The sequence below is a fragment of the Lampetra fluviatilis genome, chromosome 78 (assembly GCF_964198595.1).
Source record: "Lampetra fluviatilis chromosome 78, kcLamFluv1.1, whole genome shotgun sequence".
NCBI classification, from domain to species: Eukaryota; Metazoa; Chordata; class Hyperoartia; order Petromyzontiformes; family Petromyzontidae; genus Lampetra; species Lampetra fluviatilis.
In genome coordinates this window covers 2693798-2800384 of record NC_136352.1, presented here as the reverse complement: position 1 = coordinate 2800384, position 106587 = coordinate 2693798, and the positions used below count along the sequence as shown (strand labels likewise).

The 106587-nt window shown below is 47.8% G+C and overlaps 2 protein-coding genes and 1 pseudogene across 2 annotated transcripts; all 3 read right to left on the bottom strand.

Annotated features, from left to right (window-relative positions):
- Positions 1-734: 734 nt before the first annotated feature.
- Positions 735-75010, bottom strand: LOC144953592 (uncharacterized). Its single transcript, XM_078884163.1, has 6 exons — positions 74855-75010; positions 30538-30721; positions 13884-15670; positions 10873-10989; positions 8649-8717; positions 735-3065 (listed from the first exon to the last, which is right to left on the bottom strand). Exons 3-6 carry the CDS (start codon positions 15640-15642, stop codon positions 1594-1596), a joined length of 3417 nt encoding a protein of 1138 aa, XP_078740289.1. The 5' UTR covers positions 15643-15670; positions 30538-30721; positions 74855-75010; the 3' UTR covers positions 735-1593.
- Positions 49277-62822, bottom strand: LOC144953540 (uncharacterized). The gene is given in 3 exon segments (XM_078884088.1): positions 49277-56119; positions 56121-56870; positions 62756-62822. Coding segments are annotated over 2 exon segments (2367 nt in total). The 5' UTR covers positions 56861-56870; positions 62756-62822; the 3' UTR covers positions 49277-54492.
- Positions 75011-84854: 9844 nt separating the features above from the next.
- On the bottom strand, positions 84855-86918 carry LOC144953591 (uncharacterized; annotated as a pseudogene).
- Between the last annotated feature and the right edge of the window lie 19669 nt (positions 86919-106587).

Below are 106587 nucleotides of genomic sequence, written 5' to 3'. Positions count from 1 at the left end.
CCTCCCCGTCTCCGCCTCGAATCACTGCAGCAGATTTAGCTAAAAGATGACGTCCCCTGTTGCTCCATTTAAGACCGAGAGAAAGTAGAGGGCCTCACCATTCTGGCAAATTGCCCGATGATGCTGCATGTAATTACCAGGGAAACGTTGTACTCAATTTTAAATGATGTGGAATCACTCTTCAACACACCGGTGGGCTAAAGTAGTGAACTATTTGTCTTGGTAAACGCGACACATTTTTTACTGTTTGGCAGTGTCGGGTGGTGGAGGGTTACGACACATTTGACTAATATTGGTCGCGAAAGCCTACGTGTTAAACTGACCATGTACTGTGTTAGCTACTGGAAGACAAAGGCGGTTGGCGAGGCTCTGATCCCGTGGAATACATATTATCTTGGTCGTGCGTGAATGACATATTTCACATTCTCTTCTGAATGACCCTAGGTCTAATACTTTCATAATTACTTGGTTCATGCTTAACCAAGATTTGTGGTATACCATAGTTGTTACCAAGGATATTACGAGGGTTTAATTAACATTTGCTCCCAGTCTGTATTGCCAGGGATCCGTACTTCTTATTCTCAAGTTATAGTTTGATATCCTGAGGTTGAAGATATAGCTAAGCTTCAAACCTTACTGTTGTATTTTAAAAAACCCCAGTTAACTCGTAATGATTAACTGCCCTTGGGTGAATTTCCCTGTCCAAGGGAGGTTCATGACCCCTGCTGTTTTCGTCTTTTGTTTTATTGTGGGGTTTTTCCTTTATGGCGGTCTTCTCTTGAAGTCAACTGGGGATTTCTCGAAGAATCTCATTAGCCCCCCCCCCCCCTTGGGTTTGCCATTTTTTAAATTACATTTTATGACTTCCCCAGCAGGCTTGTGAGTAATTATCATCCAGCTGTCTTTTGCGTGGCAAGGCAGGGGGGAGACTCACCCTCTCCATGCCACAGCTCTACATCCCAATCAAAATTATTACAAAATAGAAAAAGATCACTCGATATAATTTTATGGAAAAGGCATATATACAACATACTCTTCGAGTGTTTGTGATGAGATGATACAACACAACTGAGTTGCTGAGGCGATTAAGCAAGCACCATACAAATGCTAAAATTATTATAACATAGTATAACATAGAGAATGCTTCGGAGCTTATTGGCTCTGGCTCCTGGTTAGAGATCTACCCAACCCACAGGTCCGCAAATACTGGCTGCTCTTACTCTGCAGGTTGAACCTAGGAATTGAGTGTGCAACTTCACGTTATTTTAATTAAAGGCCTGTGACAAAGGTGCATCTTTTGGAGCTTCATTGTCTCAAGCTTACACATCTACCGGGTCTCCATTTGACTTAGTATTGTCTAAGAAGTCCACCCACACCTCCACTTCCACAAACTCCTGGGAGTTGCCTCGCTCTGCCTCACAGTCAGAATTCTCCTCCTGCTTCACGTTGCCTCCATCGATGTGAAGGTCCGATTTTGGAGTTTAATCTTCATCTTCACATTTTACCATCGCTTCTTCGCTCTTCACCATCACTTCTTCACATTTCACCTCTTCAAAATCCACCTTGACACATTTTATTGCGTCCAAGCTAGAATTAAATTCTGGTTCTTTTTTCAGCAGGGATGGGCTCATTGCAGCACTTGGATTTACACAAGCCGATTTCAGACTCCGCTCCTTGAGGATCATCTGATGCCTGTGTGTTTCTCTGGTGTCTTTGAAGATTTGATAACGTTGCAAATGCCTTCCTGCACAGAGTGCAATTGAAGGGTTTCTCTCCTGTGTGTGTTCTCTGGTGGCTCTGAAGATGTGATGACTGTGCAAATGCCTTCCCACACACAGTGCACTTGAAGGGTTTCTCTCCTGTGTGTGTTCTCTGGTGGCTCTGAAGATGTGATGACTGTGCAAATGCCTTCTCACACATAGTGCACCTGAAGGGTTTCTGTCCTGTGTGTGTTCTTTCGTGGTCGTGAAGATGTGATGACCGTGCAAATGTCTTCTCACACAGAGTGCACTTGAAGAGTTTAGCTCCCGTGTGCGTTCTCTGGTGGCTCTGAAGATTTGATGACGTTGCAAATGCCTTCTCACACACAGTGCACTTGAAGGGTTTATCTTCTGTGTGTGCTCTCTGGTGGCGCTTAAGATTTGATAACGTTGCAAATGCCTTCTCACACACACTGCACTTGAAGGGTTTCTCTCCTGTGTGCATTCTCTGGTGTATTTTAATATTTGATGACTGTGCAAATGCATTCTCACACACAGTGCACTTGAAGGGTTTCTCTCCTGTGTGCGTTCTCTGGTGTATTTTAAGATCTGATGACCATGCAAATGCACTTCCACACACAGTGCACTTGAAGGGGATCTCTCCTGTGTGCATTCTCTGGTGTGTTTTCAGATGTGATAACGTTGAAAATGCCTTCTCACACACAGTGCACTTCAAGGGGTTCTCTCCGGTGTGCGTTGTCTGGTGTATTTTAAGAAGTGATGACTCTGTAAATGCCTTCTCACACACAGTGCACTTGAAGGGTTTCTCTCCTGTGTGTGTTCTCTGGTGTCTCTTAAGAAGTTTTGACTTTGCAAATGCATTTTCACACACAATGCACTTGAAGGGGTTCTCTCCCGTGTGTGTTCTTTGGTGTGTTTGAAGATATGATGACTTTGCAAATGCTTTATTGCACAAAAGGCACCTGAAGGGTTTCTCTCCCCTGTGTGTTTTCTGGTGTCGTTTCAGAGGAGATGAACCTAAAAATACCTTTACACACAAACTGCACTTGAAAGGTTTCTCTTCCGTGTGTGTTCTCTGGTGGATCTGAAGAGTTGATGACTGTGCATATGCCTTGTTACACACAGTGCACTTGAATGGTTTCTCTCCTTTGTGAGTTCTCTGGTGCTGTGTCAAACTTCCAGTACGATCCGTGCTGTCTGCATACTGGTCGCATTGTTTCCTTCTTGTACCGAGTCCCTTTGCTCCATCAGACCAATTCTGCAGAGGAAGAGTCAGAGGAAGCGTCAGCTGCAGACAGAAAAACATATCCACACCATCTACGTTAGTATCAAGGCACAGAGGAATGCATATACACAGTCACACATGACATACACATCTATACTTATTCATATTTTCATGATATAGTGAAAATAATTCCCCAATTCATCACGCGAGCTGTTAAGGCACACAATGAGAGGGCCAATGGTCATAAATATGCCTGGACACCCTCGTGTCTTCAAAAGGAATGCTTACCAAAAACTCCAAGCACACAATTTCGGTTGTCTAGCTACGACAGGAATATTTATTTAAGAAAAATTTGCTAACATAGCAAAGGCTGTTGAAAAAAATATTATTTGTATTATGCAGAAATGTATAAATTAATGTTCATTTGCAACTTAGAGGTGTGAAGCCAGGCTCAGATGAGCTTGAATGCAAGGATGAACAGATCTAACTTCAGCTGCATATGTGCAGTGTTAATTTCCTGACTGTTTCCATTATTATAAAATCTTGTTCTGTACCTGTTGAATTCCATGACGAAATGGGGCCTTGCATATGTTCTACAAAAAGATCACCTCCGTGGGAAAATCTTGACTTAAAACTTTTGTGATAGCGGGAATTCATATTCTTTGGTTATTTCGGTAAAGTCACGTAGATAGAAAATAATAATACAAATAAAGTGAATAGAAGAAAAAAACCAACTAATGTAGACTGTAGCCTGGTTCTTAACCTTGGTGAGCGTACTGGCAGTCTATAATGTAGACTATTGCCTGTTTTTTGACGAAACCTTTGCAATGGACTAGACCTTTGCAATGGACTAGACCTTGGCGATGGACACTCACAGCTTTGTATGTAAAAAAGTCCAGGCAGCTTCCACATAGTGTTACAGAGCCTAATGAAAGAATGCTGCTAGACTAATTTGAAGTGAGACTTTGGATGCCAAACCAGAGCTGGTCGTGAACACATTAACCAGGTATAGGAGCTCCTCCACCACGTGTAGAACGACCTGATTATTCATGGAGAGCTGAGCAGGTGCAGTGTTGTATGACATTAAATTCCCAGGGAGGTGTTCTTTGGGTCTTTCGGTAAAGTCACGTCACTTAACCGAAAGACCCAAAGAATATGAATTCCTGCAGTTACGAAAGCTTTTGGTCAAGATTTTCCCAGGGAGGTGATATGTTTGTAGAACATATGCAAGGCCCCATTTCGTTATGGAATTCTCCAGGTACAGAACAAGATTCTCCAACTCAATATCATTGAGTAGCCATGACCAGATCATCAACATGCGTAACAAAGTTGACCAGCAGGGGACAATCCCTTGACTTCAGCCAGGCAGCGATTAGCATATCATTGTTACTGTATGAAATGCAATTTTTTATAGGGCCATTGTGAGCTTCTCAAAACACATCATTATTTGAAAATGCTACGTAATGTAATGCATGGGGCCAGAGGGAATTTCGGCCACAAGCCATGTTGAACAGGAAAGGGATCCGACTCCTGGTCACACAGCTTTAGACGGGCCTGCCTAAAATCATAAAAATCCTCAACGAATGTGAGCAGAGGCAGAGATATCTAAAACAAAAAATAATCCAAAACCCCAAGCCTCTTTATGGTATTATAGGCCGTAATTACACCAAGAAAGCAGAGATCTAGTTTCTGCTGAAAATCCGTACTCCTGTGCTATAGCTGATGGACAGAAAATACAGCAGCCCCTTGAATAGCGCGGAGGTTACATTCTTGGAAAGTGCCGTGCGAAAGCTAAAATGCCCATATTAAATATTTAATCCTTACCTAAATAATGGGGTTAGGTAAACGGCATATAAAATATACATCACAATTTAAATAAGTACTGTACTGTATTCCCAATAAACTAAATTACTGAAATAAACGTCGAGAAACCGTATACAAAACATTCCAAGATGAGTATAAATGTATATAAATTAAGCAGACTTCCTGTGTTTTTTTGAGAACCAAATTGCGCCAACACTATGAAACCTACACACCCCAAATTTTCCATGTGTACTCAAGGGTAAGTTATTATGTTTTCACGCAATTTTTAGCTTACCTGTTCACCTTCAACACCTGTAACACCTGCACACTCCAACACCCCGCTGCTGCTATATTTTTTCTCATTTACCACATTATCCTTACATATTATCAGGCCTGCATTTTTGCCACAAAATTCATTCACTTCCGGCTCCTTACTGTCCTCTCTGCACACGCACGGCTCACCTCTAATATACTGCAATATTTCATCATGGGACCTTTGCCAGTACCAAAATATGAGAACAGGTTTTCCCCGTTTTTCTGGCAACAAAACAGGTGTTAAGATGTTAAAACACCAAACTGAAACCTTTTACAAAGAATCATGTGTGCATTAACCACAATACTTGTGGTCAGAATGCAAACAAAAACACTCTGATAGAAAATTCATGGTCTGCAGCTGAGGCAGACTGTTTTAAAAGGTTTTAAATGGGTGTAGCCCAAGGGTCATAAAGAAGTGGCCGGGGCTAGTGATGTTAATGTAATAAATTAGCATGTTAATGTGAAATCGAAGAGTAGTGCAATCCAAAGCGGCCTCCCTACAAGACAGAGAAGGAGCGAGACTCTACCTGGGTAAACAACAACTACCACCACGACAACAATAACCACGATGTGAACTTCTCACTTCGGATCTCAGTGAGCGCGCACGAAAATAAATCACGCTTGCTAACACAGAGCGCACGCCTGGGATACACTGCCGAGTTCATAGATGACCTCGCCACCGAGAAAGTTCAGCATTATCTGACAAGCACAACAGGGTGGCAGCCAGATGCGAACTGCCCATATCCCCCATTTAACACCCTTGCCGAGCACGCGCACATGTGTGTGTGAGAGATGTGCTCGCGAGCGTGCGGAATTCCGACGGCTGGGACGGGATATAACCATTGCAAGTCTTCTTTCAGAGGGGGAGGTGAGGGGGGGGGACGAGGGAGCCTCCGGGACCCCGCGAGACAACCCCAGGATGGGTGGTAGGGATACAGACCGGCATAGGAGATATCACAGGCCATGCGACCCAAGTACGTGAGGAGGTAACCCAAGAATGCGGGAAGGTAACCCAAGAATGTGACCAAGCTGCAGTCCACAGCGGAGATAGTCCAGTCCGAGGTGGGAGGGCTGCGCTCCATGGTCGGGGGGCTAACCAGGCGAGTATCTCAATAAGAGGCAGAACTCGAACAAATGAGCACTTGGAGGGTAAGGGGGAGTGGACAAGGGGCCTCTTATGGAGCCACCGCCCTTCCACGTGCGTGCTATCTATCCGACAAATGGGGGCATCTCGTGAGAAACTGTCCCCAGATCGCCCGCGCGAGAGAAGCACCAGGGTTAAACACCAAGGCCTCCCTAAAGAGGGGACCACAGAGGGGTGCAATCGACGTGGTCCCAACACAAATAAACTGTCGTGATAATGGTGAGCGAGTGACCCCCACGCAGATGCCGACAACAACACCCCAGAATGCGGCGACTGCGGGTGACTGGCTGCGGGAGCTGGTGGCAGGATAATAACATAACTCTGATAATGTATGCACTGTCCTTAAAGTAGATTGGTCCACACCCGAGACAGCTTTCCTTAGAGCCGAGTCTCACATGGTGTTGGACCAGATGACGCCAAAAGGCGCACAACTCAAAGACAATGCACCATCGGAGAGAGAGACTAGGCTCTAAGGAAAACTGTCTCGGGTGTGGACCAACTTCAAGGACAGTGCATACATTATCAGAGTTATGTTTTTTGTTTGCATTATTACTGCAGGTATTGTGGTCTATGCAAACATGATTCCTCGTAAAAAAAAGGAGTCGGTTTTGTTGCCAGATAAAAGGGTAAAAAAACAATTATCATAAAAATAGTTGTTCATCGGTCTAAAGGGTGCATCAGCAAAACCAACTCGGCAGAACGCTCCTGAATTAGAGTGCTGAGACTCATTGTGGTCATGTACTCGAGTGAGCACCATGGTGGCTGGGAGATGGTAACTGCCTCTCCTGGATTACAGGAGGTGGTGGGTTCGATCGCGACCCCTCCTGTATATTTGGAATTTGCGTGTCTCTCTCCCAGTGGTCGCGTAGATTTTCCTCCGGATCCTCAGGGTTTTCCCCTCCACGTTTAGAGTCAACATCACCACGCGTTTAGAGTATTTGACCGACAGACATTTCCACACGTTGATAAGCCACTTTGTTGTGGGAAGGTCGCTTCTGAAAACAAGAGCGGTATAGCAGCTGAAGTGGGCTTGCCCTTGGTAAGATATAAAAAAAAACTGTAGAAATACTTAAAAGAAACAAAGTTTCAAAGTAGTGAGCCAGATGAAGACAAATTAAACTTAAGCAGAGAATTAAAGCAAATGCAATCAGGCGAGGTCAGGAGGCAAGGCCCCGCGTTGTAATGTTCCAGCCTGGACATCGATTCCATACTCGCTGCTACTCAATTGATATCCCTACGAGAGACACGGAGCGAGGCACTACCTGGGTAAACAACAACAACCACGACCACAACAACAACCACGATGTGAACTTCTCACCTCGGATTTCAGTGAGCGCGCGCACGGTGCAGCAGCTTCCGGATATATCGTGACGTCACGCGGCAGCAGGAGGTGACATGACGTCACTAGCGGAGTTCATCACACAATCCCCTCCCCCAACAAGCAGGGGTGTAATTGAATAAATTATGTTAATAAGCCGGGCCCATGTGGGGTGATTGGGCTTGGCTGGTAAACCCGTTGCAATGAACTAGCGACGGTATTCCTGAATAAATTATGTTAATGAACCGCCAGAGACTGGGCGTGGCTTTTCCCAAAAAAGGATTTTTACTGGAACCGAAATCGACAGTGACCAACTAGACGTGACGTCACGCTCAAAAGCGCGGTAGATGGGGGGGTTGGGGAGTTGAATACCTTGGTGACATGACGTCACTAGCGGGGAACGGCTCTCCCTGGCGTCTCACGCCAAGTTAATGAGTGGTGACGTCAGAGAACGAGATCAGGGTTAGAGTTTAAGTTTATTTAGATTACATTTATATTGTTGCCTCTCTTGAACAGAGACCGCTTGGGTGCGTGAGCTCAACAACAACGTGAACATTATTGTGTGTGTACACTGTGTGTGTGTACAGTGTATGCAATGTGTATGTGTACACACTTGTGTGTGTGCGTGTACACTGTGTGTGTACGCTGTGTGTACAAACTGTGTGTGTGTACAAACTGTGTGTGTGTACACTGTGTGTACAAACTGTGTGTATGTGTACACTGTGTGTGTGTACACTGTGTATACAATGTGTATGTGTACACACTGTGTGTGTATACAATGTGTATGTGTACACACTGTGTGTGTGCGTGTACACTGTGTGTTGGCACAGTCGGGGGTACAGGTGGTGCATTGGCCAGTCAACGGAGTCAGTCGACCCATGGCACCTGGGTCTATCCCGTGCACATGGCCTGGCACAAACGCCATGGTGACGTCACCGCCACTTAGTGGCGAATGGCGGTTGTTGTTCTTGTAACTGTGGAAAGTGCTGTGGGGGGAGGGCCAATTCCGATTAGCCTTTCCCCTCGTGGCATTCGTAGCTACCACATCAGCTAAATGGGGGCTCTGGATGGGTGTGAGGGGCTGGTAACCCCTCCACCTTCAATAAATTACAACTAAACCACGTCTAAGATTGCACTTGAAGGGTTTCTCTCCTGTGTGTGTTCTCTGGTGTTTATTAAGAGCAGATGAAACTGAAAATGCTTTGCCACACACACTGCACTTGAAGGGCATTTTTTTCGGTGTGTTCTCTGGTGGCTCTGAATAACTGATAAACATGCTAATTTCTTCTCACACAGTGCACTTGAAGGGGTTCTCTCCTGTGTGAGTTCCCTGGTGCTGTGTCAAATTTCCAGTACGATCCGTGCTGTTTCCTTGTACCGAGCTGAGTGCCTTTCCTCCATCAGACCAATTCTGCAGAGGAAGCGCAATATACAGTCACACATGACTTACACGGCTATACTTTTTCATATATTCATGATGTAGTAAAAAAAGATTCCCCAATTCATCACAGGGGCTGTTTAGGCACACAATGATAGGGCTAATGGTCATACATATGCCTGGAAACCCTAGTATCTTCAAAATGAATGTCAACCCAAAACTCCAAGCACACAATTTTGGCTGTCTGGCTACAAAAAGAATATTTATAAAAATTCAGCAAACATAGCAAAGGATGTTGAACATATTACTATTTGTATTAATGTTAAATCGCAACTTAGAGGTGTGAAGCCAAGCTCAGAATAGTTTGAATGCTTTGATGAACAGATCTAACTTCAGCTGGAAATGTGCTGTTAATTTCCTGACTTTATCCATTCTTAGAAAAAGTTCCAGAAGAAAACAGAAATGAACAATGTTTTGATTTAACCTGCGTGTTCAATGGAGTTAATATATTTTACAGCAGATACAAACTTGACACTGTCACACACTGGCATGGTAAATATGTGGTGGTCTGTCCAGAACCATGCCTGGCCGCCTTCATCTGCTCAGTATTAATGTTTCCTCACTTCACCATGTAATGAATTGAGGATCATTGAACATAGAAGTCCATAATAAGTTCAGCTTTCACTTATCAATGATGTTTGTTGTCGACGATTATCAAACTCTAATTGTTGAATTCATAATGCAGTGATATAACTGCGCCACCGCTCCTCACATAGATAAAGTATTACATACACATACATTGCACGTGGATCATTAACATATGCCATAAACAAAAATCAGCCACCATTCCAATCAGATGCTTACCCTGGTTTCCCGCCGTTCGTGGCTCCGCCCCCTACCTGCCTGCTAACCCGTCTGTGTTGTGTGTGTGTTAACCGCTGTGGCTGAGTAGCCTCGTCATGACCGTGTAATTTCACGTTAGTTCACGGCGCCGCAGTGCCATTTAACCTCGGGGAAGCCTCAGTCAATTCCCTGGCCCCAGGAAACCGTGGAGAAGGTTCCCCACGAGAAGGGCTCCTGGGTGAAAACCTGTAGGCCAGGTGACTTTCCCGCGAGGCTCTAGGTGGGGGTACGTGCGTGTGTTCATGTGGGGGGTGGTGAGCGAAGAACAGCGTCGGCCAGGCCTCTCCGTGGTGTGGGCATCGCGGATGCGGCGCCGGCAGAGCGGCTTCGCCGCTGTGGCATCACAATATCATCCCTGGGGCCAGCCCAGGGGTTGTGTTGGCCAACAAGCACCTTGTGGCCGGGTGACCCACGTATCCCCGTCTGGCCCAGCCTGAAATGGCTACGTGGCAACATCCAGTGCGCCCGCCATCCTCAGAACGAAGGGTGAGGGGCGGGTGTGATGCCAGTATGGCAGGGAAAGGGATGGTCTCAGATGGACTTGATCTTGGTGATGGACACTCACAGCTCTGAATGCAGCAAAAGTCCAGGCAGCTTCCACACAGTGTTATACAGTCTGATAAAAGAATGCTGCTCGACACATGAACCAGGTATGGGAACTTATTCGCCACTTGTAGAACTGCCTGACTATTAATGGAGAGCTGAGCAGGTGCAGTGTTGTATGACATAGATTCCCAAGCAGGTGATTTATTTTTGTGGAACATATGCAAAGCCCCATTTCATGATGGAATTATCCAGGCATCAGAACAAGATTCCCTAACTCCATCTCATTGAGTAGCCATTACCAGATCAGCAGATGCATAAGGGCTGACCAGCAGGAAATGATCCCTTAACTATAACCAGTCATCGATAAGCGTATTATTGTAACCGCAACGAATGCAATTTATTTATATGGCCATTGTGAGCTTCTCAAACTACATAATTATTGAAGATGCTATGTAATGTGGAATAAACCCCGTTGAGACGACATCGTGAATTGAGAATTCTTTATTCAGTTTCGTTCACAGCTTCCACCACATTCGTTCCTCCAGTTCCCTTGCTCCTTCACGCTGTTGGCTGACAGCGCCACGTGGCAGGCTCCGGACCACAGCACCAGCGTGGATTCTCCGCTCCTTTTAATCCCTGGCCCACGTGATGCCCCGCAGCCAATCCTCAGCCACACCCCTGGAACTTTCCCGAAGCTAATGTACGACTCCAGGGCCACGCCCCTAACTCGACTCCCCATTGGTTGCGGGCTGAGGCCGGCAGAGCCCATCATTATTATCCAGGTGTAACCTTACATTACAAATGTAATGCATTGGGCCAGAGTGAATTTCTGTCACAAGCCGAGTTGAACAGGAAATGGTTCCAACTCCTGGTCACGCAGCTTTAGATGGGCCTGCCCAAAATCATAAAAATCCTCAACGAATGTGAGCAGAGGCAGAGACATCGAAATCAAGGAACCCAAAACACCAAGCCTATTTAGGGTACCATATGCCTTAATTACATCAAGAAAGCAGAGATCTAGTTTCTAGTAAAAATCCGTACTCCCCTGCTGTACTCGATTGACAGAAAATACAGCCGCCCCTTGAATATTGGAGGTTACGTTCTTGGAAAATGCCGCGCGACGGCTAAAAACGCGATATTCAATACTTAAGCCTTACCCAAGTAATGGCGTTAGGTAAACGTCAACTAAAATTTACATCACAATTGAAATACGTACTGTATTCCAAATCAACTAAAAACTAAATTGAAATAACCATTGGGAAACCGTGTCTCATGCTTTTGGTTACAGGTCTACCCAACACTTATGGTCACACATGCTGTCTGCTTCTACTCGACCTTGTCCGAAAAGTCCTCCAAAATCTCCACATCCACAAATGGCTGTGATTCGTCTCGGGCTCCATTAGCGACCTGGAAGTGAAACCCTAGAGCCTTCACAGGTCACCTTCACGAATGGTGACGTTTCCCAGCTGCCATTTTTATTGGGTCCTTGAATCACAAAAGATGGGCTTATGGAACTTCAAATTTCACACGTCAATCTCAGACTCTGCTCCTTGTAGACCTCCTTACGCGTGTTTCAGTTTCAAGACAATTCAAAAGGCCTTCCAAGTGTACATTAAGTGGTTTTTAATGTGTGTTCCCTGGCAGTTGTGAAGATTTGATTACTGTGTAAATGCATTCCAAGACAGTGCAGTCGTTAAGATTCCGTGGAGGCGAGTTCTGCTCTTGGTGACATCACAAGCCAGAGAGAGGGGGAGGCCCTGACGTAACCCACTCGTTAATTTGAGGTGACGTCTTCAGAGGGAGCGTCTACATATTTAAGTAAACATGTGGTAAGCAAGGTGGGATATCAATGCAGACAGATATATCTAAAGTTTTAATTAAATAGAAGTTAAAATTCAATAAAACCTAGGCTAGAATACAAATCTGTAACAAAAATCCACGATGCCTTCAAATGTCCTCTTTAAAGTACCTCCTTGCGAAAAAACAGATCGGCAGACATCTTTCATTCAACGTTCTCTACACGAAACAAAGGAATGTTTTACACAAACTATAAATACCACGGCCTTTTAGGAATGCATGTGTAATGGGTTCCGGAGACACTTGTAGAGGTATCTTCTTTATTACAACACTCCAACAGTCCTGATACTCTGCTACAGCCTAGGTACACAGCCTAGATACACTACTCTGGCTACGCTCTGGAGTCCTCAGGCTGCAATTACCCTAATTGACCCGACCCAGCCAAGGTGCGGGTCTGGACTCTGGCTTCCTCGGAACTCGCCCTTACAAGGACGTAGAGCCGGGAGTCCCAGAGTCCCACCACTGGCCCTCACAGCGTCCCGGCCCTTACAAGGACAAGCGGGACGAGGGGGTCCAGGGTCCTAAGCTGGCTGGTCTTGGGTCTTGAGCTGCAACTGGCCCCGATCGGCCAGGGAGCTGCCCTTTTATGCCTCATCCCCAACGAGGGGTGGGGTTGTGTGCGCCTCCAGATATCCCACAGAGCACGCACAGCCCGCCCGTTGGTGGCGCCAAGGGGCTTAACTGTTTGGGGTGCCTGGGATCCTAGCGCTTGGCGCCGAGGGCTTATCTGCCTAGGATCCCAGAGCCCCCAGCAGCCCCTCCCCTCTTATGGCACTACACATGTGTTCAGTACAAGCCACCTGTGGACTGGTTTTGGTGTACAATGTCTCAACAGTCCGGCTTGCTTCAACTGATGTTCATCGGCAAGGTCCATTTTAAGTCTCAGTTCGACAAAATGTATACGTAATACAAAATAATTATTATTGTTCTTGTGGAGAATGTATCTCCTATACGTAACTTGTAAGTGGCATACCTTAACTGATGAATGATCAAAGACAATGAGTTGCCCCAGTCAGATGCGTCCTGATTCACAAAAATACCCTTTGACCCGTATCACAAAAATAACAGCTCTCACGTGAGTTTTTGTACAGGTTACCACCAAAACAGATACTTTGTCCTGACATCACATATTCCATGTTTGACATTAATACACAAAATGTTGTATGTACGTACAAAATCAGACAGGTATTCTTTCAATTATGATTCAAAATAATCAAAGGGCACATTGGCAACATTTTATTACTATACTGAAATGTACTGCATCATGTTGCAACGTATTTAGAAGTTGATCTGACGAGATTAGGCCTATATGTGCAGCACTCTCATAGAGGGAAGCCAAGTAGTAGTACATTCTCTATTTGTTGCAGAGGTTCAAGGTTCAAATCCGACTGGCATATCAATCATCGCCCCGGACTTACAAACTCATATACACATGCAGGCCAGTGAACCTTGTGGCACACAGGGGCAGATGCCCATTATGGGCACCCATCGAGTGTCTAAGATGAGATATGATACAAAACACTTGAGTCACTCCTGGTTAGAGATCGCCCCAACCCACAGGTTCACAAATACTAGCCACTCTTACACTGCAGTTTGAACCTAGAAATTAAGTGTTCAACTTCACATTATATTCATTAGAAAGGCCTGTGACAGAGGTGCATCCATTTGAGCTTATTTGTCTGAAGCTTGCACATCTACCTGGTCTCCATTTGACTTTGTATTGTCTAAGAAGTCCACCCACACCTCCACATCCACAAACTCCTGGGAGTTGCCGCGTTTTGCCTCACAGTTAGAATTTAGTTCCTGCTTCACACTGCCTCCATCTATGTGAAGGTCCGATTTTGGAGTTGAATCATCTTCAAATTTAACCTTCACTTCTACGCTCTTCACTGTTACTTCTTCACATTTCACCTTCGCCTCTTCATATTTCACCTTGATACCTTTCAAAGTGTCCAGGCTGGGGTTGTCTTCTGGTTCTTGTTTCATGAACAATGGGGTCATTGCAGCACTTTGACTTTCACAAGCTGATTTCAGATTACACTTCTTGTGGATTTTCTGATGCGTGTGTGTTCTCTGGTGTTTTTCAAGATTTGATGACTTTGCAAACACCTTCCCACACAGAGTACACTTGAAAGGTTTCTCTCCTGTGTGTGTTCTCTGGTGTGATTTAAGAATTGATGACTTTGCAAACGCCTTCTCACACACAGCGCACTTGAAAGGTTTCTTTCCTGTGTGTGTTCTCTGGTGTTGTTTAAGAGTAGATGAATCTGAAAATACCTTCCCACACACACTGCACTTGAAGGGTTTATCTCCTGTGTGTATTCTCTGATGGGTCTGAAGATTTGATGACTTTGCAAACGCCTTAACACACAGAGTGCACTTAAAAGGTTTCTCTCCTGTGTGTGTTCTCTGGTGTTGTTTAAGAGTAGATGAATACAAAAATGCCTTCCCACACACACTGCACTTGAAGGGTTGATCTCCTGTGTGTATTATCTGGTGGGTCTGAAGATTTGATGACTTTGCAAATGCCTTCCCACACAGAGTGCACTTAAAAGGTTTCTCTCCTGTGTGTGTTCTCTGGTGTTGTTTAAGAGTAGATGAATCTGAAAATGCCTTCTCACACACACTGCACTTGAAGGGCATCTTTCCTGTGTGTGTTCTCTGGTGTTGTTTAAGAGTAGATGAATAAAAAAATGCCTTCCCACACACACTGCACTTGAAGGGCATCTCTCCTGTGTGTGTTCTCTGGTGTTGTTTAAGAGTAGATGAATTAAAAAATGCCTTCCCACAAACACTGCACTTGAAGGGTTTGTCTCCTGTGTGTGTTCTCTGGTGGGTCTGAAGATATGATGACCATGAAAATGCCTTCTCACACACAGTGCACTTGAAGGGTTTCTCTCCTGTGTGTGTTCTCTGGTGTCTTTGAAGATGTGATGACTGTGCAAACGCCTTCCCACACACAGTGCACTTGAAATGTTTCTCTCCTGTGTGTGTTCTCTGGTGTCTTTGAAGATGTGGTGACCGTGCAAATGCCTTCTCACACACAGTGCACTTGAAAGGTTTCTTTCCTGTGTGTGTTCTCTGGTGTTGTTTAAGAGTAGATGAATCAAAAAATGCCTTCCCACACACACTGCACTTGAAGGGCTTATCTCCTGTGTGGGTTCTCTGGTGAGTCTGAAGATTTGATGACTTTGCAAATGCCTTCTCACACACAGTGCACTTGAAAGGTTTCTCTCCTGTGTGTGTTCTCTGGTGTTGTTTAAGAGAAGATGAATCTGAAAATGCCTTCTCACACACACTGCACTTGAAGGGCATCTCTCCTGTGTGTGTTCTCTGGTGCTGTGTCAATTTTCCAGTACGATCCGTGATGTTTACATGCTGGTCGCATTGTTTCCTTCTTGTACTGAGCTGCGCTGAGTGCCTTTGCTCCATCAGGCCAATTCTGCAGAGCGAGGGTCAGCTGCAGACAGAAAAGCATGTCCACACCATCTATGTGAGTATTGAGGCACAGAGGAATGCATATAAACACAGTCATACATGACTTACACATCTATACATATTCATATTTTCATCATATAGTGAAAGAGATTCCCCAATTCATCACAAGGGCTGTTAAGGCACACAATGAGAAGGCAAATGGTCATAAATATGCCTGGACACCCTAGTGTCTTCAAAATGAATGTTTACCAAAAACTCCAAGCACATAATTTTGGTTGTCTAGCTACGACAGGAATATTTATTTAAGAAAAATTAGCTAACATAGCAAAGGCTGTTGAAAAGAATATTATTTGTATTATGCAGAAATGTATAAATTAATGTTCATTTGCAACTTAGAGGTGTGAAGCCAGGCTCAAATGAGCTTGAATGCGAGGATGAACAGATATAACTTCAGCTGAATATGTGCAGTGTTAATTTCCTGACCGTTTACATTCTTATAAAATCTTGTTCTGTACCTGTTGAATTCCATGACGAAATGGGGCCTTGCATATGTTCTCCAAAAAGATCACCTCCCTGGGAAAATCTTGACTTAAAACTTTTGTGACAGCGGGAATTCATATTCTTTGGTTATTTCGGTAAAGTCACGTAGATAGAAAATAATAAAACAAATAAAGTGAATATAAGAAAAAAAACGACTAATGTAGACTGTAGCCTGGTTCTTAGCCTTGGTGAGCGTACTGGCAGTCTATAATGTAGACTGTAGCCTGGTTCTTAACCTCGGTGAGTGTATTGGCAGTCTATGATGTAGACTATTGCCTGTTTTTTTAGGAGACCTTTGCAATGGACTAGACCTTGGCGATGGACACTCACAGCTTTTTATGTAAAAAAAGTTCAGGCAGCTTCCACATAGTGTTAGAGAGCCTAATGAAATAATGCTGCTAGACCAATTTGAAGTGAGACTTTGGATGCCAAACCAAAGCTGGTCGTGAACACATTAACCAGGTATAGGAGCTCCTCCACCACGTGTAGAACGACCTGATTATTCATGGAGAGCTGAGTAGGTGCAGTGTTGTATGACATTAAATTCCCAGGGAGGTGTTCTTTGGGTCTTTCGGTAAAGTCACGTCACTTAACCGAAAGACCCAAAGAATATTAATTCCTGCAGTTACGAAAACTTTAAGTCAAGATTTTCCCAGGGAGGTGATCTTTTTGTAGAACAGATGCAAGGCCCCATTTCGTCATGGAATTCTCCAAGTACAGAACACGATTCTCCAACTCAATCATTGAGTAGTCATGACCAGATCATCAACATGCGTATGTTGTATGTGTCGGGTTATGAAATTTTGATAAAAATAATAAAAATTAATAATTTTCCAAAAAATGCGCAAATCGCATTAATTATGTTAATGTGTGTATTAACATGCATAAATTATGATGTGTGTAATTATATGCATAAATTCTGATAATCGCGGAGATAATCGTAGTAATTTATGCGGATGCTTGCGATTATGTTAATGTGAGCAGTTGTGATAATTAAGCTCAGCTTCGTTTATCCATTGTTATATCAATCAGGATAATACGATTATCATCGATTAAACGTTTACCGACTATCTTAGTGTGTGTTATGATATTTTAGGTCTCCATTTTCATATCTCATCGCAGGATACAGTTATCAAGCATAAGATAGTTTTGCATGGACTTAGAAAGAAGCACTCGAACAGTTGGTGTTAAGCAATTTTATTCTAAACAAGCACATGACACTCTCTTATCCGAAAGCAAGTATACGTCAATAAATTCATGGACAAGATTATGCAGTAACGAAAATGAATGACTAAAAATACTTCTTCATTGGCGTGATTATGCAGTTAACGAAAATGAATGACTAAAACATTTTTTATTCATGTAACTCGACGACAGCAACTGCTTTGCACGATCAGTTGATATTGAACACACCACCTCAAAATGGCAACCCTTTTTGAAACGCACAGACAATTTTTTTTAGTCTTATTCGTGTGCGTGCTGTGTGTGCGTTGTCCCCTTGTAATATTAATTAATTCTTAGAGCCAGGAGTTGTGTCGTTAGCTTGTGTGGTGTGGGAGGATACAAACAGCGCCCAGAAGTTTTCTCTGGGTTGGGCGTGGCCGCCGCGAGCCCCTGCTGCTCCCTCGCTCGGCGTGTCGCTCGGCTTGTGCGCTCTCTCTCTCTCTCCACTGCTGGACGACGAGTTGGCACGACGCTCAATGACGCCCGGTGACGTCCGAGTCGTGCTGCTCTTGCGCTCTCTCTCCCTCTACTGTTAGATGACGAGTTGGCATGATGCAGTCCTTGAAGATGCTCGGTCGCTCGGTGGCACTCGGTGGCGCTCGGTGGCGCTCGGTGTCGATCGGTGGCGCTCGGTGGCGCTCGGTGGCGCTCGTTGTCGATCGGTGGCGCTCGGTGGCGCTCGGTGGCGCAGCTCTGCTGGCGCTCTCCTTCTCTTTCTCCCGGCTGATTGTTCGTTAGCGCAACTCCAGTTGCAGCTGTTGGCATTCGCTCTCAAAATTTATAATTGTATTTGCACACCTCTTAGCCGACTGTGAAAACTTAGTACAATCAACTTATTGCAATCCTTGACTTTGCGAGCAACTCAACACATCAGGATAACTGTAGAAGAGAACTTTCAGCGATACTCTCTCAGCTCGTGCCGACACCTCGTCCCTCCTCTCTGCGAGACACGACACCCATGGTTGGTGTCGGTGCCTGCTGGCAAGCTTCTGCCCCAACTCCCTTCACGAGCCTCCCTCGCAAAGCTGCGTCGCAAGCCGAGTCCCAAGACTGAGCACGACTCGACCCAGACTGCCTGTTAGCTGTGTGCGCCCGTGCCTAACTCAAAACGTGACTCCCCTCTGCGCATTCCTTGCGAGCGGGCAACAAAAAAACACAAACAGAGCGAGAAGAAGCAGACACCCCCGCGACCCCTCCTCGCGACCTTTCCTAACCCTCCAAGCATTCATGGGCCATCTGTTTGTGCAGTTTAATGGCCGTTTCACAGATTCCTGGTGTGCTTGTAGTGGGTTGTTTTCATTATTTAATTTTAAAAAATATATATATAGATATAAAAAAATATAATTTTTTTTTTTAATTATTCTTAATATTAGTAACGGAAAACAGGGCATAGATGTAACAATCCGCCCTTTTAAAAATTATCAGTGGTTGATTCGGCCACTGGCGAATTTTTAAACAAAGTAAATGCCCTGTTTTTTTTCGTTATAAATCCATCAGCCGCCCTCACTCTCGGCGGTTATTTCTCACAACGCGCGCGTATGTATCACAATCTTAACATGGTTACTTTTGAAATAAGCAAAGAAATAAAACACAACGTTAAACATTGGTACTAATCCATAACGCATTCCTTCCAAATCGCGCGCATATGTATCACAATCTTAACATGGTTAACATTTGAAATAAGCAAGGAAAATACAACAAAACGTTAAACATCAACACCACAAGTTACATTGATTCTCAACCATCATAACTACGGCGGATATTAATTTTTTTTTATTTTTGTTAAATCCTGGGAAACGCTAGGTAGCGGTTTCGAACGCATTTATGCGTTACCTTCCTCATATTACCTCGTCGCCATAATTTTTCCAAGCTCCGAGTGTCTGGTTTACCACTTATCACTTTGATCATTCGGTCACGGTTTTCCGGTTCGTTTATGTAATTTCACCTCTCACTCTCTCGCGTCGTGGGAGTGTGTGGTGTAAAATTGTGCTGCACATAATCAGAATTCGCGCACACAACCAACTTCTGTACTCCGTTATCAATGGCATTCGCTCTCTCTGCGATTACATGCACATTTGCCGAGTCAGCGTGTCGATTTAATTCCGTGCCTCGTAATGTTGCCCTTTTGGTTTGTACGAGTGGGTTGGATTTCAACGTCATGGACATTCGTCTCCATTTCAGCACTCCGATCCACATTGATTTTTGTTTCATTTGGATATTTTCCATTCAGAGGCTCACGCCTGTACTTCCCAGGGTGGGTCTCTGTGTTCCCTCTCCCTGCACTATTATCGCTCTCTTTTGCGACGCGTGGTACTGTTTTCCCTGTGCGCTCTGGTTTTCCTCTCTGTCTCTGCTGTCTGTTATCTACTGTCCGATCACACTTCAATTCAGCCCTGTCCTTGCATTTGATTTGCGCATCATTTACGGGAGCACTGTCCGCGTTTCTTACCGCATCGTATGCATTTGATGTTTCCCGGTTGTGGTGGTATTTGCCCGCCCTGTCACTTGCAGCCTGCTTGTATTTCCCAATGAGGCCAGGGTTTAACAAAACTTCAGCGTGCGTGGCGCGTATGGGCTGCTCGCTCTCAATCACTGTGGGTGGTTCATCACGTATTTGGACCGCATTCTGTGTTATTCCTCTATTCCCTCCTGGTATAGCCGGTGGAGAAATTGGTCGGAATTGGACCGATTGTGTTTGACCTCCCATCCTGCGATTCTCGTACATTTTTGGCCCAGTGTTACTCCCATTTGGGTGCTAAATTTTTCCTGGATTGTTACTTTGCCATTTTTGTGGGTAATTTTGACCTTGCGTATGTCGGGGCATGGGGTGTTGATATGATTCTGCCCTTGGTCTCCACATTCTGCGATTCTCCTGAATGTTCGCCTCCGTACCTCCGTAGTCTGTGTACCACCTTCTCGCTAGATGGTTATCTCGACATCTTTGTGTGTAATTTCGACCTTGCGTGTGTCGTGGCATGGGGTGTTGATATGGTTCTGCTCTGAACCTCTCCATCCTGCGATCTCGTACATTTTTGGCCCAGTGTTTCTCCCATTTGGGTGCCAAATTTTTCCTGGATCGTTACTTTGCCATTTTTGTGGGTAATTTTGACCTTGCGTATGTCGGGGCATGGGTTGTTGATATGATTCTGCCCTTGGTCTCCACATTCTGCGATTCTCCTGAATGTTCGCCTCCGTACCTCCGCAGTCTGTGGACCACCTTCTCGCTAGATGGTTATCTCGCCATCTTTGTGAGTAATTTTGACCTTGCGTGTGTCGTGGCATGGGGTGTTGATATGGTTCAGCTCTGAACCTCCCCCTGCGATTCTCCTGAATGTTCGCCTTAGTGCCGCTCTCATTCTCGTGCCCCCCTCTCTCTGGGTTATTTTGCCATGTGTGCGTGCGTCTTTGCTCCTCCCTGCATTGTAGGACTGCTCGGTGATTTTTATTCCTCTCTGAGAGGCTGGGTTCCTTATCCCTCTCCCTGTGTTCTGGATCCGAATTATGATTCTTAGCTCTGTATAACCATGCCATGTACGCCTTGCTCTCTATGCGGCGTAAGGATGCGGTTTCTGGATTCAAAACCATTCTCACCCTTTCTGTAATCTCTGGGCTCAAGGATTCAAAAAACATAATTTTGAACATTTTATCTCCTTCGTGGTATTGATTCACATCGCCTGCGTAATACGCTCTTTTAAATTGTAAAAGGTAGTCACGTGGGTCTTGGTCCATGCCCTGGGTCATCGATTTTACCGCATAAAACCCCTCAGTGAGTGTCGAATATTCTCCAAACTTCCGAATCACTGCCAGGCTCAGTTGTTTAAAATCATTTCTAACCTTGTGTGGTAGTGACTTTACCCATGGGATAGATTCTTTATGTAAGCTCCGTTTCAACAAACTCGCTTTTTCATCCCGTCTCCTCAGCCCTCTAATCATTGCCTCCTCTTCTACTGTTGCGATATGTGTGTGTATATCCATGGATTTATTGTGTGGGTCAAAATCGGGAATTCTGACTAGAGCCTTGTCCATCAATTTAAGGGTTTTACTGTTGAATAAGTATTCCGAAAGTTGATCGCCGTCAGCGTCATCATAAAACAAGTTATCATCAGGCAATCTGTCACTTTGGTCTGTGCTGTGTCGCTCGTGTTTCAGCGGCGTGCATTTTTTGTGTGCGCGCCCAGTGCTGTGTCGCTCGTGTTGCCATTTCCCTTCAGTTTTTGCCTCTGCCCTTAGTGAAGAATGTCCTGGTAGCTTTACTTTAACTTTTGTGCGATCAGTCCCTGGACTCTGTCCATGTACCCAAGAGTGTGATTTAATGTTACTTCCATATTTATTCTGTGGATCAACGTCTGTGAGTTTCGTTGGTGTCGCGAGCACTGATTTCTCCTCCCTTACGATGGTGTGAGGACATTTTTCCTCGTTTATTAGAGACGATTTCTCTCCCGTTTCCTTTCCAAATTTTTCCTCATTCCACAATCCCTGTCTGTATGCCTGTGTGGGAAGGCATGAGTCCTGTCCTGCCTTCTCTGCAGTTTTTGCATCGTGTTCACCTTCGTTACATTTTATCCAGTCAATTAGTTTCCCCCGAGGTGTGTTCCTGTTATCGATACAGCTCCCTTCCCATATGTCTCTCTGACTGTACTGCTTTGTAACAGATCGGTTGGTACGTTTTAATACGAGCTCCCAGTATTCCGTAATCCATTCAAAAATTATTCTTAATCCTAGCATCTCAAGTGGCAGGAGTTACTTTGACCTTTCCTTTCAGAGTGCATATAAAACAATTATCTCACAGAGTGTGGTCAGTTTGACTCGAGCTATTCTGTAATTTTCCGATTCAGAGTGCGTACCTCTAACACCATTTATCACAGGATGCAATCGGTTTGATACGATATTATCTTAATTCCACTGTCTTTTTTTTTTAAACCTGCTATTCTGGGTTTTAACCTCAGAGGGCGTTTTTTTTTTGTTTTACGCCCGTTTACAATCACCATGCAATGTTCGATCACGATATTCTAGTTAACACGTAGTGATTCATTCCTTCATCCATGCAAAACACTGTCTGCAAGAGATCCCGGACGACGCCACCCATTATGTTGTATGTGTAGGGTTATGAAATTTTGATAAAAATAATAAAAATTAATAATTTTCCGAAAAATGTGCAAATCGCATTAATTATGTTAATGTGTGTATTAACATGCATACATTATGATAATGCATGTGATTATATGCATAAATTATGATACTCGCTGAGATAATCGTAGTAATTTATGCGGATGCTTGCGATTATGTTAATGTGTGCAGTTATGATAATTAAGCTTAGATTCGCTTATCCAGTGTTATATCAATCAGGATAACACGATTATCATCGATTAAACGTTTACTGATTATCTTAGTGTGTTTATGCTATTTTAGGTCTCCATTTTCACATCTCATCGCAGGATACAGTTATCAAGAATAAGATAGTTTTGCATGGACTTGGAAAGAAGCACTCGAACAGTTGGTGTTAAGCAATTTTATTCTAAACAAGCACATGACACTCTCTTATCCGAAAGCAAGTATACGTCAATAAATTCATGGACAAGATTATGCAGTAACGAAAATGAATGACTAAAAATACTTATTCATTGGCGTGATTATGCAGTTAACGAAAATGAATGACTAAACATTTCTTATTCATGTAACTCGACGGCAGCAACTGCTTTGCACGATCAGTTGATATTGAACGCACCACCTCGAAATGGCAACCTTTTTGAAACGCAAAGACAAATTTTTTTTTTAAGTCTTATTCGTGTGCGTGCTGTGTGTGCGTTGTCCCCTTGTAATATTAATTAATTCTTAGAGCTGGGAGTTGTGTCGTTAGCTTGTGTGGTGTGGGAGGATACAAACAGCGGCCAGAAGTTTTCTCTGGGTTGGGCGTGGCCGCCGCGAGCCCCTGCTGCTCCCTCGCTCGGCGTGTCTCGGCTTGTGCGCTCTCTCTCTCTCCACTGCTGGACGACGAGTTGGCACGACGCTTGGTGACGCCCGGTGACGTCCGAGTCGTGCTGCTCTTGCGCTCTCTCTCCCTCTACTGCTAGATGACGAGTTGGCACGACGCTGGGTGACGCCCGGTGACGTCCCAGTCGTGCTGCTCTTGCGCTCTCTCTCCCTCTACTGCTAGATGACGAGTTGGCACGACGCTTGGTGACGCCCGGTGACGTCCGAGTCGTGCTGCTCTTGCGCTCTCTCTCCCTCTACTGCTAGATGACGAGTTGGCACGATGCTGTCCTTGAAGATGCTCGGTCGCTCGTGTCGCTCGGTGGCGCTGGGTGGCGCTGGGTGTCGCTGGGTGTCGCTGGGTGTCGCTGGGTGTCGCTCGGTGGCGCTCGTTCGGAAGACTTTGACTCTCTTTCTCCACTGCGGGATGACGAGTCGGTTTTGGTTGATGCTGGTTGATCTGGGTGTGTATTAGACACACGGCACATTCGATGGCGCTGTCCTCTTCCTCACAGCCGTTTGACCAGGCTTTCTCCACTGCTTCGCGCTCTCTGCTTTGCTCGCTTGGTCGACGCTTGGCGATCTCCGCCCTTTTACAGGTTGATTGCTTGTCGTCAGTCGTCACTCTCTCTGCTCCGTGCTTCCCTTGTTCGTGCAGTTGCCAGCTTCACTCGCACTTAACTTCGTTCTGCGAGAAGCGACACCTGCTATCGGCATCGGTGTTTCGTTTCCTCACGACGCTCCGCCAGCCGGAGCACGGCTGAAACCCAGCCGCGACCCAGGTTGAACTCAGACTTCTGCGACTCGAACGACCCCTCCTCGTTCCATCACTTCTCGAGGCACGATCTGTCCCAGCTCTCTTGTGAGCCCCGTCGCACCGCTGAGCGCGACTCTGACTGACTGCACTCAGACTGTCACCTCAACGACGTCTCGTCGTCCCATCTCTCCTCGAGGCACGATCTGCCCCAGCTCTCTTGCGAGCCCTGTCGCAACGCTGCGTCGCAAGCCGAGTTGCGAGACCGAGCACGACTCGACCCAGACTGCCTGCTCGCTGTGTGCGCCCGTGCCTAACTCAAAACGTGACTCCCCTCTACGTGCATTCCTTGCGAGCGGGCAACAAAAACACAAACAGAGCGAGAAGAAGCAGACACCCCCGCGACCCCTCCTCGCGACCTTTCCTAACCCTCCAAGCATGCATGGGCCATCTGTTTGTGCTGTGGGGAGACAAAGACGGCCGTGTTTAACTCAAACGTGAGCACCCTCTCCTCTCTCCGCGTCTCTTACGAGAGAAAACAAACAGAAAAAAAAAACCAGATGTTCTCCAATGTCAGCACAAACCCCCCCCTTTGTGACCTTTCTGCTCCCTTCTTGCTTGCCCTGCGTGGGTCATTCTGAGGTCAGACCCCGCTGGAAGACAAAGGTGGTCGAGGAGATGTATGCGATACATTTATGTGGTCCTGTGTGTTACATTTATTCTTGAATTATATTTATTGAGTTCCTTCGGTCTTAGTATTGTGGTTATCATTCGTCTATGTTTAATGAATATTCGTAATGATCCTCGTCACATTATTATTTTGGGGCTTCGCCAAGTTAAGTTCTCCAGAGATTGGTGTTTTATTCTGAGTTATATTTTAATGTCCTGAGGTTAAATGTAACTATGTTTCCACTTAAGCTTTCTGGAATTCGTACTCTTTAGTTTTTCGGAAGGTCGTGTAGATAGGAAACATATAATTCTAAATGATATGTATGTGGTGAATACGAGTAATATAAGATAATTACTAATTTAAAAAAAACCTATGGTTTGTTGGTTATTTCTCTTTGTTAAGTTTCTACTTTTCGGTTAGGAAAACGTTAAGAAAACGCGAGTGGCAACCGTTATTATCCTTTACTCTGCTCTGCACCCCCTCCGTGCATCTCAAGATGTCTTGGGGGGTCAGGCCATCGATCTTTGTCCATCTGGATGTCTCTGACCTCTCTGTGACCGAATTCTTATCATTTTAACCGCCCTCCATGTTTCATGGATTCCTGGTGTGCTTGTGAGTTGTTTTCATTATTTAATTTTAAAAAAAATAGATATATAAAAAAACATATTTTTTTTCTTAATTATTCTTAATATTAATAACGGAAAACAGGGCATAGATACAACAACCACTATGTACCGCCATTACGTTCCATTGAGGTGTCCCGCATCAACGAATTAGTTGCTCTGGACATTCTGGGCCCGTTTCCCCCGTCGGCTAGGGGCAATAAATACCTTCTGGTCGGGGTGGAATATTTTTCTCGATGGCCGATGGCCTGGCCTCTACCCGACCAAACGGCTGCGTCCATCACCGACGCTTTCTTGAACGGGTATGTCATGGATAAGGGGGCACCTGAGAGGCTGCTCACAGATCAAGGGCGGAACTTCTCCTCTAAATTGCTTAAGGAGGTTTGTGACGCGCTGGGCACAAAGAAAATTCGCACTTCCCCATACCATCCGCAAACGGATGGTATGGTGGAACGATTCAACCGTACCCTCTCGGCTATGCTTTGTCACACGATCAGTGAAAACCAAACCGATTGGGACTTGCACATACCAGGCGTCTTAGCGGCATACCGCATGGTTCCACACGCGTCCACGGGATACTCACCATTTTTTTTTATGTATGGCCGTGAAAATGCTCCACCCATGGATGTGCAACTGGTTAAGCCGAGTAAACAACCGTACCGCTCCTTGCCTGATCACGTGCGGGACTCGCTTGAACGAGTTACGGAGGCGCGAGAGGCTGCCAGGTGTGCGACGGCCCGTGCCCAGGCAAGGAACGAATGGTATGCGCGTCGACTCGCATGCCTTGGTCAGTGGGAGACCTGGCATGGCTCCACTGCCCCCAGGTGCCGGTGGGCACATCCCCTAAACTGCACAGGCCGTGGCGGGGGCCCGTAACGCTGGTGGATGTTCGGAACTCACAGAGTATCCGCGTTCCGTACGGAAAACATCGGTGGTATGTTCATTCCTCGCGACTTAAACCCTATGTTGATACGCGTGTCGGTCCCTCATTCCCACTAGCTGACTTGCCGGGTTCTGCCAGACCGATTACGCCGATTGCCACGCCCGTTGATCCCAAGGGGGACTGTGTTGTGCCTCCTACAAATGAACAGGTTCTGAGGGCTGAGGAAGCCCCCGCTGCCCCCCTCCAACGGGGACTGCCCTAGATATGACCGAGAACCAACAACCTTCTTCTTCTTCAAGCCTACCACCTCCTGTCGATCTGAAGGCAAAGCGACCATGCGCTGGAAGCGGAGAGGGTCCCGCGTCGCGTACGCGATCGAAATCTCTCCCGTTTCGTTAACGTTTGATCGTCTAGCTGTTTCTTCCCTGTCGTTACCGCGCTGCAGGGGCGCCCTAATGTATGTCGGGTTTTTTCATGGGTGACTGTTTTTAAGTGTTGTTCGGCGCGGGGACGCCGTTTCACCCTTTATTGTTAAATGCACCTTGGTGCCCTAATAAGATGTTTTACGGAATTGGTTGATCACCCTTTTCCCAGCCGAGACGGCTGATTTTTTTCACCGGGGGGAGGGGTGATGTAATAACAGCCATAGAGGGTTCACGTGGGGATTGGCTTGCCGGTCCCGCTTTGTAGCCAATAAGGGGTGAGCCAGGGAGCATGGCCTCGGCGTGATCACGGCATGTTAGCAGGGGTGATTGGCCTGGACAATCGGGGCCTCAGCTAATGGGAAGCCGGATCAGAGGCGTGGTCCCGGGATTGACAGGGAACCATCGGGAACGGTCAACGCTGTCTACGGAGGATTGGCTGGGGGGTACCACGTGACGAAAGGATTAAGAGAGAGAGGGAGAGAAGTCGGGAGCAGACTTGGGAAAGAGAAGAGCAGGAGTCACGCGCGTACGGGGCTCTGGGTGCCACGTGCGTGGTGGGGACTTGGCGGGAAGTCTGCCCGCTTTCCATTGTCTGTCAGCAACGGGGAGTGTGTGAAGTGTAACTGTGGAAGTTGAAAATAAAAAGGACTGATTCCGGAAGCCGTCTCAAGAAGGTTTATTACATTGGTATAGAAAAAAAAGTCCAGGCAGCTCCAACATAGTGTTACAGAGCCTAATGAAAGAATGCTGCTAGACTAATTTGAAGTGAGACTTTGGATGCCAAACCAGAGCTGATCGTGAACACATTAACCAGGTATAGGAGCTCCTCCACCACGTGTAGAACTACCTGATTATTCATGGAGAGCTGAGCAGGTGCAGTGTTGTATGACATTAAATTCCCAGGGAGGTGTTCTTTTGGTCTTTCGGTAAAGCACGTCACTTTACCGAAAGACCCAAAGAATATAAATTCCTGCAGTCACGAAAGCGTTAAGTCAAGCTTTTCCCAGGGAGGTGATCTTTTTGTAGAACATATGCAAGGCCCCATTTCGTCATGGAATTCTCCAGGTACAGAACACGATTCTCCAACTCAATATCATTGAGTAGCCATGACCACATCATCAACATGCGTAACAAAGTTCACAAGCAGGGGACAATCCCTTGACTTCAGCCAGGCATCGATTAACGTATCATTGTTACTGTATGAAATGCAAATTTTTATAGGGCCATTGTGAACTTCTCAAAACACATCATTATTTGAAAATGCTACGTAATGTAATGCATGAGGCCAGAGGGAATTTCGGCCACAAGCCATGTTGAACAGGAAAGGGATCCGACTCCTGGTCACACAGCTTTAGACGGGCCTGCCTAAAATCATAAAAATCCTCAACGAATGTGAGCAGAGGCAGAGATATCTAAAACTAAAAATAATTCAAAACCCCAAGCCTCTTTATGGTACTATAGGCCGTAATTACACCAAGAAAGCAGAGATTTAGTTCCTGCTGAAAATCCGTACTCCTGTGCTATAGCTGATGGACAAAAAATACAGCAGCCCCTTGAATAGCGAGGAGGTTACATTCTTGGAAAGTGCCGTGTGAAAGGTAAAATGGCGATATTTAAAACTTAAGCCTTACCTAAATAATGGGGTTAGGTAAACGGCAACTAAAATATACATCACAATTGAAATAAGTACTGTACTGTATTCCCAATAAACTAAATTACTGAAATAAACGTGGATAAACCGTATACAAAACATTCCAAGATGAGTATAAATGTATATAAATAAAGCAGACTTCCTGTGTTTTTTTGGGAACCAAATTGCGCCAACACTATGAAACCTACACACCCCAAATTGTCCATGCGTACTCAAGGGTAAGTTATTATGTTTTCACGCAATTTTTAGCTTACCTGTTCACCTTCAACACCTGTAACACCTGCACACTCCAACACCCCGCTGCTGCTATATTTTTTCTCATTTACTACATTATCCTTACATATAATCAGGCCTGCATTTTTGCCACAAAATTCATTCACTTCCGGCTCCTTACTGTCCTCTCTGCACACGCACGGCTCACCTCTAATATACTGTAATATTTCATCATGGAACCTTTGCCAGTACCAAAATATGAGAATAGGTTTTCCCCGTTTTTCTGGCAACAAAACAGGTGTTAAGATGTTAAAACACAAAACTGAAACCTTTTACAAGGAATTATGTGTGCATTAACCACAATACTTGTGGTCAGAATGCAAACAAAAACATACTCTGATAGAAAATGCATTCTTAATTTGAAGCTTTCGTAACTGCAGGAATTCATACTCTTTGGTTCTTTCAAGAACGTCACATAGGTATAAAATAAAATAAATCACGACGTTTCGGGCGCAACACAAGCGTCCCTCATCAGGTGGGAAAGCATGGTCTGAAGCAGATTGTTTTAAAAGGTTTGAAATGGGTGTAGCCCAAGGGTCATAAAGAAGTGGCCGGGGCAAGTGATGTTAATGTGATAAATTAGCATGTTAATGTGAAATCAAAGAGTGGTGCAATCCAAAGCGGCCTCCCTACGAGAGAGAAGGAGCGAGGCTCTAACTGGGTAAACAATAACTACCACCACGACAACAATAACCACGATGTGAACTTCTCACTTCAGATCTCCGTGAGCGCGCACAAAAATAAATCACGCTTGCTAACACAGAGTGCACGCCTGGGATACACTGCCGAGTTCATAGATGACCTCGCCACCGAGAAAGTTCAGCAGTATCTGACAAGCACAACGGGGTGGCAGCCAGATGCGAACTGTCCATATCCCCCATCTAACACCGTTGCCGAGCACGCGCACATGTGTGTGAGAAATTTGCTCGCGAGCGTGCGGAATTCCGACGGCTGGGACGGGATAGCACCATTGCAAGTCTTCTTCCAGAGGAGGAGGTGAGGGGGGGGACGAGAGAGCCTCCGGAACCCCGTGAGACAACCCCAGGATGGGTGGCAGGGATACAGACCGGCATAGGAGATATCACAGGCCATGCGACCCAAGTACGCGAGGAGGTAACCCAAGTATGCGGGGAGGTGACCCAAGTACACCTGAATGTGACCAAGCTGCAGTCCACAGCGGAGATAGTCTAGTCCGAGGTGGGAGGGCTACGCTCCATGGTCGGGGGGATAACCAGGCGAGTATCTCAATAAGAGGCAGAACTCGAACAAATGCGCACTGGGAGGGAAAGGGGGAGTGAGCAAGGGGCCTCTTATGGAGCCACCGCCCTTCCCCGTGCGTGCTATCTATGCGACCAATGGGGGCATCTCGTGAGAAACTGTCCCCAGATCGCTCGCGCGAGAGAAGCACCAGGGTTAAACACCAAGGCCTCCCTAAAGAGGGGACCACAGAGGGGTGCAATCGACGTGGTCCCAACACAAATAAACTGTCGTGATAATGGTGAGCGATTGACCCCCACGCAGATGCCGACAACAACACCCCAGAATGCGGCGACTGCGGGTGACTGGCTGCGGGAGCTGGTGGCAGGAATAATGGGGGCCACGTCGCTCGTGGAAGGGCAGGTGAACAGGCGGCGTACTCAGATTCTGCTGGACACGGGGGGCGGTAACGTCACTCGTGAGTGCAACACACTGCAGTGTGGTCGGGGTTGACGTGAGCCGCCTACAGGCCTCGGACCGTGTGCTGCACACTGCAAGTGAAACTGGGATGGGACTGCTGGGGAGGGTCACCCTCAAGGGTTGCTTCGGACACCAGGTGTGTAACCAGGAGTTATACGTGTCGAGCGTGTTATGCCACGAGTGTATTGCAGGTACCAACCTCCTAGAAAAGTTGGGGCTCAACGTGCAGCCCCGCCGGCGATGCGCCACCGTGGAGGGCAGTGGATTCCTTTCTTGGGACAAGAGCCGGGTTGCCCTCCCTTCGAGCCCGTGGCCGCTATCCTGGCGTCGGCCGTCACCGTCGGCATTGGTGTTCCACTGGGTTTTCCGTTTTTCTCCCAAACCTAAACTCAAAATATAGTTGGTGGTGGTCAAACAGTGCAATGCAGGACCCTCCTGAAACATAATCTTTAACTGCTAAATAAGAAATTAAATTGGAAAACCCTAAAACACAGTACAATATTTTTATTTTACCAGGTGAGGCCATCTGAGCTGCATAGCTCTTTTTCAGAATCGACCTGGACACAAATGATAGCTCAACTTAGTCAGTTATAATATGGAAATGTATTGCAGCAAAATTCTCAAAATGCATGTTTCTAAATGTGGAAAAAAATCAATGCCACTACAGGAAGAGAGAGAAAAAATAAAAAAAATGTAAACTGCAATTATAAATGCGTCAGGGTTGGAATCGAACTCAATCTTCAACGTGAAAAGCCATTTCGTTGAGCTATCATCTATGGCCAGGTGGCTTCTGACAAAAGATCTAACAGCTCTATGAGCCTTGGTTGGTAATATAGAAATAGTTGTTCATCGGTCTAAAGGGTGCATCAGCAAAACCAACTCGGCAGAACGCTCCTGAATTAGAGTGCTGAGACTCATTGTGGTCATGTACTCGAGTGTGCACCATGGTGGCTGGGAGATGTTAACTGCCTCTCCTGGTTGACAGGAGGTGGTGGGTTCGATCCCGACCCCTCCTGTATATTTGGAGTTTGCGTGTCTCTCTCTCTCTCCCCGTGGTCGCGTGGATTTTCCTCCGGATCCTCAGGGTTTTCCCCTCCACGTTTAGAGTCAACATCACCACGCGTTTAGAGTATTTGACCGACAGACATTTCCACACGTTGATAAGCCACTTTGTTGTGGGCAGGTCGCTTCTGAAAACAAGAGCGGTATAGCAGCTGAAGTGGGCTTGGCCTGGTAGGATAAAAAAAACTGTAGAAATATTTAAAAGAAACAAAGTTTCAAAGTAGTGAGCCAGATGAAGACAAAAAACTTAAGCAGAGAATTAAAGCAAATGCAATCAGGCGAGGGCAGGAGGCAAGGCCCCGCATGGCTAGGCCCCGCGTTGTAATGTTCCAACCTGGACATCAATTCCATACTCGCTGCTACTCAATTGATATCCCTACGAGAAGAGCGAGGCTCTACCTGGGTAAACAACAACCACCACGACAACAACAACAACCACGATGTGAAATTCTCACCTCGGATCTCAGTGAGAGCGCGCGGTGCAGCAGCTTCCGGATATATCGTGACGTCACGCGGCAGCAGGAGGTGACATGACGTCACTAGCGGGGTTCAGAACAATCCCCTCCCCCAACAAGCAGCTGTGTAATTGAATAGATTATGTTAATAAGTCGGGCCCATGTGGGGTGATTGGGCTTGGCTGGTAAACCCGTTGCAATGAACTGGCGACGGTATTCCTGAATAAATTATGTTAATGCACGCCATGACCTGGGCGTAGCTTTCCCCAAAAATGATTTTTACTGGAACGGAAATCGACAGTGACCAAACAGACGTGACGTCACGCTCAAAAGCGCGGTAGAGGGGGGGCTGGGGGGTTGAATACCTTGGTGACATGACGTCACTAGCGGGGTACAGCTCTCCCTCGCGTCTCAAGCCGACAAGTTAATGAGTGGTGACGTCAGAGAGCGAGGTCAGGGTTAGAGTTTAAGTTAATTTAGATTACATTTCTATTGTTGCCTCTCTTGAACAGAGACCCCTTGGGTGCGTGAGCTCAACAACAACGTGAACATTATTGTGTGTGTACACTATGTGTGTGTACACTGTGTATGCAATGTGTATGTGTACACACTGTGTGTGTGTACACTGTGTGTGTACAAACTGTGTGCGTGTGTACACTGTGTGTGTACAAACTGTGTGTGTGTGTACGCTGTGTGTGTGTACAAACTGTGTGCGTGTACACTGTGTGTACAAACTGTGTGTGTGTACACTGTGTGTATACAAACTGTGTGTACGTGTGTTGGGGCCGCTGGCCCCCGAGGCCTCTCCCTGGTCCGCAACTCCGCGAGCTCGCGTGAGAGGCATGGCTCGTCGCCGGCTCCCGTACGCCTGTAAACACTGCGTTGCCTCTTCGCCAATCACACGCTCTGAACGGGGGTTCAGGGGCCGGAGGGCGAATGACGTTGCTCGCACCCGCGCGGCCTCCGCGAGCGGGCGGGAACGCCCGTTTAAAGGGACCGCGGAACGGGTGTTTCAGGTGGGTGTGAGAGCCCTCACACCGCACAAGTCTCCGAGGTGACAGACGGAGCGGGTACCCGTGGACACACTGACCACCCACGTTACGAGCGCCCACACGCGCTTTCACCCACTCGTAAAACCACACGAGGCTGCGATGGGTTATTAATGATTTATTATCGGGCGACTGCGATTTACTGTTGGGTCCGTATCCATCGGCGAGGTAGGTCTACGCTATCATCCCAGGGTCTGTACCCAATTTATCTGATTTGATAGGTTCTAAGCGGTACTGGTTCCTCTAGCCTCTATCCCAATACTCCCTTTCCGCTTACTCACGGTTAGATGCCCACGACGTTCCGTTGATCTCGTCCTCACTGTGCACCTCGACGCGTCACACGTACGTCCGAGTGGCCGGGCTGGAGACCGTCCCATGGGCTGACTTTGGAGCAAGAGAACCTCTACCTGTCTGCGCTCCCCTATTATCGTTTATCTACATCAAAGGCCTCCGACCCGGCGCCCTCTCTGCCAATCAGGTCGCCCCGCCCGTTAAGCCGCATTCCAAGGTTTTCTTTACAATGGGTTTGCCTGCCGGCTGTGGCGCCGGCGGCGGCCCCTGGGCGCCTTTGTTATGTCAGTTAGCTGCGGCTTGTCGTAACAAGGCTCGCCGCGTGCTGCGGCGCGCCGGCAGTTCCCGAGCACACCGCCACGCCAATCAGCCGCCCCCCCTTCTGGCTTCCCCTTAGTTCGTGGTTGTGGACCCCTGCCTGCCTCGCCGATACGTGTGTGGGGGGTGCGTTTCAACCGCGGTGGCTGGGCAGCCCCCCGCCGTGACCATGCAATCTTAACGCCGGTCACAGCGCCGCGGTGCGAATTAGCATCGGGGGAGGTCGTCCAATTCCCTGGCCGCAGGAAACCGTGAAGATTATCCCTACGAGGGCTTTCGGGTGAAAACCTGCCAGCCAGGGGACCTCCCCTCGGAGCTCTATGGGGGGGGGAATTGAGTGAGGGTGTGTTTATGTGGGGAGCGGTGAGGGGGAAGCGGGGTCGGCCCCGTCGCTTGGTGGTGGCGAGGTCGTAGATGGGGCGCCCGCCGAGCGGCTTTGCGGCGGCGGCATCACACGTGTGTGTACACTGTGTGTGTGTACACTGTGTGTGTGTGTACACTGTGTGTGTGTACACTGTGTGCAAACTGTGTGTGTGCGTGTACACTGTGTGTGTGTACACTGTGTATACAATGTGTATGTGTACAAACTGTGTGTGTGTACAAACTGTGTGTGCATGTACACTGTGTGTTGGCACAGTCGGGGGTACAGGTGGTGCATCGGCCAGTCAGCTGAGTCAGTCGACCCATGGCACCTGGGTCTACCCCATGCACATAGCCTGGCACAAGCGCTATGGTGACGTCACCGCCACTTAGTGGCGAATGGTGGTGGTTGTTCTTGTTACTGTGTGTGTCCGGCAAAACAACCCCCTACCTCCTCGTGGTGCCGGACGGGCAACGTTATCGTGGACAGTGCTGTGGGGGGAGGGCCAATTCCAATTAGACTTTCCCCTGGGAGCTCTGGACGGATGCGAGGGGGTGGTACCCCTCCACCTTCAATAAATTACCACTAAACCACGTCTAAGATATCTAATTAATAAGCTTTTGCCGGAGGCTCCAGGGGGACAGGCGTCTATGACATCTCCTGGCCAAACCCTATCTGGCGGAGCCAGGAGATTGAATTTCTAACCTCGGGTCTCCTCCAGAAACAACAAAAAGCCACTACGGATGGCCACGTGGAATGTTCGAATGCTCACTGCGGAGGAGAGGCTGCCACTCCTCTGTCGGGAGCTGGACCGGTACCGCCTGGATCTCTGTGGCATTCAGGAGGTCTGGTGGATCGGCTCTGGCTCCTGCCACTATGAGGGGTGGACAGTCCTCTAATCGGGGCAGGAGACTACTAAACAACAGGGAGTGGCTCTTCTTCTGAACAAAACAATGAAGGGGGCGTGGAAGTGTGGTGGTGAGGTGTGGGAATCTGTAAGCCCCAGGTTCATTTGGGCTCACCTTCCCATCAACCGGAGGTGAGGAGTGGTGGTCGTGGTTACTTATGCCCCCACCGAAGACGAACATGCATGGAGGAATGCAGGCAAGGCCGATGAGTCAGATACCTTCTATGACCTCCTGTCACAGGTGCTGGCCAAAGTGGCCCCTCGGGATAGAGTCATCTTGTTGGGCGACTTCAATGCCCGAGTTGGTCATGATGCTGGCACCTAGACTGGAGTGATTGGACGGCATGGGCCCGATCAGCTCAATAACAACGGTACGAGTCTGCTAGATTTTTGTGTAGCCCATGCATGGGCTTGTACATACCAACACGCTGTTCAGGAATCGGCACATCCACGTAACATTATGGATGCATGCCGGGTCCAAGCAAGAACATCTGCTGGACTACATAGTGATGGATCAGCGGATGCGGGCCCATGTCCTTGACACCATGACCTACCGTGGAACTGATCTGCCCTCTGACCATCGACTTGTAATCTGTAAGATGCGCCTGCCATTCTTCCACTCCGGTGGTGGGTGTACATCCAGGACCCCATTCCAACCTAAAGTGGCTTGGTCTCAGCTCGCTGATGAAAGTTGCAGGCGAGAATTTCATCATCGCTTGCGACTGGGGTTGGCATCATCCCCCACTCCTCCAAATGTGGAGGGTAAATGAGTGAGGTTTAGGACTGTGACTCATGCAGCTGCAAAGGCTGCTTTGGGTACGCGGTCCCGACCTCCCCAGACACCCTGTCTGACAGAGGAGGTGTTCAGGATAGATGAGAAAAAACAATAGGCCCACTCTAATCATCTACAGCATCCCACATCAGAGAATGAGGAGGCTTACCGGAGCCTTCGCTCCAAGGTTCGGAGAGCTGAGGCACTGCAAGGATGGGTGGTGGTCGTGGGTTGCTGTGGAGATGGAGTCTGCCTTAATGGCCCGCGATCACAAATCCCTATTTAACTCCATCAAAAACAGTAACCTGCAGTGCCACACCTATTACCATCATTAGGGAAAAAAACGGTGATCCAATTTCCGACCGCCAGGAACAGGTTTGCAGATTTGCTGAGCATTTCTGTGAGGTCCTGGGGGAGGGGAAATTCCTTGACATGGGAAACATTGTGGGACAAAGTGAGGATGACGCTTCGGAGGCTGCGGTGCCCCAAATATTTCAAGAAGTCACCCTCTGTGAGTGGCTGACTGAGGTGCCATTAGTTGAGGAGGTACTAAAGGCAATCCAGAATCTGAGACCAGGAAAGACACTGGGCAGAGATGATCTCCCAAGCGAAATGCTGAGGGAGGGTGGCGTTTGTGTACAAACTGCCCTACATGACATCATAACAACAGTCTGGACCACTGGACGGGTTCCGCAGGACTGGAAGGATGCCTTGGTGGTCCCCCTATTTATGAAGGGGGACCGCACAGACTGTAACAACTACAGGGGCATCTCACTCCTCAGTGTGCCGGGAAAGGTCCTGGCAAGGATTATTCAACATCGCCTTGCTAGTCACGCTGAGGAGAGGCTTGCAGAGCCTCAATGTGGTTTCAGGAAAGGGTGGTCCTGCACGGATGCCATTTTTTCTGTCCGTCTGCGACAGCAGAAGTGTAGGGAATTCCAACAAGACCTACATCTCTACTTTATTGACCTGGTCAAAGCCTGTGACACCATCAGGAGGCCTGGGCTCTGGGTTGTTCTTCGTGCTTTCGGAGGCCCTGACCCTCTGCTCACGATAATTAAGGACCTTCATGATGGTGAGCGGACCCGGGTAAAACTACGTGGCCGGGAGTCGGAGCCATTCACTGTACACCTTAGGGTGTGACAGGGATGTCCTCTGGCTCCCACATTATTTAACTTTTTTACCACGTAGTTCGTGAAGACTTCAATGGCTGTTCCCGAGGAATTACCATATGGTACAGATACAATGGGAGGTTGATCGATGCCCGGATGCGGTCAAGGGATGCCTCCCTATTGCTCAACCATGTTATGTATGCCGATGCTCTGGTGATTGCTGCTCACTGCGGCTGAACCTGGAGCTTGCCACTAAGAGGTGGGGCCTTATCATTAGCCCCACCAAAACTAAGCACCTGCCTGGGTATTTTGTACCATCGAATAATCCACCCCCACAACTCACAATTGGTGATGCGGCAGTTGTGGAGAGATTGCCGAGATTCCAATACCTGCCCAGTGTGCTCATGACCGGCTCCGGTTTAACAGCAGAGGTCTCACTCCAAATCAGTGGAGCGGCATTATCTTTTCATCAGTTGCGTAATGCTGTGTGGAAGCTACCTGGTCTTTCGCTCCGCATGAAGCTCCAGGTCTTCTCGGCCACGGTAATTCCCTCCCTTCTCTACGCTTGCGAAACATGCACCCCCCTAATGGAACATCTTCGCCAGTTAGAAACATTTAGGCTGGCCTGCTAACGATCCTTTCCTGGATTTAACCATATATGTGTGTGTGTGCGTCTAAGTTGATGTGTTTCTATGTGTGTGGGTCAATGTATGTGTGTAAGTCCATGTGTGTATCTTCCTTTTTCGCCCGATCAACGCCGGTTACTTACCGCTAGTCTAACCTATAAGACTCATTTTTTGTCTGTCTCTGTCCGTCCATCTGCGTACGCTCACGGGGGATTTGGCTCTCGGACCGTGGGGTTTGTCGCGACGTTTTTTTGCCGGGAGGCACGCCCCGAGCCCCGTGGTGGGAATAGGCATTTCCGTTTTTCGTCCCTAAATTTTAAAGCGGTTTAATTATCGATTTAGTGCGATTGCTCTTTATTTATTTATTTAGCACGCCATTGCGCATGTGCGAGACGCTGACCGAGGGTTGCAACGGGCAGCGCGCCATTGCTGCAGGGTGGACGCCATTTCTCACTCGCGTTAAAAATTATGCGCACACATTTACACGCGACGCTGAGGTAAATACATCAAAGTTTCACGTCCTCTTTTCTCTCCCCCCACCCCAATGTGTGCAATTACTATTGAAGTATTGGAAATGACGGCAGGAAACTCCTTGACGGGTAACACACTTTTTATTAAATCTTGACTTGTCACGATACAACGTGTGGTCTCTATTCTTCTGACTGCACACTTCACTTAGCTCGTGTAGACTCTCTGCCTCTGGCTACACTCTTCACTTAGCTCGTGTAGACTCTATGCCTCTGGCTACACTCTTCACTTAGCTCGTGTAGACTCTGTGCCTCTGGCTACACTCTTCACTTAGCTCGTGTAGACTCTGTGCCTCTGGCTACACACGCATCACTCGTCTCGTGTAGACCCTATGCCTCTGGCTACACACATCACTCGTCTCGTGTAGACCCTATGCCTCTGGCTACACACACTGCATGCTCACACTGCATGCTCACCCTACACTCCGCCTCTGGGTTACACAGAGTCCCGGTCCCCACAGGACAGCGGGACTGGGTACCGCAGGGCCCTATCTCTTCCTCTCCGTCTTCGGTCTTCGCTGGTTACACTCTCCCCGTACGCCTGTGTGCATCACCTTATATAGTCCCTCCTCACGGGAGACGGAGCGGATGCGGACCTCGACGTGAGCATCGCTCCTTAGTGAACCAATCACGACGCGCTATCTCTACGATCCGTTTTCCCCCAGCGCGTGTTTCCACTCCCCAACCAATCACGACGCGCTGCCACCCGATCACTCCCTCTCAAGCGCGTCACCGGCACACAGCCAATCAGCACCACATAACCCACGACCCCGCGCTGACCCCTGATCTTTCACCGTCAGCGCGCGTCACCACACACACAGCCAATCACTACGCGCTGGCACCCGATCGCTACCCCAGCGCGTATCACCACTACATCACCCCCTCCCACATAGCTCGCAGCCGGCCCAGCTGCTAACCAACAACATCACACAACGTTAACACAACAAAACCCCCACCCCCCAGTGTGCCCCGTAACGCAACAACAACAACACAACAGCAACCTATGTACAAATTGACAACTAACACAAGAAAAGTCAACAACAACACACACAACACCTCGATAAGAAGCTATATACAGCCCGACGAACAACACAATAAAAGCGATTTCCAGAAAATGAACGCGCCCAGCGTCTCTGTGACTAAACGCAGTGACGAGGCGCTCCAGCTTCCTCGACTCCTCACATGGTAGGTCATAAAAAGTAGTGCGACCTGGCGCGAGTCCGTCTGGCCGGTCCGTCATATGGGACGGGACGCTGACGACCGTCCGGTGGCTCCGGCTGCTCTAGACAGCGCGGATCGGGCCTGAAAGGACCGGCCCCGCCGCGAAGATCCGGCCGCCGGTGGTCGGCCGCTGTCAGTTCCGAGACACCTGGGAGGAGATCAGGCGGAAACATGTGAGGATCAGGCAGAGACATTTTCCCCTTTGGGTCGTCGGTCACGTCACATGCTCGGCCCTCACGACACAAGGGGAGGCCATATGGAGGCGAGAACGGTTTCAGTCGGGAGGGGTGGACGTACCACCGTCGCTTTCCCCATTTTATCTGAACGCACTGGGGGCGTGCAACACGCACGACCTCCACGGGTCCCCGCCATGGCTTCAACAATTTAGGCGACGTAGCCAAAGGTGCCTGAGGGCAATGCAGCCAGGCCCTGTCACCTGGTTTCCAGTCGTGCACGGACACCTTCCGTGCACGCAACCGCTCGTTAGCAATTTGGCGAGCCCGCGAATTAAGCCGTGCGGCCTCCCTTGCCTCTGTCAGCTTATGAATATTAAATTTAATATGTTCTGCCAATTTTGAATTAGTTCGTGGTGCGGACAGGCCAAGCTGCGTTTCCATGGGCGGGTCGGCTTCCCGACCGTATATCAGATAGAATGGGGAAAACCCCGTCGCTGCATGGGGGGCCATTCCATACGCGGCGAGGACCCCCGGGACCTGCAGGTCCCAATCAACATGTGCCTCACACACCCGCTGGCACAGCATAGAAGTCAAAGTCTTGTGGAGTCTCTCCACCATCCCGTCCGTCTGCGGGTGGTACGGGGAGGTACGCACCTTCTTAGTACCCAACAGATCGCACACCTCTTGCAGCAATTTACTTGAAAAATTTTTCCCTTGGTCGGTCAGCAAGCGTTCGGGAGCCCCCTTGTCCAGGACGTAGCCCTGGACAAAGGCGTCCGTCACAGCCGCCGCCGACTGGTTGGCGAGTGGCCACGCCATAGGCCACCGGGTAAAATATTCGACCCCCACCAACAGGTACTTATTACCCCTAGGCGTGACTGGAAAGGGCCCCAGAATATCGAGCGCAACGAGCTCGTTAGTGCGCGAGACTTGAATAGATTGCAGCGGTGGATTAGCTGCCACGGCGGTGGTTTTCGCCTGGCGCACTCAACGCATCCCTTCAGAATATTCACCACGTCACTCCCCATCCCCGGCCAATAATAGTCACGCTGAAGCAGGGCAAGCGTTTTGTTTACTCCCAAATGCAAGAGGCGTTCGTGTGCGGCCAAAACAACTTTCCCCCTCACAGCGGAAGGCACCACAAGTGCATGCCGCCGGGACAAACTGTCCCATCTCATTAACATGCCTTGTTTAAGTACGTAGGAGCCAGTTCGCTCCTGGTCCTCTTTGGGACCCCCCACCCTGCGGCGCAATGCTAGCAGGGAGTTGTCCGACATTTGGAGACGGCCCCACTCACTCAGCGACAGTGAGAGCAGCGAGTCCTGACCCTGAGAGGTAGCGGGGACATCCCCGATTGGTGCGCCCGCGGTCGCAGCCAATGCCCCCATATCTTCCACAACCGGCGGTTTACAACGCGCCGATCCCGATAGACACGCACATTTCTGACAAGGCAACAATCGCGACAGGGCATCGGCATTTGTGTGTCGCAACCCCTTACGGTATGTAGTCGTGAACTGATAGTCCTGGAGGACTTCCAACCACCGTGACAATTGGCCCGAGGGTTGGGCGACCCTCAATGAATACTGTAGCGCCGCGTGGTCCGTCCGGACCGTAAAGTGACGACCATAGAGATACGGTCTGAACTGTTGTACAAAAAAAACAATGGCAAGCAGTTCGCGACGGGTGACGCAGTAGCGCTGCTCCGCCGGAGACAACACCCTGCTACCATAAGCGACCACCCTTTCGACTCCCCCAACGACTTGGGATAGCACCCCCCCAATGCCCGTGTTGCTAGCATCCGTATCTAGCAAGAAGGGACTCGCAAAATCCGGATAGCGCAAGGGTAGGGCACCCACCAAGGCGTCCCGGAGGGAGCAGAACGCGGCCTCCTCCCCCGGTCCCCATCGGAACTTCACTCCTTTCGCCGTTAGAGCGTGCAAGGGTTTTGCAATAGTGGCGAAGTGCTCAACGAATCGGCGGTAATACGAAGCAAACCCGATGAAACTGCGCACGTCCGAAACTGACGTGGGTGTCGGCCATGAACTGACACAGTCCGTCTTCGCGGGATTGGTAGAGATCCCCGAAGAGTCGACAATGTGACCCAAGTATCTAACGGACTTACGAAAAAGGTGGCATTTGGCCGTTTAAATTTTAATTTAGCCGATCGCATTCGTAAGAACACCCCTCTCAATCGCTGGAGGTGTTCCTCAAATGTTTTACTGAAAACAATGACATCGTCAAGGTAAATCAAGCACGTATCCCATTGCAAGCCCGACAAAACCAACTCCATAAGGCGCTGAAACGTCGCTGGAGAGGAGTGAAGTCCCATGGGTAACCGGTTAAACTGGAACAGGCCCCCTGGAGTCCGAAATGCTGTCTTAGGTTTAGACTCTTCGTCGAGTGGCAACTGCCAGAATCCTGATAATAAATCAAGAGTCGAAAAATATCGCGCACCAGACAATGCATCGAGGGACTCGTCTATCCTGGGGAGCGGATACGCGTCAGCCACAGAGATCTTATTCAGGCGACGGAAATCTACGCAAAATCGCAAGGACCCGTCCTGCTTCTTAACCAGCACAATAGGTGCTCCCCAAGGACTGGAGTAAGGCGAAATAATGTCGGCTTCTAGCATATCGTTAACGGCCGACTGAACATGTTCCTTCTCAGCAGGACTCAGTCGGAAGGGATTTAGCCTGACCGGTGCCGCATCGCCCGTGTCAATGTGGTGGCGTACCAAATCCGTGCACCCAATGTCATACTTATGTTTACTGAACACATCAGAAAATTCCATTAGCAACTCGCGCAGCGCACCCAACTGTACCGCTGACAAATCGTCCGAGTCCGCGCACAGCGAATGGACCCATTCAAGGTCCTCCCTCGGTTCAATGTTCTGCGTGGGGCTCGGATCAACCTGCGCAACCAGCCGCTCATCCGCAGGGACCCGTGCCGCGTGAGCCAGCACGGTGCCCTGCTGAATGACGGCTGGCCGCGACCCAGCGTTTAAAACCATCACAAACGGATCCTTGTCAGCCCGAACCAAAGTGTGAGCCACCGACAAATCGACCCCCCCGACAGCCCTGTTAGAAGGACCCAAAAACATGCCTTGTTCCGAAGTCCCCCCCACCCATGGTTTCCGCAACCGGAGGGGAATTAACATCTGTGAACCCGGGGGCACGTGCACGGTCTGTGTCGCCAACGCTTGTATCGTAGCGCACGCCGTCCGAATTTCAGTAGGGTTCGTCAAAAATGAAATACGGCGACCCGATGGTAGTTCAATGCAACGCTGATCGATGAGAATTTTAATGGACATCTTAGCCAAAAAATCAGTGCCCAATAGACAAGGAACCGCCAAAGAAGACGAAACGAAAACGGGTCCCGACAATTTGATATCTCCAATGCAAATGGACGCCCTAATCTGACCGATAATGCCCAACGATCCCCCATTAGCGGCGTAAAATGGCACATCAACTGGGAGCAGCGGACGGCATTGGACGGGGAGAATGTTGTAAATGAGGTCCGATATAATAGTCGCTGACGCCCCCGTGTACACTAACACCCTGACCTCGACCCCATCAATAGATCCCGTAACGACGGATGAACCCGCTGAAGCAGCCACAATTCTGTGCCCCAACTCCGACCATTCAATGTCTCCCCGGTCCCGGCCGAACCCCCCTCGCCGAACCGAATCCCCGAACCCTAACCGGCCCTCCTCCGCCGCACCGCGACGGCCCATGCGTGTCGAGTATGTGGGCCGAGCATGTGAGGTGCCGCGACTTGCCGGGGTTTGTAGGGATGACTTGGGGCCTTGGTCGTCGTCCAGCCGAGATCCCATGGCGCGCTGACGTGGAGCGCGGCAACCGGACGCCGGTTGCCGCGAACGGCCCCCCGACCTCCAGTCCCCTGGTCGTCCCGCGGTGAACGCCTCCTCTCGTGGGCTGACGACTTGGGGTTCGGTGATCACCGGACCCGGAGCTGAGGCCACGGCAGCGTTGCAGACGACCCCCTGTTTGCGTTGAAGGACCTCGTGCGCTTGTATACTCGTAGCGACCCGCAAGGAAGAAATATCGATCTCGTCGGCCGTGTTGATGGGGACCCCCAGGTCCTGCGCCAACTGAAGCAGCTGCTCCAAAACCATCGCATCTTGACCCTCCTCGTCCATACGAGGGAATGGGGCATCGGCGAGAGCCAGCAACGCCGTGCGATAGGCGAGTGCGGTCTCCGTGTCCGCCTTCCGCCTTGCATAAAAATGATGGCGACACGCCGAGGGAGGTCCGTAGACCTTGGCCATGAGACCCAGCGCTGCCTTAAGCGTGGAGCGGTCTGACCTCCGTGCGGACATGAAGGCCGCGAGCGCGTTGTCGTCCAACATGGCAGGCAGTGCCCGCAACGCCGTAGCGTCGGACCAGGCGGACATCTCCTGATGCGCCAAAAACCTGCGCTGAAATTGGCCCCAGTCCCCGCCTTCCGCCTTGAAGGCTGACAATGCGGGAAGGCGCTGTTGAAAAATGAAGTCGTCTTCTGCCTCGTGGTTCCTTTCCGCCGCCCCGTCGGTGTGTAAGATGGCGGCCCCAGTGGCGGGTGTCTGATGGCGGTCCGCAGCGCGCGTTGATGACGTAAGCGGGCGCGCTTGGAGAACCGCCGCCACGTGGCGGTCGCCGTTCCCACCAAAAGTCGGCGCAGATGAAATGGCGGGAATGGCCAAGTCATTTTGGCGGGAATCTGCGGGGCGACCCTGTAGAATGTCCGCCGCCGTCCCCGCTCCTGCCGACGAGCTGATTTCCGCCAGGATGGACGCGGCGGCGAGCAGCAGCTCCGCCAGACGGGAGTGCGCCTCGCGGAGCACGGCATCGGTCCCCAGTCGCTCGCCCGGCGCCGTCGGCGGATCCTGCAGCGTGGGCCATTCTTCGTCCTCACCCCCCGATGGCAGCTGGCCCGAGTCGTCAAGGTTATCCTCGCGGTCAATCCCGTGGGTCCGACTGGTCTTCCTTGTATCCATGCTTGGAAGACTGTTTCACTTCTGACGCCAGTTGAAGTATTGGAAATGACGGCAGGAAACTCCTTGACGGGTAACACACTTTTTATTAAATCTTGACTTGTCACGATACAACGTGTGGTCTCTATTCTTCTGACTGCACACTTCACTTAGCTCGTGTAGACTCTCTGCCTCTGGCTACACTCTTCACTTAGCTCGTGTAGACTCTATGCCTCTGGCTACACTCTTCACTTAGCTCGTGTAGACTCTGTGCCTCTGGCTACACTCTTCACTTAGCTCGTGTAGACTCTGTGCCTCTGGCTACACACGCATCACTCGTCTCGTGTAGACCCTATGCCTCTGGCTACACACACATCACTCGTCTCGTGTAGACCCTATGCCTCTGGCTACACACACATCACTCGTCTCGTGTAGACCCTATGCCTCTGGCTACACACACTGCATGCTCACACTGCATGCTCACCCTACACTCCGCCTCTGGGTTACACAGAGTCCTGGTCCCCACAGGACAGCGGGACTGGGTACCGCAGGGCCCTATCTCTTCCTCTCCGTCTTCAGTCTTCGCTGGTTACACTCTCCCCGTACGCCTGTGTGCATCACCTTATATAGTCCCTCCTCACGGGAGACGGAGCGGATGCGGACCTCGACGTGAGCATCGCTCCTTAGTGAACCAATCACGACGCGCTATTTCTACGATCCGTTTTCCCCCAGCGCGTGTTTCCACTCCCCAACCAATCACGACGCGCTGCCACCCGATCACTCCCTCTCAAGTGCGTCACCGGCACACAGCCAATCAGCACCACATAACCCACGACCCCGCGCTGACCCCTGATCCTTCACCGTCAGCGCGCGTCACCACACACACAGCCAATCACTACGTGCTGGCACCTGATCGCTACCCCAGCGCGTATCACCACTACACTATTATAGGGTCGGTAGATAATAAAATTATAGAGATTAGACTATTATTCTAGCGCGGGGGGGGGGGGGGGTAGCGGCCCAGCCCCCAGCCTCGCCCGGCTGGGCAATCTAGGCGAGGCCGGAGGCTCTGCACGGGACTAGCCCTCGACACCCCACTCTTGTTACAGTCGATATACCCAGCGTTGCCCGGGGGAAAAATACATTTAAAAACTTCTGAAAACTTCAGAGCAATGAAAATAAAACTCAGTAAATTAAAATAAACCCGAGCGCGCCACGAATCGATTCTTTAAATATAGACTGTACAAATAGTTATTAAGCTGGGTGAGTGTACTGGCAGTCAGTAATGTAGACTGTAGCCTGGTTATTAAGTAAAGTAAGTGTACTGGCAGTCTATAATGCAGACTGTAGCCTGGTTATTAAGCTGGGTGAGTGTACTGGCAGTCTATAATGTAGACTGTACAAATAGTTATTAAGCTGAGTTAGTGTACTGGCAGTCAGTAATGTAGACTGTAGCCTGGTTATTAAGTAAAGTAGCAGCTACCACCACAGTCAGTATGCACTGCTGTACTCATAGCAGGTACCACCACAGCAGTATGCACTGCTGTAATCATAGCAGGTACCACCACCACAGTATATACTGCTTTCATCATAGCAGATGCCACCACAGTATGTACTGCTGTCATAGCAGGTACCACCACACTCGGTATGTAATGCTGTCATCATAGCACGTACCACCACAGTACTGCTGTGATCATAGCAGGTACCACCACAGTCGGTTTGTACTGCTGTCATCATACCAGGTACCACAGTCGGTATGTACTGTCATAGCAGGTACCACCACCACAATATGTACTGTCATCATAGTAGGTACCACCACAGTATGTGCTGCTGTCATCATAGCAGGTACCAGCACAGTATGTACTGCTGTCATCAGAGCAGGTAACACCAGTCAGTATGCACTGCTGTAATCATGGCAGGTTCCACCACCACAGTATGCACTGCTGTGATCATAGAAGGTACCACCACAGCAGTATGCACTGCTGTATTCATAGCATGTACCACCACAGTCAGTATGCACTGCTGTGATCATAGCATGTACCACCAGTCAGTATGCACTGCTGTAATCATAGCAGCTACCACCACAGTATGTACTGCTGTCGTGAAAGCAGGTACCACCAGTCAGTATGCACTGCTGTAGTGATAGCAGGTACCACCTCAGCCGGTATGCACTGCTGTAGTGATAGTAGATACTGCTATCGAGTTGGTAGATACTGCTATATAGTGTTAGTAGATACTAAAACAGTCAGTATATACCACTACAGTCAGCCAATACTGCTACAGTCAGTATATACTACTATACAGTCAGTACATACTAGTACGGTGAGTAGCTATTAAAGTCCGTAGATACTACAATAGAGAGTAGATCTTGCTATAGAGTTAGTAGTTACTACTATAGTCAGTGGATACTACTATAGTCAGTGGATACTACTATACAGTTAGTTGTTACTACTATAGAGTCGGTAGATACTACTGTAGGCCCAGTAGATACTACTACGGTCAGTCGTTACTACAATCAGTAAATAATACTCCAGTCAGTAGCTACTACTGGCTCAGTAGATACTACTGTACAGTCAGTAGATACAACTACAGAGTCAATAGATACTACTTCCTCTGTTGTATGTAGGGTGGTGTAAATATATTTTTTGAAGGGGGTGTCCACAATTTTCGGAAACCTTTAACATCAACTATTTACCCCACAATTTCTACAACATTTTGGACTTTTGCAAGCTTCTTCTAATTTTGTTGGTGGAGAAATGTACAAACGGCCCACCGGGCTTTCACAATACCTTAGTATCTGTGTGTGTATATGTAAGGTTTTTAAGAGACAACAAACTCCGTGATAAGAAGGCTCAGCTAATCGAGTCTCTCACCTTTCTGAAGAGATGCCGCGACTCTAAGGTAATACCAATCGCATTTACTCTAACCTCTGCTGCTGTAACTCATTCCACAAGTAGTGACTAATTCCATGCCTGCATTTCCATAAATATGCTAAATTCCTCTTGATATGCAAATCCCTTTGTCAAGGCGCTCTTCCCCCTCCAACCCAGCTTAAATATACGCTGCCAAGCCTGGTGGTGTTCATTCAGACGCTGTCTTTCCGACAGTCCTGTTCTTCACCTGAAGACGGCTGCTTGCGTTGTGGCTGAAACGGCGTGAGAATTCCCTTATACGTGACTTTACCGAAAGAACCAAGAAGATGAATCCCTGCAGTCATGAAAGCTTTAAATCGAAATTTTTAAGAGAAGTTTTTAAAGATATTTTTCACCCGGGCAACGCCGGGTACTTACCGCTAGTACCTAATAAATGAAACTGAAAACATAGTCTGGAACAAGCGTCGTGGTGATGTCACCGCCACTTCGTGGCGAATGACAGTTGTCTTCTTTTGGCTTCTGAGGTGCTGCGTTCCTTGGAACGAAAATACCTCAGGTCCCCAGCAGGGGCGCTGGGTCAGCGTGTGTGTTGAGCACACGGCGCTCTCGGCTGCTTTGTCAGTCTCTCTCCACATATACAAACACAGAGACAATTTCAACCGAGAAGATGGATTCTGGCTCAGCAATCATTGGAAGGACGTAATAAACCATTTCGGATCTTAACTGATTGTTGTTCATGTTTACGGTGACTTTCAGACCACAGTCCACTCACTGACATTAACTGTGTATCTTGTGTTCTCCACAGGGAATGCATTATTTGCTCCGCTGCGGGTCTCCTGCCACCGGCTCTCCCATTCACATGTTCCATTGCTTCTACATACTATTAACATTCCCTCCCTTTGTTAATGCTACCCCCTGCACTCTCCCTTTGGTGCTGCTGATCCTGCATAATGCATGGGCATAATATGACTTTGAAACCCCCACCGACCACCTCCTACGCATTTTCCATGAATATGCTAAATTCCTCTTGATATGCACATTCTTTTGTTAAGGCGCTCTTCTTCCACCTCCAACCCAGCTTATATATAAGCTCCTAGCTTGGCAGTGTCTCATTCTTCACCTGAAGACGGCTGCTTGCGTTGTAGCCGAAACGTCGTGAGAATTATTTTATTGTTTCATTTTTATTATTGTATTACTTCCCTTCTACGTGACTTTACCGAAAAAACCAAGAAGATGAATCCCTGCAGTCACGAAAGCTTTAAATCGAAATTTATTTTCCACCTGTTGTATATATTCGGTCTGAAAAATTATAAAAATGTAAAAAATAAAATGAAATTTTTTAAAAACTGTAATGTTCCCGAAATTATGCTAATTTATTTAATCATGAAAATGTTGCGTGTATGCTAATTAGGTAGGTGTAATTGTATTCAGTTATGCAAGTGTATGTAATTATGCTAATGAATTCAATAATGATCATTAGCTTATGCTTCGTTGTCTAGGGTTGTATTATCACTGGTCAACAAAAAAAACTTTTTTCTGGCCTGGACGTTTGCAGCTGTTCTAGACTAATTTCAGGGTGCCGATTCCAAATCTGATCTCAGATTTGCTCTATCACATCTCATTTTATGCTATTGGCATACCCCATTTTCATTGATTTTACCCGAAATTAACTCTGTCACTTATGATTGCAAGTTGTTGCGAGTCAGTGACTGCTTTAGTGTTAAAATATGGTGCTGTATTTTTAGGATAGTGTGTTTATAATAAATTTATGTAGATATCCACATTTATTTAATATTTTTCTTCTGCAGTTTTTATTGAAAATGCAATATTTGATATGCCAGATTTGGAATCAGCACCCCAAAATTACCTTAAGACCGTTGGAATACCTTATGCCAGAAAAAGTGTTTACCAGTGAATTATCAATCAGGATAATACAATGATTCTCACTTTAACTTTGACTGATTATGTCTTAGTGTGTTATATCAGGTCTCAAAATTCAGATCTCTCCGCAGGATACAGTTCTTATAATTAATATTATTATGCATGGACTTAGGAAGGCACCACTCAGACTCTTCTGTGTTAAGCAGCTTTAATCTCTAAAAAACATGTAACATTCTAATATGCAAACTCTTATGCAAGGAATGCCAACACAGTACTCCTGGAGATGTCCTCATTGAACCGTACATTTAACCCTCAATAGTTATGTTTGTCAAACTGGGTAACAGAACAATTGGCTCATTCTTCAGAGTAAGGTGATCATACACAGCGACAGGAAATTAATATGACAATATTCATACGAACAGTAATAAAGAAACATGTGCCTAAGCAAAGTGTTGTATATGTTGGGTATCAAAATTTTGATGTGTTGTATGCGTGCGTGGGTGAAATTATTATGTCGTATATGTGGGTTATGAATATTCAGTGAAAATAATAATAATCAAATGAAATTTGGCCAAATGTGTAATTATCCGGAACTATGTTAATTTATGTAATTATGCACATTTAATTATGCCAATTCGAGAGGTAATCGTAGTAATTATGCGAGTGGGTGTAATTATGATAATGCAAGTCGTTATGATAACCAGACCCCGCCTCGGTGACGAGGGTGGGTTATCGATCGGAATAAGGCAATTAATCGTATGCAGTTATGCAGGTGTGGTGTAAGTATGCAAGATTAACTTAGATTAACTCGGCATCGTTGTCTAGGTTCGTCTCATTCTCGCTTATATTTTTAGGTCCCCGGTTCACCCCGTTATCGCTTTAACATTCACTGAGTATGTATGTGTGTTTATTAAGGTCACCAAGTTCAGATCTCAACGCAGAAGCAGATCTTATGCATAGACTTCAGGAAAGAATCACACAACCACTTCTGTATTAATCAATTTATTACTAATTCAACCTCAACTATGATATAGTATGCGAACTCTCAATCCCGGAACGTCAACACGGCATCAATACAGTATCATCAATGATTGTCTGATTTCACTTGACAACGGCACATGGATCCCGCATAACGCGATGGTTGTTAGTGAGAGAGAGAGTCGTTAAAACAAGCAAATACTATGCTAAGAAAAACCTTAACGTTAATGAATGATTACTCAATATTATTCACGCAGTACCGTACTCCTTATTGATAGGATGCGAGTACGTGCGGCGATTATGACTGAAAGATACTTGAAAGATTATACGGCGATAAAAAAAACAATCAAAAACAGTTATTATTCTTAAAGGCACCAATCTCAACAGATACATCGGCAGGTTATCTGACAACAGAATGGCTCGGAGTAAGGGCCTGCGACGGTGCTCCTTTTCCGAAGATCGTTATCTTATCAAGTTTACTAATTGGGGACCAGATCACCTGATAAGGATCTGGATCACGGCCACCACTCCCCACGTGAGCGTGGCTCGGCGGAAGGAGGTGCCAAGAATCAATTCGTATTGATGGATCTGTTGGGAATTTATGCGATTAAGAGTACAGCCCACTAAATATTAAAGATAAAATTACGAATACTCTTATAAACGACGGATGGCCATCACTCGGTCTCGAGTGTTTTCTTCACAGCCACGGATGGCTTATGGGTTCGAGTGTGTTTGAGTGGTAAGAGTGGTCTTGAATAGTCAATGTTCGGAGTCGGTTCTTTATGTCAAACAGACGCCTGGTGGTCGTGTGGTGAGGGGGCGGTGCGCGTCATACGTATCAGTCGCTCCTCTGTCACCGTGGTGAATTGGTTGGATGCCTGTTGATACGCTGTCGTAGTTCGGAACCCGGTCGGTAGGTGGCGCCCACAGCTCGCTCGCAGCGTGCAGTGTTGGGTCGTCGCCTCGTCGCCAAACCGCGATTGTCAGCTGCAGCAGAGACCTCCGACTCGGCAGAGGTTGACCCACGCAGGCCGAGTTGAGCTGTCAAGCAGGTCTTGCCCGCCTGCAGAGGAGATGGGGAGCCGCTTGAGTCGAGCCCCGAGAGCTGGCTCCGGTGAGCCGATCGAACTCGGCTGAGTCTCAGACGAGCTGAAGAGTCGAGCCGACCCGCTGGTCGCAGCTCGCTCCTGAGTCGACCCTCCCGGTCGAGCTGAAGATGAGTCGAGCCGACCCACTGGTCGAACTCCTGAGCCGACCCTCCCGGTCGAGCTCCTGAGCCGACCCACTGGTCGAACTCGGCTGATGAGTTGACCCTCCTGGTCGAACTGGTTTCCAATGCTCAGGGTCCTTTCTTTTATGCCGAAAAATCCCTTTGGGTCCTGCCCACAAGGCGGGTTTCTTTCGATTTTTGCTGTGTCAGGATCTGTCCGTAGGTAGGTGTGTCCATGTGTGTGTCCGTACGTCCGTGTCCTTGTGTGCATCACCCACGTGTCCTTGTGTGCATCACCCACGGTATATTCCGTTGTCATACTCCCTCCATAAAATCCATGAGCAAACAATCAGATGTTACAAATTGCCTCGAAATCGTCTCTCTGTCTGGGTGCAATATTATCTCTTGTCTGGCCTTCTTCATGAACCAAAACACAGACGTTACAAATCGTCTCACAGGCGCCTCTGTCCGTGTTGCACGACCTGGAGGGAGGGGCACACTCCCTCCGACCCTCACAGACGCACACAGACATGGTTAAAAAGTTTTAAATTAACATTTGTCCCTTACCATTTCCCAGTTATGATTCTGTATGTAACCTAAGGTGTGTCGTTTCCCATCGTGGTGCTTGACCCAAGTGGAGGTGCCTCCCCGAGCACATACACACTCCCATCCCGCGCTGCGGGGATACAAAGACGGCCGGGATCTCCCTTTCTCTCCGACCCTGGGTTTAACATCGCTCTTTTATTATGTATTTTATTCCGACCTGGTGGTGATTTATCCCACTATCCTGGCTTTTAATAAGTTTTACTTTTGTCTTTTCATGCATAGGCTTATTATTATTAATTTATTTCCGATATCTTAGGTTAAGGGGTAAGTTTCTTGATCCTAGGAATTCGTATTCCTTGGTGTCTGCATGGTTATATAAGCGGAATATAGTTTACGGTGAATAGCGTTAACATTGATGTTATGTACGATATTATGTATTGTGATGTCTTTAACTTAACTTGTTGGTCAGGGCTTTACTGACATGAAGTTGCATTTCATAGCCTGCAGTCTTTGCCTCACTCTGTCTCTGCTCGCCGTTGTTGTTGCTGTCCAGCTGACGCCGTTAACTCAAGGCCTCATTAATTTCCGTCACTCCTTGTAGGTGAGGGCGGTTGAACCTTGGAGTCAGTTCTGGTTTTTGTCTGCTTGCTTCTTCTGATGTCCCCTGACCCCGGGAGTTATTATTTCTACTTTTATGGCCTGTCGAAGCCCGACTCGCTGTTGCTGGGCTGGTGGGTCGCTGGGTTGGTGTGTTGTTCCCGGCTTTTTGCTTACGTTTGCAGTTCGCCGTGCTCTTAATTTCCTTCCCTCTTCAACCTTATATCGACTATTCGCTCCTGTCTGGGTGCGATTCAATTTTGACTTAGGAAGGTTCTGATTGTCATATGCTTTGGGTCGAGTTGCATATTAAAGTATGGAAATAACATTTCATATTGACTTAATGATGGTGATGGTTCAGTAGGCGTAACTTGTGGCCTGGTTTAATTGGAGTGGGTGTGAATATCAATAACTTTAGCCTACCCTGTTGTTAAATTCTGACTTTAACGTTACTTTAATAGCAATACAGAATAATTGAGCTTTTCGTCTTAACTAGGCGAACGCGAACTTCTGGTGACCCCCGCAGCCTTGTTATTCAGCTGAGTCTGCATCCTTGAGATATACAACGCTCTTATTCGTCTCACTGTGGCCATCCAACCTTCTGCTCTGGGAGTGTTATTCTTAATTTCAGGTCAAAGGCCCCCTCACGTTCAGCCGTGCAGGGTTGTTAATCAGCTCCCTCCCCTGTGTACACAACCTTGAGCTGACCCACTTCGTTTGACCACTCACCCTGGATTTATCTTTCCTTGAGGCAAGGTTGCAAATTCTGTCATCCCAGCCCTCCTCCAGTTCATCACTTAACAACACCTGGTGTTTTGCAGTTTGCTGCGCTTTGGGGTGTTTTCATTCATTATATATCAAGTAAAAAGATAATATATAAAAATATCAAGTTTGGAAGAAGGGTTTAGTATACAACAAAAGGTAGACCTCAATTAATTCATTTTTTAGATTGTGCAATTAACGTAATGCCTTGGAACAATGGTGTGCGGTAGTGTGCTTGCTTGTCTAACAAATGTGCATCAATTGGCTAAGGGCTTTAATACATTCGCCGGAAAGATTATGTGATGAAAAGAAAGCTTTTAACACAATTGTATCCCTGTTTGTGTGTATTCGTTTTGGGCAGCGTTCCCCACAATTCCATCACGGGTTGGAAGTGTTTAACATTTTTTGCATCAGACTTGCAGTCTCTGTCAAAAAGGGGCGCTGTGGCCTTTGAAGTCGTGAAGTCGTGACCTATTGTGCAAGGGTGTGCTTGCTGTCACCATGTATTCCGTCCTCTCATCACGGGTTGGAAGTAAAAAAAAAATATTATTCACAGTGAGGGAAAAAAGTATTTGATCCCCTGCTGATTTTGTACGTTTGCCCACTGACAAAGAAATTATCAGTCTATAATTTTAATGGTAGGTTAATTTGGAGAGACAGAATAACAACAAAATCCAGAAAAACGCATGTCAAAAATGTTATAAATTGATATAGATACAGTAATCCCTCGCCACTTCGCGGTTCAAGTTTCGCGGCCTCAGTGCATCGCGGATTTTTCAAAAATATTCATCGAAAAAAAAATTCAAAAATACCGCCATATCGGCAGCCGTATTGCAGAAAGCAGCGTTGTTTCATCGTGATGCGCGAGAGAAACGGTTTCCCAGGATGCCAGACAAAGAGAGAAACTCTCTCAGAGGCTTTGTACATACCCACGGGCACTCAGACAAGGCACATGATTGGTTCCCGGCGCGAGATCGACGAATGAGAGCACGGGTGGATGTATCCCGTGAGCTGGTTGGCTGCGCACCATCGTTGTCATTGTCGTCGTCGTCATTACTGGAGTCAAGTCTCAAGATACTACTGTCATTGGTGAGTGTAGAACACCATAATACGTATCGTATGAGAGAGAGAGTGAATGTATAATATTAAGGTTTTATAATTAAATAGATTTAAATAAAATATATATATAAAGTATAAATATACGTATTTTAAACATTCTGGTACCCACACACACATATACGGAAATTCCTAGGGGGCCAATCCTACTTCGCGGATTTTCACCTATCGCGAGGGGTTCCGGTCCCCATTAACCGCGATGAACGAGGGATCACTGTATACCCAACCCACAGGTCTGCAAATACTGCCCCCTCTTACTCTGCAGGTTTAACCTAAGAATTGAGTGTTCAACTTCACATTCTTTCATTAAAGGCCTGTGACAAAGGTGAATCTACTGGGGCTTCATTGTCTCAAGTTTACACATCTACCGGGTCTCCATTTGACTTTGGTTTTGTCTAAGAAGTCCACCCACACCTCCACTTCCACAAATTCCTGGGAGGTTCCTCGCTCTGCCTCACAGTCAGAATTCTCCTCCTGCTTCACGTTGCCTCCATCGATGTGAAGGTCCGATTTTGGAGTTGAATCTTCATCTTCACATTTTACCTTCACATCTTCGCTCTTCACCACCACATTTTCACATTTTACCTTCACTTCTTCGCTCTTCACTATCGCCTCTTCACATTTCACCTTGATACATTTCATCGTCTCCAAGCTGGAATGTACTTCTGGTTCTTTTTTCAGGAGGGATGGGCTCATTGCAGCACTCTGACTTTCACAAGTCGATTTCAGACTACACTCCTTGGGGATCTTCTGATGCCTGTGTGTTTTCTGGTGTCGATGAAGAACTGATGACTGTGAAAATGCCTTCTCACAGACAGTGCACTTGAAGGGTTTCTCTCCTGTGTGTGTTCTCTGGTGGATCTGAAGACGTGATGACCATGCAAATGCCTTCTTACAGACAGTGCACTTGAAGGGTTTCTCTCCCATGTGCGTTCTCTGGTGTTTTTTAAGATGTGATGAATCTGCAAAGGGCTTCCCGCACAGAGTGCACTTGAAGGGTTTATCTCCTGTGTGTGTTCCCTGGTGTATTTTAAGATGTGATTCATCTAAAAATGCCTTCCCACACACACTGCACTTGAAGGGTTTCTCTCCTGTGTGTGTTCTCTGGTGCCTTTGAAGATATGATGACCGTGTGAACGCCTTTCCGCACACAGTGCACTTGAAGGGTTTCTCTCCTGTGTGTGTTCTCTGGTGCCGTTTAAGATGAGATGAACCTGAAAATACATTCCCACACAAACTGGACTTAAAACGTTTTTCTCCCGTGTGTGTTCTCTGGTGGATCTGAAAACCTGATGACCATGCAAATGCTTTTTCACAGACAGTGCACTTGAAGGGTTTCTCTCCTGTGTGCGTTCTCTGGTGAATCTGAAGACCTGATGACCATGCAAATGCCTTCTCACAGACAGTGCACTTGAAGGGTTTCTCTCCTGTGTGTGTTCTCTGGTGGATCTGAAGATCCGATGACCATGCAAATGCCTTCTCACAGACAGTGCACTTGAAGGGTTTCTCTCCTGTGTGCGTTCTCTGGTGTTTTTTAAGATGTGATGAATCTGCAAAGAGCTTCCCACACAGAGTGCACCTGAAGGGTTTCTCTCCTGTGTGTGTTCTCTGGTGTTTTTTAAAACAAAATGAACTTGAAAATGTCTTCTCACACAAACTGCACTTGAAATGTTTCTCTCCCGTGTGTGTTCTCTGGTGGATCTTAAGATCAGATGAACTTGAAAATTCCTTCCCACACACACTGCTCTTGAAAGGTGTCTCTCCTGTGTGTATTTTCTGATGTCTTTTAAGAGCAGATGAATCTGAAAATGCCTTCTCACACACAGTGCACTTGAAATGTTTCTCTCCTGTGTGTGTTCTATGGTGTTTTCTAAGATTTGATGACTGTGCAAATGCCTTCTCACACACACTGCACTTGAAGGGTTTCTCTCCTGTGTGTGTTCTCTGGTGGATCTGAAGAACTGATGACTGCAAATGCCTTCTCACAGACAGTGCACTTGAAAGGTTTCTCTCCCGTGTGTGTTCTCTGGTGTGTTTTAAGGGCGAATGAATGTGAAAAGTCCTTCCCACACACATTACACCTGAAGGGTTTCTCTCCTGTGTGTGTTCTCTGGTGTTTTTTAAGAACAGATGAATCTGAAAATGCCTTCCCACACACACTACATATGAAGGGTTTCTCTCCAGTGTGTGTTCTCTGGTGTTTTTTAAGAACAGATGAATCTGAAAATGCCTTCCCACACACACTACAACTGAAGGGTTTCTCTCCAGTGTGTGTTCTCCGGTGTTTTTCAAGAACTGATGACCATGCAAATGCCTTCTCACACACAGTGCACTTGAAGGGTCCATCTCCTGTATGTTTTCTCTGGTGCTTGTGCAGAATTGATGACCGTGAAAACGCCTTCCCACACACAGTGCACCTGAAGGGTTTCTCTCCTGTGTGTGTTCTCTGGTGTATTATAAGATATGATGACTCTGTAAATGCCTTCTCACACACAGTGCACTTGAAGAGTTTCTCTCTTGTGTGCGTTCTCTGGTGTTTTTTAAGATATGATGACACTGTAAATGCCTTCTCACACACAGTGCACTTGAAGGGTTTCTCTCCTGTTTGAGTTTTCTGGTGCCGTGTCACACTTCCAGTACAATCCATGCTGTTTGCATCCTGGTCCCATTGTCTTTTTGTACCGGGCTGCGCTGAGTGCCTTTGCTCCATCACACCAAATCTGATGAAGCGTCAAAAGCGTCAGCTGCAGACAGAAAAAATATCCACACCATCTACGTCAGTATCGAGGCACAGAGGAATAAATATATATATACATAGTCACACATGACTTACACGTCTATATTTATTCATATATTCAAGATATTCCCCAATCCATCACACGGGCTGTTAAGGCACACAATGAGAGGGCAAATGGTTATAAATATGCCTGGAGGCCCTAGTATCTTCAAAATAAATATTAACCCAAAACATCAAACACACAATTTTGGCTGCCTGGCTACAAAAGCAATATTTATTAAAGTAAAATTCAGCTAACATAGCAAAGGCTGTTGAAAATAATACTATTTGTATTACGCATCACAACTTGGGGTGTGAAGCCTGGCTCAAATTTGCTTGAATGCTTGGATGAACAGATCCAACTTCAGCAGCATATATGCTGTGTTGATTTCCTGACTGTTTCCATTTTTACAAAAAGTTTCAGAGGAAAACTAAAATAAGCTATTGTTTTGATTTAACCTCCACGTTCAATAGTTCATATACTTTACTGCAAATACAAACTTGACACTGTCACACACTGGCATTGTAAAAAGGTGGTGGTGTTCAGAACCATGCCTGGCCACCTTGATCTGCTCAGTATTAATGCTTCCTCACTTCACCATGTAATTAATTTAAGCTCAATCAACATAGCAGAGGACCACAATAAGTTCAGCTTTCACTTATCAATCGTGTTTGCTGTCGGCGATAGTCAAACTAATTGTTGAATTCATAATGCAGTGAAATAACTGCGCCACAGCTCCCCACAAAGATAAACTCTTAAATACACATACATTTCACATGGATCATTACATCTTACCTATACAAATCAGTTTTTGTTTGTTTTTCTGTCCGTCTGTCTGTATACGAAACTTGTGACGGATTTGACTCACGAACCGTGGAGTTTTGTTTAAAAAAAGTACCCGGGTACCATGCAATAAGCCCCGTGGTGAGCCAGCGCTAATCGTATTTTGCGTCCGTGAACTTTAAAGTAGTTAAATTAACAATTTAGTATAAGAATAGGTTTTCCCATTTTTTTCTGGCAACAAAACGGGTGTTAAGATGTTCAAACACCAAACTTAAACCTTTTTCAAGGAATCATTTCTGCATAAACACGATATATATTTGTGGTTAAAATGCAAAAAAAACATGCTCTGATAGTATATGCATTGTCATAATAATAGGGTTGTTCCCCTTTTTTCTGGCAACAAAACCGAAACCTTTTTACAAGGAGTCATGTCTGCATTAACCACAATACTTGCAGTCAAAATGCAAACAAAAAACACTGATAATATATGCATTGTCCTTGAAACTGATTGGTCCACACCAGAGATAGCTTTCTTTAGAGCCTCATCTCAATTGGAAGACCAGATGACGCCAAAAGGCGTACAGCTCAAAGACAATGCACTATCAAAGTAATGAGGGCTCAGGGTAAGCATCTACATCATTAGACCTCCTTTGCCAGTAACAAAATATAATAATAGGGTTGTTCCCCTTTTTTCTTGCAACAAAACTGAAACCATTTTACAAGGATTCATGTCTGCATTAACCACAATATTTGCAGTCAAAATGCTAAAAAAAATCACGGATACTATATGCATTGTCCTTGAAACTGATTGGTCTACACCAGAGACAGCTTTCTTTCGAGCCTAGTCTCAAACAGTGTTAGACCAGAGGACGCCAAAAGGCGAAGGAGGTCCCATGGAATAACAATTTAGTACTATTAATGATTATATTACTACGCTGAGCGTGCGCCAAAGCACACATCTGCGCATGCGCGAGGCCGGGGCCCCTGCATGGGACTAGGCCTTACCACGGCACTGTTAAGTACTATATTCTTGGTTCTTTCGGTACAGTCACGTAGATAGAAAAAAAAATAAAAAAAGAAGTCAATTAAAATCGAAATTGTAAAAATAAAAAGAAACACTAATGTAGGCCTGGTTCTTAATCGGAGTTAAGTGTACTGGCAGTCTATATTGTAGACTATGTTTAGGGACAGCCTAGCTCTAATCTCAGAGAGAATAAGATTGCTCCGATTTTAACTTGATAATTTAGACAAGACTCTCTTACAATCACACTTAGCATTAACAGATACAATGTCCACATCTGATTGGGACCATGTAGATAACATGACAGTTTCTTCAGCTACTTCAATGCAAACTAAATGTAAAGTTAACTTGATTGCTAAATTCAATCTCCTGTCAAAATGAAGCCCAAGCCACACATTAAAAAGTCAGATGTTAACAAGATTTGTATCAATCAGAGTAACAGCCCAATTTCCGACAGCCTAAAATCGGTACTAGCTAAAGGGTTGAATTTCACAGTCTCCCCTAAACACATCCCAGTGTGTGATATCATTGCCCAGGTCGACATAGCCCTCAAAGGTTTGGGACACATTCCGGCAGACGTTGCAAGATTTGAAATCGCTGCTATCCTCAAAGACGCTAAGAAACCCATTAGCAACATCAGCAAGGACGAGCGTTTTGAACTCGCTCAATTAAAAAAGAGAGGTGACATTGTTATCCTCTCAGCCGACAAAGGCAATGCCACTGTCATCCTGGAAAAAACCACGTACAACAACAAAATTCAGGACCTTCTTAATGATGGCAGCTATACCAAAATCAAGAGATCCCACCAACTGCCTAGCCACGAAAACCAACAATATCATCACTAATCCGACTTCTCTAATCAAACCGACCAAGCAGCTCTCCCTAAAACCTTCGGCTGCTAGACCACCCAGATTTGATGGCCTTACAAAAATCCACAAAGTATCGTCTTCACCATTAACTCACCCACCCACAAACTGGCCCGATTTCTGTCTGAAACACTGCTTCCTTTCACGGGCACGACCACCTCAGCTGTATTTAACTCAGCTCACTTGGTTTCACTAATCAAGGACATCTCACTGTCTCCCGATGATTTGCTTGCCAGTTTCGATGTAGACTCCCTGTTCACCAAGGTACCTGTACCTGACACCATTGCAATCATTGAAGACTTGGTCCAACAGTGACTGAATCCAGATGTACCAACTTTGGTAAGGCACTGCCTTACCAACACTTACTTCACCTGGAATGGTACATTCTACAAACTAAATGAGGGTACCCCAATAGGTTCTCCCTTACTACTACAGCCAGGACACCCTGCTTTAGAGTTAGTATAGCTACTAATACAGCCAGTACACACTGCTATAGAGTTAGTATAGCTACTAATACAGCCAGTACACACTGCTATAGAGTTAGTCTAGCTACTACTACAGCCAGTACACGCTGCTAAAAAGTATAGTAGCTATACCAACTCTATAGCAGTGTGTACTGGCCGTAGTAGTATCCATATTAACGCTCAACCACATCAATTCCAAACACCCATCTATCAAATTCACCATGGAAGTGGAAAATGATGGCAAGCTACCATTCCTGGATGTTGTGATCGAGAAGAGACCTGGTGGCTCGTTGGGACACTGTCTACAGGAAAGCCATCCGCATGGATGCCTATCTAAAGCCTGACTCCCACCACCGTCCAGCCCAGAAGAATTCCCTCATCAAAACACTACACCATAGGGCCCGGCCCGTTGCATCTCCGACCAGCGCCACCTAGCCAGTGAGCTGGAGCACGTACACCAAGCCCTCAGGATGAATGGATATTCTGACAGTACAATCCGCAAAGCTGTCTCCCCAGCCATGGGGAGACAACCATCTTAGGATCCAATCAAAACCATCACTTTGCCATACATAGCAGGGGTTACCAAAAATATTTCCAAAAATCTTAAACCAACACAAGATCGAGGTTTGTTTCAAAACAGTACACAAAATCCGTGATTTGATCCCATCTGTGAAGGATGTGATTCCTGACATGCAATACCCTCGTGTCTACAAACTAAGTTGTGGCTGCGGCAGCAGTTACATTGGGGAAACGAAACGACATGTCTCGGACCGTGTTCGCGAACACAAGGCAGATCTGAAACACGGTAGGATCAATACCTCTGCCATTGCTGATCATTGTTTTAACGCTGTGGGCTCACACAAAATAGATTTTTCCAAGACGAAGGTACTCTGCAAACCCACCGGCCATCATCAAAGATTTGTTCATGAAGCCACCCAGATATATAAACAGACACAATTTCAACTGAGAAGATGGGTACAAACTGAGCAATCATTGGAAGGGCATTATTAACCAAGTAAAGTCTTAACTGACTGTGATGTTTCCATCCTACCTGCCTATGTGAGCTGTTATTTCCGACTCTGTCTCTCTCTCTCTCTCTCTGTGTCTCTCTCTCACCATGTGTACCTCTTGCTCTTAAGGGTTTTTTGTTTCCTGTTGCCGGGCGTTCTGACAATGACATGCTAATCTTCTCATTGGCACACCCCCGGTGGCTGGGCCGTCTCACATTGACATGCTAATCTCTCACATTTACATTTATGTACAAATTCCTTCTCTAGCTCCGCCCACTTATCCTTGGGTTGGGCCCACCAAAATCCTATATAAACTCTTGTTGCAGCAGCTCTTTCTCCAACGTCAGCAGTCGTCCTGCTGTTTGTTTCACACCTGATAACAGTTGCTTGAGTTGTGATCGAAACGTCGTGATCTATTATTTTTTCTACCAACGTGAATTTACCGAAAGAACCAAAGAGTATGGATTCCTGCAGTCACGAAAGCTTAAAATCAAAATTAGACTATAGCAATGGTTATTAAGTTGGTTGAGTGTACTGGCAGTCTATAATGTAGCCTGGTTTTTAACCTCGGTGAGTGTACTGGCAGTCTATAATGTAGACTGTAGCAATGGTTATTAAGCTGGGTGAGTGTACTGGCAGTCTATAATGTAGACTAGCATCATTCTTAACCTTGGTGAGCGTACTGGCAGTCGATAATGTAGACTGTAGCCTGGTTCCTAACCTCGGTGAGTGTACTGGCACTCTATAATGTAGTCTGTAGCCTGCTAATTAAGTTTGGTGAGTGTACTGGCAGTCTATAATGTGGATTGTAGCAATGGTTATTAAGCTGGGTGAGTGTACTGGCAGTCTATAATGTAGGCTGTAGCCTGCTTATTAAGTTTGGTGAGTGTACTGGCAGTCTATAATGTAGACTGTAGCAATGGTTATTCAGCTGAGCGAGTGTACTGGCAGTCTATAGACTTATTCTTAGTTATTAATAACATTAATGGTTATTTTTATTATTTTTATTCACGTTATTATTCACATTATTTGTATTATTATTTTTCTATCTACATGACTCAACGAAAGAACCAAATATTACTATTATAGAGTTAGTATAGCTACTACTACAGCCAGTACACACTGCTATCAAGTTAGAATAGCTACTACAGCCAGTACACACTGCTATATAGTATAGCTACTACTACAGCCAGTACACACTGATATGGAGTTTGTATATCTACTATTACAGCCAGTACACACTGCTATATAGTATAGCTATGACTACAGCCAGTACACACTGCTATAAAGTTAGTATAGCTACACAAAGTGTAGTATATCTACACTTTGTTGTGGGCAGGTCGCTTCTGAAAACAAGTGCGGTATAGCAGCTGAAGTGGGCTTAACCTGGTAAGATTAAAAAAAAAACTGTACAAATATTGAAAAGAAACAAAGTTTCAAAGTAGTGAGCCAGATGAAGACAAATTAAATTTAAGCAGAGAATTCAAGCAAATGCAATCAGGCGAGGGCAGGAGGCAAGGCCCCGCATGGGTAGGCCCTGCGTTGTAATGTTCCAACCTGGACATCGATTCCATCCTCGCTGCTACTCAATTGATATCCCTACGAGAGGAGCGAGGCTCTACCTGGGTAAACAACAACAACAACAACCACCACGACAACAACAACCACGATGTGAACTTCTCACCTCGGATCTCAGTGAGCGCGCGCGATGATCGGCAGCTTCCTGGTGTCTCGTGACGTCACGCGGCAGCACGAGGTGACATGACGTCACTAGCGGAGTACACCTCCCCATCACGCCGATGAGGTAATGCAGTGGTGACGCCAGAGAGCGGGGTTAGAGTTTAAGTTCATTAAGATCCCTATTCCATTGATCCCTCTATTGAACATTTACACTTTGGGTGCGTGAGCTCAACAACGTGAACATTGTGTGTACAAACTGTGTGAACAGTGTGTGGGGCCGTCCATAAATGACGTCACGCAACTGGGGAGGGGACGGTCAGACATTTGTGACGATTTGTAACGATGGGGGGGGTGTGATAAATGTGACGTCACATCAAAATGCGCAACTTAAATAAATATAGACAACACGTTCGGCTTAATTAAATAGACTTTTTAATAAATGTTTTCTATTACAACATCAGAGTGTAGCGCCACATTAAATACGCACTACAATGATAATAGTTTAAAGCGATTTGAAGCATGTTTTTTGGGGGGAGGGTGGGCAGAGCTTTGTGACGTCATATTTGAGGGGGGGGGTCTGACTTTTTGTGACGTCGTGTGACGAAGGGGGGGGGGGTCAAAATCGTCCAAAATCGCGTGACGTCATTTATGGACGGCCTCTGTATACAAACTGTGTACACACACACTGTGCGCGCGCGCGCGCACACAATGTGTGTGTACACTGTTGGCACAGTAGGGGGCACAGGTGGTGCATCGGCCAGTCATCTCAGTTGAACCATGGCACCTGAGTCTGCCCTGTGACTTCCTGCCGGCGGGAGTTCGACACTTGACCTGGCCTTAACGTGCACATAGCCTGGCGCAAGCGCCATGGTGACATCACCACCACGTATTGGCGAATGACAGTAATTGTTTTTGGTAGTGTGTTTGTGTATACAGTGTATGTGCAGACTGTGTGTACGCTGTATATACATTGTGTGTACACTATACGTCTACCCTGCGTATGTGGACAGTGTGTGGGTGGTCCGAATCAGTCGGGCGGCATTATCTTTTCATCAGCTCTGCAATGCTGTGTGGAAACTACCTGGCCTGTCGCTCTGCATGAAGCTTTGGGTCTTCTCGGCAACAGTCATGCCCTCCGTTCTCTTGGCATGTGAAACGTGGACCCCCCTCTAAATGGAACATCTGCGCTGGTTAGAAACACTGGCTGGCATGCCTACACTCAGATTGAGGGAAGCCAAGTGGTAGAGCATTCTCTATTTATTGCAGAGGTTCAAGGTTCAAATCCGACAGACACCCCTGGCTACTCCAGTAACATAAACCAAAATATGCACCGTCTGCTTAAAGAGTGGATGTAAAACATACTATTGTGTCATTCAAAAAACATAGGTCTTTGCATGTTGGTGTCATTGTCGAAATTTGGGAAATTCCAAAATATTATCCAGAAATTGCACAACTGAAATTACACATCAATTATCGCCCCTGACTGACAGACTCATGCCCACATGCAGACTGGTGCTGGGCCACCTTATGCCACACAGAGGCAGCTGCCACTTAGGGGTGTTCTTCGAGTGTTTGTGATGAGATATGATACAAAACTCCGAATTGCTGAGGCAATTAAGCAAGTTTAATGCGTAGGCTTTCGCGACCAATATCATCTATAAGATTTTTTTTGGGTTAGATCGCGTAAATATAAATGTGCTCTCTCTAGTCGTCAAACCTAGCATAAACACAACCCTGACCGTGTAACACCAATGGCGCTGACCGAGACAGCCAACAACTATCCGGCCGTGCAATATCTAGCGAAGATGGCATTGACGAAGGCGGCGAAGATGACAGCCACGACAAGATGAGCCCACTCCCAAAACTGACAGCCATGAGCTCCCACTCTCAGCTGCTTTTATGCTACCCAGTGCGGCCTGACTCCGCCCTGGCTGCGCCTCCCTTCTCGAACCCACTAGCAGGTTCCAGGAGCTTCCAGATGGAGTCTTCCGTGACCCTTGCCCCAGTTTTTCTGCCCTGCCGACTAACCCATGTATATGCTCACTGGCGTGTGTACTATTTGTCCACCGCAGTTGCCGTTGCTGGATAACAGTCGGCGTTATTACACTACACTAGTACAGCACACCGGTGTGTTGGAGAACAAATCGCGAAGTGGAAGGTTTCACCAAACATTGAAATTAACGCGATCTAATTATGGGCAATTAAGCTCCAAATGAATGCAAATATTATCATAATATAGTGAATGCTTGGGAGCTTATTGGCTCTTACTCCTGGTTAGAGATCTATCCAACCCATAGGTCCACAAATACTGGCTGCTCTTACTCTGCAGGATAAACCTAGGAATTGAGTGTTCAACTTCTCATTATTTCATAAAAGACCTGTGACAAAGGTGAATCTATTGGAGCTTCATTGTCTCAAGCTTACACATCTACCGGGGTCTCCATTTGACTTTGTATTGCCTAAGAAGTCCAGCCACACCTCCACTTCCACAAACTTCTGGGAGTTGCCTCGCTCTGCATCAGTCAGAATTCTCCTCCTGCTACACGTTGCCCCCATCAATGTGAAGGTCCGATTTTGGAGTTGAATCTTCATCTTCATATTGTACCGTCAATTCTTCGGTCCTCACTGCCGCATCTTCACATTTCACCTTCGCCTCTTTAAATTTCACCTTGATACATTTTAAAGTGTCCAAGCTGGGATTTTCTTGTAGTTCTTATTATTAAGGATGGGCGCCTTGCAGCACTTTTGACTTTCACAAGCCGATTTTAGACTCTGCTCCTTGGGAATCTTCTGATGCCTGTGTTCTCTGGTGATTTTCAAGAGCAGGTGAACCTGAAAATGCCTTCCCACACACACTGCACATTAAGGGTTTCTCCCGTGTTTGTTCTCTGGTGGATCTGAAGAACTGATGACCGTGCAAATGCCTTTTCACAGACAGTACTTTCTTTGGTGTTCTTTTAATCTTATTAAATAATCTCAAACACAACTGTCGGCAGTGGCAGAGCATACTTGTCAAAGACACTCAATTTATTTTGATAACGTTGAAGTGTTGTGTAAAACTAATTATTACTGGCCAAGACTAATTAGATAATCCATTGAAATTGAGCGAAATACAAGTAACTTTGATCGCTCTAACAGCTACAGGCTTAGTGCGGCCTGGAAGCATATTTTTTTAAAAAGTATATATTACAATTCCCATTCCTTATAGGGGAAACAACTAGCAATTAACAATTGAATGATTACCAATCTCCTTATACGTATGTAGTGCCGTAAATGGGCCAAACTTACCGGCAGTGGTAGACGAGATCCATCTGCAAGGGTGCCCCGTACCGCCAAGAGGGGGGGGGGGGGGCTGCGGGGGATCTATGATCCCACGCAACGCCACCCCTCGATGGGCAAAAGAACATTAAAGGGGACCTCCCCAGTCGATCGGGACCAGTCACAGCTCAAGACCCAAGACCAGCCAGCTTAGGACTCTGGACCCCCTCGCCCCGCTTGTCCTTGTAAGGACCGGCACGCTGTGCGGGCAGTGGTGGGACTCTGGGACTTCTGGCTCTACGTCCTTGTAAGGGCGAGTTCCGAGGAAGCCAGAGTCGAGACCCGCACCTTGGCTGGGTCGGGTCAGGTAGCCTCCCCTAGGGTAATTGTAGCCGGAGGACCCGAGAGCGTAGCCAGAGTAGGCTGTGTCCCTAGGCTGTGTCCCTAGGTTGTAACAGAGGAATGTTGGAGTGTGGTATCGTAATAAAGAAGTTACGTCTACAAGTGTCTCCGGAACCCATTATACATAAAAGGCAAAGTTGTGATTATGTGTGTCTGTTCAAAATGTTTAGCGTACTTCCCGATATGCAACAAACTTGCCATGTGGGTACTTTCCAGACTGTACACACTTTTTTTGGGGGGGAGGGAGCATATATTTTTTCCACGGTGAGCTGTGACATCAAATCTGTCATGTGACCCGCGCATGTGGAAGCGTAACGCATTGTAGTGTAGTGGTTAGCGCGCTGCGCTACGAACCTGGCGATCAGAGTTTGATTCCCGCTCACGGCCACTACCGGTGACGATAATTTGAACCGGTCCTGGGCCTCCCCTAGGTCGACTCAGCCTCAAACGAGTAACTGGTATGGTGTGTGAACATCGCCACTGGGGAGACAAAGGCGGCCAGGCGTAGTGAATCCAAGTCCCGGGCGAAGCCAGGTAGTTAAGCTAGTCAATTATATAATTACAATACCCTCCCTGTCTCGAATCACTGCACCAGATTGAGCTAAAAGATGACGTCACCCTGTTGCTCCATTTAAGACCGGGAGCGAGTGGAGGGCCTCACCATTCTGGCAAATTGCCCGATGATGCTGGATGTAATTACCAGCGAAATGTTGTACTAAAAATTTTAAATGATGTTGAATCACTCAACACACCGGTGGTGGGCTAAAGTAGTGAACTATTTGTCTTGGTAAAAAACGCGACATATTTTTTTTACTGTTTGTCAGTGTCGGGTGGTGGAGGGTTACGACACATTTGACTAATATTGGTCGCGAAAGACTACGTGTTAAACTGACCATGTACTGTGTTAGCTACTGGAAGACAAAGGCGTTTGGCGAGGCTCTGATCCCGTGGAATACATATTATCTTGGTCGTGTGTGATTGACATTTCGCATTCTCTTCCGAATGACCCTAGGTCTAATCTCATATATAAAAGTCCTCGCGTGCTCGCGCTTGCGGGGGATTTGGCTCTCGGACGGTGGGCTGAAAGTAGAAAAAAATTTGACAGGCGGCACGCCCTAAGCCCCGCGGTGGGAATAGGCTATTCCGTTTTCCAATCCGTAAACTTTAAAGTAGTTTAATTAACACATTTGTGCCGTTTCTATGATTAATTATTTACTTATTGCGCCACATCGACCGTACCAAGTGACGCTAATTTCGTTGGGGGGGGGGGGTGGACCCTGTCAAGCGGTGCGCGTTCACTCGAGCTCACGGGGACATCTTATTTTACGCGTTTAACAAGGAATAGATATACACACCACGCTGTCGATTTCTCTTCACAGTGTGATGTCCTCTTCCCCCCGCCACCCCCAATGCGTGCAGTTACTGATATAAAGTCCTTAGATATTAATTTAATGTTATTTAAGCGCTTACATAGTATTATTCTGGCGAGGGCGGGGGGATGGTGGGGGGGGCGAGGGTAGTGGCCCAGCCCGCAGCCTGGCAATATCTCACCTCCTCTGGCTTGCCAATCTGGCGAGGCCGCCGGCTCTGCACGGGACGAGGCATTACTACGCCAATGTAAAGTACTATTTTATTCAATCTTTCGCTAAGAACTCAGGTTTATTGCTTTCTATTATTAAACAAATACATTTACAAATATTACAATGATAATGTTTGTGTACACATAACAACTTCGTCTTCATTCTTTACTATTATTAAACTAATAAGTTGCTTAATACTCGATTACTATTATAATGTTCGTGTGCAGAAACTACATGCGTGTGCCTAAAGTCGATGTCTGTGTGTGTGAGTCCATTTGTGTTTGTGTAAGTCGATGGGTTTCTAAGTGTGTGGGTCCATGTCTGTGTGTAAGTCCATGTGTGTGTCTGTCTTTTTGAAACGGACAACGCCCCGTGTGTGTGTACGTACAATTGTTTGTGTGTGTGTGTGTCAGTCCATTTGTGTGCGTATCTGTCGCTGTGTGTTTTAGTCCACGTGTGTGTAAGTCCATACGTGTGTGTTTCACTCGATGTGTATGTGTGTAAGTCAATGCGTGTGTGTGAGTCGATGTGTGTGCATGGCTCCATCTGAGTGTGTAAGTCAATGTGCGTTTGTGTGTCTATGTGTCAGTCGATGTGTGTGTGTTAATCCATGTGTGTGTATCTAAAGTAGATGTCTGTGTGTCACAGTCCATATGTCTATGGGTGTGTAGGGAAATGTGTGTGTCAGTCTTTGTAAGTGTGTGTAAGTCCATGTGTGTGTGTCTTAGTCGATAAGTGTGTGTAAGTACATGTGTGTTTACATCAATGTTTGTGAGTCCACGTATGTCTGTGTGTGAGTCGATGTGTGTGAGTCACTGTATGTGTGTATGTCGATATATGTTTGTAACTCCATGTGTGTGTATCTAAAGTGCATGTCTATGCGTGTGAGTCGATATGTCTGTGTGTCAGTCCATGGCCGTCTGTTAGTCGCTTTGTGTGCATGGCTCCATGTCAGTCAATGTAAGTCCATTTCTTTGCGTGTCTGTAGGTCCATGTGTGTATGTGAGTGAATGAATGTGCTTTATTGACCTGCTCAAGGCCTATGATACCATCAGTAGGCCTGGCCTCTGGGTTGTTCTTCATGCTTTCGGAGTCCCTCAAACTTTGCTCACGATCCTTAAGGACCTTCATGTTGGTGAGCGGCCCCGCGTCAAACTACGTGGCCGTCAGTCAGAGCCATTCCCTCTACACCTTGGGGTGTGACAGGAATGTCCTCTGGCTCCACATTATTTAACATATCTTTTTACCACGTAGTTCGTGAAGACTTCAATGGCTGTTCCCGAGGAATTACCATATGGTACAGATACAATGGGAGGTTGATCGATGCCCGGGTGCCGTCAAGGGATGCCTCCCTATTGCTCAACCATGTTATGTATGCCGATGCTCTGGTGATTGCTGCTCACTGCGGCTGAACCTGGAGCTTGCCACTAAGAGGTGGGGCCTTACCATTAGCCCCACCAAAACTAAGCACCTGCCTGCGTATTTTGTACCATCGAACAATCCACCCCCACAACTCACAATTGGTGATGCGGCAGTTGTGGAGAGATTGCCGAGATTTCAATACCTGCCCAGTGTGCTCATGACCAGCTCCGGTTTAACAGCAGAGGTCTCACTCCAAATCAGTGGAGCGGCATTATCTTTTCATCAGTTGCGTAATGCTGTGTGGAAGCTACCTGGTCTTTCGCTCCGCATGAAGCTCCAGGTCTTCTCGGCCACGGTAATTCCCTCCCTTCTCTACGCTTGCGAAACATGCACCCCCCTAATGGAACATCTTCGCCAGTTAGAAACATTTAGGCTGGCCTGCTAACGATCCTTTCCTGGATATAACCATATATGTGTGTGTGTGCGTCTAAGTTGATGTGTTTCTACGTGTGTGGGTCAATGTATGTGTGTAAGTCCATGTGTGTATCTTCCTTTTTCGCCCGAGCAACGCCAGGTACTTACCGCTAGTACTTTCATAATTACTTGGTTCATGCTTAACCAAGATTTGTGGTATACCATAGTTGTTACCAAGGATATTACGAGGGTTTAATTAATATTTGTTCCCAGTCTGTATTGCCAGGGATCCGTGCTTCTTATTCTCAAGTTATATTTTGATATCCTGAGGCTTAAGATATAGCTAAGCTTCAAACCTTACTGTTGTATTTTTAAAAACCCCAGTTAACTCGTAATGATTAACTGCCCTTGGGTGAATTTCGCTGTCCAAGGGAGGTTCATGACCCCTGCTGTTTTCGTCTTTTGTTTTGTGGGGGTTTTCCTTTATGGCGGCCTTCTCTTGAAGTCAACTGGGGATTTCCCGCATAATCTCATTAGCCCCCCCCCCCCTTGGGTTTGCCATTTTTTATTACATTTTATGACTTCCCAAACAGGCTTATGAGTAATTATCCTCCAGCTGTCTTTTGCGTGGCAAGGCTGGAGGCAGGGGGGGGAGACTCACCCATTCCGTGCCCCAGCACTACATCCCGATCAAAATTATTACAAAACAATAGAAAAAATCACTCAATATAATTTTATGGAAAAGGCATATATACAACATGTTCTTCGAGTGTTTGTGATGAGATGATACAAAACTGAGTTGCTGAGGCGATTAAGCAAGCACCATATAAATGCAAAAATTATTATAACATAGCATAACATGAGAATGCTTCGGAGCTTATTGGCTCTGGCTCCTGGTTAGAGATCTACCCAACCCACAGGTCTGCAAATACTGGCTGCTCTTACTCTGCAGGTTGAACCTAGGAATTGAGTGTGCAACTTCACGTTATTTTAATTAAAGGCCTGTGACAAAAGTGCATTTATTGGAGCTTCATTGTCTCAAGCTTACACATCTACCGGGTCTCCATTTGACTTTGTATTGTCTAAGAAGTCCAACCACACCTCCACTTCCACCAACTCCTGGGAGTTGCCTCGCTCTGCCTCACAGTCAGAATTCTCCTCCTGCTTCACGTTGCCTCCATCGATGTGAAGGTCCAATTTTGGAGTTGAATCTTCATCTTCACATTTTACCATCGCTTCTTCGCTCTTCACCATCACTTCTTCACATTTCACCTCTTCAAAATCCACCTTGATACATTTCATTGCGTCCAAGCTGGAATTAAATTCTGGTTCTTTTTTCAGGAGGGATGGGCTCATTGCAGCACTTTCACAAGTCGATTTCAGACTACGCTCCTTGGAGGTCTTCTGATGCCTGTGTGTTCTCTGGTGTCTTTGAAGCTGTGGTAACTGTGGAAACGTCTTCCCACACGGAGTGCACTTGAGGAGTTGATCTCCCGTGTGTGTTCTCTGGTGTACTTTAAGATAAAATGAACTTTAAGATAAGATGTGATGAATCTAGAAATGCCTTCTCACACACGGTGCACTTGAAGGGTTTCTCTCCTGTTGGAGTTCTCTGGTGCCGTGTCAAATTTCCAGGACAATCCGTGCTGTTTGCATACTGGTCCCATTGTTGTATTTTTGTACCGAGCTGCGCCGAGTGACTGTGCTCCATCAGACCAATTCTGTAGAAGAAACGTCAGAGGAAGCGTCAGGTGCAGACAGAAAAACATATCCACACCATCTACATTTCAATTTAAAGCTATTCGGGACTGCAGAGATTCATCTTCTTGGTTCTTTCCAACCCAGCTTATATATATGCTCCAAGCACGTGTGCTGTTTCATTCAGACGCTGTTGCCTCGACAGACCTGGTTTTCACCTGAGGACGGCTGCTTGCGTCGTGGCCGAAACGTCGTGAGAATTGTTTTATTATGTTTTATTATTTTATTACTTCCCTTCTACGTGACTTTACCGAAAGAACCAAGAAGAACCATCTACATTAGTATCGAGACTCAAGATGAATGAATATATACAGTCACACATGACTTACACGTCTAGATTTATTCATATATTCAAGATATTCCCCAATTCATCACACGGGCTGTGAAGGCACACAATGAGAGGGCAAATGGCCTGTAAATGCCTGTAAAAGGCCTATTATCTTAAGAATAAATGTTAACCCAAAACACCAAGAACACAATTTCGGCTGCAAAAGGAATATTTATAAAAGCAAAATTCAGCTAACATAGCAAAGACTTTATCTTATTGGTTCTTTCGGTAAAGTCGCGTAGAAGGAAAATAATAAAATAATAAAATTATTTTTTATTTCCCTTCTACGTGACTTTACCTTCTTGGTTCTTTCGGTAAAGTCATGTAGAAGGGAAATAATAAAATAATAAAAATATTTATTATTTCCCTTCTACGTGACTTTATCTTCTTGGTTTTTTCGGTAAAGTCGCATAGAAGGGAAATAATAAAATAATAAATAAAAAAATTTATTTCCCTTCTACATGACTTTATCTTCTTGGTTCTTTCGGTAAAGTCACGTAGAAGGGAAATAATAAAATAATAAAAATATGTATTATTTCCCTTCTACGTGACTTTACCGAAAGAACCAAGAAGATGAATCCCTGCAGTCACGAAAGCTTTAAATCGAAATTTAGCAAAGGCTGTCGCAATTTAAGAGGTGTGAAGAGGCATAGATTTGAAAACAAATTACAACCCACAGCCCCAAGCCTCTTTATTGTACAATAGGCCTTAATTAAATCAAGAATGCAGAGATCTTGCTTCTGTTGAAAATCCGTACACCTTTGCTGCATCAATAGACATAAAATAAAGCAAAATTTACATATCGTGGCGGTTACGTTCTTGTTAATTGCCGCGCGAAAGCTAAAAGCGCAACATTCTAAACTTAAGACTGATCTAAGTGATGGCGTTTGGTAAACGTCAACTAAAAATTCACAACATCACAACTGAAATAAGTACTGGACTGTATTCCAAATAAACTAAAAATAGAAATAAACAGGGAGACATCGTATACAAAAAATATTCCTAGACAAAAAATTGTATAAATCTATTCGACCAGATGACGAGTCATCTGGTCGAACACCATATGAGACTAGTCTCTAAAGAAAGCTGTCTCTGGTGTGGACCAATCAGTTTCAAAGACAATGCCTAAATTATCAGAGTATTGTTTTTTGTTTGCATTTGACTGCAAGTATTGTGGTTAATGTAAGCATGATTCCTTGCAAAAAGTGTCAGTTTTGTTGCCAGAAAAAAGGGGAAAACCCCTATTAGTAGATTTTGGTACTGGAAAAGGAGGTCCCATGATGTAGGGGAAAACCTCTTCTTATATTTTGACGCTGGCAAAGGAGGTCCCATGATGTAGCTGCTCACCCCGAGCTCTCATTGTTATGATAGTGTGTTGTCTTTGTGCTGTACGCCTTTTGGCGTCCACTGATCTAACACTGTTTGAGACTAGACTCGAAAGAAAGCTGTCTCTGGTGTGGACCAATCATTTTCACAGACAATGCATATACTAATAAGATAATTGGTTTTTTACCCTTTTATCTGGCAACAAAACTGACACCTTTTTTTACAAGGAGTCATGTTTGCATTGACCACAATAACTGCAGTCGGAATGCAAACAAAAAACATAACTCTGATAATGTGTGCAGGTGTCAGTTTTGTTGTCAGATAAAAGGGTAAAAAAACAATTATCATATTTTGCTACTGGCAAATGAGGTTCCAATGGTGTAAATGCTTGACCCCGAGCTCGCATACTCTGATGGTGCTTTGTCCTTGAGTTGTGCGCCTTTTGGCGTCATCTGGTCCAACACCATGTGAGACTAGGCTCTAAGGAAAGCTGTCTCTGGTGTGGACCAATCATTTTCACAGACAATGCATTTACAATCAGAGCATGTTTTTTGTTTGCATTTTAATCACAATAACACTGGTCAACAAAAAAAACATGTTTTTCTGGCCTTGACTGCCGATTCCAAATCTGATCTCAGATTTGCTCTATCACATCTCATTTTATGCTATCGGCATACCCCATTTTCATTGATTTTACCCGAAATTAACTCTGTCACTGATGATTGCAGGTTGTTGCGAGTCAGTGACTGCTTTAGTGTTAAAATATGGTGCTGTATTTTTAGGATAGTGTGTTTATAATATCATCATTTTATGTAGATATCCACATTTAATCTTTTTCTTCTGCAGTTTTTTATTGAAAATAAAAATCACGACGTCGTGATTTTTATTTTACTTTTATTAATTTTAAAATAAAAATCACGACGTCGTGATTTTTATTTTATTTTTATTAAATTGTAATGTTTTATCTACGTGACTTTACCGAAAGAACCAAGAAGATGAATCCCTGCAGTCACGAAAGCTTTAAATCGAAATTTAATATGAATCCTTGCTAAAGGTTTCAGTTCGATGTTTAAACACCTTAAGACCTGCAGTCACGAAAGCTTTAAATCGAACCTTAACACCTGTTTTGTTGCCAAAAAAAGGGGGGGAAACCTCTTCTTATATTGTGCTACTGGCAAAGGAGGTCTCATGAAGTAGTGAGTCAGATGAAGACAAATTAAACTTAAGCAGAGAATTAAATTTCGATTTAAAGCTTCTTTCGTGACTGAAGGGATTCATCTTCTTGGTTCTTTCGGTAAAGTCACCACGTAGAAGGGAAATAATAAAAACAAAACATAATAAAATAATTCTCACGACGTTTCGGCCACAACGCAAGCAGTCGAAACGTCGTGAGAATTATTTTATTATGTTTTGTTTTTATTATTTCCCTTCTACGTGACTTTACCGAAAGAACAGAGAATTAAAGCAAATGCAATCAGGTGAGGGCAGGAGGCAAGGCCCCGCATGGCTAGGCCCCGCGTTGTAATGTTCCAAACTGGACATCGATTCCATCCTCGCTGCTACTCAATTGATATCCCTCCGAGAGAGACGGAGCGAGGCTCTACCTGGGTAAACAACATCAACAACAACCACAACAACAACCACAACAACAACCACCACGATGTCAACTTCTCACCTCGGATCTCAGTGAGCGCGCGTGTGGACTGGCAGCCTCCTGGTGTCTCGTGACGTCACGCGGCAGCAGGAGGTGACATGACGTCACTAGCGGGGTTCATCACACAATCCCCTCCCCCAACGAGCAGCGGTGTAATTGAATAAATTATGTTAATGAGTCGGGCCCACGTGGGGTGACTGGGCTTGGCTGCTGAACCCGTCGCAATGAAATAGCGACGGTTTTCATGAATAAATTATGTTAATGAACCGCCAGTCAAAAGCGCGGTGGAGGGGGGGGATTGAATATCTTGGTGACATGACGTCACTAGCGGGGAACAGCTTTCCCTGGCGTCTCACGCCGACGAGTTAATGAGTGGTGACGTCACTGTGTGTGTGTACACTATGTGTACAAACTGTGTGTGTACAAACTGTGTGTGTGTACACTGTGTGTGTACAAACTGTGTGTGTGTACCCTGTGCGTGTACAAACTGTGTGTGTGTACACTGTGTGTGTACAAACTGTGTGTGTACAAACTGTGTGTGTACAAACTGTGTGTGTACAAACTGTGTGTGTGTACACACTGTGTGTGTGTGTACACTGTGTATACAATGTGTGTGTATACACTGTGTGTGTACAAACTGTGTGTGTGTACCCTGTGCGTGTACACTGTGTGTGTGTACACTGTGTTGGCACAGTCGGGGGTACAGATGGTGCATCGGCCAGTCAACTGAGTCAGTCGACCCATGGCACCTGGGTCTACCCCGTGCACATAGCTTGGCACAAGCGCCATGGTGACGTGACCGCCACTTAGTGGCGAATGGCGGTTGTTGTTATTGTTACTGTGTGTGTCAGGCAAAACAAGAGATGGCACCTCAGCCAGCCATCTCATTGAGTAGCCATTACCAGATCATCAGCAGATGCAACAGGGCTGACCAGCAGGGAAACAGGTCCCTGCGGGGTGGGCTGGTAGGAACGAACAAACGAATGGCTATAATAAAATGAAATGGCGGGGGTACGATACGAAGGGAGAGTTTGAGGCCTAGTTCTAGGCTTTAGGCCTAGCTGTAGGCTTTAGGCCGCTGTGAGTTAATTTTTAATTTAAATGTTTTAATTAAACACTATCTCAGGGAATTATAAGGGAATGTTACACTTGTTTAGCCAGGAAAGCCTCACTGAGTCTAAAGGTTTTTGTAGGGTCCTGCCAAGTGTTTGCAGTAGGGGGCGATGTTGCTACACCTAATCGGACATCGGACGGACGGACGATATAATCTATTGTAGGCTGGTTCACTTCGCTCCTACCAATATAATCCCTTAACTATAACCAGTCATCGATAAGCATATTATTTTTAACCGCGACGAATGCAATTCATTTATATGGCCATTGTGAGCTTCTCAAACTACATAATTATTGAAGATGCTATGTAATGTGTAATAAACCCCATTGAGACGACGTCGTCAATTGAGAATTCTTTATTCAGTTTCGTTCACAGCTTCCACCACATTCGTTCCTCCAGTTCCCTTGCTCCTTCACGCTGTTGGCTGACAGCGAGAGAGACTGCGGGGCCCGCCACGTGGCAGGCTCCGGACCACGGCACCAGCGTGGCTTCTCCGCTCCTTTAAATCCCTGGCCCACGTGATGCCCCGCAGCCAATCCTCAGCCACACCCCTGGAACTTTCCCGAAGCTAATGTACGGCTCCAGGGCTACGCCCCTAACTCGACTCCCCATTGGTTGCGGGCTGAGGCCGGCAGAGGCCATCATTATTATCCAGGTGTAACCTCACATTACAAATGTAATGCATTGGGCCAGAGTGAATTTCTGTCACACGCCGAGTTGAACAGGAAATGGTTCCAACTCCTGGTCACGCAACTTTAGATGGGCCTGCCCAAAATCATAAAAATCCTCAACGAATGTGAGCAGAGGCAGAGACATCGAAATCAAGGAACCCAAAGCACCAAGCCTTTTTAGGGTACCATAGGCCTTAATTACATCAAGAAAGCAGGGATCTTGTTTCTGGTGAAAATCCGTACTCCTCTGCTGTACTCGATCGACAGAAAATACAGCCGCCCCTTGAATATCGGAGGTTATGTTCTTGGAAAGTGCCACGCGACAGCTAAAAACGCGATATTCAATACTTAAGCCTTACCCAAGTAATGGCGTTAGGTAAACGTCAACTAAAATTTACATTACAATTTAAATAAGTACTGTATTCCAAATCAACTAAAAACTAAACAATTGAAATAAACATTGGGAAACCGTGTGTCATGCTCTTGGTTACAGGTCTACCCAACACTTATGGTCACACATGCTGTCTGCTTCTACTCTCTACATTGTCCGAAAAGTCCTCCCAAACCTCCACATCCACAAATGGCTGTGATTCGTATCGGGCTCCATTAGCGACCTGGAAGTCAAACCCTGGAGCCTTCACAGGTCACCTTCACGAATGGTGACGTTTCCCAGCTGCCATCTTTATTGGGTCCTTGCATCACAAACGATGGGCTTATGGAACTTCAAATTTCACGTCAATCTCAGACTCTGCTCCTTGTAGACCTGACGCGTGTTTCAGTTTCAAGACAATTCAAAAGGCCTTCCAAGTGTACATCAAGTGGTTTTTAATGTGTGTTCCCTGGCAGTTGTGAAGATTTGATTACTGTGTAAATGCATTCCAAGACAGTGCAGTCGTTAGATTCCGTGGAGGCGAGTTCTGCTCTTGGTGACATCACAAGCCAGAGAGAGGGGGAGGCCCTGACGTAACCCACTCGTTAATTTGAGGTGACGTCTTCAGAGGGAGCGTCTACATATTTAAGTAAACATGTGGTAAACAAGGTGGGATATCAATGCAGACAGATATATCTAAAGTTTTATTTAAATAGAAGTTAAAATTCAATAAAACCTAGGCTAGAATACAAATCTGTAACAAAAATCCACGATGCCTTCAAATGTGCTCTTTAAAGTACCTCCTTGAGAAAAAACAGATCGGCAGACATCTTTCATTCAACGTTCTCTACACGAAACAAAGGAATGTTTTACACAAACTATAAATACCACGGCCTTTTAGGAATGCATGTGTAATGGTTTCCGGAGACACTTGTAGAGGTATCTTCTTTATTACAATAAAACACTCCAACAGTCCTGATACTCTGTTACAGCCTAGGTACACAGCCTAGATACACTACTCTGGCTACGCTCTGGGGTCCTCCGGCTGCAATTACCCTAGGGGAGGCTAATTGACCCGACCCAGCCAAGGTGCGGGTCTGGACTCTGGCTTCCTCGGAACTCGCCCTTACAAGGACGTAGAGCCGGGAGTCCCAGAGTCCCACCACTGGCCCTCACAGTGTCCCGGCCCTTACAGGTGTAATGCGGGCGTAAACGGCTTCGCGGATATGATGTCATGGGGGGGAGGAGTTAGGTCACGTGTGAGAGAGGGGTGAGGTCTTAAGGGAGAGATACCGGAAGAGACGGGAGAGTGTGGGAGACAGAGTTAGAGTGAGGCCACGCAGGGCGGAGGTCGAGGAGTGGCGAGATCGCCACACACACGGGGAAGTAAGACTTGGCACCGTCGGCCAGCGGTGACCAAGCGCGGAGGAACGACAGGCAGCGGTGGAGCTGCAGTGAGGGCAGCTGGAGGACTGCACAGGGGATCTGCAGCAGAGCTGCAGAGGTGTGGAGGCTACGGGAGCGAGAGCAGCTATGGAGCTGCCAAGGGGAGAGCTCTGAGCGAGGGCCGTGTGGGAAAAGTGTAAGAACCCGAATAAAGGACAACGGAGACAGACCCAGGATCGAGTCCTTTATTACACTGGTGTCAGAAGTGAAACGGCATGTCAAAACAGCTCAGAAGAAAGAATATTCCTGCGCCATCATCTGCTACATCATCCGACGAAGACGACCTTCCTCGGGCGGTCGACCTGCCTGCGATGGAGGAGATCCGTGCGGGAACAAGTGCGGGTCCGGGAGTCCAAGATGTCGCCGCGTCGGTGGACCCGTCTGCACCAGAGGACGCGGATTGGCGATGGAGGCAGATGGCGGCGCAGCTGAAGACGCTGAAAATCGTGCTCGCGCAATTGTGCGAGCTCGTCACGCCGAGGACGGCGTTGGGGAGAGCCGATGGAGGTCCGCAGGTCGCTGCCTTGCCTCCGCTGTCGGCGCCATTGGCCACGCGGCAAGAAGATGCCATCTTGGGCGTGGCAGGAGAAGAATGGCGCTCTCCGCGGCGAGAGGCCGCCATCTTGAACACGTTGCGATGCGACGCCTGGTGAGTCATCGGCTGAGGACGGTGCAACAAGGAGTCGCAGTCGTCATCTCACGACCGTCAAAGAATTCTCCATCGGGGGCGATTGGAGTGCTTTCGCCTGCAGATTTCTGGCGGCGGTACGCTCAGCAAGGTGGACGGACGCTGAGGCATTGGAGGTTTTACCGACTCTTCTCGATGACGAGTCGGTGAGATTCTTCCGCTCCATAAAGGCAGAGAAGAAGAAAACATTGAGAGGAGTTTTCGACGAGATGGCAGATGCATATGAGCCACCGGATGATGCTCATCGCCGGTTTGTTCAACGTCAGCGAGCACCCGAGGAGTCGCCGGTGGCATACAGGGGTGCGGTATTGGAGTTGGCCATGGCTGCATACCCGGAGACGGAGCCTGACCTGCTCGAACCTCTCATCTTGGGTAAGATGCTCGAGCTGTCCCGGGATTTGGGGATTCCTATGCCGGTGTGTGGCCACAAAAAGATTACGTCCCGGGCGGCCGCTAAATGTCTTGATGCCCAGTTCAACCTGCGCCGTTGGAAGCAAGTCACGGCGTGGACGGGGGGGCCCATCGTCGAGGGAGGTGCCGCGGGATGGGATCCCAAGAAGGCGGTGTACGTTCCTGACGGGGGGGGCCCGCAGGAGCTGACAGCCGCCTCTGCTCAGTGATCGGCCCGCAGTACGCTGGGGCCGCAATCTGCGCCACCGCCACGGGAGCGTCGGGACGGGGTGCCTGCGGCGGGGCGCAACATCGACTGCTTCCGCTGCGGCCGTAAAGGCCATTACACCAGGGACTGCTGGGCCCGCGTCCCGGGTCCGCCCCAGCAGGAGGCCTCGTCAGCGGACGTGCCACGGAAGGATCCTCCAGGACAGGCAAGTCGGTGCGCACCAGACACCCGGCAAGGCTTGACACCTCACTCATCACCGCTGTCGTGCGATCCGGGTGTTGTTAATAACGGGGGGAGGCCATCGACTGGGCCACGTCGCTCGGTAACGCAGTGGCGTAAATTGGCACGGCGGGTCATCGCGGCCGCTACTGGTTCGTCCACTGTACCTGGTTCTATACAAGGGGTGGACGTACGTGTGTTAGTGGATTCCGGGGCGTCCGCGACCATTATATCGGATGTCATTTTCCATCTGTTGAACATCCCACCTGAGGCCGTGTATCCGGTTTACGATTCCTGCGTCGCTGCCAACGGGGGTAGCATGGGCATTGTGGGCCAGGTGGACGCTACAATATCTATCGGGGGAGTGTCGGCCTCGGGAATTGTGTTAATTTCGAGGTCCCTCGGGGTTCCTTGCTTGTTGGGAACTGACTTCCTGGCCAAGATGCCCATTCTAATTCGAATTTAATCAAAACTGCATTGAATTACCGGGTGGGCGAAAAATTACATTTCTACCGTCGCCCTGGGGGCGACCTGCTCCGGTCGCTCAGGTGCAGGCGCTGTCCGAGGTATCTGTTGATATTCCACCTGGCTCACAGATGCTTATCCCCTTGCGATATGGGAAGCCTGTACCTGGTCGTCAGGGTGCAATTGGGATTTTGTTGTCGCCGTCCGCCACTATAACGGGCGGAGCGGCGCTCGTTGGGGCGCAAACTATTGTCCGGCCTGACCAGCAGCCGTTTCTGCAGGTGCTTAATGCAAGTACCGAAAATGTGTGTGTGCCGGCTGGTACGGTTGTGGCACATGCCACTACGGCGTTTACGGCACAAGATCATCTGGGCAGCCAGGTCGTGGTTGGTGGTGTTTCAGGTCCTGGTGCCGCTGATAATCGCTGGATCGCCGAATTGTGTGGGGAAAATTCTTCCCTTTCCGGTGAACAACGTTGTGTGCTTCGTAAATTATTATTGAGCTATTCTGATGTGTTTAGCTCCGACGATTTGGACTTGGGACGCACCTCGTTGCTTTACCATCATATTGACACAGGGGACGCTGCCCCTATTCGGTTGAACTCGCATCGGATGAGTCCGGCGGAGCGAGATCAGGTTCGAGGGGCAGTGGATGACATGTTGGCTGCGGACATAATATCTCCATCTAACAGCCCATGGGGCGCGCCTGTTGTTTTGGTTAAAAAGGATGGCAAATTGCGATTTTGTGTCGACTTTCGAAAATTGAATAAAGTGTCTGTGGCAGATGCGTACCCCCTGCCGCGTATGGACGACTCCCTCGATGCCTTGTCGGGGGCGAAGTTCTTTTCAACGCTAGATCTCTCTTCGGGATTCTGGCAGCTTCCCCTTGACGAGCCCTCGCGGGAGAAGACTGCTTTCCGTACGCCGCAGGGGTTATTCCAATTTAATTGTCTTCCGATGGGGCTGAATGCTGCCCCTGCCACATTTCAAAGGTTGATGGAGTTGGTGTTAACGGGGTTGCAGTGGGAGACATGTCTGATATATTTAGATGATATTATCGTCTTCAGCCGCACATTTGATGAGCATTTACTGCGGTTGGAGGGGGTGTTCGCCAGGATGCGTTCCGCAAATTTGAAATTTAAGCCAAAGAAATGTCACCTACTGCAACGGTCCGTGCGCTATTTGGGGCACATCGTAAGTGCGGACGGGGTGGCCACGGATCCGGACAAGACAGCATGCGTCCGTGACTGGCCAACCCCGGCCACGGTGGGGGATGTACGTCGCTTTTTGGGGTTTGCCTCATACTATCGGAGGTTTGTTCCGGATTTCGCGACGATCGCGAGGCCCTTGCACCTCCTTACGGGTAAAGGAAGGAAATTTGCTTGGGGACCGCCGGAAGAAGCGGCGTTTCAGGGCCTGCGCGATCGACTGGCTACGGCACCGACGTTAGATTATCCTGATTTCGATCACCCCTTCATTCTGGATACGGATGCGAGTGACACGGGCATTGGGGCCGTGTTGTCTCAATCAAAAGGTGGTGTGGATCGCGTGGTGGCGTATGGTAGCCGGGTTTTGTCTCCCGCAGAAACTCGCTACTGCGTCACACGCAGGGAACTTTTGGCTATTGTTTTCTTTCTCCGCCAATTTCGACCGTATCTCTACAGTCGTTCGTTTATTGTTCGCATGGATCATGCGGCCTTGCAGTATGCTCTTAAGATGGACCAACCATCCGGCCAGTTGGTGCGGTGGTTGGACACGCTGCAAGAATTTTCCTTCCAAATTCACCATCGGAAGGGGGTGCGTCACGCGAATGCGGACACGCTTTCTAGGTTGCCGCAGCGATCCCCTTGCGCGTGCGCGTCGGGGACGCATAGATGTGCGCCGATTCAGCAACCCCCTCAGCCTGTTGCGTTGGCGGTCGACGTGCCTGAAGCTCCAAAGGAGCCGGGACCGGCTGATGGGATTCTGAATCTTCCAAGGGCTGTGTGGATTCGGGAACAAATGTTGGATGGTTCATTGGTCTCGTTACGGAATTGGACTGCGAAGAAGAGTGGGGGACTGGGTACGGGGGGTATGCCGGAAACCGCTCTCCGCGATGGTCTGCTGATGTGGAGGGAAGGGTTACAGGAACGCTGGCGTCTGGTTGTACCGGCATCCTTGCGGTACGAGTTGATTAGGACTCTGCATGGGGACACGCTTTTACATCTGGGGGTGCAGAAGACCCTATTGACGCTGCAGCGAGACTATTTTTGGCACGGCATGACAACGGATGTGGTCGGTCACGTTCGCGCGTGTCCCGATTGTGCCCGCCGAAAACCACCTAAACAACCATATATGCCGCCCATACAGTCTATTCAGGTGTCTAGAGTTAACGAATTGGTGGCGTTGGACATTTTGGGACCCTTCCCGCCATCCGCTAAGGGAAATAAATACTTGCTAGTTGGGGTGGAGTACCTCTCCCGCTGGCCGATGGCCTGGCCTTTGCCTGACCAGTCAGCGGCGTCTATCACAGATGCCTTTCTATTCGGGTACGTTATGGACAAGGGGGCGCCGGAGAGGCTCCTCACAGACCAAGGCCGTAATTTTTCTTCTAAATTGTTGGGGGAGGTGTGCGCGGCTCTTGGAACTAAAAAGATACGGACATCTCCCTACCATCCGCAAACGGATGGTATGGTCGAACGGCTGAATCGGACATTGTCCGCAATGTTGTGTCACACCGCGAGTGAAAAACAATCGGATTGGGATTTGCATATCCCTGGGGTACTTTCGGCATACCGAATGACGCCGCATGCGGCTACAGGATATTCGCCGTTTTTCCTTATGTACGGTCGCGAGAACGTGCCGCCAATGGATGTGCAGTTGGGAACTGGAGTGAGGGGACCTGCTAAGCCTCTTCCTGATTACATTCGGGATACCGTTCGCCGGGTTACTGAGGCATGGGAGGGGGCCCGCATGGCTACTGCCAAAGCCCAGGCCCGGAACGAGCGGTGTGCTCGACGCTCGAAGGGGGAGTGCCCCTGGAAGGTGGGGGACATGGCCTGGCTCCATTGCCCGCAGGTGCGGCCAGGTACCTCTCCTAAATTACACAAACCATGGCAAGGGCCGGTCCGCCTCATCGAGGTTCCCAACCCACAGTCTGCGCGTGTTCGGTTTGGATCTCGGCGTTGGTTCGTTCACACGTCGCGCTTGAAACCATATGTGGCCCCTCGAGATGATGCGTCATCTCCCGATGTTGCCTTGCCGGGGTCTGTGGCTGCCGACTCATCCTTGCCTGTGCCTGTTGACCTTGCAAGAGCGCCTGTCGTGCCTTTTACAGACAAGCCGGCCGTGACATTGCTGGAGACAGGAGACTCTGCTCGGGGTGTGCCTACCACGGCTGCGGGGACTCCGAGCACCGCCGCCCTTCCGACCCCGTCGCAGACACGATCGCGACGCACCCCCGACGCTGGGCCTTCAGGGACACGGGACCGGGACGTTGATGGGCCTCCAATAGCGACAGGAGGACTTCATCTTGTCGCTCCTAAAACCCCGTCACGTTCCCGGTCTGCAGGAGGGCCGCCGCCCGTCCGGGACGGACCGGCGACCCGAACGCGCTCAAAGTCCCTTACATTTCGTTAAATTTTACTGTTGTGTTTTGTTGTTGTTATATTTATTGTATGCTTCGTTGTCCTTGAATGTGTGATGGTTGTGTTCGCTCGCATTACTTGACTCGTTATTGTTCAGCCGAGGTCGGCTGGATTTTCTCTACGGGGAGGGTGGTGTAATGCGGGCGTAAACGGCTTCGCGGATATGACGTCATGGGGGGGAGGAGTTAGGTCACGTGTGAGAGAGGGGTGAAGTCTTAAGGGAGAGATACCGGAAGAGACGGGAGAGTGTGGGAGACAGTTAGAGTGAGGCCACGCAGGGCGGAGGTCGAGGAGTGGCGAGATCGCCACACACACGGGGAAGTAAGACGTGGCACCGTCGGCCAGTGGTGACCAAGCGCGGAGGAACGACGGGCAGCGGCGGAGCTGCAGTGAGGGCAGCGGTGGAGCTGCAGTGAAGGCAGCCGGAGGACTGCACAGGGGATCTGCAGCGGAGCTGCAGAGGTGTGGAGGCTACGGGAGCGAGAGCAGCTATGGAGCTGCCAGGGGGAGAGCTCTGAGCGAGGGCCGTGTGGGAAAAGTGTAAGAACCCGAATAAAGGACAACGGAGACAGACCCAGGATCGAGTCCTTTGTTACACAAGGACAAGCGGGACGAGGGGGTCCAGGGTCCTAAGCTGGCTGGTCTTGGGTCTTGAGCTGCAACTGGCCCCGATCGGCCAGGGAGCTGCCCTTTTATGCATCGTCCCCAACGAGGGGAGGGGTTGTGTGTGCCCCCAGATATCCCACAGAGCACGCACAGCACCCCCGTTGGTGGCGCCAAGGGGCTTAACTGTTTGAGGTGCCTGGGATCCGAGAGCCTGGTGCCGAGGGCTTATCTGCCTAGGATCCCAGAGCCCCCAGCAGCCCCTCCCCTCTTATGGCACTACACATGTGTTCAGTACAAGCCACCTGTGGACTGGTTTTGGTGTACAATGTCTCAACAGTCCGGCTTGCTTCAACTGATGTTCATCGGCAAGGTCCATTTCAAGTCTCAGTTCGACAAAATGTATACGTAATACAAAATGATAATTAGTGTTCTTGTGGAGAATGTATCTCCTATACGTAACTTGTAAGTGGCATACCTTAACTGATGAATGATCCGACTATGCTCCCGATTTCAAAGACAATGAGTTGCCCCAGTCAGATGCGTCCTGATTCACAAAAATACCCTTTGACTCGTATCACAAAAATAACAGCTCTCACGTGAGTTTTTGTACAGGTTACCACCAAAACAGATACTTTGTCCTGACATCACATATTCCATGTTTGACATTAATATACAAAATGTTGTATATACGTACAAAATCAGACAGGTAAAATAATCAAAATGCACATTGGCAACATTTTATTACTATACTGAAATGTACTGCGTCACGTTGCAACGGATTTACAAGTTTATCTCTGACGAGATTAGGCCTATATGTGCAGCACTCTCATAGAGGGAAGCCAAGTAGTAGTACATTCTCTATTTGTTGCAGAGGTTCAAGGTTCAAATCCGACTGGCATATCAATCATCGCCCCCGACTTACAAACTCATATCCACATGCAGGCCAGTGAACGGTCACCTTGTGGCACACAGGGGCAGATGCCCATTATGGGCACCCATCGAGTGTCTAAGATGAGATATGATACAAAACACTTGAGTCACTCCTGGTTAGAGATCGCCCCAACCCACAGGTTCACAAATACTGGCCACTCTTACACTGCAGTTTGAACCTAGAAATTGAGTGTTCAACTTCACATTATATTCATTAGAAAGGCCTGTGACAAAGGTGCATCCATTGGAGCTTAATTGTCTGAAGCTTGCACATCTACCTGGTCTCCATTTGACTTTGGATTGTCTAAGAAGTCCACCCACACCTCCACATCCACAAACTCCTGGGAATTGCCTCGCTCTGCCTCACAGTCAGAATTTAGTTCCTGCTTCACATTGCCTCCATCTATGTGAAGGTCCGATTTTGGAGTTGAATCATCTTCAAATTTAACCTTCACTTCTACGCTCTTCACTGTTACTTCTTCACATTTCACCTTCGCCTCTTCATATTTCACCTTGATATCTTTCAAAGTGTCCAGGCTGGGGTTGTCTTCTGGTTCTTGTTTCATGAACAATGGGGTCATTGCAGCACTTTGACTTTCACAAGCTGATTTCAGATTACACTTCTTGTGGATTTTCTGATGCGTGTGTGTTCACTGATGTTTTTTAAGAATTGATGACTTTGCAAACGCCTTCTCACACACAGTGCACTTGAAAGGTTTCTCTCCTGTGTGTGTTCTCTGATGTGATTTAAGAATTGATGACTTTGCAAACGCCTTCCCACACACACTGTACTTAAAAGGTTTCTCTCCTGTGTGTGTTCTTTGGTGGGTCTGAAGATATTACGACCATGAAAATGCCTTCTCACACACAGTGCACTTGAAGGGTTTCTCTCCTGTGTGTGCTCTCTGGTGTCTTTGAAGATGTGATGACTGTGCAAACGCCTTCTCACACACAGTGCACTTGAAAGGTTTCTTTCCTGTGTGTGTTGTCTGGTGGATCTTAAGATTTGATGACATTGCAAACGCCTTCCCACACAGAGTGCACTTAAAAGGTTTCTCTCCTGTGTGTTCTCTGGTGTGATTTAAGAATGGATGACCGTGCAAACACCTTTTTACACACACTGCACTTAAAAGGTTTCTCTCCTGTGTGTGTTCTCTGGTGGGTCTTAAGATTTGATGACTTTGCAAACGCCTTCCCACACAGAGTGCACTTAAAAGGTTTATCTCCTGTGTGTGTTCTGTGGTGTTGTTTAAGAGTAGATGAATCTGAAAATGCCTTCCCACACAGACAGCACTCTAAGGGTTTCTCTCCTGTGTGTTCTCTGGTGCTGTGTCAAGTTTCCAGTACGATCCGTGCTGTTTGCATGCTGGTCGCATTGTTTCCTTCTTGTACTGAACTGCGCTGAGTGCCTTTGCTCCATCAGGCCAATTCTGCAGAGAGAGCGTCAGCTGCAAACAGAAAAGCATGTCCACACCATCTATGTGAGTATTGAGGCACAGAGGAATGCATATATACACAGTCACATGACTTACACATCTATACATATTCATATTTTCATGATATAGTGAAAGAGATTCCCCAATTCATCACACGGGCTGTTAAGGCACACAATGCGAGGGCAAATGGTCATAAATATGCCTGGACACCCTAGTGTCTTCAAAATTAATGTTTACCAAAAACTCCAAGCACACAATTTTGGTTGTCTAGCTACGACAGGAATATTTATTTAAGAAAAAATAGCTAACATAGCAAAGGCTGTTGAAAAGAATACTATTTGCATTATGTAGAAATGTATAAATTAATGTTCATTTGCAACTTAGAGGTGTGAAGCCAGGCTCAGATGAGCTTGAATGCGAGGATGAACAGATCTAACTTAAGCTGCATATGTGCAGTGTTAATTTCCTGACTGTTTCCATTCTTATAAAAAAAATTTCTGTACCTGTTGAATTCCATGATGAAATGGGGCCTTGCATATGTTCTAGAAAAAGATCACCTCCCTGGGAAAATCTTGACTTAAAACTTTCGTGACAGCAGGAATTCATATTCTTTGGTTATTTCGGTAAAGTCACGTAGATAGAAAATAATAATACAAATAAAGTGAATAGAAGAAAAAAACGACTAATGTAGACTGTAGCCTGGTTCTTAACCTCGGTGAGCGTACTGGCAGTCTATAATGACGACTGTAGCCTGGTTCTTAACCTCGGCGAGTGTATTGGCAGTCTATAATGTAGACTATTGCCTGTTTTTTTGACGAGACCTTTGCAATGGACTAGACCTTGGCGATGAATACTCACAGCTTTGTGTAATAACAGCCATAGAGGGTTCACGTGGGGATTGGCTTGCCGGTCCCGCTTTGTAGCCAATAAGGGGTGAGCCAGGGAGCATGGCCTCGGCGTGATCACGGCATGTTAGCAGGGGTGATTGGCCTGGACAATCGGGGCCTCAGCTAATGGGAAGCCGGATCAGAGGCGTGGTCCCGGGATTGACAGGGAACCATCGGGAACGGTCAACGCTGTCTACGGAGGATTGGCTGGGGGGTACCACGTGACGAAGGGATTAAGAGAGAGAGGGAGAGAGAAGTTGGGAGCAGACTTGGGAACGAGAAGAGCAGGAGTCACGCGCGTACGGGGCTCTGGGTGCCACGTGCGCGGTGGGGACTTGGCGGGAAGTCTGCCCGCTTTCTGTTGTCTGTCAGCAACGGGGAGTGTGTGAAGTGTAACTGTGGAAGTTGAAAATAAAAAGGACTGATTCCGGAAGCCGTCTCAAGAAGGTTTATTGCATTGGTGTCAGAAGTTCTTCTGCGACCATTTGGACGATCGTCAAGATGACCAAGCACCTCAGAAAAAAGAACCTGCCCGAGCCTCCATCGGAGAAAGAGGCCGAGATGGACGAAGATGAGCTGTTGGGGGCTACAGCCCCTATGCCGCCTGCTGATACTGCTCTCCTCGACGCCTCTCAGCGTCGACTGGGAGAAGATGCGACCACCGCAGGAACGAAAGACGGATGGCGGCTGATGGCGGAGCAGATCGAGTCGTTACGCGCCATTCTGCTGAGTCTGGTGACCGCGGTAGCGTCCTCACCAGCCGTGGGTCGCCAGATTGCGGATCAGCTGGGCGCCGCGGGAAGGGGTCCTACAAAAAAATCGGAGTCCGCCATTGCTCCTGCCACGCGGGAAGAAGCCAACGTTTTGGGCGGGGCGGCTGCGCTGGAGCCGTCGACCGCCATTTTGGGCGCGCCTGCCGCCACGCGGCCGCCGGACGCCATTTTGCCTGCGACGGGTGGAGCGCGGGAACCGCAGTCGGAGACGCCCGCGGCACGCGCTTGCCACCGCAGACATCGCCTTCCACAGATGAAAGAATTTCTCGCCGGGGGCGATTGGAGTGCTTTTACGTGGCGCTTCGAGTCAGCCTTTAGATCCGTGCATTGGATGGAGGAGGAGGCGCTGGGAGCGCTACCTACACTGCTTGATGATGTTTCTCTGGGGGTCTTCCGCTCCATCCCGGCGTCCAAGAAGAAGACACTGCGAGATGCATTCGCAGAGATGGCGGAATTTTACGACCCACCGACGTCAGCCACCAGAAAATTTATGTCGCATCGCTGAGGATCGGAGGAGTCGCCTTTGGCTAATCGGGGGGCGTTGATGGTGCTGGCCATGGCTGCCTATCCCGACGCGACGGCCGATCATTTGGATCCTCTCATCCTTTCCCGTATGCTGGATGCTGGAGTTGTCTCAGGAGCTCAACATTTCTCTACCAGTGTGCGGCCACGAACCGCTTACATCGTGATGGGTGGCGCGCTGCCTGGACGCTAAGTTTAACATCAAGCGCTGGGACCAGATGGCGGCGTGGACGGGGAAACCCGAAATAGACGGGCCGCCCTTGGAGTGGTCTCCACGACGGGTCGTGCACTGCTCCGACGACTCTGGCGACGACGACGTGCTGGCTGCTGCTGTTCCGCATGGGATTCCGGGACGGCGGCTGCGCGACCAGCGTGGTGACTACACAGGCCGTCCACGTGCGGGTCCGGGTCATCCGACCACCGGCCGACGACGGCCGCGTGTTTCAAGTGCGGCAGACGAGGCCATTTCGCCCGCGACTGCCGCTGCCGACCTCTGCTGTCGCCTCTTCCGCCAAGGGGACCTCCATCTCCTCCACCTGCTGCGAAACTGCAACAACCTCGGGCGAGTCGGCACAAATCGGACACCCGGCAGGTCGTGTCACATCATTCATCCACTCGCACTCATTCTTACACTCCTAAGGATAATTTTACTTCTCCTGCACCATTTACACGCTCTGCTACACAGTGGAAGAAATTGGCTCGCAGGGTTGTGGCTGCGGCGTCAGGCTCGTCGACGGTACGGGGTACCATCGACGGCGTTGACATCCGTATTTTGGTGGACACTGGCGCATCTGCCACCATCATTTCAGATGTTATTTTTCATTTGTTGTCCATTCCTACGTCGCGGATACGCAGGGTTAATGATGCGTGTGTAGCTGCAAATGGGGGTAGCATGGGTATCTGTGGTCAGGTAGATGTGAGCATCGCTATCGGAAATATTACCGCCGCAGGACCTGTGTTGATCTCTCGCTCGCTAGCTGTCCCATGCTTGCTTGGTACTGATTTCCTGCGCCGGATGCCGCTGAAAATACGGGTCGACCAGGATTGTTTGGAAATGCCGGGGGGTCGTAGAATGTCGTTCCTGCCTTCCCTGCTGGCCAGTGCGCCTACAGGTAACGCAGTTACTGCCGTAGTTGCTGCTACGGTGGAGGTTCCGTCGGGAGCGCAAATGCTCATTCCGCTGCGTTATCGAAAACCCCTTCAAATTGAAAGGGATGCGAAGGGCGTGCTATTATCCCCATCAAATTCGGTAGCTAAATCTTTTTCCTTGGCGGCGGCACAAACGATCGTGCGACCAGGTCAGGCACCTTTCATACAGGTGTTGAATGGGGGACCTGACCGCGTTGTTGTTCCGGAGGGATCGGTGCTGGCTCACGCCACTACCGATTTCGCCTCTTGTGACGAAACGCCGCGCGCCCGGATGCCCGCTGGTGGGCCTCCACACGATTGTTCGCAAGAACGCTGGATCGCAGATTTATGCGGGGAAAATTCTTCTTTGTCGAATGAGCAAAGGAATGCTCTGCGTTCATTATTGCTACTCTACGTGGATGTTTTCAGCAGAAATGATTTGGACGCACCATATTGACACCGGTGCGACACCTCCCATCTGTATGCACCCTCATCGCATGAGCCCAGCGGAAAGGGAACACGTGCGCGGAGCAGTAGATGAATTGCTGGCGGCGGATATTATTTCGCCGTCCAACAGCCCTTGGGGCGCGCCCGTCGTTCTGGTTAAGAAAAAAGATGGTGGTACAAGATTTTGTGTTGATTTCCGCCGGTTGAACAAAATTTCGGTGGCGGACGCGTACCCTTTACCGAGGATGGATGACTCATTGGATGCTTTATCGGGTTCTAAATTCTTTTCCACCCTTGATCTGTCATCGGGCTTTTGGCAGCTTCCCCTCGATGATGAGTCAAAAGCCAAAACGGCATTCCGCACGCCGCAAGGTCTCTTTGAATTCAATCGGTTGCCTATGGGCTTGAATGCGGCTCCGGCGACGTTTCAACGGCTCATGGAATTGGTGTTGGCTGGACTACAGTGGGAAACGTGCCTCATATATTTAGACGATATCATTGTTTTCAGCCGCACGTTCGAGGAACACCTCCAACGCCTGGAGACGGTTTTCCAAAGAATGCGGGCGGCTGACCTCAAGTTTAAGCCTAGAAAATGTCACCTTTTGCAACACTCCGTCCGTTACTTGGGTCATATTGTCAGCTCGGACGGCGTGTCCACTGACCCTCTGAAAACCAAATGTGTTCGAGAGTGGCCCACACCCACTTCCGTGGGTGATGTTCGGCGGTTTATTGGATTCGCTTCCTATTATCGCCGCTTCGTTAAGAACTTTGCGACGTTGGCGAAACCATTACACGTTCTAACGGGCAAAAATCAAAGGTTTAAATGGGGAGCGGAGGAAGAAAGTTCTTTTAGATCACTTCGGGAACACCTCGCCACGGCGCCTACGCTAGATTACCCAGACTTCTCACAGCCGTTCATCCTTGATACGGATGCTAGTGATATCGGCATTGGGGCCGTTTTGTCGCAACGTAAGGACGGGGTTGAGCGAGTGGTGGCGTACGGCAGCAGGGTTCTGTCCCCTGCGGAAACGCGATATTGCGTGACAAGGCGGGAACTTTTGGCGATTGTGCATTTTGTTCGATTGTACCGGCCGTACCTGTATGGAAGGAAATTCCTCGTTCGCACTGATCATGCGGCTTTGCAATACTCCTTGAAATTGGACCAGCCGTCAGGCAAATTGGCTCGGTGGTTGGAATCGTTACAGGAATTTTCCTTCCATATTACATATCGTAAGGGGGCCCCCGTCACGCGAACGCTGACGCGCTCTCAAGGCTGCCACCCGTTCCTCCGTGCACTTGCCTGACGGGCACGCACCGCTGCATGGCACCGCCCACCTCGCCCTGTTCGGTTATGGGGGCGATAGCGAATGAGGACGACCAGAAGGTGTCGGTGGACACCGATGATACCTTACGGCTGCCGCACGCGGTCTGGTTACGTGAGCAGGAGGCTGATACCTCGCTGTCTCCGCTACGGAAATTGATAGGGAAACAAAAAGCTCAATTGGCGGGATGGAAGTGGCAGATGTTCCGAGGCAAGTCGGGACTGTTAATGTGCACCGACGGGTTTTCTGACCGACCACGCTTGGTCGTGCCTACTTCGCTTCGCTACGACCTGCTTCGCGCTCTGCACGCTGATAAGTTGATGCACCTCGGCGTCCAGAAGACTTTGGCCGCGATGCAAAAGGATTTTTTCTGGGCCGGCATGACGGCAGACGTCAATGACTTTGTCCGCTCATGCCATGATTGTGCGAAGAGGAAACCGCCTCGGAACCACTATGTACCGCCATTACGTTCCATTGAGGTGTCCCGCATCAACGAATTAGTTGCTCTGGACATTCTGGGCCCGTTTCCCCCGTCGGCTAGGGGCAATAAATACCTTCTGGTCGGGGTGGAATATTTTTCTCGATGGCCGATGGCCTGGCCTCTACCCGACCAAACGGCTGCGTCCATCACCGACGCTTTCTTGAACGGGTATGCCATGGATAAGGGGGCACCTGAGAGGCTGCTCACAGATCAAGGGCGGAACTTCTCCTCTAAATTGCTTAAGGAGGTTTGTGATGCGCTGGGCACAAAGAAAATTCGCACTTCCCCATACCATCCGCAAACGGATGGTATGGTGGAACGATTCAACCGTACCCTCTCGGCTATGCTTTGTCACACGGTCAGTGAAAACCAAACCGATTGGGACTTACACATACCAGGCGTCTTAGCGGCATACCGCATGGTTCCACACGCGTCCACGGGATACTCACCATTTTTTTTTATGTATGGCCGTGAGAATGTTCCACCCATCGATGTGCAACTGGTTAAGCCGAGTAAACAACCGTCCCGCTCCTTGCCTGATCACGTGCGGGACTCGCTTGAACAAGTTACGGAGGCGCGAGAGGCTGCCAGGTGTGCGACGGCCCGTGCCCAGGCAAGGAACGAACGGTATGCGCGTCAATCGCGTACTCGCATGCCTTGGTCAGTGGGAGACCTGGCATGGCTCCACTGCCCCCAGGTGCCGGTGGGCACATCCCCTAAACTGCACAGGCCGTGGCGGGGGCCCGTAACGCTGGTGGATGTTCGGAACTCACAGAGTATCCGCGTTCCGTACGGAAAACGTCGGTGGTATGTTCATTCCTCGCGACTTAAACCCTATGTTGATACGCGTGTCGGTCCCTCATTCCCACTAGCTGACTTGCCGGGTTCTGCCAGACCGATTACGCCGATTGCCACGCCCGTTGATCCCAAGGGGGACTGTGTTGTGCCTCCTACAAATGAACAGGTTCTGAGGGCTGAGGAAGCCCCCGCTGCCCCCCTCCAACGGGGACTGCCCTGGATATGACCGAGAACCAACAACCTTCTTCTTCTTCAAGCCTACCACCTCCTGTCGATCTGAAGGCAAAGCGACCATGCGCTGGAAGCGGAGAGGGTCCCGCGTCGCGTACGCGATCGAAATCTCTCCCGTTTCGTTAACGTTTGATCGTCTAGCTCGGGTGTCGGCAACCCACGGCTCCGGAGCCGCATGCGGCTCTTTTGAACCTTGACTGCGGCTCCGGGGCGGATGCTAGCGAGGGGAGGAGGCGCACTGTGACACCTGCTCTGGCGTTGCCGCTGCTGACAGGTCGCCGCTCCGCTCCACACTGCCCGCCCGGTGACAGGCAATAACGTTGCCGTTGCTAGGTAACGCAACATGGCTGCCTCCATCAGCTCCGCTCCTCAGCTCCGCCTCGCCGCTAGTACAGTGCCTGGTGACGTCAGGCCGCCTGCGTGCGAGGGGGAGGAGTGACGGAGCCGGAGCCAGCCTGAGCCAGCACTGCGCGGGAGTGAAGAACACACACACAAAAAAAAGGTAACTTGTTAATTTAACGTTTATTTCTATGAGGAGGAGTAATTCTGAGGGGGTCAAACCAAAAAATAAAAAAGTGACAAAAAAGTTATTTTTATAATGACGAGGATGACATTGGGCCCTCATTATTAATTATTATTTACATCAGGCACTGATTATGATTTATGGTACACTGGGGCGCTGATTAATTTTCTATGGCATTTTGGGGCATTGGTCATTTGGGGGCATTGGTCATTTTCTCTGGCACTTTGGGGCAGTAATTACTTTTTTATGGCACATTGGGGGCATTGTTATTGGCTGTGTAATGTGCTGTTCAATTGCATTCTTTTTTTTTTGGTTGGAGTAGGTTGCAGGGAAAGAAAGGGGAGGGGGGTGGCTGGTGCTTGAGGGGGGTGGGCATAGCAAATTTTGCTATGGGGCCCTGTGATTTCTAATTACGTCGCTGTTTTCGACCCCCCCGGTAGGCCAGCCATGGATAAAGGCAAGAAGAGAAAAATTTCTGAAGAAAACAGAGTGTTTAATGATACATGGACAGAATCATTTGCATTCTCTACTGACGAGACTGGTTTACCAGTATGCTTAATATGTGGTGAGAAATTTGCAAACAACAAAAGTCGAATATTGCAAGACATTTCCAGAATAAACACACAGCCTTTGCTGAAAAATATCCAGATGGAGATGAGAGACGAAAAGCCATTGCAGAACTTATGAGGAAGGTTAATATGAGCAAAAATAATTTCAAGAAGTGGGTGAAGTCTGCAAATTCCACAACATATGCTAGTTTTGTGGCCGCTCAGGAAATAGTCAAGCACGGGAAGCCCTTCACAGATGGAGAGTATATAAAAGAAGCATTCATTAATATTTCGGAACATCTATACATGGACTTCAAAAACAAGAATGAAATTGTGCAGAAAATCAAAGACATGCCTCTCTCTGCGAAGACTGTCAAAGACAGAACCCTAAAAATGGCAGAAAACATTAGCAAACAGCAAATTCAAGACATTAATTCAGCTGTGGCGTACTCCATCGCCTGTGATGAGTCCAAAGATAAAGGTGATATTGAACAAATAGTGCTGTTCTGCCGATATGTGAACTCTTTTGGGCCACAGGAAGAACTGATTGAGCTGATACCACTAAAAGACCAAACAAGGGGTGAGGATATCTGTAAGGCTGTCCTGGACTTTTTAAGTGCTAAAAAAATAAACACCAACCACCTGGTCTCAGTGGCTACTGATGGGGCACCGAGCATGAGAGGAGCACACAAGGGCTGTGGCTCTACTGCAGAAGGCGCTGGGTAGAACGCTGCTGTCATTTCATTGCATCCTGCACCAAGAGGCATTGTGTGCTCAAACATTTCCCCCGGAATGCACAAAAGTGATGGATGTGGTCATTCAGATTGTTAATAAGGTAATGGCAAAGGGTTTAAACCACCGCCAGTTCTGTTTGCTATTGGATGAGGTGGAAAGCATATATTCTGACCTCCTGCTCCACAAGGTCCGGTGGCTGTCCAGAGGCGAGGTGCTAAAACGCTTTGTCACATGTTTGGAAGAAGTAAAAACCTTCCTGGGCAGCAAAGAGCTCACCTTTGCTGAGCTGGAGTGGCTGGAAAAATTACATTTTATGGTAGACATGACAGCACATCTAAACACGCTAAATACAACCCTTCAGGGGAAAGGAGGCACAGCCCGGCACATGCTGGAGGAGGTTTTGGCATTCGAGCGCAAGTTGACAGTGTTTGTCAAAGATTTACAGAGAGGTACACTGTCTCACTTTCCCTCTTTGAGAGAGTTCAAACAAAGTCATGATACGATAAATTTGGAATATTTCAAGTCTGCAATCACCGCAATGCAAAGTTCGTTTGGGAAACGATTCTGTGAGTTCAGAGAGGAAAAAACCACATTATCCTTCCCTGTCACTCCCCTGGCGATCGATCCATCCCTATTGAATATGACTGCATTTGCAGGTGTAAGTCAACCTGATCTTGAGATGGAACTGGCCGATATAGCCGACAAAGATATATGGGTGTCCAAGTTCAAATGCTTGACCGCTACTCTTGAGGATGTTGCCCGTCAGAAGGCCATTCTGGCTCAGAATCATAAATGGAGTGATATTGAAAACCTTCCCAAACAGGACAAACTTGTATTCGAAACATGGAATGCCATCCCCAACACTTATATAAACATGAAAAAGTATGCATTTGGAGTCCTGTCGATCTTCGGCTCCACATATGTATGTGAGCAGGTCTTCTCCAACATGAACTATATTAAAAACAAACATCAATCACGCCTCACAGATGACAGCTTGCAAGCCTGTGTGAAAATGAAGGTGACGTCTTACAGCCCTGATGTGCAGACACTGTGCACTGAGGTTCAGGAGCAAAAATCCCATTAACCAGGTAAATTAAATATTTTAATTAGCTATTAATTTGCAAAAATATATTTTACATTGTTAAGTGAAAAAGTCATTTTTTTCTTCAGATTGACAGCTGACTGCACGATCCTGTATATAGCATTAAGGTAAGAAACAATATATGCAGTGTTATATTTGTTTTAAATGTCGCAATGGTTTTGCGGCTCCCAGTTTATTTTTTTCCCTCGGAAACGGGTCCAAGTGGCTCTTTATGTCTTAAAGGTTGCAGACCCCTGGTCTAGTTGTTTCTTCCCTGTCGTTACCGCGCTGCAGGGGCGCCCTAATGTATGTCGGGTTTTTTCATGGGTGACTGTTTTTAAGTGTTGTTCGGCGCGGGGACGCCGTTTCACCCTTTATTGTTAAATGCACCTTGGTGCCCTAATGAGATGTTTTACGGAATTGGTTGATCACCCTTTTCCCAGCCGAGACGGCTGATTTTTTTCACCGGGGGGGGGTGATGTAATAACAGCCATAGAGGGTTCACGTGGGGATCGGCTTGCCGGTCCCGCTTTGTAGCCAATAAGGGGTGAGCCAGGGAGCATGGCCTCGGCGTGATCACGGCATGTTAGCAGGGGTGATTGGCCTGGACAATCGGGGCCTCAGCTAATGGGAAGCCGGATCAGAGGCGTGGTCCCGGGATTGACAGGGAACCATCGGGAACGGTCAACGCTGTCTACGGAGGATTGGCTGGGGGGGTACCACGTGACGAAGGGATTAAGAGAGAGAGGGAGAGAGAAGTCGGGAGCAGACTTGGGAACGAGAAGAGCAGGAGTCACGCGCGTACGGGGCTCTGGGTGCCACGTGCGCGGTGGGGACTTGGCGGGAAGTCTGCCCGCTTTCCATTGTCTGTCAGCAACGGGGAGTGTGTGAAGTGTAACTGTGGAAGTTGAAAATAAAAAGGACTGATTCCGGAAGCCGTCTCAAGAAGGTTTATTACATTGGTATAGAAAAAAAGTCCAGACAGCTCCAACATAGTGTTACAGAGCCTAATGAAAGAATGCTGCTAGACTAATTTGAAGTGAGACTTTGGATGCCAAACCAGAGCTGGTCGTGAACACATTAACCAGGTATTGGAGCTCCTCCACCACGTGTAGAACTACCTGATTATTCATGGAGAGCTGAGCAGGTGCAGTGTTGTATGACATTAAATTCCCAGGGAGGTGTTCTTTTGGTCTTTCGGTAAAGTCACGTCACTTTACCGAAAGACCCAAAGAATATGAATTCCTGCAGTCACGAAAGCGTTAAGTCAAGCTTTTCCCAGGAAGGTGATCTTTTTGTAGAACATATGCAAGGCCCCATTTCATCATGGAATTCTCCAGGTACAGAACAAGATTCTCCAACTCAATATCATTGAGTAGCCATGACCAGATCATCAACATGCGTAACAAAGTTGACCAGCAGGGGACAATCCCTTGACTTCAGCCAGGCATCGATTAGCGTATCATTGTTACTGTATGAAACGCAATTTTTTATAGGGCCATTGTGAGCTTCTCAAAACACATCATTATTTGAAAATGCTACGTAATGTAATGCATGGGGCCAGAGGGAATTTCGGCCACAAGCCATGTTGAACAGGAAAGGGATCCGACTCCTGGTCACACAGCTTTAGACGGGCCTGCCTAAAATCATAAAAATCCTCAACGAATGTGAGCAGAGGTAGAGATATCTAAAACTAAAAATAATCCAAAACCCCAAGCCTCTTTATGGTACTATAGGCCGTAATTACACCAAGAAAGCAGAGATTTAGTTCCTGCTGAAAATCTGTACTCCTGTGCTATAGCTGATGGACAAAAAATACAGCAGCCCCTTGAATAGCGAGGAGGTTACATTCTTGGAAAGTGCCGTGTGAAAGGTAAAATGGCGATATTTAAAACTTAAGCCTTACCTAAATAATGGGGTTAGGTAAACGGCAACTAAAATATACATCACAATTGAAATAAGTACTGTACTGTATTCCCAATAAACTAAATTACTGAAATAAAAGTGGATAAACCGTATACAAAACATTCCAAGATGAGTAGAAATGTATATAAATAAAGCAGACTTCCTGTGTTTTTTTGAGAACCAAATTGCGCCAACACTACGAAACCTACACATCCCAAATTGTCCATGTGTACTCAAGGGTAAGTTATTATGTTTTCACGCAATTTTTAGCTTACCTGTTCACCTTCAACACCTGTAACACCTGCACACTCCAACACCCCGCTGCTGCTATATTTTTTCTCATTTACCACATTATCCTTACATATAATCAGGCCTGCATTTTTGCCACAAAATTCATTCACTTCCGGCTCCTTACTGTCCTATCAGCACACACACGGCTCACCTCTAATATACTGTAATATTTCATCATGGAACCTTTGCCAGTACCAAAATATGAGAATAGGTTTTCCCCGTTTTTCTGGCAACAATGATGTTAAAACACCAAACTGAAACCTTTTACATGGAATCATGTGTGCATTAACCACAATACTTGTGGTCAGAATGCAAACAAAAACACTTTGATAGAAAATGAATGGTCTGCTGCTGAGGCAGACTGTTTTTAAAAGGTTTGAAATGGGTGTAGCCCAAGGGTCATAAAAAAGTGGCCGGGGCTAGTGATGTTAATGTAATAAATTAGCATGTAAATGTGAAATCGAAGAGTCGTGCAATCCAAAGCGGCCTCCCAACAAGAGAGAAGGAGCGAGGCTCTCCCTGGGTAAACAACAACGACCACCGTGACAACAATAACCACGATGTGAACTTCTCACTTTAGATCTCAGTGAGCGTGCACAAAAATAAATCACGCTTGCGAACACAGAGCGCACGCCTGGGATACACTGCCGAGATCATCGATGACCTCGCCGCCGAGAAAGTTCAGCAGTATCTGACAAGCACAACGGGTGGCAGCCAGATGCGATCTGCCCATATCCCCCATCTAACACCCTTGCCGAGCACTCGCACGTGTGTGTGTGAGAGATTTGCTCGCGATTATGCGGAATTCCGACGGCTGGGACGGGATAGCACCATTGCAAGTCTTCTTCCAGAGGAGGAGGTGAGGAGGGGGGGACGAGGGAGCCTCCGGGACCCCGTGAGACAACCCCAAGATGGGTGGCAGGAATATAGACCGGCATAGGAGATATCGCAGGCCATGCAACCCAGGTACGCGAGGAGGTAACCCAAGTATGCGGGGAAGTGACCCAAGTACACCTGAATGTGACCAAGCTGCAGTCTACAGCGGAGATAGTCCATTCCGAGGTGGGAGGGCTACGCTCCATGGTCGGGGGGCTAACCAGGCGAGTGTCTCAATAAGAGGCAGAACTCGAACAAATGCGCACTGGGAGGGGAAGGGGGAGTGGGCAAGGGGCCTCTTATGGAGCCACCGCCCTTCCCCGTGCGTGCTATCTATGCGACCAATGGGGGCATCTCGTGAGAAACTGTCCCCAGATCGCCCGCGCGAGAGAAGCACCAGGGTTAAACACCAAGGCCTCCCTAAATAGGGGACCACAGAGGGGTGCAATCAACGTGGTCCCAACACAAATAAACTGTCATGATAATGGTGACGAGTGACCCCCATGCAGATGCCGACAACAACACCCCAGAATGCGGCGACTGCGGGTGACTGGCTGCGGGAGCTGGTGGCAGGAATAATGGGGGCCACGTTGCTCGTGGAAGGGCAGGTGAACAGGTGGCGTACCCAGATTCTGCTGGACACGGGGGCGGTCACGTCACTTGTGAGTGCAACACACTGCAGCGTGGTCGGGGTTGACGTGAGCTGCCTACAGGCCCCGGATCGTGCGCTGCAAACTGAAAGTGGAAGTGGGATGGGACTGCTGGGGAGGGTCACCCTTAAGGGTCGCCTCGGACACCAGGTGTGTAACCAAACCAGGAGTTATACGTGTCGAGCGTGTTATGCCACGAGTGTATTGCAGGTACCAACCTCCTAGAAAAGTTGGGGCTCAACGTGCAGCCCCGCCGGCGATGCGCCACCGTGGAGGGCAGCGGATTCCTTTCTTGGGCCAAGAGCCGGGTTGCCCTCGCTTCGAGCCCGTGGCCGCTATCCTGGCGTCGGCCGTCACCGTCGGCATTGGTGTTCCACTGGGTTTTCCGTTTTTCTCCCAAACCTAAACTCAAAATATAGTTGGTGGTGGTCAAACAGTGCAATGCAGGACCCTCCTGAAACATAATCTTTAACTGCTAAATAAGAAATTAAATTGGAAAACCCTAAAACACAGTACAATATTTTTATTTTACCAGGTGAGGCCATCTGAGCTGCATAGCTCTTTTTCAGAATCGACCTGGACACAAATGATAGCTCAACTTAGTCAGTTATAATATGGAAATGTATTGCAGCAAAATTCTCAAAATGCATGTTTCTAAATGTGGAAAAAAATCAATGCCACTACAGGAAGAGAGAGAAAAAATAAAAAAATGTAAACTGCAATTATAAATGCGTCAGGGTTGGAATCGAACCCAATCTTCAACGTGAAAAGCCATTTCGTTGAGCTATCATCTATGGGCAGGTGGCTTCTGACAAAAGATCTAACAGCTCTGTGAGCCTTGGTTGGTTATATAGAAATAGTTGTTCATCGGTCTAAAGGGTGCATCAGCAAAACCAACTCGGCAGAACGCTCCTGAATTAGAGTGCTGAGACTCATTGTGGTCATGTACTCGAGTGTGCACCATGGTGGCTGGGAGATGTTAACTGCCTCTCCTGGTTGACAGGAGGTGGTGGGTTCGATCCCGACCCCTCCTGTATATTTGGAGTTTGCGTGTCTCTATCTCTCTCCCCGTGGTCGCGTGGATTTTCCTCCGGTTTGTCCCTCCACATTTAGAGTCAACATCCCCACGCGTTTAGAGTATTTGACCGACATACATTTCCACACGTTGATAAGCCACTTTGTTGTGGACTGGTCGCTTCTGAAAACAAGAGCGGTATAGCAGCTGAAGTGGGCTTGGCCTGGTAGTATAATAAAACAACTGTAGAAATATTTAAAAGAAACAAAGTTTCAAAGTAGTGAGCCAGATGAAGACAAATTAAACTTAAGCAGAGAATTAAAGCAAATCCAATCAGGCGAGGGCAGGAGGCAAGGCCCCGCATGGGTAGGCCCCGCGTTGTAATGTTCCAACCTGGACATCGATTCCATCCTCGCTGCTACTCAATTGATATCCCTACGAGAGAGAGAGGAGCGAGGCTCTACCTGGGTAAACAACAACAACCACCACGACAACAACAACCACCACGATGTGAACTTCTCACCTCGGATCTCAGTGAGCGCGCACGCGGATCGGCAGCTTCCTGGTGTCTCGTGACGTCACGCGGCAGCAGGTGACATGACGTCACTAGCGGGGTACACCTCCCCCTCACGCCGATGAAGTAATGCAGTGGTGACGTCAGAGAGCGGGGTTAGAGTTTAAGTTCATTAAGATTCCTATTCCATTGATCCCTCTATTGAACATTGACCCTTTGTGTGCGTGAGCTCAACAACGTGAACATTGTGTGTACAAACTGTGTATACAGTGTGTGTGTACAAACTGTGTATACAGTGTGTGTGGGGCCGTCCATAAATGACGTCACGCAACTGGGGAGGGGACGGTCAGACATTTGTGACGATGTGGGACGATGGGGGGGGGGGTGTGATAAATGTGACGTCACATCAAAATGCGCAACTTAAATAAATATAGACAACACGTTCAACTTAATTAAATAGACTTTTTAATAAATGTTTTCTCCTACATCAGAGTGTAGCACCACATTAAATACGCACTGCAATGATAATAGTTTAAAGCGATTTGAAGCATGTTTTTTGGGGGGTGGGCAGAGCTTTGTGACGTTATATTTGAGGGGGGGGTCTGACTTTTCGTGACGTCGTGTGACGAAAGGGGGGGGGTCAAAATCGTTTAAAATCGCGTGACATGATTTATAGACGGCCCCTGTATACAAACTGTGTACACACACACGGTGTTCGCGCGCACACACCGTGTGTGTGTACACTGTTGGCACAGTAGGGGGCACAGGTGGTGCATCGGACAGTCATCTCAGTTGAACCATGGCACCTGAGTCTGCCCTGTGACCTCCTGCCGGCGGGAGTTCGACACTTCACGTGGCCTTAACGTGCACATAGCCTGACACAAGCGCCATGGTGACGTCACCACTACGTATTGGCGAATGGCAGTCGTTTTTGTTAGTGTGTTTGTGTATACAGTGCATGTCCAGACTGTGTGTACGCTGTTTCTACATTGTGTGTACACAATACGTCTACACTGCGTATGTGTACAGTGTGTGGGGTGGTCCGAATCAGTCTGGCGGCATTATCTTTTCATCAGCTCTGCAATGCTGTGTGGAAGCTATCTGGCCTGTCGCTCCACATAAAGCTCCGGGTCTTCTCGGCAAGTCATGCCCTCCGTTCGATAGGCATGTGAAACGTGGACCGCTCTAAATGGAACATTTGCGCTGGTTAGAAACACTGGCTGGCATGCCTACACTCAGATTGAGGGAAGCCAAGTGGTAGCGCATTCTCTATTTATTGCAGAGGTTCAAGGTTCAAATCCGACAGGCACCCCTGGCTACTCCAGTAACCTCAACCAAAATATGCACCGTCTGCTTAAAGAGTGGATGTAAAACATAGTGTTATTCAAAACACATTGGTCTTTGCATGTTGGTGTCATTGTCAAAATTTGGGAAATTCCAAATATCCAAAAATTGCACAACTGAGATTACACATTAATTATCGCCCGACTGAGTGACAAGACTCATGTCCACATGCAGGCTGGTGCTGGGCCACCTTATGCCACACAGAGGCAGCTGCCACTTAGGGGTGCTCTTCGAGTGTTAGTGATGAGATATGATACAAAACTCCGAATTGCTGAGGCAATTAAGAAAGTTTAACACGTAGGCTTTTGCGACCAATATCATCCATAAGATATTCATATTCTTGGGTTTTTTCGGTAAAGTCACGTAGGTAAAAATTTTAAATTAATAAATGTAAAATAACAAATTTAAATCACGATGTTTCGGAGGCAACACAAGCTTCCGTCTTCAGGTGGAACCGTCACAGCACGACAGCTGTATCAAGTAAATGAGAGATTACAAGAGATACCACTCCGTATATATAATGGTTGAGGGGGGGGGCCAGGAACGGCCCACTTTTTATTATTATGGTATGGTGCGGCTTGAGACTACAGCTAGACTGTATAACAAATGACTGAGCCTTTATTATGGTGAGGTGCGGCTTGAGACTACGGCTAGCCTACATAACAAAATGCTGCAAATGAGACCGAGCCTGCCATGTAGATGGTAAAAGCACAAAAAGCAGGTCAGGAAGAAACAGCCTCCTGCTATGTTGTTTGATGGGTAAAACTTATAGCAGGAAACCAGTGTGTGAAAAAAGAAGCTAAACCTGGTAAAACAAAACTGGCTATCAGTAACCTGTACAGTAACTCAAGAATAGTTGTCTGTCAAATAAGATGGTCCAAATAAGTGTAGTTAAATCTTTTTTGCATGGTTAATCACATCTTTCCAATGATTACTCAGTTTGTAACCATCATCACGGTTGAAATTATGTCTGTTTGTATATTTGTATGGCTTCGTGTACAAACCTTTGATGGTAGCCGGGAGGTTTGCAGAGCACCTTGGTCTCGGAAAAGACAATTTCATGAGAGCCCACAGAGTTGTAGCAATGATCGGCAACGGCCAAAGAATCAGTTCTGCTGTGTTTCAGATCTGACTTGTGCTCACGGACACGATCAGAGACATGACGTTTCGTTTCTCCAATGTAGCAATCACCACAACTGCAACTTAGTTTGTAGACTCCAGGATACTGTAAGTCAGGAACGACATCCTTCACAGACTTTACCGATAAAACCTAAGAATATGAATCCTTGCAGTCACGAAAGCTTCAAATCTAGAATCATGCATAAGATTTTTTTTGGGTTAGATCGCGTAAATATAAATGCGCTCTCTCTAGTCGTCTAGCCTCGCCTAAACACAACCCTGCCCGTGTAGCACCGATGGCGCTGACCGAGACAGCCAACAACTATCCGGCCGCACAATATCTAGCGAAGATGACAGCGACGACGATACGAGTCCACGTCCAGAACCGGCAGCGCTGAGCTCCCGCTCTCAGCTGTTTTTATTGTACCCAGCGTGGCCTGGCTCTGCATTGGTCGTACCTTTCTTCTCGAACCCTCTAGCAGGTTCCAGGGGCTTCCAGATAGGGTCTTCCATGACCCTTGCCCCAGTTTCTCCACCCTGCCGACACATTCGTGTATATGCTCACCGGTGTGTGTACTGTTTGTCCACCGCTGTTGCCGTTGCAACTGCAACCGGGGGACAGGCAGAGCAACCCAAACCCCGAGGAACACCACCAACACGAAAAAACAATTTACCCCAAAAAAAAAACCTTGGTTGCAACACTTCCCGCGACCATACAACACAACCGCAGTGTATCCCGCAAACCATAACCATGTAGTGCAACTCCGGCGCCCCCCGCGGACCGCCAACAAAAAGGACAACCCGTGGCACCGCCCCACAAGCCGCCAACACGCAGCGCAACTGCGGCATGGGCAAGAACCCCATCAGGGACCACATAACCGTGATGCCCCCACCCCCCCCACGAGAGCCGATAACACAAGCCAAACAATATACACAACCCCCCCAAATCCCACCTTACAAGGGAGAGTCCGCCTTTACCAGAACATAGCTCACGTGAGCCGGTCCTCGACATTGGTTACCCCCGCCTTGGCAGGGTTTGCATTCCTTGAGATTCCGAGGAATGGGAACCAAAAAACAATGGCCGAAGGGCACGGCCCTTTCCTGAAATCCGCAATAGCATCTAATCAGATCCAGCCCCTGACACTTTGCACACGGCAGTCACGGAAAGCATCAGAGACTCGGATCCGGTGCAGCTTGGGAAAATGTTGCCGGCAGGTCTGAGTGCTACGGTGGTGCTGCCGGCACCCTGCTGACACCCCGGCATTCTATCGCGATGTGGCTCGGCTGACCACACCTGAAACACTTGGCTGTGGGACCCCAGGGCGGAGGGGGCTTCCCCGGTTGCCAACCCACCCGTGGGGGCCTTCTCCCGTGCGTCCCCAGGCCGCACACCACAGCCACCATGTCCTCCTCCCGCCACGGCCAAGCCTCCACTTTGGGCAATGCTGGCGGGCCTCGTGGCCCTGAATTTCCCGGGCCACCATATAAACACAACCCTGACCATGTAACAACAATGGTGCTGACCGAGACAACCAACAACTATCCGGCCGTGCAATATCTTGCCAATACGGTATTGACGAAGGCAGCGAAGATGACAGCCACAACGAGATGAGCCCACTCCCAAAACTGACAGCCCTGAGCTCCCACTCTCAGCTGCTTTTATGCTACCCAGTGTGGCCTGGCTCTGCCCTGGCCGCGCCTCCCTTCTCGAAACCACTAACAGGTTCCAGGAGCTTCCAGATGGGGTCTTCCATGACCCTTGCCCCAGTTTTTCTGCCCTGCCGACTAACCCGTGTATATGCTCACTGGCGTGTGTATTATTCGTCCACCGCAGTTGCCGTTGCTGGACAACAATCGCGTAGTGGCGGGTTTCACCAAACATTGAAATTAACGCGTTCTTATTATGGGCAATAAAGCTCCACATGAATGCAAATATTATCATAATATAGTGAATGCTTGGGAGCTTATTGGCTCTTACTCCTGGTTAGAGATCTACCCAACCCATATGTCCACAAATACTGGCTGCTCTTACTCTGCAGGTTGAACCTAGGAATTGAGTGTGCAACTTCACGTTATTTTAATTAAAGGCATGTGACAAAGGTGAATCTATTGGAGCTTCATTGTCTCAAGCTTAAACATCTACCGGGTCTCCATTTGACTTTGCATTGTTTAAGAAGTCCAGCCACACCTCCACTCCCACAAACTGCTGGGAGTTGCCTCTCTCTGCCTCACAGTCAGAATTCTCCTCCTGCTACACGTTGCCTCCATCGGTGTGAAGGTCCGATTTTGTAGTTGAATCTTCATTTTCACATTTTACCGTCACTTCGTCGCTCTTCACTGCCACATCTTCACATTTCACCTACGCCTCTTCAAAT

Coding starts and splice junctions, on each gene's coding strand:
- LOC144953592 (XM_078884163.1), bottom strand. CDS start 15,642: ATGGAGCAAAGGCACTCAGCGCAGCTCAGTACAAGAAGGAAACAATGC. Junction 10,990..13,883: donor TGTGCAAGCTTCAGACAAAT/AAGCTCAAATGG, acceptor CACGTGGGCCAG/GGATTAAAAGGAGCGGAGAA. Junction 8,718..10,872: donor GAACGAATGTGGTGGAAGCT/GTGAACGAAACT, acceptor AAGCATTTTCAG/TTTCATCTGCTCTTAATAAA.